At 51.2% G+C, this 137620-nt stretch overlaps 1 protein-coding gene across 1 annotated transcript; it reads left to right on the forward strand.

The window, feature by feature from the left end:
* Nucleotides 1-9884: 9884 nt before the first annotated feature.
* On the forward strand, nucleotides 9885-101116 carry PDE9A (phosphodiesterase 9A; the record flags this gene model as incomplete). The annotated part of the gene is made up of 19 exons (XM_082625526.1): nucleotides 9885-9953; nucleotides 35444-35514; nucleotides 36802-36879; nucleotides 43745-43788; nucleotides 69686-69740; nucleotides 70639-70709; nucleotides 78171-78255; nucleotides 84623-84704; nucleotides 86227-86301; nucleotides 88875-88961; nucleotides 90123-90227; nucleotides 90419-90501; nucleotides 91685-91841; nucleotides 95170-95283; nucleotides 96248-96352; nucleotides 96814-96942; nucleotides 98310-98405; nucleotides 100084-100156; nucleotides 100884-101116. 19 exons carry the CDS (start codon nucleotides 9885-9887, stop codon nucleotides 100892-100894), a joined length of 1590 nt encoding a protein of 529 aa, XP_082481652.1. The 3' UTR covers nucleotides 100895-101116.
* Nucleotides 101117-137620: the final 36504 nt, after the last annotated feature.

Genomic DNA, 137620 nt, shown 5'->3' on the forward strand with positions numbered 1-137620 from the left:
CCAGGGAGATAGCCTTGAAGTAGGTGGTTCTGGGCGCACACAGCATCCCACACATGCTTTGGTTGATGGTCAGCAGGACCGGCTCCATTCCCGGAAGGCAGCAAGGAAAGATGGAGACGGGGAGGCCCCAGGTGATTCCCATTAAAGCTCTTCGCTGATCCGGGCATCCGTCCCCACTGCTGGATGCCGTCACCTGGAGCATCTCAGGAAGGAAAACGATTGCGGACCGCCCTGATGTGGGAGCAGAAGTTTTCTTTGGAGTGTTCAGTGCTCTGAAGGGGCCTCTTCAGCAGTTCTTAAGCCTACACTCCCAAGTGAAAAAAATTACAACTGCCATGGCAACCGTGATCTAGTGCTTGTTATACAGAAAGCAGAACAGAGAAGTACGAGGAAGAAGAAAGGCATGGATAAAGTCATGCTATGTGGGGCTAAGTGCTTTGCACGCTTTATACCATTAATCCTTGCAAAGGCCTTATGTACCCATTTCACAGAGAAGAAAACTGAGGCTCGGGAAGGGTAAGCAATTTATCCAGGGTTGCCCAACAAGTAAGAGCTGGACTCAAACCCCAACGGACCACATCCCAGGACCTGCTGGCCCTGCCTGGCCTCCTTGCACACATGCCACCTGCATCCAAGTCAGCTCGGGTCACTGTACAGCTTTCGGTCCTCTTGTGGCTTTGGTTACACCTAGAGTAAAACCCCAAACCCTGCAAGGCCAGCCCGCTCTGATCCCCCGCTATCCTCTGCCTCTGCTCCACCACCTCCCTGCCCCATCCCTGGCTGCCTCCGGCCTGCCCTGCTTCTGTTCCCTCCTCCTCGACAGCTCTCCCTTCAAACAAGTCCTTCACTTGATTTGTGTCTCTGCTCAAATGTCACCCCCTCCATGATGCCTTCCCTGACCACAATATCTAAAACAGCAGCCCGAGGAATCCTCTATCCTCCTTCTTGGCTTTATTTTTTCCTTGATAGGTCTTATCTTTGTGCTGGAATTACACATCTATTGTTTGTTTATTATCTATCTCCCCACCAGAATATGAGTCCCAGGTAGGTGTTTGTTGTCTGTCTCCCCACTAGAATAGAAGTCCCAGGTTGGTAGAATTCTGCCTGTCTTGTTAACTGATAGAGCTTTTTGCAAATGTCTACTGGAGATGGGACTTATCACACTGCATGTATGTGCAGGGGTGGGGGTGAGGGGAGATGGGTACTATCTCTTGCTTACAAATCTTCCCCCACTGTCTGTCTATGAGCTTGTCAGAGAGCAGGGCCCAGCCACATATATCTTTGCCCTGATCCCTGCTCCTGGCTCCCAACTCCCCGCTCCAGGCCCAGTGCTTCACCCTGATCTGAGCTCAATGAGTGTTTATTTGCAATTGTCTGAATTTGGGCTGGGCTCAGAGGTTGGGAGGCCTGACATGTCCTGCCCGTCCATTTGCTTTGAGGTTGGCCTTTACGAAGTTCTGATCAGAAACAGGCCATCACAAGTTCATGTTTCCAAACTTTGGCAAATCCTTTTTTCTTAGCAGAAGCTTCTTTTTTAGAAATCAGCCTTTTCTGTGTTCAAGAAAAGTGATTTCCCTCATTTAAGGGCGTCATGGTGTTGAGAATGGGCTCACTCCAAAGGCTAGGGGACCAGAGGGTCTGGGACTGAATTCCACAGGCTTTCCCCAGGGCTAGAGGACGGGGAGGAGCACAACAGGGAAATCCACAGGTTAGATGGAGTTGAAAGAACTAAACCAAAAGAAAGAGAGGAGAGAGGAGGAGGGAAGAGGTCGTAGAGGCCGTGGATTGTGGGGAGAGCCGGTCTCCTGTCTCCACGGATGAGGGGACCCGTCTGAGGGGAGGCAGCCGACAGCGGGGTCTCCTGAGACCCAGCTCCCTAAAACCGCCGTCAGGGGGATGCCTGGAGCATCACCCACATCGCGTGGCTCTCAGACCCAAATTATTTAAATGAGCAAATATCAGTCACGGCTCAGCTGCTAAGAAATACTAAAAAAAAAGAAAAACAGAAATTTCCAGCTGTTAAGATCTCTCTCTTCCATCATCCTGCAATTTTCAAAATCTAATCTTTCTCCCCTGTTGGAGGAGGGGCACTTTCGGTTTATTTGCTTGCTTTCGTGGGAAGCAATAGGAGAAGAAATGGGCTGATCGGGGCCTTGCCCTCTCCCCAGGGGAAGGATTCAGTGGCCCCTCCCTTTGACCTTCGTAAACCCTTGGGGTTTGGGACACTTGGGAGGGAGAAGGACACTCTTGGGGTACAGGACAGGGAACTTCCTGCTGATTTGGACAGGTGGGTGCTTCGGAAATTAGTCACAGATTTACAAGAGGCATGACCACTGTCCAGCTTTGAGTTTACAGAAGAGTTTCTTTCACTGAAGGATATTCCAGCTCTGGCCCCTAAACTAGCATTCGGAATATTTTTTAAAGCATCCCTAGGCGCTGCGGAAGCCATCCAAAATAAATAGGACAGTATCCTCCTCTTTAAAGAGCTTGCAATTAAGTCGGAACGCCAGGATCTACAGATAGAAGCTGTTATGGATACTCATGTACAGGTCTGCATACGAATTAGGCTGTTGTGTCCTAATTCTGGAAATGAGACCATCAGTTTGCAGTGGATCCGACTCACAACGGCAGACTTACTACTGAGTCGAGCCAGAGCCAGGGGGTCACCTGGGTGCTCGGATCAGCTAGGCAATGACTTAGGTTCCTGCACCTGCTGGGGCAGTCACCCTGGGACTCCTGAAGGCAGGGGAGGCTGAGAACAGACTCCGACGCTCACCCAGAGGCTCAAACAAAAAAAAAAAACCAGCCTGTCGAGTTGGCGTGTGGTGGACGGCCATCCCCCCTCGCCAAAGAACCTGGGGTGACAAGAGAAAGTGAGATCATTACAGGAATGAGAGCTCCTTGGTGAGCGGCCGCTGCCGGTGGCAGGTCTTGGCATCGTCCCCCAGGTGACTGGACCCAAAGCACACAAAGTCCTGCCTCACCCCCACTTCACCCTGTTGGAGCCTCCTTAGCTCTGATGACGTCACCCTGTTCCTCTCCCAGTTAGGGCAGCTCTGAGCATCGGGATGAGCTCTCGGGCTCTGACCCCCATCTGAGCGCAGGGAACGTGGTCCAGAGAGAGTCAGGGTCCTTGTGCAGCTACAGCGCCTGAGCCCCCCAGGGTGTGGGTCTCTCCCTCCCAGATACCAGTTCTTGGGAGCCCCTACCAGGTGAGTGACCTGAGGGGCCAGCAGGTGGAAGAACAATTAGAGGTCCAGAAATGATAGCAGCCACAGTCCCTGCGGGAGAGATGGGTTAGAGGTGGCAAGTGGCGTGTCACCATGAGAGGGGACGGGAGGGCCCAGCCTCAGCGCCCTGGCCCCAGAGGCTGTCCCTGTTTCCAGGGGGCTGAGCCAGGTCCCCGGCGCTGCGGAGCTGGCTGCTGGGTGGTGGCCCTTGACCCGCGCGGGCTGTGCAGGGCTCCAGCTTCCAGCGGCAGGCAGCGGAGAAACAGGTTCTCACGGGCCGATGGGGCAAAGGCCTCCCGGGTCAGCCCGAGGCAGCACTTTCCTCCTCAGAAACTCAGAAAAACCATCTCAGCCAAAGCGCAGGGAATGCACGGTTGGCTCTTACGACCGCTTTTAATGCTAATTAAGCCAAGGTCAAAAATTCAACACAGGTCATCGGCTTTGTACAGAGGAATGGGGGCTGCCCAGTCACAGAAAGGCATTCACCTGCTGAAGGTTGTTCGACGTCCACTCAGCTCCAGGGGGAGGGCCACCCCTGTTGAAGCCCGTCCACAATTCTGTCTTTCCCTCGCAAGGGCATCATTTAGTGGGGACACGGCGGCAGCGACAATGCACAGGGTGAGTGCGGGTTACAGCAATGCTGCTCTTCCAAACAGTACAACAAGGCAGCCCCGAGCTCCGACGGTGCACCAGGCCCGGGCTAGCGCATGTTCACGCGTTATCACCCACTCCCATCCATCTTCAGGACACCTCGGAGCAGCTGTTGTCACCCCCTTTGATCGATGAGGAGTCTAGCTTGGAAGGACATGCAAATCATCCGGGGCTACATGGCGGGAATCACACAGGATGCCGGGCTTCAGGGACCCGGGGAGGAGCTCCCCACCCTGGTCCAGAGATCTGGGGCTTCAGGAAGATGGCACTGTGTAAATGACATCTGAATGGATCTTAAGGGAGAGGTGATCAAGGGGAGGAAAGAGGGAGGGACGTTATTCTCGGATGAAATGAAAAGCAGTCACGAATATCACAGCACAGTGTCTGCTGTCTTCGGGGGATGGGGACGGAGAAGGACAGGACACTCAGTAGACTCCAGGTGTGTCACACGGGAGGTCCCCAAGGAGGCCAGCCAGGGAAATGACAGGGACAGCTGGGCCAAATAGGAAGATCCAGGGACGCATACTCACGAAGGAGGGGGGAGGGAGGAGAGGCAGGTGGGAGGCCACAAAAATGGACCGAGAGAGGATGGAAGAAGGTCTTGACCCGCCAGCTGCCCAGAACGGGAGTCACCGCCCACGAGAAGGGGACAAGGGGGGCCAGCTGAGGGCCCTGGCAAGCAGCGTGACTCCACACCACCGCCATAAGCAGACTCGAGGGTCTGTCTGGGTCTGGAAGGCTCACGGCACCACATTTGTGAAGCAGATCTGTTCTTCCCTATGCAGCCACTTCCAGGAAAGTAGGAGGATGCTGCTTCGTGCACACTACTTGTTTATCACTTTAACTCTTCCCCTTTTTCCCCGTTTTACGGCAAAAATAACATCATAGCATCAGAAAAAAATGTTTTTTATAAAATGCCTAGAACCCTACCAACCTAAACCAACCATTTCGTGTTCTCTTCCTGCATCGGTTCAACTCTCCGCCAGGGTTCACAGAGCCTAACACGGTGCGTAAACCCGTCAAGCAGGGCCTGGTTCCGTCCACAGCCAGACCTGCGTCGCCGGGCCTGGGGCGCTTGCTGACAAACGGGTCGGGGCGGGAGTGAAGAGTCAGGGTGTCAGTGCCTCTGCGGATCCTGCTCCGTCACTGGCGGGGCTGTCACTTCCCTCGGCCTCCATAAACCCGTCATAAGCATCGTCCTTGATATTCCCTCTGGCACATGTGCCACAATTTAATTAGCAGTCCCAGTCTTTGGAAATCCAGGTCACATCTTTCTTTATTTCTTTTTAAAATTTTCTATTATAAATGATGTCTCCTTTCTAAGCCAACAAGAAATCCAGAAAGCTGACCAGAAAAGAGGTACAATTTTGATTACTTCAATGTGCAACGCCACGTTACGAAGATACTGCGAATGAAGTTAAAAGATAAGCCACTGACTAGTAGAATATATTTGTAAAATATACGATAGTCAAAGGGTTACTATCCTTTGTACAATATAAAAGGAGCCAGTAGAAATCAGTGATGAGGAAAATCTCAGTGCCCAGCATATAGGGAACCTGATAAATAGGTAAGAGCAGGTAAGAGCACATGTATCTCCGCTCCCCCCTTGGCTGACCATTAAGAAGGGGTGAGTCCCCACCTTCTGACCTGGATGGGACTGTGCCTTTTTTCTGCGTTGTCTGAAATATTTACAACTAGTAATAATTTTGTAATTACCAAAGCCATAAAAAGAAGTAAGTTGATGTGTGTGTAAATCAAATATTGTACCACTAAAACTGACACTGCCATGGCACGAAAGCTTGGGGCAGATGGGCCAGAGGGCACACCCTTCCTCTCATTCTTGGTGCCTCCTGGCAGATGGTTTTCCCAGAAGGTTAGAGCAGTTTATGGGGTGCTCGCTTTGTTATAAATGCACAAAGCAGGCTGATTCCTCCAAGAGGCCGATGGTAAAACTTTCAGAACATAAAGCATCTTACCTCTGACCAGTTGGTTCATGTTAATCCTCTCGCATGGTGTTTCCAGACCCCCTTTAACTAGTCCAATCCCCTTTAACAAGGCCTGCTCAGTGCCTTATATGCAGTAGGCGCTAATACATTTTGCTTGTTCGTCAAATTCATTTTGTGGTACGCCCCCCGCCCCACAGGTCGGAAGAATTAGCACAGGAAGCAACTGGATTATTTTCAGAAGAGTCATTAAAAACACCAGTTAGACCCAAGACAGACTAGGCAGAGGATGCCCTCGGGGCTGGATCAGCAGAAGCCTGCAGACCCACTGCCCCAGCCCGTCCGGAGGCGCTGCAGGCTAGGGGGGAAAGATGCTCCACCTGGCCTGGCCCGGCCACTCTAGACGGACGCCTCCTCCCACCGACAGAGACACCCTGCGAACTTTTCCTGAGTACACTCTGACCTTCCTTCCCCATCCCTGCATCCTTGCTGGAGGCCGCCCACTCTGGGGGCGCAGGGCAGACCCTTCTCTTCCTCCTCATCGCGGCTCCGCCCCTTCTTGCCAGGGATGAAGAGCTGGTGTGGGACCCGGGAACCAGCATCCAGCTCTGCAGGCCACAGTCTCGGCCCTTCTGTTCTGCAGTTCGGCTCTGATTTCTTAATTTGAAATTCTTCCTTGATGAGGTCTTTATGGCAATTAAAGGGTGAGCTCTGCATGCAGGGATGAGCCCGTGTGCAGGCCGGATGGCACCAGGAGACGTTTCAGCCCACATGGAGGCTGAAGACCGAGGCTGAAGCCCCCAAGGGGCTGGCTGTGCACTTCCCTGAGCTCCTTCACCTCCGCCGTCCCTGCGAGATTCAGGCAGGGTTTCACACCCTGACAGCCCAGACAGCTGGAAACTTCGCCCCCTGGACCCCCTCAGGGCTCTGAACTCAGTGGCCAAGTTGCCCAAGGCCCCAGGCCTCCTGCCCCACCCTGGCTCGTCAGTCATCCGGACCCAGCCCTCCTGGCAGAGGCAGGCAGTTTCCTTCCGCTTTATCTTGGCTCTGGGAACTTACATTGGCTGCAGTCCTGGTGGCCAAGCCAGGATCAGGAATGCAGGTCAAGGACGCCAGGGAGCCTCTGGGTTGATGTGGTGCAGGCAGAGGGGAGGGGTGGCTGCTGGAGCCTAACCCCAGGGCCCGTCCAGGATGGAGGAGCACGAATTTAGGCAGAACCCCACTCCGCGGAAGGCAAGAGGAGCAAAACGCAGAAATAATGTCACCGTAAGCACTGAGCCTTCATGAAAGAGCCGAACGATCTCCAAATCAGATGCAGAGTCCAACCACTCTGCACCCCAGTAGCCCAAACCACTGTGGTTCTTTGCAAAGATTACGGAGGCAGCTCCTCCTGGACTCCCACCACCCCTCCCGTTACGGCGTCCCCACCCAGCAGCGGCTGGACCCGAGGGGGCCGCGTCTCTCCTCTGCTCAGCCCTCTGCATGGCTCCATCTGAAAGAGTGGAACCGCGTCCCTGGTACGGCCCTGCCACCCCTCACCTCTCTGACCCACAGCCCCTGCAGGCCACCCCCCCGAACCACCCCCGCCCTCCTCTCCTGTGGGAGGGGCCTCGGCCTGAGGCTGCTCCCTTTGCTGGAAGGCTATCTCCTCCGATGGACACGGGCCCCCTGCTCCCTCTCCACCCCTGCATGTTCCTGCCCAGCCACCCCGCCGACGTCAGCCCTGCCCACTCCATGGTGCACCCCTTTCCCCACGTGACTTTTCTCCTTGGCACTAATTATTATCCAACATGCTACATGTTGCATTTATTTACACCATCTCATCTGGTTCCCACTAAAATGCCGGCTCCTCCAGACCAGGGATTTCTGTTTATGCTCCACTTAATTCCCTGGGGCCTAGAACAGCACCGACACACAGCAAGGGCGGCCCTGATGAAGGATGGAACCTCGGCTCCTGGGGGCGGGGTAGAGGCAGGATCTGCTGGCTCAGGGTTGGAGAACTGGACAGCAGCCTAGCTGGGCAAATACTTATGGGGCGATTATTATTCTGAATGCAGAATGAGCCAGACAGCCTAAGGGCCACCCTCAACACACAGTGGTACGGAATGCACCGTCACAGAGCCTCACCCTCTGATCGGTGGTAAACGGCCCTGAAGAGCTGCATTCGGTGTTCGGGCGCTCGAAAGAGGCGGTCTGAGCGAGCAAGGTCATGACAACAAGACACGGAGAATAAATACGCACCAAGCTAATGAGCCATCTGCCGGGCGGTGAAGTTTCCATGCCAGGCAGCACAATAGCTCTGCAGATTGGTCACCAGATGAGCCCCAAAAACATCGGAACGTTCGACAACAAAAGTGAGCTGTAATAACAGGGCTCCTTCCAATTTTCTGGGGATACATTTTCACAACTGTGAGTCCAGTGGCCAGCTGTGCCCACCCAGCAGGGTTGACCCTCCACCCCAAAGGCCTTCTGGTGCCTCTTCTCGCCTCCAGCCACGTGTAAAGCAAATCTCGTGGTGCCCAGGTCCTGACGTGGTCCCATCACCACGCTGGATGCCAGAGCAAAACCATCATCATTCTTTGAGGGCCCATCGGCCCCCACCCCACCCCAGAGCAGGCAGGGGACGTGAAGCGACACGGGCTGCACCGTCCAAAGGCTGAGGGAGACCACTTCATCTAAAGACGATGACCCCACGCTCCCCAGGGCTCCAGCCTGGCCAACTCTCCAGGCAGCTGGGAAGAGTCTGGAAAGCCAGTGACTATCCACCAGGTGGAGGCCAGATGGCCAGGGAAGGAAAAGCAAAGACCACTGGCCGTGGCCGTGGTCAGCCAAGCCTGGGCGGACCGGCAGGGAGGAGGGAGCCTGTGTGCTCCAGCCACTCTCTCAGTAAGCAAGCCCCAGACATTCAACAGATGAAAAGCAGTGGCTTGGAATTCTCTTAGAACGAAACAATAAGTGCATTCTCTGTCTGGTTTCTCGACACCAGCTTCCAAAAGCAACAGGCCCCGAGAGCCATTCAGCATCACCACCCTCCCCAAACTTGTTCCCGCCCCCTGAGAGAGCTGGGGAGCTGCAAAGGCAGCCCGCGCTGTGATCTGCAGGTCAAGAGCTGCCTGCAGTCCCTCCCTTTTTTCCCACACTCCCTGTGGCAATTAACAAGGGGAGTGGGGACCAGAACAGTGCTGAAGCCAGCAAATAACTGGTGCCTGGGTAATCCTCACTCTGGCTACATCAAGGACAGAAATAAAATTGCCATTTCAGCTCTGGGTGCAGCGGGAAAAAGCTTCCACTCTCGAGGATGTACAGAAAACTTAGGGGAAGGAGGTACACGGAGAAGAAACTTTTCCCATCTCCTGTTGAAATTAAATGAGAAGGGCACTCACAGCAGGGAAAGCAGGAACCCAGGGGGATTCTCCTAGCCTTAAGTGGTGCTTGGGTTTAGGTCATGACCACAAATAGCTTACGGCCCCATGCCAGCCAGGTGCTTGCTGATGATGGGAGTATCCACCTGCGGCAAAGGAGTCCCAGCTGGCAACTGTCCACTTGGGGAGGTGACCAGCCCCCTGCAGCCAGAGGGGGTCGCTATGGGAATCTGGTCACATGGGGAGGTGACCAGCCCTGCAGCCAGAGGGGGTCGCTATGGGAATCTGGTCACATGGGAAGGTGACCAGCTTTGCAGCCACAGGGTGTCGCTCGCTATGAGCACCTGTCCAGAGGGCACTTGGAGACAGGCTGCTTGGCCCTGTCCCCAAGGCGGCTGGACTCAAAGGGAAGATGAGGGGGTGTGCCTTAATGTGGGAGGGGAAGAAAAGGGAGTGAAGATAAGGGAGAGAGGAGAAACGGGGAGGGAAGGGGAAGGAGGGAGGAAGGCGGAGTGGGGGAGAGGAGGAGGGGGCGGGGAGAGGAGGGGCCGAGCCGGCGGCACGGGCCACGGCGGCGCGCTGGTTGGCTGGTCCCCGCGTCCTCCCGCTACCCGCCCCCTCCTCCCACTCCCCGCCCTCCCCGCGGCGGCTGGCGTCGAGAAAGTACAGTAAAAAGTCCAAGTGCAGCGCTCGTCAAGATGGGAACGGGCTCCTCCAGCTACCGGCCCAAGGCCATCTATTTGGACATCGATGGACGCATTCAGAAGGTAGCCCCTCCCCAAGCTTCCCAGCCCGGCGCGGGCGCCCTCCCGGCGCGCGCCCTGCGGTGCCAGCCCGGCGGCGGCCCCTCCCCAGTGACAGCGCGGGGTCCCGGAGGCGGGTGGGGGCCGGCCAGGGGGTGCCGGCGGGGGAGGGGACGGCGGTCCAGCGAACCGGCATCCGTGGAGCCTGCTGCGGCCCTCGACAACTCGGGCCGGGGGTTGGTGGGGCTCTGCGGGGCAGGTGTCCCCACGCGCGGCCCCGTGGAAAGGCGCGACTGCAAGGGGGTATTTTTTCCATTTCGTGGGCAGAGCTTTCTTTGTAACAGATCTGATTAGGCTGAGTTCCTTCGTTCAGAGGCTGGTCCGTTAAGCCTTTTACTTCCGGTGGAACACACCCCGGGAGCCGGTGGGCAGACCTGCCGGGCAGAGTCCTCAGACAGGGAGAGGGTGCCTGGAGTTCGCAGCCCCTGTGGGGACCGGGCACTGCTTCCCGGCCAGCAGGGAGCAGGTTGGTGGCGGGGTGGGTGGGTGTTGGTAGAGGCTGGCTCAGCAGGGGCTGCTCATCCCCCCACCTCCTTCAGTTACCCATCCCAGCAGGTGGTCGGCTCTGACCGTCAGGGGTGACCCCGGGGCTGCGCTACCTCTTGGGCCTGCGGAGAGACTGGGTGACCCTCTGGACCAGCTTTACATTCAGAGCATCTCCTGCTTCTCACTGGCAGAGAGGGACAATAAGAAAGCTGGCTTGGAGCGAGCTTCTCTAAGCTCCCCCTAAGGTCCTGGGCGCAGGGGGCAGGGAAGGCCACAGTGAGGGAAACGCTCCCAGATCTCAGCTGGACGTTTCAGGGAAACCCTGCAGCTGCTGCGGCTCACTTTGCTCTTCTCAAGGTGGCGCACCCAGAGCTGGGAAGCAGGGGGAGGTGCCCCAGCCAGGCACGGAGAAGCCTCGGGGGCTCAGGTGTCTTCAGTTCTCCCACAAGTCTCTGCCAGCTGCTTCACTCTCAGCCCATCCCCTGCTTGATCCCAGGAAGGGAGAAGTATGGGCTCCCCTTGTCCCACTATAGCCCGCTTCATTGGAACCATATAACGGGGAACAGGAAGCAGCTGAGACAAGGGCAGGTGGTCCACCCCTCTTATTTCATCAGCACAGGGCAGGTGGTGACCTGATGCAGTACTTCCCCCAGATCCCCTGACTGCCAGGGCTGGGCACCTGTGACTGCACAGGAATTTAACAGCCTCCCCAAAGGAAGAAAGTGCCCTCCGCTGAGTACTTCCCTGCTCCAGCATGGACACACATGCACTAACATGCACACACCTGGGCACATTCGTGTGCACATGCATTCACACACAGCATGCACATAAAAATATGTGCACGCACCACATGTAAACACACACAAGCACACATGCACACGCATGCACACACACAGACAAACATGCACACGTGTACACAAGCACACACGCTCTCTCTACCCCAGCAGAGGAGAATTATCAAAGATCGGCCCTTTTTATCTTTGGAAAGAGGCGCGATGAGACGCTGTCACCATCAGAAGTGACAGTTCCTTCCCAGGAACTTCCCAGAGGTTTCCCGGAGAAATTCAGTGGGACGTGGGTGAACAGTGGACGAGAGGGTCCAGAGGGAGGTGACGGTGAGGGGCGGGCTCGGCTCAGCTGTCACTGTGGGCATTTTGCGGCTGAGATGCTCAAGGTTTGGGTGACCTCCACGAAAGCAGCCCTGCAGGTGGCCCTGGGAGACCGCGGGCACCTGCTCCCAGGGGTGCCAGATCTGATGTTGAGTGCTGGTTCCACCACTTTCTGTGATCCTGGGCATCTAACCCTTGGCTCTTCTGAGCTGGCCTCCTGGTCAGTAAAGTGGAACAAAAACATCTGCTTCATAGACTCTCGTGCACAGTGAAGGAGGCCATGCAGACAGAGTGCCTGGCACACTCTGGAACACCGCGGGCGTGATGCCCTCTCTCTGTTGCGTCCATGCCTTTAACTGATACAAAACGGGGGAGGCGGGCCGTGGTCCCCAGACCTCTGCCGTCTCGGTCAGTGCTTGTTGACCTTGCTCTGCGCCCTCTGCCTTTGTTGCCGGCCCTGTTGGGGGCTCCTGGCTGCACCTTTAGCCCTGGGGGAGAACCGGAGCATTTGGGCTTCCAGGCGTGTGCTTGAAAGTCATAGCCCCGCGCTCACCTCACGCTCGACACCGAGCAACACTGCTGGGACTTTCATCCTGGGTTGAGAGCTCCTGCAGCAATGCTTCCAGCGGCTGCGGTTTCTCTTCTTAAAGTCCCAGGCACCGGGTTAATTCCTAAAGTTCCCAGCACGCAGTCGTGTTCTCTCTCCCTTTTATCCCCATCCCGTCTCCTTTCCGGGGAAGGTCACTCTTGAGGGGAGAGCCCCGCGGAGTCGGAGTCAGGGGATGAGGCAGGTACCGCCTCTGGCGCGTGTGCTGTTCTGTCTGCCCATCGTCCCTCCTGCGGCCCCCACGTTGTTTCTGCTCCCTGTCCGTCCAGTGCCCCGGCTCCTGGTCCTTCCCCGCTCCCCCCGGAGAGGGCCCCAGCGGGGAAGAAGAAGGTAACAGTCACAACAGTGGCTTCTGCAGATGGTGTCTGCTCCAGCAAAGCTTGGGGTACAGACGTAATGTGGTCCGTAGGGACAGCCAGCCAGCGTCCCCGTCTGAGGCCGTACCGTAGTGATCGTACCGTAGGTGTTCCAGGTTCCTAGAGAAACCGTGGCGGCCCTCGGGAGGCTGGTTCACTGCTTCCTTGGTGTGAAGGAGAGTCCAGCACACACGGTCACTTCACCTGCTCAGGTATCCAGTGGGAGGCCGCCACGGGGATCTGGGGTCCACTTGAGGGATCCGTGTTCCATCCGCCGGATTCTCCTGCAGAGGCTGTGCAGAGGAGGCTCAGAGGGCAGACGTGGCTTATCTTCCCGGGTCTGGCTCCTTCCTGGGTCTACAAAGAAGCAGCATCCCAGGTGGCTGGCAGCCATGCCAGGAGCCAGACGGTGGTCCTGTCCTAAGCGCCTCCACTACCATCCCCATGGCCTCGGGTTAGTTACCTAACCTCTCTCTGCAGTGGATTTCTCCACTGTCATGCGGGGATGCCAGTCATGCTGCTTGTTGTAGGAGTCAGAGCAGACAGGACAAATAGCTTAGTTATCCAAACGAGTTTACTGAGCAGCTGCTATGTGCTGAGAGCTGGGATCCAGCTTGGTGAGTCCCCCCGAGCCATGGCCCCTCTGCCCCCTGCTTCCCCCGGGAGGGACAGATAGTAAACTGACACTGTTGCAGGGTGTCTGGTGCCGGGCAGGACACCGCGGGATTCGGCTGGCGGGAAGGGGCTGTGATGCTGGCCGTACATGGGGCCCAATGAAGAGGTTTCCTTCCTCAGAGAAGACTGGCGTTGTGGGGAAGGAGCCCTTCTCGCAGACTGGGTGGCCTCAGGAAGACCCAGGCCGGGAACTGCCGTATGGCCAGGGCTGTGGCCTCATGCAGCCAGCAACACCTCTGCACACCTATCCCCATCGCCTGCGCTTCCACCTGCCAGGGGGGCAGGTGGGACCTGGCACCTGCCAGCCCCAGGTGAAGGAGGAGGGAGTGGGAGCCCCCAAGCCCAGAGAGCCAGAGCCGCAGCTCCGAGGACTCTGCTCTAGGAGCTGATGCGTCCTGTCCCTACCCAGAGGGCTTGCTGTTTCTCTCCGCAGCTTCCCCTGACCTCAGCAACTGCTCCATTCTCCCACCCATGTCCGGAGCAAGGATAAGCTCGGCTGGGTTGCCCGGGGCATGACGGGATGATGCCCTTGGCATCAGGGAGCTTGAGGTGTCCTCCCTGGTGGCACGTCCGAGCATGGGTTTGCCCACCTCCTGAATGAGGCCGAGTGAGGCCTTTGTGGGACCCCCGGACCTGGCCCTGGGCTTGGGTCTGGTGAGAGGCCTCATGTGGGCAAGACTGACCCTCCTGGAGACCAGGATAAGTGCCGTTGAAAGGGACCGCCTGTTGGTGCATCACCCTGGTCTAGCGGCCCCCTGGGGCACAGCCCCTTGTCAGGGGGGACCACCTGGCTCTGCTGGGACCACCCTCGGCCTCTCTGAGTTGCCACGTCCTTGTTCCTGCCTCGCTCTGCAGCTGGAACTCAGGTCTTAATGGGCGATCAGCCACTTGAGTTCTACTAAGTTGTTTCTGCTCTAAAATAATGGAACAAATGAGAAAAATCCAAAAGGAAGAGCAGTTAGAGCATTGGAACGTTGTTAAAATGTCAACAGAAGGCTGTTCCCAGGTCCAGTGCCTTGTCGTGCTTGGTTCTCCCCGCCCTGTGACTGTGCCCCCTTCCCCGCTGGGGCTAAGCCCCCGTCTGCCGGGCCTTCTCTCCACCCTGCTGCCCTCCCCCGAGCCTGGCTCTGTTGACACCTGGGACCCCAGGCCTTGAAGCCGGCATTCAGCCCCCGTGGAGCTGCGGGGCCGGGCCTGCCATCCCCTCCCCAGAGGTTCCCCGGGGCTCAGGCCCTCCCTCCCCCCTGCGCTGGGAGCCCGGCTCTGCCCGCTCTGCCGCAGTCTCCCTGTGCCCCCCTGCCCTGCTCTGGCTCTGTGCCCTCCGAGGAGGGCAGCCTCCGCTGCCTCTGGCACAGACACGAGCCAGCGCTGCAAGCTGGCTGCTCGTCTTCAGCCTGTTTGTTGCAGGGTGCACCTGCCCCCGTCTGGTCCAGCGCGGTCCGCATGGCGGGGCCTGGAGTCCCTCCCTGGCTCATGGAATGTCTTTCCCCTCCTGGAATGTCTGGCTGGCTGCCTGGTGAAGCCTAGTGGAGATTCCCTTCTGCCCGCAGATGTGTGCCCCTGCTTTGCCCCACGCTCAGAACATCCCTGGCCTGCCGACCGGAAGGGTCTATGCCCGTCTGTACAGGGATGCACTCTCTGGCCAGGCAGACCCAGCGAGTCCTCTGGGCTTCTGCGCTGCTGTCCTCTCCCCACATCACTGCCAGGTGGACAGTGACTCCCCTTGGTCGCCCTCCACAGTCCCAGCCAAGTCGTTTATCCTCCTTTTAATGTTCATAATATAAGAGCTTTAAAAAGATATTGAAATGGTAACAAGCTAATTGCAGCCAAGGGAAGGTGGAGAAAGGGGGTCATTCCATGCCCTTTCAGGGGTTCTGGTGCAAATGGAGGTACAGGGCTGGTCGTGATGGGGAGAAGACCCAGCCCCTGCCTGTGATGACCCTCTGTCTGCAGCTGCGCCAGAGCTGGGCTGTGAACCTTGACGTCTGCATTTTCAGGCTCTTTTTTAACAAGTAGATCAGCCACTACAGTAAGTCAGACTCCTGAGATGCCGTATCAGATGCGTCCAAATAAGACCTCTTGGAAACTCAGTCTCTCAAATTTTAGCCCGAGGTCGTGGAGAACTCAGGAGGCTGCTGGACTCCCTCCTTCCCACTAGCTACGGTCGGAAGACCTCTTAAACCAGACACTTTCTGACATCCGGACGCCCCAGCACGGGGTTGGCTGGAGGCCCGACCCTCACTTATGTCATCAGGGTTGACGGATAATGACACGGAGACCTTGCCGGCCAAGTGCAGGGGGGCCGGAGCTGCTCTCGGCAGACACGTGGAGGGGCAGAGGCCGTGGTGCTGGACAGTCAGCCTCTCAGTGCCCGGCTCTGCCACGGAAAGGTCACCTTCTCCTCGGTGAGGTGGGTGCAGTGCTGACGCCCCGCACGAGGTGATGCGGATGGCGCTGAGTAGCACTCGTACAGAGCCCAGGGCGGAGCCGGCCACCCAGGGGGGCTCAGTAATCACGTCCTGTCCCCCGGCCCCCTCCCTCTGCCCTGTCCACTCGGAGACTCTGGAAGAAGCCTTGGCAGTGCCTTGGTGTCTCCAGTTTCATATCTGTGAGCCAGCCCACTGTGACAGACAACCACAAAGGGGGGGGGGCAGTGCCAAGGCCCCGAGACCCCGGGCCACTGCCCAGGGCACCTCCCTCTCCGACCCGGCAGAGGCGAATCTCTTGCCCTGAGCGAGAGGGCCAGTGGCCTCACCAGAGCCCTTGTTGGCTGAGCGGCTGCTTGGCCTCAGAAACGTGCAGAGTACGGCTCTGAGTGTCAGGGAGGAAAAGCAAGGGCAGGGCGCCCCGTCAGACAGCTTCTGGGAACCCTCATTTGCACGCTCAGCCAGGATGCTGAGCCCTGTGCCAGCCACGGGGACCCCGAAACAAGCCCGGTAGTAGGCAGCAGGGGCTGGGCAGTCAGGCAGCCTTGGGTCACTGCAGGCTGGGTTTGCGGTTTGCAGGTGGCAGGCTGCACTCCTGGGGACTGGGGGAGGTCTTTGGCAAGAAGAGCTGAGAGGGTCCCCAGAGGACACAGAGGGACCTCAGGTGTCCTTGTCAAGACAGCTGCAGCCCAGCCCTGCCCCAGTGAAGGATTCCTCCATGCTCCCATCCCCTCCCCTTCGGCCGAACAGGCCATGAGATGGGAGGGGGGGCCCCGGCAGCCCCCGCCCAGGTGTGGCAGAGGATGGGCTCCAGCCTGGAGGACGGCTCGTGGCCAGTGCAGGAGGCATGTCAGCCGCCCAGCTCGAAAGACGTTGAGGTGGAGCCATAGCCTCTAGGTCAGCTCATTGGGCTAATTCCTCCCACTTTTGTGGTTAAGTGTTTGCGTTTCCAGTGTTCTGAATCTTTTTGAGAAAAAAGTATTCTAAGGTAGTGCACGCTTAAAGATCCAGCCGTGGGAGTATAAAAAGTGCACCCGTCTCTCCCTGGGCACCGGGTTTACAGCCGTGCTGTGGGTCACTGTACAGTGCATTCAGGTGCCTTGGAAATGGCACCAAACATTTTCAGTCTCAAAAACATAACCTCTGCAGTCGATGGTGTGGTTATTTGCCTTGTCCGCAGCCCTGCCTACCTGTCCCCCACCCCATCAGCCCACCAGGCACCACATCTCCTTCTCAATTCCCAAAGCTGATCGCCCAATGGGGACTTCTGCCTGAACAGAAACTCACAGCACCTCTGAAAACTTGGTCTTGACACAATTAAAGAAGAGCCAGAACGTTCTGTTCAGTGGCTTTAGATGCCCTGCCTAACACTTTTTTGAATTTTTTGTTTGTTTGTTTGTTTTGCGGTACGTGGGCCTCTCACTGCTGTGGCCTCTCCCGTTGCGGAGCACAGGCTCCGGACGCACAGGCTCAGTGGCCATGGCTCACGGGCCCAGCTGCTCCGCGGCATGTGGGATCTTCCCGGACCAGGGCACGAACCCATGTCCCCTGCATCGGCAGGCGGACTCAACCACTGCGCCACCAGGGAATCCCATTTTTTTTTAATTTTTAAAAATTGTAGTAAAATACACGTAGCATAAAATTTTACTGCCTTCGACATTTTCAGTGTACAGTTAGTGGCGTGGATACATTCACATTGTTGTGCAGCCATCACCACCATCCGTCTCCAGAACTTTCTCATTTTCCCAACTGAAACTCTGTCCCCACTAAACACTGACTCCCCGTCCCCCCTCCCCAGCCGCCCGGCAGCCACCGCTCTACTTTCTGTCTCTGTGAATCTGAGTCCCCTAGGGACCTCCTCTAGGTGGGATCATACAGGATTTGTCTTTTTGCGACTGGCTTATTCCACTGAACCTAATGTCCTCAAGGTTCATCCCTGTTGTAGCAGGTGTCGGAATGTCCTTCCTCTTTAAGGCTGAATAAGATTGCATTGTGTGGTTGGACCACATTCCATGTATTCGTCAACGAATTTGCCTGCTCTTTTAAACCTGAATCATTTCCACTCTTATCACCTCAGTTTGCAAAGCGTAGGTCTGTCGCAATAGTGAATTATTGTGTCTTCTGGAAAACTTAGGTGTGTTCCCAAAGCCCTCCCGCATTTCCTGGTCCTGGTCGTGCTCAACTAGGGCGGTTGTGTGCGGTGTGGTCGATGAAGTGAAATGTTACAGGCGGGGACGGGAGTCCACTGTTCAGGGGAGACAGATGCTTTTCAGATTCAACGACACTCAGTCTGTTTACCAGCAACGTGACATCACAGTCGAGAGCACCGATTCTGGGGCGGGTTTGTCTGCGTTTGCACCCGCGAGCGTGTGGGCAAGTTACATGCCTCGGTGTCTCCGTCTGTGACGTGGGGGGAAGCCAGCGTCCACTTCACAGGGCCGCTGTGATTAAATTCAAGCATGTGTGCTGAAGCGGGGTGGCATGTGGTGTATGCTTAGGAAGGTCGTGTTATTTTTACTTGTTGTTTATTATTTACGCATGTCATGGATTCAAGCCGCCGGATCCCCGTGTCTGGCTGGGGGAACCTTCCTGAGACGTGTGGCCCCGTGTGTCCTGCCGTCGTTCCAGGCACAGGGCCGTGTGTCCAGGAGTGCTCTGTGGAATGAGGGGGCCAGCCCAGCCCCTCGGGTGTATCCAGCTCTGTGATACCCGGTGACTGTGTTCCCCAGGTCGGCCCCCAAACCTCCCTCCTTCCCCCATTCTTCCCAGCAAAGAAAAGACCGCCAATGCCTTTCATTTCTCCTCCGACTGTTTCGGAGGTGGCGCTCCATCAGGACAGCGGTGAGGAGGGAGGGCAGGGGAGGGGGGACGTGACCGCCCAGTGCAGGCTCTCGGCTTGGATGCTCTAGGACCACCAGTCCCGATGGTGACGTGGGGCAGCCTGCATGCCCGCATGCTCTGCAGCTGCATTAGGGTTTCCAGGCTTCTGGTTCGTTTGTTTTGCTGGAGGGGATGGTAGCGGTACCCACAAGCACTTAACAATAATTTTACAGGCGAAATCAGCCTTGCTGTGGAAAGGAGCGGTGTTTGGAGAGTGCTCGGCTGGTCGCTGTCCCCTGCGGCCCCAGGAGCACTCTGCTGTCGCTGTCCCTTGGATGCTGGCTGTGCTCCCCCAGCCCCCATGTGCAGCCTGGGAGAGCTGCTCGGCCCTGGGCGATCTGTCACAGGCAGACCCTCCTCGGTTTAGCCGAGAGGGAACACGGCCGCAAGGAAAAGCGGCCACCACCCTGCAGTCACCACCGCCCAGCTGCAGGCTCCGGGAACCAGGGTGCTGTCCAGGTGGGGTCAGGCATCCCCGAGGCCAGCTGCAAGGTGCATTGATTCATTCTGTAGGCAGAACGGTTAGCAGACCCAGTGATTCAGGCTGGCTTTATCCCCGCAGCTTCTGCCTTGGGGATTTTTTTGTTTTTACATTTATAGCCTTACAAATAACAGAAAAAGGGGCAGTGCATTTGACATCATCATCTAGAGATCTTCAATAAGCTCTCCACCCGCAATTCCCATTTGCAAGAACAGCTAACCCAGAGCATCGTTCCTTGTTACGTAAAGGCTGACTGCCGGCAGAAGCAGCCGGGCGTGGCTGGCGGCTCGTCTGGAGCCCGTCTGCCATGCGCACCGGTTCCAGAGCGCTTCGGGGAGCAGCCCCCAAAATGTTTGCACTCAGAGTTGTGTTATATAAGCTTCACGGGGGAAAAGTCAAGATGTGGGCAGTGCTCAAAGGCTCTAAATTCATGGTCACACATACTCTGAGATCTCTCAATGAAGCTTCTTACGTAAGCCTCAGATGCCTTACCATCACTATTAATAACAGAAAAAGAGCAAACACAAGAAGCAGTGGAACACGTGACTCAGAGGTGGCTTAAGACGCCCCCCTGGAGCCGACGGGATGTGCAGCGGTGGTCCCGCATGTATTTGAGACCCATTTTGCAGGGGGTGTTTTGAAGGCTGAGCCCCAAAGAGCAGAGATGAGAGATGGCACCTGTGGCTTCCTGGCAAAGACGGCCCAGAATATTCCAAGGGGTGAGGGTCGGAGAGGCACTCCCTGTGGCAGAGAGTTATAAAGGGGCACATGTGGGAGCAGTGAGTTTTCTCCGGGAGTATTTCTTGAAGCAGTGCTGCTGGCACCAGGCAGAAAAGGTGGATGAGATGGGTCCCAGCCTCAGGGACGGAGAGGACACTCCCGTGCAGGTGATGCCTGGGTGATGCCCGAGGGTGCTGAGGTGGGTGGGCAGAGGGTGAGGGCGGCCCTTCTCAGAGTCAGACTCGCTGGCCTGTCCTGGGCACCTAAGATGTTAAGCCTGATCGTCAGGGCCCGATTCTCAGGGCTCCCGTGAGTGAGCCTGGAGGGTGCGGGCTGCGTGCACCGGCGGACGTGGCTGATATTCTGAGCCATGGACACGTCCAGACCCCGTTCCACCTGCTCCCCTCGCCCTGCACCCCATATTTCCCCCCCCGGAACATGACAGAATGCCAAGCCCTGCACCCTATTTTTTCCGACTCGTCCTGTGCACGGCATCTCCCCTCCCAGGCCTTTCCCTGAAGCCCAGGGCCTCTCCAGGGATGGGGGACTCTGGGCACTGGTGCTGGAGCAGCGGGGCCCCCTCTACGTCTGGGGTTTCTGACTCGGTCTGCGGCCCTGTGGTGACCCCTCCCCACACGCTCCAGAGGGACAGCTCAGGCAGCTCCCAGCGGACGCAGGTTGGGTCCAGACACCACAGGGGCCCCTCGAAGCCTCCAGCTCCCACCCCCACCTTGGACGTGCCAGGCTTGGCTTCTGGAAGAAGAAGCCAGGGTTTCGTGGCTTTAAGCCAACCGCTGTGAGCCCCATGCATCAAAGTAAAACTAGGGAGCCCCAGAGGGATTGTTTGGTTCGGTGCAGAGGCTGCACGGGTGACACGGCCTCCACATGCTGGGTGGCACGGGTGCCGCGCGATGTGGGACAGTGGGCGTCTCGGCGTGGCCCAGGAGACATTGTGCCCGGTTGACGTTACATCAGGGACGAGCACCCCCGAAAGTGCAGCCTCACTGAGCAGAAACCCCAATCTTTGGAGGCGCTTGTAGTAGCCGTAGAGGATGCCCGGGGGGGTTTTCTCCCAGTGGTGGACGCTGGCCTCCGCCTGGATAAGATGCAGGACGGTGGGGCTTGGACCCGCTCGGGGCCCCCGGCATCACCCATGCCCAGAGACATTTCTTTTCTGGCAGAAAAACTGTGCTCAATTTTTCTAATGAAATTTCAAGCAATAAAAAGAAAAGGAAGGGCTTCCCTGGTGGCGCAGTGGTTGGGAGTCCGCCTGCCGATGCAGGGGACACGGGTTCGTGCCCCGGTCCGGGAAGATCCCACATGCCGTGGAGCGGCTGGGCCCGTGAGCCATGGCCGCTGAGCCTGCGTGTCCGGAGCCTGTGCTCTGTGACGGGAGAGGCCACAACAGTGAGAGGCCCACGTACCGCAAAAAAAAAAAAAAGAAAGAAAAAGAGAAGGAAATACAGGAGGTGATGGAGGGAGGTAGGAAGGCCACCCCCACTGCAGATGGAAGCCTCTCGGCTCCCCCACGCCCCACGGCCAGCTCAGCTCCCTGGACTTTCTCCCCGAGTTCCCATCTCAGTGCACACGCCACTGTTCGCCAGGGCGCCCGCGTGACGGCCCCAGGTGCCTCTGGCAGGTTCCCGCCTGCCTGCGTTGTCACCTCGTCCTGTCTTTGTTCCCGTGGGTCCCCACTGTTTGGGGTGAATTGTGTCCCCCCCCCAAAAGATATGCCCACGTCCTAACCCCCAGTACCTGTGAATGGGACTGTGCTTGGAAACAGGGTCTTTGCAGATGTAACCAAGGTGAGACGAGGTCATGCTGGTCGAGGAGGGGCCTTTATCCCACATGACTGTGTCCTTTAAGAAGAGGGAAGTGAATGTGCACATACAGAGAACAGAAGGTGGAGGTGGAGACCGGGGTCGTGTGTCCACAAGCCAGGGAGCCCCAGGGGTTGCTGGCCGCCACCAGAGCTTGAGAGAGACGAGGACGGACGCTCCCTGAGAGCGTCCAGAAGGACCCAAGCCCACCCTCACCTTGACTGCAGACTCCCGGCCTGCACAAACTTCTGTGGTTTCAAGCTGCCCGTTTGTGGCACTTTGTTCCGGTAGCCCCAGAAAACTCATACAATTGCCTCATTTTAACTTCATTACCTCTTTAAAGACTTTCTCCAAATACAGCCCTCCCCCGAAAGCCTTGATCGTTCTCTGGAAAGGGCTGAAAGGCGCAGCTTCCCTAAAACCCTCGGATTCCCGGTTCATTCCCACTGGCAATGACAGTGGGACGTGGACGCTTGCTTTGCAGGACAGCCGAGCTCTCTGGCCTGAGCTGGAGAGAGGGGCCCTTCCCGCCTCCTGGTCACAGGTCTCGCTTTCCTGCAGTTTCTTCTACATCTTGTCTTTTCGCCTTTCCCCGATCCCCGCCACACTCACATTTTGCCTTGAAACAGGGCCAGAGGGACTGCATGTTGGGGGAAGGCTCCCCATGGGTGGTCCCCGAGGGGCTTCGGCGCCAGGTCCTCTCCACCTGCCCCCTCCCAGCCGGGGCACCCAGGAGCCCTGAGCCCAGGATGGGTCTCCCGGGACCACACTCGGAGTCCTGATGCAGCAGAGCTGATACAGGCCTGGGAGACGCAGGCAGGGTAGCAGGATGAGGGCCCATCGAGGGGAAGTGCAAGGCTCGTGGACCACGAGCCGCCTCTTACTGGGGTTAGATCTCAAGAAGTAAAGCAAATGGGAAGCAGACAGACGCCCTCAGCCACGTCCTAGCGTCAAGCAGCCCTCCGAGTCGAACTCCGCCTCAGCACATTTCTTGTTCTTCCGGCTCCTGGCTTTGTGCATTTTCAGTCCCCTGGGGTCCATTATTTATAACAATGAAGCTTGGCCTCAGACACTAGAAGCGAGAAAAAACAGAAACAAAGCAACCCCGAAAGATGACAAGAGCGGTGAGTGGACCAGCCATGACAGATGGATTCAGGGTAGAGGCTGCTGCAGACCTGAGCGGGAAAGTGGGCCCTGAAATCCCACTGAGCCTCAGGGCAGCCCAGAGTCTGAGCAAGTGGGGGTTTACAGAGTCCGGTTGGCCGCATCCTGCTAGGGAACATGCACACATCCAGGACAGTGCCCGCGACTGGACAGTTCCCGGGCTGTTTCCTTCCAGCCTCCCCGCCTCACCGTCCCCCAGGCCCACAGCAGCTCTTAGGGGCTGAATCACAGCCTTTGACCCGCTCCCGAGCTTCCAGTGTCTCCGCCCTCTAATCCGTGCTTCCCTGGCCCCGTCCTGCAGTTTGGTCCCAATCCTACAGACACTCCATGCCTCATGCAGCTTCAAGGACTCCCATCACCTGCAATAAAAGATTCCAGCCTTCTCAGAATGGAGGCCGAGGGTTTGTTAGCTCCCTGGGACTGCTGTAACAAATCGCCATGAACAGCGTGACTGAAAACAACAGAAATGTATTCTTTCACTGGTCCAGAGGCCAAAAGTTCTAAATCAGTATGACGGGGGTGGGAATCAAGGTGTTGGCAGAGGCCCTGGGGGAGAATCCGTCCCTGCCTGTTGGGCCTCCTGCGGCTGCCAGCATACCTTGGCTTGCGGCCTCATCCCTCGAGTCCTCAAGGCCAGCATCTTCCAATCTCTCTCGTGGACCTGGAGCACAAGAACCAGGGGCCAGACTGAAATACTCTTTGAGGGTAGACAAAGCCCTATACAAGCTTCACAGTTTATAAAAGCTATTAAAAAATGAATCATGGTCTGATAGACAAAGGCAAAAGAATTTGGATTGGTTTATTTTCTTCCGAGTGTGGGATCCAAATCAATATTCATTCCAGTATGCAATCAGAAATATCAGTCATTTGAGAACAAGGCAAACAGAGGATGCATACAGTGTTACAGGAGAGTGATAGTGGCCGAGAGGCCAAGAGACCACCTCTCGTTCCCACGTGGGCCACCACTCAGAAGGCTGATTTCAGGCACTGCACGCGTCTCTGGGCTTGGAGCCAGGCGGGTCGAGTTTGTATCCAGGACCACAGGGACCCGGCCAGGCCAGGTTCTCTCTCTGTGACTCAGAGTCCCCCTCTGTGAGGAGGAGGAGGATACCCCAAGCTTATGAGGTCCTTCCAAGGACCCAGGGTCATAGGGTGTAAGATGCTTGGCTCAGGTTCTGGACCAAGCATGAGTTCAACCTCACTAGTTGGTGGTGGTGGTGATGGTGATCGTAGAGGTGATGGTGGTGGTGACAGATGGTGATGGTGATGGTGGAGGTGGTGGTGGAATTGGCATCCTTAGTGGTATAACCTAAAACCAGCAGATGCAAAATTCAGCCTCAGCCTGTTCACACAGGAGGCTACTTGGGCACCGGTGTCCCGTGATCAGATGCACAGGCCCTGTGCTCCCAGACGGAATACAGAGGAGCTGAGCAGGGTCCTGCCCACAAGGACCTCGCCTTGCAAAGACTGTGCTCCGTGTTTACCAGAAGAAAACTGACACTCACCACAGTGAGGTCGAATTGATCATTTAACCCGTCAGCGTCTTTTAAATCCCATGTGGTGATCCTGTTGACTCACACACATTGCTATTGACACCATCCTGGTCTTCACTGCGGTTTGGTCGTGGTTGGGTGTGGTTGGTAACACAGGGAGGTCAGTTAGCGCGTCAGAGCCTGCTTTGTGGTGACCTTCCCAGGTTAAGGTATCCTCATGTCCCGATGTATGAACCACCCAGGGACGCCAACATGTTGAAGTTAAGGCTGTGCGTCCTCAGCGCCTCTTGCTTGTGAAATGGCCTTGGAGGGGTCAAGGAGGAGCCTCTGTGTCTCTAGGGAAGACATCCATAAGTTTCAAGGGGCCCTCCCTGTCATCACAACTGCCGCTTAACTGAGCACTGACTATGTACCAGGCCCTCTGGATGTCATGATGAAACCTTCTCTGGGGTATGATAATCCTCACTCTGCAGATGAAGAATCAGAGTCTCAAAAAGGTGAAGAAATTTGCCCTGGGTCAAGCTGGTAGGAGGAGGGACTGGAAGTGAACTCACGTCCCTGACCCCTCCCTTCCCACCCCTCTGCCCTGCACGTGCCTGGAGCAGTGTGCGACTCTGGCCCCAGCCGAGGGCGATCCTGGGATGTGAGACAGCGGGAGACGCGTGGGCTCCAGCCAACCCAGCGCCCACCCGTCAGCCGTAGCCCGCTAAGGGCAGTCACTCACTGACTGGCCTCGCAGCCAGGCACCCCTTCTGCCTGGATGGCCAAATAACTAGTGCAGCGATTGCATAACTTTAGCAACTGAACTGTTTTCTTTCTCAAAAAGTTTTACATACAGTCCTACTATATAAAGCTTGGATAAGCAGTTAAGTGCCATGTATTAGTACCCATTTATTCTGTAAGTTCAAATCTACGGCACCCACCAGAGAATTACTGGGAACAGAGCGGGTCCCTGTGTGAGCACCGTGTTTGGAATTAGGGTTCAGAATGGCAGCCGCAGGCTGGCATTGGCCTCAGCATCAGTTACCCTCAGCTCGTTGTACTGGCCCCCAGAACGCTGCCTGAGGAGGGCCCTGACCTGCACGGTCCTGAGGCCGTGGAGAGGCCCGAAGGCCCGGGCAGTGCGGCCCTGCCACTCGCCGGCCAGGAGGCATGTACAAGACACTCAGGTCTCAGGACAGCAGTCGGGGGCAGCCTCGTGGGTACCGACCCCAAAGATGACATGTCCCTCCTCAGCTGCGTTGATATTTATGTTATTACAGCTGAGTACTCGCTTTATAATTAGTGTCTAAAGGAGCCTTTACGTGAGGAAAGCTGAGCCCAGTGCTGGCAGGCCTCCACCACCTGCCCCTGCTCCTGCCTCAGGGCAGTGCTGGTCAACCAGATGCCCCCTTCCCATGTCTGGGGCGTGGCTCCCCCGCCCAGGCCGGTCTCACCCCACCTGCTGGTCTGGACCCCTTGGGGTTTCTGCCCAGGCTCACTGCAGCCCCCTAGGAGGACCCCACACGCATCCTGATCACTGAAAACCTCACTGGGGTGAGTCTGGAAGATGCATGATGTGAGGCACAGCAGGTTAGGGTCTGAAGCCGTAGAAATCCTTTAACGGGAAGTTCCAGCGCATGGGCCATGAGTCTCAGGTGGGTGGGGCGGCGGGAGGGGGGAGGAGGATGGGGGATGCGGCTTCTCTGTGGCCCCTTCTGTCTGCACGGACTCGGGTCCCCCGGGGGCCACGGCCAATCCCTCCAGCCCCGAGTCAGCTGTGTCCCTGCCGCTGGCACAGAACCGTGGGACCTGCTTTCTTGTCTGTCCCGGGAGGCACCCAGCTTGCCCTTCGCTTCCCATCCGCAGGGTCCCTGCCTCTCCGTCGCCTCTGATTTTCTCCCGGTGCCTCCGGCTCCGCACCAGCTCCCTCTCCTCCTAGCCAAATGCTATTTAAATTCTGATTTTTGTCCTCTGGTTAACTTGTCATTTAATTTTCTCATCCGCTTGGCTTAAAGCCAAAGAGTATTCGTTCCAAATAAAAATGGTAAAGACCTTTTTTTCCTCTACTAAGAATCTTATGTAAATGCAGCGCAGCCCGCTGTTAGGAAGAGATATCCACAAGCCAGTTCTCTTATCAGTTATTAACCTCAGCTTCTAGATCTAGATAACCTTTCTCTTGGTTATAAAAGCCCTGCGTATTCATCGTAGAATATTTGAAAAATACAGAGCAGCATAAAAAAGAAAAGAAAAGAACCCATTATTCCACCAGACAGTACGAACATTTCAGGACCTCTCCTTGCTGGTGTTTTCTTTTCAGAGAGACAGAGGGAGAGAGAATCGCTTTCTTTTACATAATTTTGTATTTTGATCATTGTCACTCAGCATTACATTAGCGGTATTCAAAAACATGATTTTAATGCCTATATAGTGTTCCATCGTTGAGACTTACTAAGATGTAATCATTTCATTGCTCTGAGATATTCATCTTAATTCCATTTCTCTGCAATAACTAACGCACGAGGAACAACCCCACTAGCTCTTTGCTTGCAAAGGGGCCATGCAGGGGAGTGGTTTGGGCCTAAGCCTGGGAGGTGACTAGAACACTGCCTGGCACTTAATAAATGCTCTCTTTATTACGTTTGCTGTTATTGTCTCTTTTTTTAAATTTATTTATTTATTTTTGGCTGTGTTGGGTCTTCGTTTCTGCGCGAGGGCTTTCTCTTGTTGCAGCAAGCGGGGGCCACTCTTCATCGCGGTGCGCGGGCCTCTCACTGTCGCGGCCTCTCCCGTTGCGGAGCACAGGCTCCAGACGCGCAGGCTCAGTAGTTGTGGCTCACGGGCCCAGTTGCTCCGCGGCATGTGAGATCTTCCCAGACCAGGGCTCGAACCCGTGTGCCCTGCATTGGCAGGCAGATTCTCAACCACTGCGCCACCAGGGAAGCCCCGTTTGCTGTTATTTTCTTAAGAGCAGTTCCTGGAAATGGGATTCCAGGTCAAAGGGCACACATATGGCCACACTGTTTCCCAGCAGCGCTGTCTGGACACACGTTCCTGGAAGGGCATCCCTCTCCCCACTGCCAGCCAGAGTTGGTGCCTTCACTTGATTCAGATAAGCTCTTGGGGACAATGGGAGATTAGCGTGCAGTTGTGAGCAATACTGCAGAATGATCTGTGTACCCTTCACCCCGTTTCCCCCAGTGTAACATCTTGCAAAATCACGGTACAGGGTCACTGCCAGGATGTAACCGTGAGACAGTCCCCTGCCTTATGCAGACTTTCCCCATTTTGTTGTGCTCATCTGAGTGTGCATGTTGAGTTCTGTACAATTCAATCACATATGTAGGGTCTCTTATCCACCACCACAGTCACGGTAGAGGACAGTCCCGGCCCTTTTGTGACCACGCCCACCTCCATCCTCCCCCCGGAGCCCCACCCTCCTACCCCCCACCCCCATCGCTGACACTGTTCTCCATCGCTATAATTTTGTCATTTCAGGAATGTCATGTAAGTGGAATCATACAGTATGTAACACTGTTCTCCATCTCTATAATTTTGTCATTTCAGGAATGTCGTATAAGTGGAATCATACAGCATGTAACCTCTTGGGGTTGGCTTGTATTCACGCAGCATAAATCCCTTGGAATCCATCTCAGTTGTGTAGATCAGTAATTCACCCACAGTGTGGACAGACCAGAGTTTGTTTAACATTCACCTGTTAAAGGGCACCTGGGTTGCTTCCAGATTCGGGCTCTCCATCACTTTTTCGTTCCTCCCAATGTGGTGGTTTGCCTTCCATTTCTTGGAGGCCAATGTGGCTATTTTTAGAAGTCAGTACCCTAGTTTGGTTGGGTGGAGATTTCTGATGCCGTGTGACGCATAAAATTCATCATCATCAAGTAAATATGAGTATGATGAAGTGTCAGTGCTGAGATTTAAGATGCCGGGGGGCTGAGATCAATAGCCGACATGGATGGAGCGAGGAGGGGCCAGAGTGCACGTCGCTGGAAGAGGCGTCGAGTTCTCATTAACAGAGGAAGGAACCGGAGCCGGGTGCCGCGTGGAGGAACAGAGCTCGCCACGTGCCCTCAGGAAGGACCACTTGCTGGGAAAGGAGAAGTGCCTTTCTTCCGTGCCCGCTTCAGGACCTCGGCGTCCTGGTGTCTACGCACCCCGGCTCTCAGCTTCAGCTGTAGCCGTTTAAAATCACTTCGGGGAAAAACTGCAGAAGAATTACAACGAGGAAAATTTTGCTCGAGATTCATTACTCCAAGTTCAAAGACGCTCTGTGAAAATTGTTGCTAATGCAGTCGAATAAAAAATTTCACGTGCGGTGTGAGCGTAACAGCAAGACGAACGTAATTGCATGTTTTACAGCAGCCAACCCCAAAAGCACAACTTCCCTGACATGGATAGCTTTTAATGATTTTGAAAGGGAACTAATACCATCCTGGTTTACGAGCTCCGTGAGCTGTCTCCCTGGTGAAGAAGATTGTAGCCGGCCTGGCCGAGAAAGTTCCCGGGGACACACTACAGTCTCAGGAGGCCTCTGACCGTCCCCCTCCCTGCCTGGTCCCTGGTCCCCTTCCAGCATCCACAAACTGAACTTCTCTTTTGTGATAGTGGTGGGTTTTGTCTTTCTCAACCCAAACCTAAATTGCCGTTTGGTTATCTTATTTGTCCAGGACTGGAAGCATTTCGCAATATACAGCCACAGATGTCTGAGTGAGAAACCCACAGCTTCCAGTGGTCACTGACTCCATGCCAGTCCAAACCAAAATTTGACAAACCCAGCAAGAAATGTTCTCAGCAGCTGCAAGGAAGTGCCTCAGATAGAAATAGGAAACCAAAGTCAGGTTCCCCTCTCCGAGCGCAGGCACAAAGGGTGCTCATCCCAGCCCCCGAGGGTGCTTAGAGGTGCGGGGTCTGGGGACGGGGGGGCGGTGCTGTCTCTCTGCTTTCTGGTTATCTCTGCTCTGTTATCACTGCCCCTCCGGGGCGGGCTCCCCATTACTCAGCAGAGGAAATTGTGTGCTCGGCAGCCACTGCCGACAACATTTGCGCTGAACAAATGCCTAAATGACCAGCGTAAATGGGGCAGGGACAGTGACAAGTCGCTTTCACCTGTGGAGCCCAAATGAAAGGATGCTCTACTCGAAATCTTTCTCGTGCCTGAGCACCGCCCCCAGGGTGGCCCTCCCCAACCTCCACCGCCTTCCAGCAGCCAGGCTCATCCTGTGCCTGGACCGCGGACGCCCGGCACCAGCAGCCAGCCCCCCACGACTTCTCCTCCATCCACCGCCTTAAAGCGGGGAGGCAGGAAGGCAGAGGACAGCGGGTGATGGACATCAACACCAGCACTTTTTTGAAACTTTCTTTTAAGAAGCTTCACCTGCATGAATCCATACGTGGATTTTAAGTGCGTCAGGGGTCATAATCCTCAAATGCATGCTGCAAAAATCAGAGCTAATATCTGGCGAAGATGGAATACAGCATCTTTGCGCCACCTGGGCACCCACCCGGGCCAGCAGCCCCAGGCTCTGGGCCCACGGATAGAGCGGGACTCAGCCTCCAGGTCTGAAAACCCACCAGCATGGCAGCCACGACCATCGTGGGGCAGACATGGAAGCAGGTGCTGGTCAGCCACGTGCCACAGTTGCGGACACATGGACGGGGGCTGGGAGTGGAGCCGGGAGCAAGGGAAACAGAGCCTGAGCCGGTGAAACCGTGTGTGTCACGGTCCGGGCAGCCTCCCCGTGGCGGAGTCCGCTGCTGAACTGACGGACTGGTCACCAGAGGTATCTTGCTGAACCAGCCCCTCCAAACTGGAGAATGGGACACATCGGGCTTAATTCTGCACCTTTTAGATTCGCAAAAACACAGCAGGTGAGCCAGAGCACAGCCTGAAAGGAGAGGCAGACTGGAAGGAACCCTGGAAGCTTCTAGGGCCGAAGGTGGGGAAGCCGGATGCAGGGCCCTCACAAGAGGTGGAAGACCCTCCCGGGAAAGGTCCAGCAGAGGCGGGGCTGCCCCCATCCGTGGATGAACATCTCAGGGCTTCTGTGGGTCTCGTTGAAGCCTGGGGCCCCAGTCCCGCCCCCGTCGTTGCTGGATTGCCTGTGTCCCGTCTCCCGTCCAGTGTACAGCCCATCGGGATTGGTTTCCAATCCAGAACATCTCAGCCGCTCCCTGCACGCTGTCCTCATGCTGAAACACGAAGCTGCGTTTCCCAGTGGAAGGTCCTGGTTGGAATCTCTCCCGAGGAACGTGGAAACCCTTTCATGCTGGGTTGGTTTGCAGAAGACCAGAGAGTGCCCTCCAGGAGCCCCGGCTGGGCGATGATCGAATCTCCATCCTCCTAACCTCATAATGGGAAACTCGGTGATCGTCTATCTGAGCTGCCTGGCGGCCCGGAGACCATCTGTCCTCCTGCTTTTCGACAGGCAAACAGCAGCGTGTGGCTGGAACACGGGAACTCAGCGGCTGCTTCCTGCATTCTCCCCTCCATGAGCCTCTGAATGGGGAGTCCAGGGGGAGAGAGGAAAACACAATAGAATCCCGTCCCGGGAAGAGGCCTCTGGACTCAGAATGGACAAGTCACCCCCAGGCCTTTAGAAAGTGCCGTCCTGTCTCTTTAAGCCTGGACGCGAGCTGGCAGTGCTCTGACCATCTGCTCCACGGTTACCAGCCCTGGGTTCTAAGTATGTTGATGCAGGTGCTTTTGATACCAAGAAACAGAACCGTGCGTATCTGGCAACTCAAGACACTGGGCTCTCCTGCCCTCTGCTGCTCCCCTCTGCCCGCTGTGATCCGGCCTCCCTACCCGCCTTCTCTGGGGGCTGCGCCTCCTTAGTGGTCTCGTGGGTGGCCTGATGTGGTCAGCCCAGGTCAGACTCCCCGTGACCCTGTGATTCACCCCAATTGCCACCAGCTCCGGATCGCTTAGTGAAGTTCTCCCGAGGAAAGGAGACTGTGTGCTGGCCCGACAGTTGTAGGTCAGGCTGCGGGCAGGGGCAGGGTCCCCAGGGGCCAGGGCTGCCTGGCCAGGGCTCTAGGGAGGCGCCCTGTGCATTGAGGGCTGTGGCTGGGCCACGGCAGTCCCCTGGGTCTCGCTCCCAAGTCCCCACCTGTAAGGACAGGCCTGCAGGATGTCTTCAGAAAGGTCCCCACCCAGCAACCCGCCTGGGAGGGCACAGCCCTGACCAGAGCGCTGGGCCCATTTCCTGGGCTGCCCGACTGGGATGGCTCAAGGCCAGTCCCAACCATGCACTGAGCCAGAAAACCCGGTCAACCCGTGTGTGCCCCGGGACACTCACGTCTCTTCCTTGTCTGCACTGACTGTTGGTCGCTCCCCACAAAGCCCCAGCACCATCCTGCCGAGAGCCCGTGGCCTGGAGCTCCCACCCCGGGCTCCATCCCTGCCTTTCTGGAGCCAAGGGTCCCCCGCCTACCAAGAAACAGTGGAAACGGAGGAGCTGGGTTACATGTCCTTTCTTCACGCTCTGGAAATCCTGCAGTCGTACATTTGAGGTCCTACTGAAATAAAATTGGGTGCCAGACAAAGGAGGGTCACAAGTCACTTTGGGTGCAGTTGGCAACTTGAAGAGCCCCAGAGACTTCCATCCATGGTCAGGATTTTAGAGCCAGTGGGGACCGGGAGATTCACAGCAGCAGATCTGGTGCGCAGCTGAATCTTGTGTCAGGGCGGCAGTGTCCTGAGGGCTCTGTTCAAGCATGTTCCCCCACGTGTTGCCCACTCAGCCCTGAGAGGCAGGTGCAGCTGGCGTGATGGACCCCATTCGCAGAAAGGCAAACTGAGGCTATGGGGTGGTGGCGGTCTTGCCCATGACGCGGAGGGGTGGGCAAGGCACTGGGAGGGAACCGATGGATAGAAGAATAACCGACGGGGAGCGCAGGACCCCCTGCTCTTGCCAGGACACCGTCGCTGGGTGGGTGGGGGGTGAATACAGATATTTCACGCCACGCAGAGCCCGCGAGCTGTTTGGGTCACGTGTGTCTGCTGGACAGAGGGAAGCCTGGACTGTGATCCTGACCCCCTGACCCCCTGACCCCTCACGGGCTGGGCCCAGGGGAGCTTCGTCCAGCTCTGTGTGCTGCTTCCTCTGGGGACCCCTCAGAACACAGCTTGGCGGGTGGCTGGTTTCCGTGAGTATCTGTTACCCAGCTCTGCAGGCAGCAGGAAGGTTCCAGATGCCGAAGTGCCCTCTGGCATTCACAGGTCCCAGCTGGATGTGAGGGAGCACCAGCATCCAGCAGAAGGGAGGCCTCTGGGCTCGCCTTGTTTTCTCTTGTCCTTAACATCGCGGTGCTGCTGACCAAGCCACATGAAAGGGTCTGGGGTGACCTGCCGTGCTTACCGATGAGCCACAGCCCCGGGGCAGCATAAGACCCTTATTTCTCTGTTAATCATGCTGCCTCCACTTTTCACGTTTAAATTTCATGTCACCAGCGCTTTTTTCCCCCGCTGTTTATTTCTGGATAGAGGATAAAGGATTTGCAGAATGATTCAGCCTGGGAACAGAAAGCCTTGTGCCCTCCTGACCAGGCTGCCTGGTGACGGGGGCTGGGGAGGGCTTCTTCCCAGGCCAGCCAAGCCTTTGTGCTACAGGGGCTGGTTTCCCACACCAGGAACAACCCATCTAGGCCGGGAGCTTCTCCTGACACCCGGCCGAGAACTAGGCTGTCCAAGCACTTCCGATGTTAGGGTTCACGGGATGCTTCACCCCAGCCTCTCACCTGCGTTGGCCCTGCTAAAGGCTCATTGACTAACTAACTAAATAAGGCAGAAGCCTGACTCTCGCACAGATGTGAAATGGCCACGCGTCAAACTAACTTGTTTGCTGAACAAGGGAAACAGCAAGATGTTACAACCAGTTCAGAAGTGCAGGCAGAGAACCCTGCATTTCTATACAGTAGAGGAAATGTTGAAATGGATTTACAGATGGACACGGCATGGTTTTCCATTGTAATGGGAGACACCCGATGCAATCTTTTCTGCTTATTTCTGATTTCCTTCCACCACCACCACCCCCCCAGTCAAAAATAATCTCAAAGACTCTTCTGGACCCAGAAGAAGGCCAGCCTCCCTCACTAGGTTGGGCTGGATTGCTTACAAAGGGGCAGCGAGAATGTCAGGGTGCCCTGTGGGCCCTTCTGGGTTTGTTTTGCTGCTTCATAACTGGACTTCTTAAAGCTTCTATTATTTGCTATCCCGAGGCTAGGAATCCATCACAAAAGACTCGCTCCTCCAGATTTCATCTGCAGTGCTTATAAAGTTGGGCAAACTCACCTCTTGTCAAGGCCCCCAGGATATTCCAAGCTCCTGGTCTTTCTTCCCATCTCCCTCCCTGGGGAGGGCCTTGTCAGCACTGACTTGCTGGGGTCACGCTCATCTCCTGACCAGCATCTGGTCGTGACCTGCCAGCCACCTCGCCCTGTGCCGGGATCTCCGGGCAGATCGAATGTTCACAGACAGAGCTGTCTTGTCCTCTGCCTCGGCCCACCCTCGCCTTTTACTGGGGTCTGGAATAAACCCACGCAGTCAGCCTGCACCAGGTAGACACGAACTTCACAAAGGCTTGAGTGGGAAAGTCAGAAATGGTCCCGTGTCAGTGGGCAAACGGCCAGGACCCCGCACCTCACCTGTCTTGGGCACAGCTGCAAAGGTCGAGGCGTGAGCTAAGGCCTGTGCTGGGGGCGCTGGGACGCACTGTTGTGAAAACGCCAGGGGACGAAGGCACAAGACTCCTCTGGCGGTGGGGTCGGGGGGCCGTGTGGAGAAACTGCCCCTGAGTCCCGAGGGCTGGGAGGAGGGAGAGCGGAGGAGGGTCTCTGGGAAGGGGGAACCCAGAGCAGAGGGCGAGGGAGGGGCACCCATGGACCGGAGTGAGGCAGGGGCGGGAGCTTGGCGAGGGCACAGCCTCGAGGGACACACCCCAGAGCCTCAGGTGCCCAGCGAGGAGGTGGACCTTCTCCGGTGGGCGTGCGGGGCAGCAGAGGTGTCTGCACAGAAAAGCGGTACAACCAGGTTTGAGTTCTAGAAACCAAGGGTGGGTGCTGGGCTGAGACCCAGCAGGGCCAGTGCAGGGGCTGCTGCAGGGGTCCAGGCAGGACCAGCTCCGAGCCAGGCCGGTGGCCGTGGGGTGGACAGTGCTGAACAAAGGCCCTGTCACCAAGGGTGCGAATACCACCTCGGCGGGCAAGCGGGCAGCCCGGGCAGTGGTGCTGGCTGAGTCTCAGCGTAGTCAGGCCAGCAGCACACAGGAGGCCGTGGTAGTCAGGGAACAGCTACGTTTGCGGGGAGAAATCTCTGCTTACTCTGTTTTACTGTTTCCAGTAAAAAAAAGATGCAAACTGATCTGGCTGAAAAAATAGCGCTCTGGGCACTGAAAAATACCCACTCTCCTCAGCTTGGCTCTCCCCACGCCCACAGACTCCTGGTGAGCAAGAGGGGCCTTACAGCAATTAGCCAGGGAAGATGGTGAAGGAAAACCTCCATTTTGGTGAAAACGGGGGCCTTGGCGTGGACTGTCCCGTTCACTGTCCAGCCTTGGAGAGCAACCCCCCTCTCTGTACATGAAGCCCCCTCTCCCAGGGAGGGGTTCCGGAGGCCAGATTCACAATCGGGGCCCCTCGGACAAAAGATGCTGATGTGATGTGTTTCTCTCCTGTCCAGCAGGGACTGGACACCCAGGCCGTGTGTAAACTTGCCTCCAGTGAAATTTGTTCACTATGCAGACCGACGGTTCCAATCGGACCCTTTCTCAGGGTGATTCCCTCTTGGATTTGGTCCTGCACCTCAGCCCCCAAATCCTAAAAGGCAATCTTTTGTTTTTAAGCTAATGATCTTAAATTTATTTTGCATATGGCCCCGGAGGTCGTTGGAGACCCCCTGCGGTGTGATATCACTAAGCCGAGGTTGTCGATGGTGCGTCGGACATCGCCGTGAGGGGCACGAGGCAGCATGTCAGTGCAGGTGTCCTTACGTGGGTGATAGCGTTGTTTTTCACAACTCTTTTCAGCGAACAAAAGAGTGACGTTTTTCTCAACCTGTATAAATCGACTCAGTGAAGAGACGTGCGTGTAACATTCCAGTGCCCACGGTTATTTCGTTTTTTCTTTGTAAAATTAACCTGCAGGTCGGGACCGGAGAGAAAGCTCTGGCATCTGACGTCACCATGGAAACCAGCTGCCCTGCTCCCGCCTGTCCCTCACGGCCTTCTGCTTCTGTTTTGCAGGTGGTCTTCAGCAAGTATTGCAACTCCAGCGACATTATGGACCTGTTCTGCATCGCCACCGGCCTGCCTCGGTGAGTGACCCGGAATTGCCCCCGCCAGAGGGACGCCTTTAAATTCACCTGGAGGGACAGGTACCTGGGAGGACAAGTGGCCGAGTCTAGGGGACAAGAGGTGTGGTAGGGCCCGTGGGCTCACCTTGTACCTTGCACTCGGGACCTTTCGAGTCAGTGGATGAGTCCCTGGAGGTTTTTTCAGCCACCGCTGTGCTACACAGAAGGAACCTTTGGGCGGAATTAGGCAGAAACTACTGTCTTAAGAGTTTCTTTCACTTATTCCTTTGCTTTGGGAGAAAGGGTAAAGGACAGTGGTAGTGTTTAGACTTTGGTCCCCCAGCCCCAAATGATCCAGCAAGGGGGAGAGAGGGGCTCATCACAGATCAAGGTTTAGGGAAAGACTGATGTCAGAAATAGGTTGAAAAGACTGGAAATCTACCTTATAGAACCATAAGAATTCCAGAAGAATTCTTTTCCCCAAATCAACATTTTGTTCCAGCAAGTGGATTTTCTGTCCTAACTTCCCAACTATAGAGAGTGATGAGGAGCAGCTCTGGCCTGCAGTTAACTAAAGTTATGACCCAGGTCAAGAAGGGTGAGAGACAAGGACAGTAGGAGCCTTTCAGAGTCAGGTGAGTAAAAGGAGAGTCAGGGATGAGATTACACACCTGAAGTTACAGCAAGTAGCGGTTTGTAGCAGCAAGGAATAGCCCACAGTTTGGGGCATCTTTTATTAAGCAATGTGCTAAGAAATAAATAAATATTATTCTTCAGAACAACCTGGGTTTCAGGTGTCACCCCCATTGCACAGATTTTGATACACGACTGAAGACCAGAGAGTTAAGTCACGTGGTTAAGGCAACACCTCGCGTGAAAGACCCCACAGATGAGAAGTTGGAGGAAGATTCAATGTATCCACTTAAAACTGTCTGGTAGGAGAGCTTTTTGCCCATTTAGATAGACTCCCACAGGAAATGAAGTAGAAAGGCAAACCCTGAATTCATCCCTGGCTGATACAAATGTTCATTTCTACTTTACCACAATTTAATCTCCCAACTCAACCAATGACACTTTCTCCAATTCCCATTTTAAATTACTTACACATCTGCTGAGGATTTAGAAGTACACACACAGCCCGTAACTTGGTTTACAAGCTGAGGGCCAGTGTCCTGAGGCCGACTCCTCATGGCCCCTTGGGCAGGACAGGCCTGCTACCCGGGCTCCTACCTCATGGGAGGCCCAGATTCAAGTGTGCACCCAGGGGACAATAGCGGGGTGAAGACACTGGCTTCTGCTGTCTTCCAGGAACACGACCATCTCCCTCCTGACCACGGACGACGCCATGGTCTCCATCGACCCCACCATGCCTACCAATTCGGAACGGTAAGCGGCTGGTGGGCTACGTCAGCTCCTTCTCGTGGTGTGTCTGACAGCTCTCTGCATGCACGGCAGGGTCTCCATGGTTGTTTTTTAAATTACTGCTGCAGGAAAATCTGAATTTAAACCAAAGATGGGAGGGTCTGGGAAGGAGGCCGCTGGTTCCTTTGCAGAACTTGTCACTTTGCAAGACAGTAGCAGCTCTAAGTGTGACCTTTCCGAGGCTCCACCAGAGCCCTCTGAGGGGGCATTTACAGATGGGGAAACCGAGGCACTGAGTGGCGGTAGCAGAGCTGCCCCCAGTCCATCCGGGCAGGAGATTCCCCGACCAGATTCCCTGGGCAGCGCTGGGCGTTGACCCCCTGGGGCAAGTCCTGGAGTTGTCAAGCACTGTCCACCGGCTACTCTGCCCAAGACGGCGGACATTTGGGAGTGGAAAGCCTGGGGGCCAGAGGACCGAAACCAGGAGAGACCTAGAGAGGAAAAGGCTTGGGCAGTAAACGCACCTGTGAACATCTGTAAAACAGCCCGGGTGCATGTGGTCGGAGGGAGGGGCTCCAAGCAGAGCCTCTCCCCTCCACGCCCGCCCCTCTGCACAGCGGCTGGCGAGGTCCCCGGTGGTCCACACTTTGTATTTGCAGCAGGGCCAGGCAGAATCCAGCCCACGTGCCCTGCGAGGCTGGAAGCAGGAGCGTGATTGGGAGTGGGGTGCCCCTCGGGACCCCTGTTACCCCTACCCCTCGCTGCATCCCCCTGCGAGGGACACGTGTCAATCCGGCCATCAGGGTGTGCCCGCCCCCCGACTGAACCAGGCCAGCTGCTCCAGCCGCAAGAGAGAGCATGCCCAGGCAGACCCTCGAAGTTCCCGGCCACTGGAGGGCCCTGGCCCCTGATGGCAGCGTGGGAATATTTGGGCTCCCATGATGGGGTCCCTGGGACCTCCACCGTAGGTGCCCAGAAGGTTCCCCCGACCAAAGGTGTGTGCACACCTGAGCGCCCAGGGATGGGCACCAGCTCTTCTTCCTCTGTCCCCCGAAGCCACCTGTCAGCCATCCACGCCGGCCTGGGTGCAGGATGCCTGGCCCCAGGCAAGGGCTCAAGACCTCGCAAAGACTGCCAGGCTTTGGTGCAGAAAGCCCGGCAAGTAACAAACCCTTGGGAGGTACAAAGTCCTAGAACATTTGAACAGCCTCCAGTGTCCTCCGAGCTCCGTGGTGAACGGCCAGCACTGTCCTTCCCCGAGCATCTGGGTGCTTCCACCCGGTCTCCCCTCCCGCTCCACTGCATCCATCAATCTCCTGAATTTTTTTTTTCTCCTGAATTTTTAATTTCGTCATCAGGAGCTTCTGGCCCCACGCATTCTGGCTCTGATTACGCTCTGATTATCGGTTCCGGGCTCCCCGGAAGGAGCGATGCTAATTGAATCCCCAGAGGCTCCAGGAAGATTGTCGTAAATTGTGGCATAAGCTCCAGCCTGACCCAGATGTGTATTCATAAGGAAAGTCACGAGTGACCTGTCACCCCTGACGTCCACAAGATACCACGATGTCGTCAGGGGGAAGTGCCCTGTCCGCGCAAGCCGGTGTCTGATGGGGCAAAGCTGCGTTTTTCCCGAATTAATTTCAAGCAGTTTGTAGTTTGTCGATTCTGTTCTGTCTCCTCATCGTATCTCCTTTGGCTCTTTATTCTGTGCCAGCCCTTCTCAACGGGGGGCAGTTTGGTTCCCCAGGAGACACTTGGCGAAGTCTGGAGCATTTTGGCTGCCACGCCAGGGGATGGGGTCTCTGGCATCCAGCGGGCAGACCAGGGCTGCTGCTCTACATCCCGCAGTGCCCAGGACTGGTTCCACCCCAGACTCACCTGCCCAAATGTCAGTGGTGGCAAGGCTGAGAACCGGTGGATGTGGTCCCCACGGCTTTCTCGTCGCAGAGCTGCCCGGGGTCCCCCAGGCCACCAGCCTCACGCACACCCCGGGGGGCTGGCTGAAGCAGAGCCCCCTCCCTCCCTCTCCCCACCCCCTCGGGGCCCCAGAACTGGCATTTCTGCAGGTTCCCAGGTGGCAATGCTGTGGGCCGGGACCTCCTTAATCACTGTTCTCAGCACTGGGCATCCCCTCCCCTGTCTCTGTCTGCTCCCCGCATTTGAGATCATGGATTTCTCCTTTTACCAGCTGCCTCCATCACCTTCCCCCCGTCTGCGTCTGCTTCCCACTCTGCCCCTGAAAGGCAGCGTTCCCCAAGGTTCCCTTCCCGCCCGCTCACCTCCCCCTCCCGGGTCACACACGAGCCCCAGCGCGGCCTCCGATCTGTTCCGTTTGCTTCTAATTCTCCGGTCCCATGGTTCCAGCTGCCGTCGGGGGTCCCGCCCCCTCTAAACATGCGTGGTATAACCTAGTCCAGCCAAACCAGTGACCGTCAGCCCTGCCTGCAGGTTCAAACCACCAGGGATCATCAAAAAGGCTCTGGTGACCAGAGCCCCACTAGGACCCAGGAAATGTGGATTTTTGAGGGATTTTTTTTTTAAAGCTCACCGGGTGATTCCAACATGCAGCAAGGGTGAGAATCACTGGTGTAAAGTGGACAAAACCTAAGAAACTACTCTTGACCCCCAGGTGGGTGCTCAGCCTGCCAGTGACCAGAAGGTCACCTCTACCAGACACAGGGTTTCCCCTTCTCGGAAAGCGCTGGATGAATTTTGTTTCCTCCCGGAGGATGGTCAAGTCAGGTCATGTCCCTCCAGCTTCCTCCACCACTGAAGACCCTGCAGCCCTTCAGTCCAGCCTTGTCAACACCTGTACCCTGCCCCCAGCCTCGGATTCAGGAACCACCTCCCGGGAGAGGCTCTCCTGCAGGTGCCAGCTTGTCCACCTTGCCTGCTTTCTGCCCAGTTCACACTCGCAGGGGCCGCTTTTCACAGCCTCTTCTCCAAATTACAAGGGCTCTTGACTGTGACCACCTGGTTACTGATCAGAAGTCGGGGTCCTGGGCTTCCCTGGTGGCGCAGTGGTTGAGAGTCCACCTGCCAATGCAGGGGACATGGGTTCATGCCCCAGTCCGGGAGGATCCCACATGCTACGGAACAGCTGGGCCCGTGAGCCATGGCCGCTGAGCCTGCGTGTCCGGAGCCTGTGCTCCGCAACGGGAGAGGCCACAACAGTGAGAGGCCCGCGTACAGCAAAAAAAAAAAAAGAGAGAGAGAGAGAGAGAAAGAAGTCGGGGTCCCAGTTTTCCCATCTCTTACACTAAACTTTTCGGCTCATTTCAAACCAAATCTCATGACCTTCTGACTCTTCCTTCAAAATGCTTCTTCCCTTAACGATCAGAGAATGTTCAGACCAGCATTTTAAATAACCTGGTACATATTTACCTAAGTCAGAGAGGCTCTAACCTAGCAATGGGCTGAGTAGCTTCCTCTCTCTTTTGGAACTGATATGAAAGGTGATTGATTGCTAATCACCCTCATTCCTAAAGACTAACAAACACAAGTAGACACATCCCAGCTTCGTTCATGTCACGCTCGGCGGTACTGAGCGTCTGGTCCTAGTGCTCCTTTCTGGACAAGGGGACATTGTGGATCCCATGGTGTCCCGCTGACCAGCGTGTTGCTTCTTTTTTTTTTTTTTTTTTTTTTTTTTTTGCGGGCCTCTCACTGTTGTGGCCTCTCCCGTTGCGGAGCACAGGCTCCGGATGCGCAGGCCCAGCGGCCATGGCTCACGGGCCCAGCCGCTCCGCGGCATATGGGATCCTCCCAGACCGGGGCACGAACCCGTATCCCCTGCATCGGCAGGCGGACTCTCAACCACCGCGCCACCAGGGAGGCCCGCGTGTTGCTTCTTGACCACCCTTCCGTTTCTGCCTCTGCTGCTTCAAGATCCTTGTTGAAGGAGAGACACAGACCCTTAAGTAGTATGAGGAAAAATGGGGCGTGTGGAGAGAGGGGAGAGCCAGGACGGCACGGCACACACGTGATACAAACGCTCCTTTATTTCCAGTTTTAGCCAAGTTGTGATACGTGAAGCTGTCCACCAGATGAAATGGCTGAGCACTTACAAGGATGGTGTGTGTGCCCATCCCCTCAGCTGGGGAGAAATGCTTCCTGGATTCCGGCGCAGCTCCCACTAAACGTGTTTGAAAAGAGGCATTTTGGAAAAAGACAAATACAGGTTCAAGGCAAATGAAAAGTGGTTTATCTCAATTCTGTTGTTGAGGAAGAAATGATGAAGCTGCAACTCAATTTAGGCTGAGGCAGGAGTTTATTCAATCGTGGAAGCAACATAACTGATTCTGAGAACATTCCTGCAGCTGAGTGAAGAGGATTAAGGAACCAAAGGCCAAGAGTGACCCTGGGGAGCCCGCTGTGGTCAGCGCCTCTGACACGGGGAGCGGGGGCATTTCGGGATGCGCGGCTCCATCTCTCCCCATCCACACCTCCGGCACCTCCTCTGTGCCGTCACTGTCACCTCCTGGCCAGCGCAGGCCTGTGGGGAGCAGGGGAAGACAGTCCTTGTGGCTGCAGGGGAGGGAGAGAGAAGAGAAAGAGGGGAAGGGAAGACCCCTTTCTGCACCCCTCGGGCCTGGGATCCCGTCTCTCCACTCACTGCCCCAGCATCAATGCTGCTTATGGGGCTGAGGGAGGAGGAGAGAGGAGAGGTGACGCCCACCTCGCCTTGGCTCTCCGCGCCCCACACCCCATCGCCGCAGCCCTGGCCCTGCCAGGCAGCACTGACACGTGCTCTGGATACGCCCCTGTTTCAAAGTCAGCCCCACACACGCGGTGGGCTTCAGGGAGGTTCCCCCCTTCCCTGAGCGGTGGCTCCTGGAAACCTGCAAGCTGGCGAGGCTGATGGCCACTGGGAGGGCCCGGGGAGGGTGGACTCGCCCTGCTCGCCCCCAGTGTGAGGACAGAGGCAGCTAGTACCGCCTTGGCCAAGCCCTGCCCCAGCCAGGCATCTCACCTGCTCTACAGGTGGAGCCACACTTCAAACCGCGTGGATTCTGAGCAGGATGTTCTGTGATCTCCCAGGACCCAAAAACACCATTATGATGAAATCTCTGTAGGGCATGTTCCCCAAGTCCCAAATAACCAACTTCCGGGGACCTTTCCCCAAGCAAGGTGCATGCTCCTGCGGGAGAGATGGGTGGGGGTGACTTGCCCCTCATGGGCTACACCAGGAGGAAACCCTCCTGGGGAGGCGGGACTCGAGATCACTGTGGGCTTGTCCGTGCCACGCAGTTGTTATTTTTATACTTTATTGGCATTTTAAATGTAAACAATCTTCCGTGTGCCCTATAACTGTTAAACCTCAGGTAGGATGCCCAGTTAGCCACTGTTAAGAGCCTGGTGTTTGATGTAATTCCTTCCAGAGTCTCTGTACTTTCTTTCCCCATCGCTGAGCTGATCTCCGTCTGTGACCCTGTAACTGGCCGTGTCTCCCTAACGAGATGCTGTGGGCCTCCCTCCCCATCAGTTCCTGATCACTCATCCCCATCTTTTGGACAACTGAATGACACTCCACAGTTCAGCTAATGTGTCATCCGGCCCTGGCGGAGAGGGGCCCGGATATTTCTTAGCCATTCAGACGGCAGCATTCATGTCCTTTCCACGTGTACTTGACCGTGGAACGTGGGATCTGTGAGGGCAGAGTGTTCTTGTCTGATTCACTCTTTTTTAAAAAAAATTTATTTATTTATTTCTGGGTGCATTGGGTCTTCATTGCAGCATGTAGTCTTCTCACTGCGGTGGCTTCCCTTATTGCGGAGCATGGGCTCTAGGCGCACAGGCTTCAGTAGTTGTGGCACGAGGGGTCAGTAGTTGTGGCTCACAGGCTCTAGAGCGCAGGCTCAGTAGTTGTGGCGCTCGGGCTTAGTTGCTCCACAGCATGTGGGATCTTCCCAGGCTGGGGCTCAAACCCGTGCATTGGCAGGCGGATTCTCAACCACTGCACCACCAGGGAAGCCCTGATTCACTCTTATATCACCAGAACCCGACCACACTGAGCACTCAGTGTAAAATGTGTTGAATGAATGAGTGTCATATGAAGGTATCCCTGTGTAAGATAACCAGAAGAGTTAATACTTTCATCCCTAGGTTCACATGCTGAGACAAAGGATTTTACATTTGAATCAGCGCTGCTGGGTTGCTTTCCCCTAGGTGATGGCAATCCGTACTCCCACTAGCAATACCTGTGAGACCCTGAGTCCCTGTGCCCTCGTAGCATTCATGTTACCAGGTTCTAAAATTTGGGTAAAAAAATAGCCTCTTTCTTGAGGTCCCTCTTTTTATTTTTATTAACTGTTATCAGTGATGGCCTGTTCCTATTCTTTGCCTATTTTCCATTGACTTGTCTCCCCGCCACCTTTGCCAGAGGTCCTTGTGTGTCAGGGACAGTGACCTTTACTCTGTCTTTCCTATCACCAGTATCCTCTCCCCACCCCCTGTGGGTCTCATGATTACCGGTGGTGACATCACCAAGGTGCCAGTATATTTTCGACTGAGTTATTGACATCATCCTCTCTTGTGCACTTGGGGGATGCAGTCTCCAGGAGCTCAAAGCAAAAGAGGGAGAGCCTCCTGCATCAGTCAGGTGTCAGGACAGACCAGGACAATTCTGTGCCTTCCCAGCTGCATTCAACATGTTTATTTTATTAACCAAATATGAACATTATAGAGGAGGTCCATTGTTTAAATGCTATATTTAAAGTATTTAGATTTCTTCTGAATGAGAAAGCTCAGACCTGCCAAAGAAATTCATTGTAAAAAGACCTAATTCACTGAATTCTAATTCAGCCCAAGTGCTTCTCTCTCGAGCCATATGTACATGAACATCTTTGACAGCATCTTACAGTGGAACTAACTGCCTTCTCTCTTGCAGGACTCCCTACAAAGTGAGACCTGTGGCCATCAAGCAGCTCTCTGGTAAGGCCTTGCTATCGTTTTTTAAATTCAAAGAAAAAAAAAAAAGCTCCAGGCTGCGCCTGTGATTGACTATGTATGAGTTAGGCGTTGAATCTGAAGCCCAGTACTGTTACAGAATCTAAAGCCGCGTACTGCTGCAGAGACAGCCATGCTCTGCCCTCCACAAACCCCCAGGATGCCCAGCCCCACCCCCTCCCACCCGGTCCTGACGACTTAGCAGACACTGGGTGACACCCCACTCTTGTCTCCCTGGGCCCAGTATCTGTCCTGACCATTCAGACTGTGAGGCAAAAGGCCAGCCCCCAGGATGCCTCATACAGTCAGGTGTGTTGTTTTCTTAAAATCCCATTTCCTTTTGGATCTTTGATCACATGTATGATTTAGGCATAATAAAATGCTCCCATTTAAGTGTATATTTTGATAAGCTTTGAACGTTCTATACATCCTTGTTAACTACCACCAAAACCAAGACTGGGAACATTTACATCACCTGAAAAAGTTCTCTTGTGCCTCTTCCCGCTTAACCCCTGTCCCTCCGCTCCTGGTCTCTGTCAGCCACCAACCGCTCTTTGACACCATAGATTAGATTTGTCTTTTTGAGAGTTTCATAGAACATGAAATTACGTAACGTGTACTCTTTTTTTGACTCGACCTGATGTTTTTGAGACTCGTTCATGTGTTGTGTGTATCAGCGATTCTCTCCTTTTTATTGGTGAGTAACGTTCCAGGTATGGCTGGACCACAGTTTGTTTATCCATTCACCTGTTGAAGGACATCTGGGTTTTTTCAGGTTGGGGACTTTTATGAATAAGGCAGCTGTGAGCATCCAAGTACAAGCATTTATAGGGACATATATTTTTATTTCCCTTGGAGTCAATGGGATTGAATGGGCTTGGTGGATCACATGGTTAAGTGTATGTTTCACTTTATAAAAAGTACTGCCAGGCAATTTCCCTGCACATCTTGCATCCCCACCCATAAGGTACGAGCGCTCCCGTTGCTTCACAGTCTCAGTGGCACTTGACATTGTCAGTCCTTTTTGTGTTAATCAATTCTACTGGGTGTGGAGTGGTACTGCATTTGGTTTTAATTTGTGTTTCCCTAGTGATTAATGATGGTGAGTATCTTTAACGTATTTACTGGCCATTCTTAAATCTTCTTTTATGAAGTATTTGTTCAGATCTTTTCTGATTTGTTGTTGGTGGTGGTGGTGGGTAGTTTTCCTTCTTACTCTTGAATTGAAAGCATTCCTGGTATATTTGGGATACACACCTTTTGTCAGGTAGATATTGTAAATATTTTCTCCTGGTCTGCAACTTGCTTCTTCATTTTCTTATGAGTGTCTTTCAATAACGAGAATTAAATTTTGATTAGGCCCAATTTATCAATTGTTCTTTTATGGTTTGTACTTTTTGTGTCCAGAGAAATCTTATTTTATCCCATAGTTGTGAAGTTTTCTCCTCTGTTTTCTTCTACAAGTTTTATAGTTTTAGCTTTTGCATTTAGGTCAGTGATCCGTTTTGAGTTAATTTTTGTGTATGGCCTGAGGCAAAAGTTGAGGTTTATTTTTCTTTTTAAAATTTAATATTAATTTAATTTTAAGTTTTTCAAAATTGATGTCTACAGAATAGAATTTTGATGCCACCCATACTGCACTGGATGGTGTGTGAGTGAGGCCCTGATGTTTCTGTGTCTCAGGGTCTCATCTTTAAAGTGACAACGTTTACATAGGAGCACTGGTTGCTTTAAATATTTTTATGCCTGAGTAGCTCTTCATGAAAACTCTTAATTCAGTTCTTTTGATAGTAGATGTTAGAATAAAATATGAGTTCTAACTTTTTTTTGTATGAAAATAACTTTCTTTTTTTAAAATAAATTTATTTATTTATTTTTGGCTGTGTTGGGTCTTTGTTGATGCACACAGGCTTTCTCTAGTTGCAGTGAGCAGGGGCTACTCTTCGCTGCCGTGCGTGGGCTTCTCATTGCGGTGGCTTCTCTTGTTGCGGAGCATGAGCTCTAGGCACGTGGGCTTCAGTAGCTATGGCACACAGGCTCAGTAGTTGTGGCTCACGGGCTCTAGAGCACGGGCTCAGTAGTTGTGGCGCGTGGGCTTAGTTGCTCCGTGGCATGTGGGATCTCCCCGGACCAGGGCTCAAACCCATGTCCCCTACACTGGCAGGCAGATTCTTAACCCCTGCACCACCCGGGAAGCCCAATAACTTTTTATTAACATAAAAAGCACTTATCAAGCCCTTGACTTAACAATAAACTTTATTATTGTTTTTTGTTGTTGTTATTAACTAGATCCTCGACTTTATTCAGGCTTCACTAGTTTTTTTCCTGATGTCCCTTTCCTGATCCAAGATTCAATCCACACGTAGTTGTTATGCCTTCCAGTCTTCTCTGGTCTGACAGTGTCTCCAATGTTCCTTGTTTGTCATGACCTTGGCAGTCTTTAAGAGTCTGTAGAATGCCCTTCAATCTGGGCTTGTCTGATGCTTTTCTCATGATCAGCCTGGGGATGTGGGTTTTTGGAAAGAATACAAGGAGACCATAGTACCCACATGAATCACTGGCTTCTTCGCTGTAAAGTCACTATTTTCCCCTTTCCTTGCTCGATTCTTTGGAAGCAAGTCCCTAAGTATAGCCCACCTTCAAGGGAGGGAGAAAAGAATTGAGGTTCACTTTCTCAGATACCCATTTGTTCCAGCACCATTTGTTGAAAAAAACGATCCTTCCCCCCATTGAATTATCATGGCACCTTTGTCAAAAATCAGTGGACCATAAATGTGTGAGTCTTACTGTCATGCTCCATTAATATCCATGTCCATCCTTACCCGATGCCTCACTGTCTTGGTTTCCTAGGTTCCTAGTAAGTCTTGAAATCTGGGAGTGCAAGTCCTTGGGTTTCATTCTTATCTTTCAAAAATGTTTTGTTTACTCCAGGTTCATTTTATTTTCAAATAAATTTTAGAATCAGTCTGTCAGTTGCTACCCAAAAAAGTCTGCTGGGATTTTGATTGAAATGATGTTAAATATATTGACAATTTGGAAAGAACTACTATCTTAGTAATGTTGAGTGTTCTGATTCGTGAATATAGTCTCTCTCAATTTATTTGGGTTTCCTTTAGTGTCTCTCACTAATGTATTATAGTTGTCAGTGTAAAGTTCTTGAATGTATGTTGATAAATTTATCATGAAGTGTTTCATATTTTTAATGCCACTGTCAATGGATTTTTTAAAATTTCAATTTCCAGTAGTTTTTAGTTTATAGAAATACAGTTGGCTTTTGTGTACTGACCTGGCTAAACTCACTTATTAAGTCTAGTATCTTTTTGTATATTCCCTATGATTTTCTACATATGCAAAGATAGAACTGCTTCTTCCTTTCAAATCTGATGCCATTTATCAGATTCTTTTTCTTGCTTTATTATACTAACTAGGATATCTAGTACAATAGAAGAATTAAAGGTGTGAGTGAAGATTCTTGCTTTGTTCTCAATCTCAGAGGGAATGTATGAAGTTTTTCAACATCAATTTTGATGTTAGCTATAGGGTTTTTTGGTGAATACCCTTTATCAAGTTGAGGGTTTATTTGTTGTTTTTTTAAAATTTCTCATCCTAATGTGTTGAGATTTTTAATCATAAATTGGTGTTGGAATTTGGAATTTTGTCAAATGCATTTTCTGGCTATTTTGAGATCATCATGTTTTTTTCCTCTCTCCAGTTAGTAGTGAATTTTACTGATTGATTTTAAAACATTAAACTAAGCTTGCATTCCTAGTATAAACTCCATTTGGCCATGGCATATTTTCTTTTTGTTTTGGATTAAATTTACAAATATTTTGTGAAGGATTTTTGCATCTATATTAATGAGGGACTTTGGTCCATAGTTTTCTTTTCTTATAATATATACATTTAGCCTCATAAAATGAGTTGGGAAGTGTTCCACCCTCCTCTATTTTGTGGAAGAGTTTGTATAGAGTTGGCATTATTTCTACCTTAAATGTCTAATAGCATTCACCAATGAATCCATTTGTGTTTGGAGTTTCTTTTGGGAAGGTTTCAGATTATGAATTCAATTTAATAGGTACATTCAAGTTTTCTATTTATTTGGGTATTAATTTTAGGAAGTTGTGTCCATTTCACCTAAGTTTTATCTAAGAATATACTGGTATGATGTAGTTTGAAATATGTCTTTGTTATCCTCTTTAGGGGATTGTAGTGAAATTCCTCCTTTCTTTCAAGATATTAATAATTTATATCTTCTCCCTTTTTAAGTTGATCAGTCTAACTAGAGATTTATAAATTGTATTGATTTCTTTTTCCAAAGAAATAAGTTTCTTTGGTTTTCTCTATTGTTTGTCTGCTTCCTGTTTCATTGATTTCTTCTCTTATGTTTATTATTCCTGTCCTTCTACTCATCCAGATCTAATGTGTTCTTCTTTTTCTAGCTTCTGAAGGCAGAAGCTTGGACCATTGATTTTAGATCTTTCTTTTTTTATATAATAATGTAAAGCTAGAGATTTCCCTTGAAGCATACGTTAGCTGTATCTCATAAATTTTGATGTGTTGTGTTTTCATTTTTATTCACCTTCAAATATTGTCTAATTTACCTTGTGGTTCCTTTTCTGATCCATTTGTTATATAGAAGTATATTATCTAATTTTCAAATATTTGGGTATTTTCCAGTTATCTTTCTGTTACTGATTTCTGTTCATTCCATTGTGACTATGTAACTTAAGTCTTTTTTGATTATTGAGATACATGGTGTATCTTGGTGACTGGTTCATGCACACATAAAAAAGAACGTGTACTGTGGTTACTGGATGAAAGATTCTATAAATGTCAATTAGGTCAAGTTAGTCAATAGTGTAGTTCAAGTTTCAAGTTTCAAGTTTTACATATTTTTTGTTTGCTCGTTCTATTGATTACTGAAGGATGAGTATTAAAATACGTAACTCTGTTGTGGATGGGTTGTTTCATTTCTCAGTTCTCTCAGGTTTTGCTTCATGCTTTTCAATTTCTGTTATTGGACACATACTTATTTAGGATTGTTGTGTCTTCTTGATGGATCAACCCCTTTATTCTTATGAAAATTTGCCCTTTATCCTTGGTACTATTCCTTGTTTTCAACTCTTCTTTATCTCATGTTATTATAACCACTCCAGCTTACTTATACTTAGTGCTCCTATGCCATACCCCTTTCCATCTTTTTACTTTTAATGTCTTTATATTTGAAGTGGAATTTTTATATAGGTGGCATTATCAATTCTGGCAAATTAAGCTTTTTAATTAAGTTTTTAAGCCATTTACATTAAATGTAATTATTGATATGGTTGGGTTTAAATCTACTTCCTTGTTACTCATTTTCTATTTTTCTCATTATTCTTTTTGATATTTTTCCACTCTTTCTACATCTTTTGGATACGGAGCATTTTTTAATTCCATTTTTTTTCCTCCACTCTTGATTTATGAAGTGTACTTCTTTGTCTTATCTCTTTGTGGCTGCTCTTGATGTTCCAATATGTACCATCAACTCATCACAGTCTGCCTTTCAGTTCCATTACCCCACTTCACAATAATGCAAGACTCTCAGAATAGCATGATTCCATTTCTCCTACCTCATTCTTTGTGCTTTATGTCATACATTTTACTCCTACATATGTTTTAAACCCCATGATACACTGTTATCAATTTTTGCTTTCAACAATTATATTTTTTTCTTCATGTCTTTGTATATTCATGTTTGCCTCTTTGTTATGTTGTGGATCATCTGGATTTTGTTTTCTTCCATTAAAGAGCATAGGCTCTGTCCTGGCAGACAGTTAAGCTACTTACAAATCAGTTTGATGCCTTTGAGACCTGTCTTTTAGCTTTGGTAGGACGGTTCTAGAGAACCCCTACTCCAGGGAGAGTTCCATCCTGCAGCTGAGGCGCCATTCCTGTGGGGTCTCCACTGACGTCCTGGTGACCACCAAGCATTCCTGACTCCAGCTCTTCGGAGCTCAGACATTTGGAAATGAGGTTTGAGGTTGCTGGGGGCAGGTCATGTGGGACCTTGAAGGTCCATGAGGAGCTGGTGCCTTGATTCCCATATGGGAAGGGCAGGGGAGGTGGTGAGGAGTGATCAGATCCTGGCGTGTTCTGAAGGAAGAACCAGGCTTATTTCCTGACTGAGTGGAAGTGGGATGTAGAAGAAAGAGCAGTCAGAGAAGACTCGGGGGTCAGGCCTGAGCCACAGAAAGGATGGAACAGCAGCCCCGTGAGGATGTGAGCTGAGGGTGACGTGGGCTCTGGGCGGCAGCGGGAGGTGGTGGTGCATGATTTGCCTGTTGGACATCAATGTCAGGTAGATGGGTCTGGAGGAGCTGTCACACCTGAGCTGGGGAGGTGACAACGTGCCACTGGACTGTCGGTGGGGATGGTGTTTGCAGCCATGGGCCTGATGAGCTCCCCAGTGAGGGAGGGACCGAGGACTGAGCCCTAAGACGGCACACTGGGGGACAGCATTCCCTGCGACGGCCACTGACGACTTGGCACCATCCGGAAGAGGGTCCCTTTGAAGAACAAAGGGGAAAAAAACAAGCCGAGCAGGTGGACAGGACAGGGATGAGCTTCCAGAGAGGAAGACTGGGGGGCGTGGCTGTGTGATCAGATGTTTGCACGGTCCTTGCTAGAGGAAGAAGAAAGAGGGTTTTGTGTGACCCTCTGCCCTTTGGGAATTGCTCGTAGGAGTCTTTAACTCTTTGAGCTTCTCTCTCTGGAAATAGCCTTCCGTCTCCCATCCATCAACACCTGGCCTGGCTTCCTGGAGCCTCTCGGCCTTCACCCCCGCTCAGTAACCGGTTCTGGCCATGCAGCCCTGAGTCAGGGCCTGTAAGGAGCCCCACCGGCCCTGCAGTCGCCAGGCCGCATTCACGATGGCGGGAAAAACAATCTCAGGAGAGGACTCAGGAACCTTGTGTCCAGACTTACATGCAGCTGCCGGGGCCTGTGGGCCTGGCCTTTCCTGGGGGCCCCGCCATCTCTGCTGATCCTCTGAGCCTCACGTGTCAATAAACGCTCCTAGCGGTCCTGGTGGAGCCGGGCAATGCAGAAATGCCCCAGGCTTCCTGTTTTGCTGTTTAAATATTAGGAAACAGTGAAGAGAAGAGTATTGTGAAAAACATGACTTGTCATAGAAGAGAAGGACGGGCCAGTCCTGACCCAGCCACCACGTGTATAAGAAGGCCAGCCACCGTCCAGCTGCAGATGTAAATGCAAAATACACACTGAATTTTGAAGACTCAGCATGGAGAAAAGGAATGTAAGATATCTCATGAGTAATGTTTATATTTCATGTTTTCTTATTGGGATGTAATTCACACAGCATAAAATCCACCATTTTAAAGTGCGCAAATTCAGTCGTTTGTAGCGTATGCACCTCGTTTTGCAACCATCACCATTCTCTAATGCCAGAAGCTTTCCATACCCCCAAAAGAAGCCCCATAGCTGCCAGCACCTACTCCCATCCCCTCACCCTGTTCCCTGGCAACCACTTGTCTGCCTTCCGTCCCCGTGGGTAGGCCTGTCATGGACGTGTCGTGTAACAGGGTACGTGGCCCTTTGTACCTGGCTTCGTTCGCTTGGCCTGATGTAGGCGGGGTTCCTCTGTGTTGTAGCGAAGGTCAACGCTCGTCCTGTTGTGTGGAAGAGCCACGTGGTGTTTTCCACTCATCAGCTCGTGGACAGTTTGGGGGTTTCCACTTTTTGGCTAATGTAAATGATGCAGTTTTGGACAGGTGTGGGCAAGTTTTCCTAGGAATGATACATGTTGAAATGAGATATTTTTGAGATAAGTTGGGTTAGATAAAATATTTCAGTTAAAAAAACAAGAGTCCAGCCACCTTGGAGGAAGGGTCTAAGAAAAGAGCACATGCAGACTAAGGGCTTCCTCCTCTGAGTCCCCTGCCTGTGGACTCCCTCTGCACAGGAAGCTCTGAGGGCTGATGCCCCGAGAACGGTCCTCCTGCCAGAGAGGGAGCCGCGGGCAACTGTTTGGCTTCCTTGCCCCTGGGTGGAGCGGTGGGGACCGTTCACGCATCGAATATGCAGTTGCCCAAAGGGACCCCAGAACGATCAGCCCAGATGCCCCTGCTCATCGGCTCACACTTCCCTGCTTTTTCTCCGCTCCCCGCACCCCCCAGCTTTCCTGGGACCACCTCCACGTGCCCTGCTGGCCCCTGATTCCTTGTCTCCAGGTCGGCTTTGGAAGATCCAAACCTAAGAAGCAGGGACCGTCCAGCTGCCTTCGTTCAGGTGTCAGTTGGGTGAAGTGGTCTCAGGAAAGCGACTGACCACGCTACACTGCAGTTACCCTGCGAAGTAGGAATTAGGATACACACCCGCATGGTTCTTACGAGGATAAATGAAGTAATTCATACAAAATGCTTAGCACGGGGCGTGCCGCTTGGGGAGCGCTCGCTAAATGGTGCTATCATTTACAATGACCTAGAGGACACGTTTGCATGGCTGAAGCTGCGTCTCTCTGGAATTGCTGAATTTTCATGGAGCCAGGACTGCTTCCTAAGGTCTGAACCTGCACGTGGAGGGCTGGCTCCCTTTTTCACTTGCCAGTCGAGTTAATGCTTGACATTTGAGCACAAGCATGGTGCTTAGAAGAAATAATAATGCTTCTTAATAATATTTTCTATTTTTAGTGCAGTTTCATTGCCCACAGCTTGGTCATCGTAGCCTTAGTCATCTTTACTTGTATTCTTTTGAAAATAAAAAGGGTTCAGTGTACAAAATGAAAGCTCCTATTCTCCTGTGATGTCTCTTAGGGGCTTAGCACACTTCTGTTTTCTTTAGCTTTATGGAATTGCACGTTCACCTGCTCCGTGGGGTGGTCTAGGCGACAGCAGGAACACTGAGCACATCACTGTCAGGGAGGCGGGTGGCAAACGGTAATACCGAACACAGAATCACCATGTGATGACTACAGAATCTGGTCCAGTCGGCCCTTGGTGTCCGCGGTCCCACATCCACAGATACGGAGGGCCGACTAAGGGTACCAAAATCATCAGCAGATTTTGCTGTCCTTGGGGGCAGGGGTCTTGGAACCAATCCCCTGCAGATACCGAGGACTGACCATACCTCTAGGAAGCAAAGCAAACGCTCTCCGCCGCTAGGCATCTGCAAAAACCAGGCACACACATATTCATGTCCCCTCTAACTGTGCGGTGAGATGCACAGACATAAAGGGTACCATCTGATGAACTTCCATAAAAGAGCACACGCGTGTAGCCACCACACCAGTCAAGACAAAGAACGTTTCCATCTCCCCAGAAAAATTCCCTTGTGCTTGTCTTCGAATCTGTTCCCACGCACCATGAGAAACCACTGCTTCTTTTGCCACAGGCAGATTGCTTTTTCCTGTTCTTAAATTTCATGAGAATGGAATCACACAGAGTGAGCTCTTTGGGTTCTGCATTCTCTCGCTCACGATCATGTTTTTAAGGTTCATGCATGCGTTTATTTACTTTGTATCGCTGAGTAGTATTCTATTTCATGAGCACTCCACCACTGGTCATTAATTCTCCTGTGGATGGACATTTCCTGTTTAGGGTTAAGCTACGGTAAGCATTGTGCATGTCTTATTATGGACATATTTGTCAGTTATCTTGGGTAATATCTAGGAGTGATGTTGCTGGTTCGTATGCCAACTGTCTTCCCAGGTGGCTGTACCATTTATGTTCCCACCAGTAATGTATGAGTGGTCCCGTTGTCACATCCAACCCAACACTAGGCATTCTCAATGTTTTTAATTTTAGGCACTCAAGTAGGCGTAGAATCATATTTCACTATGGTTTTAATTTTACATTTCTCGGATGACTTAATAATTGTTGAGCATGGTTTCCTGTGCTTATTGGGTACTTGAATATCTTACCTCGTGAAGTGTCTGTTCCAAGTATTTTTGTGCAGTTTTGAGACTGTTGTATTAGTGTTTATCACTGGTTTATAAGAAACCATATATTCTGGATATAATTCATTTGTGAGATGTATATATAGCAAGTATCTTTTCCCAGTTTGTGACTTACCTTTTTCATTTTCTTAAAGAGGTCATTTGATGAGCAGAAGTTTTTAACTTGATGAAATTAATTGAACAAGTTTTCTTTTATGTGTAGTACCTTCTTTAAGAATCCTTTCTCTACCGCAAGGTCATGAAGATACATTTTCAGGAAATTTAGGGTTATAGCTGTTATATTTCAATCTGTGATCCATTTCAAATTAATCTTGTGTACGGTGTGAGGTAGGAGTTGATGGTCTTTTTTTTTTTTTTTTCCATACATGTACCCAGTTGTCACAGTATTCCTTGTTAAAAAAGAGTTTCCTTTTCCATTGAACCACTCTGGAATGCTTATTGAAAATTAATTGACTCTCTATGTGTGAGTCCCTTTCTGGACTCCATGTTCTGTTTCATGGATCTGTTTGTCTGTCCTGACACCAAGACCACACTGGCTTAATTGCTAGAGCTTGGAATCCGGTAATCTTCCACATTTGTACTTCTTTTTCGGTTGTTTTGGTTCTATGGGTCCTTTTCTTTTCCCTACAAATGTTAGAATAAAGAATCAACTTGTTAATTTCTTTAAAAAAGGCTTCTCTACTTAAACTGGGATTGCATTCAATATACAGATTAATTTGGGAATAATAAAATCTAAACAATATTGAGTCTTCCAACCATGAGCATGATACATCCCTCCACTCAGCAACGCTTATAGCTTTCAGAATAGAGGTCCTGCATATCTGTTAAATCTGTTAAATCTGTTCCTCAGCATTCTCTGTCTTCTGGTGTTATTGTAAATGGGATCTTCATGTAATTTTCCATTTGTTTGCTCCTCATTTATAAACATACAACCGATATTTGTGTATTGACATAGTATCTTGTGACTTTGCTTATTAATTCATGTGTTAGTTCTGGTAGTTGTTTCATAGAATCTTAGGATTTTCCATAGAGACAATCATATCTTCTAAAAATAAAGACAGTTTTACTTTGTACATTCCAATCATTTTGGATTTTATTTCTTTTACTTGTCTTGTTGCATTGGTTGAAACTGCAATACAATTAAATAAGACTGAGAGCAGACATCCTTACCTCATTCCAACCTCAGGGGAAATGCATTCACTCTTTCACCATTGGGTGTGACGTGAGCTGCAGGTTTTTTTGTAGATGCCCTCTATCAGATTGAGGATGCCTTCTTCTCCCAGTTTACAAAGAGGTTTTTTTGTCAAATCTTCTTTGACAAAATTCTGTGTTAAATTTTATCAGATGTTCTTTGTGCATCGACTGAAATGGGTTGACAGAGTTTCCTTTTATTCTTAGTTTTCTAATGGTTTTTTCCATCATAAATAGGTGTTAGATTTTTGCCACATGTTCTTTCTGCATCTACTGGGATAACATATGATTTTTCTCCTTTATTCTGTTAAGACAGTGAATTATACCGACTGATTTTCGAATGTTAAAACAACTTTGCATTTCTGGGATAACCCCACTTGTATTCCCAGGAAGTGTTCCTAGGAAAATATTTAGGAATAAATTTAACAAAGGGTATACAGGACCTCTACCCTGATGTAAGATGTAGTCCCTTTTTATATATTGCTAGATTTTATTTTTTAATAATATGTTAAGGAGTTTTGTGTCCATGCTCATGTAGGATGTTGACTTATAACTTTTTTCTTGTAATGTCTTTGTCATGCTTTGACTGTGGGGTTATGGTGGCCTTATAAAACATATTGGGGGATTTACTTTCTTCTCTGTTTTCTGAAAGATTTTATGTAATTTTGGGGTTACTTCTTCCTATATTCATTTACATGTAATGTATTTCTTGATATGCCTGAGGTTAGATCTACCATGTTGCCATTTGTTTTTTTATTGATCTTGGGTTTGGTTTCCTGGTTCCTCCTCTTCTGCCTTCTCTTGGGTTCATTGGATAAACTTTTGTATTCTATTTTATTTCTTCTGTTGACTCTTTTTTTTTAACGGAAGAAATTAGCTCTTTTTTAAAAAGTCTTTATTGAATTTGTTATAATATTGCTCCTGTTTTATGTTTTGGTTTTTTGGCCACGAGGCATGTGGGATCTTAGTTTCCCAACCAGGGATCAAACCCATACCCGGTGCACTGGAAGGCAGAGTCTCAACCACTGGACCACCAGGGAAGTCCCTCTTCTATTGACTCTTTTTTTTTTTTTTTTGCGGTACGCGGGCCCCTCACCACTGAGGCCTCTCCCGTTGCAGAGCACAGGCTCCGGATGTGCAGGCCCAGCAGCCATGGCCCACGGGCCCAGCCGCTCTGCGGCACGTGGAATCCTCCCGGACCGGGGCACGAACCCGTGTCCCCTGCATCGGCAGGCGGACTCCCAACCACTGTGCCACCAGGGAAGCCCTCTATTGACTCTTTACCTCTGCTTTTTGCATTATTTTTAGTTGGTTGTTATATTTCACCGTGCATCCTTAACCTTTTTTCTTTAATTGCAGGCTTTATTTCTTGGAGATCAATAAAAACACAAAATTCAGTGAAAAGTACAGAGTTCCCACATATTCCCTCCTTATACACTCACTCAGTCTCTCCCACCATCTGCATCCTGCCTCCGAGCTTTACATTTGTCCCAGTCAGTCAGCCAACACTGACACGTCATTGTCAACCAAAGTCCATAGTTTACATCAGGGTTCACTCTTTGTGTTATACAGTCTGTGGGTTTTCGGATGCATAATGACCTGCATCCACCACTACAGGGTCATACAGAGTAGTTTCTCTGCCCTAAAAATCCTCTGTGCTCCATCTGTTCATCCCTCCCTCCCCCTAGACCCCTGGCAACCACGGATCTTTTTACTGTCTCCATAGTGGTGCCTTTTCCAGAATGTCCGTAGTTGGAATCATACAGTCCACAGCCCTTTCAGATTGGCTTCCTTCACTAGGTACTATACATTTCAGCTTTCTCTATGCCTTTTCATAGCTTCATAGCTCATTTCTTCTTAGGGCTGATTTATTCCTTCCCCTATTGAAGGATGTCTTGGATGCTTCAAAGTTTTGGCAGTTATGAACAGAGCTGCTATAAACATTTGTGGGAAAGTTTTGTGTGGACATAACTTTTCAGCTCCTTTAGGTAACTACCCAGGTGTGCAATTGCTGAATCATACATTTAATTTTGTAAGAAACCACCAAACTGAGATTTCCCTGGTGGTCCAGTGGTAAAGAAGCCGCCTTCCAATGCAGGGGACACGGGTTCGATCCCTGGTCGGGGAACTAAGATCCCACATGCCGCGGGGCAACTAAGCCCACGCGTCACAACTACTGAGCTCATACACCTCAACTAGAGAGCCTGCGTGCTGCAAACTACAGAGCCCACGCGCTCTGGAGCCCCCATGCCACGACTAGAGAAGAGAAAACCCACACGCCACAACTAGAGAGAAGCCCATGCGCCGCAATGAAAGATCGTTTGTGACGCAACTAAGACCCAATGCACCCTAAATAAATAAATAAATAAATATTTAAAACATGTTTTAAAAAGAAAAAAAGAAACCACCAAAATACCTTCCAAAGTGGCTGCACCATTCTGCATTCCCACCAGCAGTGAATGAGAGTTCCTGTTGCTCCACATCCTCACCAGCATTTGGTGTTGTCAGTGTTTTGGATTTTTGCCATTCTGATAGGTGTGGAGTGGTATGTCATTATGGTTTCCATTTGCAGTTCGCTAACGATATTCAGCATCTTTTCATGTTTATTTGACATCTGTATATCTTTTTTTTTCTCAAAGTGTCTTTTCAGATCTTTGCCCATTTTTAAATCATCCTTAACTTTTTAGCCTAGTTAAAATTAATGTTGTGCCACTTCACATAAAAAGTAAGGACTCTGCAGCGGTAAAATCCTCCCCACAACCTTTGAGCTATTGCTGCAATACACTTTACATCTATGCTTCACACTGAATGTTTGCGTCCCCCCACCCCGCAAAAAAATTCACATGCTGAGATCCTAACCGCCAATGTGATGGCGTGTGGAGGTGGGGCCTTTGAATGGTGAGTAGGTCATGAGAGCAGATCCCTCATGAATGGGATTAGGGCCCTAATAAAAGAGACCCCAGAGGGCTCCCTCGCTCCTTCTGCCCTGTGAAGACACTGAAAAGATGGCCATCTAGGTACCAGGCAGTGGGCTCTCACCAGACCCCGAATCTGCTGGCGCTTTGATCTTGGACGTCCAGCCTCCAGAATTGTGAGAAGTAAATTTCTGTTGTTTACAAGCCACCGAGTCTCTGGTAGTCTCTTAGAGCAGATGGAGCAACCAAGATCATCTACATCCAGTATAAACTCCATAATACAGTATTAAAATTTTTACTTTAAACAGCCAGCTGTCTTTTGGAGAAATAATGAAAAGAAACTTAAAGATAAAATTTTTGTAGTTACCAACCTATTTGCCATCTCTGGTGCTTTTATTATTTTTTCCCGTAGATTCCAACTCCTGAGTGGTGTTATAGCCCTTCAGCCTGAAAATTTTCTTTTTTCTCTGAGCATCTCTTGAAGTGCAGAACAGCTAGTGACTAATTCCCTCAGCTGTTGCTTCTCTGAACATGTCTCTGTTTGCCCTCGTTTGGAAACATATTTCAGGGTGTAGAATGCTGCATTCAGAGCTTTGTTTTGTGTTTGTTTTTTAAAAGAGGTCTAAAGATGTCCTTTATTTATTTTTTTTCCCCTGGCTTCCATTGTTTCTGCTGAGAAGTCAGCTTTTATGGTCTCTTTCCCCTGCAAGTGAATCATTTCATTATGAATCATATCATTCCCTTTTTTCCCTCTGGATGCTTTCAAGGTGTTTTTCCTTTATACCTGGGCTTCAGCACTTTGACCATGTCGTGCCCTGGTTTTCTTTTTGTTTATCCTGCTTGGTGTCCTTTGTTGAGCTTCCATGGTATATAAATGTGATTTTCATCAAATTTGTAAAATTTTCCACTATTATTTCACTAAGTGTATTTTATGCACCATTCTCACCCCTTTCCTTCTGAGACTAATTACATGCATGTTAGAAAGTTTGCTCTTATCCCTCATGTGACTGGCTCTGTTATTTTTTTAAACTTTTTTTCTTGTTGCTCTTCAGATTGGAGAATTCCTAATGATCTGCCCTCAATTCCCCTGGCTCTGCTGCTCACTCCAAACTGCTATAAACCCATCTGTGAATTTTTTGTTCCAGATACATTTTTAAATTCAACAATTTCATTCTGTTCTTATTCATGGATTCCTCTTTTAAGATCCCGTCTGTTTACTACTTACTAACATCTTTTTTCTTTAGTTTTTGGATGTACTTATATTTGCCACATAAAAAGCAATCATAAGGACACACTCATTTTAACTTCTGTGTCATGTGGGGTTTTTTGTTTTGAGTTTATCTTGTGCAGCCTCTGCAATTGTGCAACATTAACGTCCACAGATGGTTCTCAGAAAGGGTTCAGTCTCTTAATAGAGCTTTACAGGCGCCCTCCTGTCGTGTGAGCCACCTTTGATCATCTTATTGGATCGGAGTTGATCCTGACAGAATTTTCCCTGACACCGGTCTTCTGGGGTCATGTGACACACCGTCAGAGCCCAGACGCAGTGAACCAGGCTTGACTCCCTTTGGTTTCACCGTAATTAAATGTTCCCACAGAGTGTCCCCTCACTGAGACATTCAAGGTTATCACCTAATGGACAGAGTCCCTCCAGCTTGTACAGTCAATCAGCTGCTAGATCTCAAATTCAGATTCCTCTGAGGGCATCCTCAAGAGAACGTCACACCCGCATCCTCGTCCCTGAAAAGTCCACCCCCCCGACCACACCATGGAGGAGGGGTGGCTCTCAGGGAGGAGGCCAGTGTGCAGAATATCTTTGCCCCCTGGGCTCAGTGCGACACTGCCCATCTTGGCAGTCCTACGTGGGAACATGCCTCGTGGGGGGCGGGGGGCAAGGTGGGTTTGGCTGGGTCATGCCATGGCTTTCTCTCTGCAGCCACTTCGAGCTCTTAGGAGGCTTACCTGATCAACATGGGCAAACCACTCAGAACAGTGCCTAGCACCTAGAAAGTGCTCCATAAAGACTGTTTTGGTTGTTGCAATCCATAGAACAATAAAGAAAAATTGCATCGCTAGCTGTCCCAGAAGCTTCTCCCTCCGAGGCATTTTTCTCAAAACTAAGCCTAAGCGGACAGGAGGGCATAGGGAGGAATTGTATCCAACACCTGAGATCAAACTCAACTGTGCAGAGTACAAATCCCAGCTCCAAAAGCGAAAGGGGAAAAGAAAACAATCCAATCCCCGCCGCAGAGGTCCGGCGAGTCTGCGGTGATCCTGCGAGGACTCGGCCAAGACAGTTATGAGACATCCTCCTAATGTCAGATGTGGTCACCAGGGCCCTTTGGTCCACTTGGCTTTCTCTGTCACATCTGAATGGCTAACAGGAGGCGAAAGCATCTAGTCAGAGTCACACCATGGGTCACCTGGGACGTCCCTTTGGCTGCTGATAAACAAGGGTGATTTCTCGACAGGACAGACCGTGGAAAGGGCACCTGTTCCTTTAAGGAGCGAGGCCAGGTCACTGTTAATCATATCATTTTATTGTGCTCCTGGGTTGTAAAGGAAACGTCCTCCTTCTGCACGTCTACTTTATGACATCCATAAACAGTGAATTGCCGATGACTGTGCCCAGGGCTGGAACATCCTCTCTGGCTGGAGAGGCCCGGAGAGCAAAAGTGGGGCAGAGGTGAACTCCCCCGCTTCTTTCCTGGAGAGGGGCAGTGCCACCTCCCACAAGGAGGGGCAGGAGGGGACAGAGAGGGAGTCCCCTCTAGGCCCTTCCTACACACAGCCCTGGAAATAAACGCACCCCCAATCTTCAGGGCCTTGGGGTGTCTCTTTGGGCCAAGTAAAGGGTGATTTTCCCTAATGCAAAGCAAAACACCCCTTTCTGAAGGGATATCCATTTAAAAAAAAAAAAAAAAGCTTTGGGCTTCCCTGGTGGCGCAGTGGTTGAGAGTCCACCTGCCGATGCAGGGGACGTGGGTTCGTGCCCCGGTCCGGGAAGACCCCACATGCTGCGGAGCGGCTGGGCCCGTGAGCCACGGCCGCTGAGCCTGCGCGTCCGGAGCCTGCGCTCCGCAACGGGAGAGGCCACAGCAGTGAGAGGCCCGCGTACCGCAAAAAAAAAAAAAAGCTTTGGGAGGGTGTCTGTTAAGTATGTATTTTTTGAAGGATGCTCAGGGCTTCAGGTGAGGTGGATCAGGTCGGACAGCTCACACATCATATTCACAGCATGGAGACACAATAGCAATATTGTGCAGCACTTGCAGACGTATCAGGAGAGATCAGGACCCACCGTGGACTCCAGGCGGTCCACTCATCGCACCACTGGGGGCTGGGCTTCAGGTGCCCATGCCGGTGTCCCCATGCAGGGTGTCCCCTCCCTGCATGCACAGGTGTGGAGCCAGCATATTGCTAGGGCTGCGTTTGCTTCCATTTGCACCAGGGGAGGAAGGTATGCGTGTGCAGAAAAGGGAGGAATGGCCATGGCTGTCATTGTCTTGTCCAGCACGGGGTGGGAAGAGAGGTGCCCATCAGCTGGCTGGCCTAGCCAATCAGGGCATCACCTTCAAGTTGACCTTCAGGAATGAGAGGGCCGGGCTGTCCTGTCGATCAGTTAAACCAGATTTTTATGTCCTTCTGTGCTGCAGAGACTCAGGATTTGTCTGAAACAAGGAAACAGTTCCTGGAAGGGTTGGGAGAGGTGGAGGCGGGTTCCTCGAAGCGTCTGCAGCAGGCCAGCATGGAGTTGGGGAACAGCCGCCGGCATCGGGGAAGGGCACGACGGGGCTGAGGTGGTGGGTGCTGTCCCGCCAGCCCACGGGCGGCATCCTGCCCACAAACCCCAGTAGGCGGCTCTGCATCCGTCTCCACAGGGTGGGCTGCTCCAGACCCCTTGGTTCTGTTCCAGGGGAAGCCCCTGGCGCCACCCTGGTGCAGATCCACGGCCAGAAGCTGGACTGATCTGGCAGCATCCTTACAACAGGACTCGGATTCTGCCAGACTCCAAGATTGTCCTGGGACTAAATTAAACGCTTCTGTAATGTGTGGGAGACCCTGCCAGCCCCAGCATTTACCCGTCGGGGCCCGTCACCTGAGAGGCCAGCCAGGTAAGGCCCCCAGAATATCTAGACTAGGCATCCAGTTGGAAGCAGGGAAAAAGCAGCCCAGACCTGAAGAGGCTGATGATAAGCCTACGGAGACCTCTGTGCTTACGACTGACCATTTGGCCTTTATTAAATCTTTTGCTTTTATGAAAGCTGTGGGTGCCTAGGAGCAAATCACGGTGAGCTTGGAGCAGTGCCCCGGATGTTCGCTAGCACGTGCTAGGTTCAGGGACGCTTCTGATGGTACGTCAGCTGTTCTCATGGGGCAGAGTTTTCTCTGGAGAGCTCGTGAGTCACCCGTGGCCGGCTGGCTCCCTCTCAGCCTCCATCCTGTGGCCCGGCAACCATTCTGCTGACTCCCATTCTTTCAGTCGTACTTCCTGTCTCCCAATTTTCTCAAAAACTTCGAGATCCAGAGAGACCCCAAAGACCCAATCATGTCCAACCCTGAATTGCCAGCATCCCTGGCTGTGGCTGGTTACTCTTAAAGCTATTTTAAAATTTGCAAAGCAAAAACACTTGAATATGCTTCGATTTTTAAAATTCGATATATGCCACGTAGCATCTAGGAAATAGATGGGTTTCCCACATGCTGTCAGACTTTTCTGATAGGGTGTGGTTTGGCCACCAAGGCTGGGCATGACTAATATTTGTGACTGAAAACTGCTTGTTGCCCCCAGATCCAGGGGTTTAGGGCGATCTGAGGCTTCTAGGGGAATGAAGAGCACCTCTGGGACAGTGCAAGAAGGATGCGGCTGCTTCTCAGCCTGGACCTGGTCCCCCCCAGAACTCTGCCTGTGACCCCAGGGACAGTGCACGCACCGGGGAAAACACGCAAAGCAAGAGAAGGTGTCAGAGAGCTTGTGGCTGCCAGCGACCCTTAGTGATGTAAAAACAACACCTGTGGGTGTCAGGGACCCTTAGTGTTGTAAAAACACTTGCAACGTAATAGCAGCAGCAACAACCAACAGCCAATATAGGAGCGCTCGCCACGGGCTAGGGACTGTCCTGAGTACTTTACACACATTAAGTCAATTAATTTTAAATTCGGAACTCCCCTGGGAGGAAACAGTGGCCCGCGACAGGAATGCCAGTGCTCTGGGGTGCAGGGGGTGGAGGCACCCACTTCCTGACCAGGCTCTGTTTGTGGTTGTGTGGGTGTGGCTGGCCTTTCACATAGAGGCATTTTTTCGCTCTTTTCCCCTTGCAAAAGAATGCAGATGGCGCAGTGTCTAAAGAGGCGGCTCAGGGTGAAATTACATACATGGCAGGGGTGTGAGCCCCGCAGCCTGGGCAGTGGCGCTCCGAGGCTTTCTGGCCGCCAGCTCACCTCTGTGCCTGTGCCCTTTCGGAGGACATCGGATTTGTTGTCACGGGTGGCACATGGGCTGAGGTGTAGCTATTACGTGGACCGGAATATGAGTGTCCACGCCTTGGACTGAGCTGGGAGCAGGAAGGTATGGGATGAAGTAGCGAGAAGCATTATTACTGCTTGGGCTGGAAATTAAATTTCAGCATCAAAATCCTATAATGCTCAAAGGAGCCCACCTCAAAAGTCCAAAGGAAAATTCCCCCTTAACTTTTTCTTTCCATTCTATCTATTAAATTTTTTATTAAACCATTTAAAATGATTACAGAGTCACATACAGTTGTAAGAAAAAAGGCAGAGAGACCCAGGCGCCCTTTACCCTTTTTCCCCCAGTGGTAACATCTTTCAAACTGTAGTAAGATATCACCCCTGGGCTGTTGACACTGATGCAGTCCAGATACAGAGCATTCCATCCCCCCAACACACGAGCCCTCCTTCTATAGCCTCCCCCAGATCCTTCCCTTCTATTCCCCACCCCTCCTTAACCCCTGGCACTCACTAATCTGTTCTCCATCTCTATATACTTTTGTCATTTCAAGAATGTTCTATAAATGCATTCATCCAGTGGGTGAGTTTTGGGATTGACTTTCTTCACTCAGCATAATTCTCTGGAAATGCATCCAGGTTGTTACGTGTATCACAAGTTCAATCCTTTTTATTACTGGGTAATATTTCATGGTGTGGCCGGAATACGGTCTGTTTATCCATTCACCTATTGAAGGGCATCCGGGTTGTTTCTGGTTTATTAAAAATAAACGCTGCTCTGAACATCACAAAAGCTGTGAGAACATAACTTGTCATTCTCTGCCCCAGAGGGCAATTGCTAGGTCATACGTACAGTAGTTACATATTTAGTTTTTTTTAAGGAATTGCCAAACCATTTTCCAGAATAGCTGTACCGTTTCACATTCCCACCAGCAATGTGGGAGTAATCCAGTTTCTCCACATCTTTTCCAGCATTTGGGGTTGTCACTTTTTGTTGATTTTAGCTTTTTTGATAAGTGTGCAGTGATATTTCAGTGTGGTTCTAATTTGCATTTCCCAGTGACTCATGTAGTTCAGCATCTTGTCATGTGCTTGTCATCCATCTATATATGCTCTCAGTAAAATGTCTGCTCGTGTGTTCTGCCCATTTTTAAATTGGGTTGTTCTGTTTTTCACTGTAGGGTTTTGACAGTTCTTGTCATCGTCTATATTCAAGTCTTTGTCAGATACGTGGTTTGCAAATATCTTTTTCCCAGACTGTAACTTTTCATCCTCTTAACAGGATTTTTCTCAGAGGAAAAGTTTTACTTTTGATGAAGCCCAGTTTATCAATTTTCCCTTTTATGGATTGTGTTTTTGGTGTGAAGTCTGAGAACTCTCTGCCTAGCCCAAGAACCTGAACATTTTCCCCTATTTTTTTTTTCCTAAAAGTTTTATAGTTTTCTATTTTACATCCAGGGTCCACTTTGCATTAATTTTTATATAATCAGTGAGGTTTAATTCGAGGCTTATTTTTTCTGCCTGTGAAAGTTCAGTTGCTCCAGCCCCATTCATTGGAAAAACAGTCTTTCCACCATTGAATTGCTTTTGCTCATTGGTCAAGCATCAGTTGGGCGTATTTGTGTGGGTATCATTCTGGGTCCTCTGTTCTGTTATCTGTGTCTAACATTCCACGAACGTCACAGTCTTGATTATTAGCTATGTAATAGGTCTTAAAATCAGATAGACTGATTTGTCCCATTTTATCTTCTTTTTCAAGATTGTTTAGCTATCCTAGTTCCTTTGCATTTTCATGGGAATGTTAGAATAATCTTGTCTATTTCTACAAAAAATCTTGATGGGGTTTTGATAGGAATTGTGCTAAATCTATATATTAATCTGGGGAGAAATGACATCTTTACTATGTTGAGTCTTTCAAACCATGAAAATGGTAGGTCTCACCATTTGTATATCTTTTTTTATTTCTTTCAGCACACAGCTTCTGCTTATGTTTTGTTATATTTACACTTAAGTTGTTTGAGCTTTTGTAAGTGTTTGTAAATGGTGTTGTGATTTTAATTTCAGTGTCTCCATGGTCATTGCTAGTATATAATCAATTTTGTATATTTATCTTGTATCCTGTGACCTTGCTGAACTCCCTTATCGGTTTTACTTTTATATTTTGCTGAATTCTAATTGCTAATATTTTGTTAAGGATTTTTGCATCCACATTAACGAGGGATATTGATTTGTAGTTTTCTTTTTTTGTTGTCTTTGTTGGATTTGGTATCAGGTTAATACTAGCTTCATAAAATGAATCGGGAAGTGTACCCTCCTCTCCTGTTTCCTAGAAGAAATTGTTCAGAATTGTATTACTTCTTCTTTAAATGTTTGGTAGAATTCTCCAGTGAAACCATTTGCACCTGGAATTTCCATGGGGGGTAGTTTTTAAATTGGAAATTCAGTTGCCTTAATAGATACAGACTGTTCAGATTACCTATTTCATACTGGATGAGTGTAGTAGTTCATACTTTTCTAGGAATTGGTCCATTTTCGTCTAGGATGTCAAAGTTATGTGTTTAGAGTTGTTTGCAGTGTTCCCTTGTTATCCTATTGACGTCTGCAGGGTCTGTAGTGCTCTCCCCCTTTTCATTCCAAATATTAGTGATCTGTGTCTTCTGTGTTTCTTAGTCTTACCAGGGATTTGTCACTTTATTGATAATTTTAAATAACCAGCCCTTTGTTTCATTGATTTTCTGCTTGCTTTTCTGTTTTCTATTTCATAATTTCTGCTTTTTATCATCTCCTTCCTTCTGCTATTGTTTTAGGTTTATTTTGCTCTTCTTTTTCTAGGTTCTTAGATTATTGTGTTGAGGGTTTTCCTCTCTGCTAATGCAAGCATGTCGTGCTATAAATATTCCTCTCAGCACTGCTTTAGTTGTGTCCCACAGCTAAATTTTGATGTGTTGTACTTTCATTTTCATTCAGCTCAAAGTCTGTTTTTGTATCCCTTGAGACTTCCTCTTTGACCCATGTATTACTTAGAAGTGTGTTGTTTAGCTTCACAGTGTTTGGAGATTTTCCTGCTATCTTTCTGTTACTGATTTCTAGTTTGATTCTCTTAAAGGTCAGAGACTATACTCTATGTGGTTGCAGTTCCTTTAAATTTGTTGCGGGTTTTTGTGTCTGTGTGTGGACAGCATATGGTCTATTTTGGTATACACTTCGTAGGCACCTGGAAAGAATCTGTGTTCTGCAGTCATTGACAGACTTTTTTTTTAAACATTTTTATTTAAATGTATTTATTTATTAATCTGTTTATTTTTGGCTGCATTGGGTCTTCGTTGCTGCGTGTGGGCTTTTCTCTAGTTGCAGGGGCTGCTCTTCGTTGCAGTGCTTCTCATCACAGTGGCTTCTCTTGTTGTGGAGCATGGGCTCTAGGTGCATGGGCTTCAGTAGTTGTGGCACACGGGCTCAGTAGTTGTGGCTTGCAGGCTCTAGAGCGCAGGCTCAGTAGTTGTGGCGCACGGGCTTAGTTGCTCTGTGGCATGTGGGATCTTCCCGGACCAGGGCTCAAACCCATGTCTCCTGCATTGGCAGGCGGATTCTTAACCACTGCGCCACCAGGGAAGCCCCCGTTGATAGACTTTTAAATATATCTCAAGACTTTGAGACAGATCACTAACTCTTGAAGGTTATGTGATACATTACTTTTTTTAACTTTTATTTATTTATATATTTTTATTGGAGTATAGTTGCTTTACAATGCTGTTAGTTTCTGCTGTACAACAAAGTGAATCAGCTATATGTATACCTATATCCTGACCCTCTTGGACCTCCCTCCCCGCCTCCCCCCATCCCACCCATCTAGGTCATCACAGAGCACCAAGCTGAGCTCGCTGTGCTCTACAGCAGGTTCCCACTGGTTATCTGTTTTACACATGGTAGTGTATATATGTCAATCCTAATCTCCCAATTCATCCCACCCTCCCCTTCCCCCACCCGTGTCCACACATCCATTCTCTACATCTACATCTCTATTCCTGCCCCATAAATAGGTTCATCTGTACCATTTTTCTAGATTCCACATACATGTGTTAATATACGATATTTGTTTTCCACTTCTGACTTATTTCACTCTGTATGACAGACTCTAGGTCCATCCACATCTCTACAAATGACCCAATTTCATTCCTTTTTATGGCCAAGTAATATTCCATTGTATATATGGAATATATGTACATCTTCTTTATCCATTCATCCGTTGATGGACACTTAGGTTGCTTCCATGTCATGGCTATTGTAAATAGTGCTGCAGTGAACACTGGGGTGCGTGTGTCTTTTTGAATTATGGTTTTCTCAGGGTATATGCCCAGTAGTGGGATTGCTGGATCGTAAGGTAGTTCTGTTTCTAGTTTTTTGAGGAACCTCCATACTGTTCTCCATAGTGGCTGTATCAATTTACATTCCCACCAACAGTGCAAGAGGGTTCCCTTTTCTCCACACCCTCCAGCATTTGTCTCTAGATTTTTTGATAATGGCCATTCTGACCAGTGTGAGGTGATACCTCATTGTAGTTTTGATTTGCATTTCTCTAATGGTTAGTGATGTTGAGCATCTTTTCCCATGCCTCTTGGCCATCTGTATGTCTTCTTTGCTGAAATGTCTATTTAGGTCTTCCGCCCATTTTTTGATTGGGTTGTTTGTTTTTTTGATATTGAGCTGCATGAGCTGTTTGTATACTTTGGAGATTAATCCTTTGTCAGTTGCTTCATTTGCAAATGTTTTCTCCCATTCTGACGGTTATCTTTTCATCTTGTTTATGGTTTCCTTTGCTGTGCAAAAGATTTCAGAATAAGTGATCTAAAATCCTGCTGAGTTCACCGAGGAGGGCTGTGAAACCTTCTCTCTGGTGATTCTTGTCAGTGGAGTCACCACCTTTCTTCCCTGATAGGTGTGGGCCTCTCTGAAGGATAGAACTTGGATCAGCTCAACATATGGCTCAATGAAGTTTCCTGGCTGACATTTTTACTCTTATATTTCCAAGAGATACAACAAGACATTGTTTCCCTTCTTCTCATCAAGTTATAGAATGCTAAAGCCAGAGGAAACCTTGGGTCATCTGGTCCACCCTTTCACTTGGCAAGTGAAGGAATAAAGTCCAACAGGTTAATTTTCATTTTTAAAATACTTTTATGAAATTAACATATGTTTATTATAGAAATGTATTAGATATAGAGAAACAAAAATAAGGGAAAAAAGTGTATATATAATCTTACAACCAAAAAGTAACCACAATTATTATTTTGGAATGTATCCTCCCAAGTTTTCAGAAATGGGATCACACTGTACTACAATTTTTTTTTCTTTAACAATAGACATGAACATTTTCCAAGATGTTATTCCTAATAGCAGAATATGTTTCCACAGTACAGATAAACCATCATTTATATGCTATAAGTGATGTGCATTTGATGGGCATATAGGCTGTTACAGTTTTCACTGTGTTAAATAACCTTGGGATGAACATCTTTCTCCTAGAAACGAAGACACTGGATCATTTTTAGCTTTTCAGCCCTGTTGCCAAATTGGATTATCAAGGTTTTTTGTTTGTCTGGACAGGCTTGGTTTGGTTTTGACTTGTGCTGGTTTTAGAGTCAATATAGAAGATGACATGAGTTCAGGAGGAGGCCTTGTTTAGGTCCCCAACCTTTCAGGGCGTGAACTAAATGGCCATCTGGATCCAGGAGGAGAACCCTCCCTTCCTCAGAGGGTGGAGTTGCTGGAACAGTGCCATGCAATCTAGACCTTCCTATGAGGCATCCCGCCTTGGGCCCGGTCAGGAAACAGGAAAACAGTCAGGTTATATTCAGCCTGGGACCTGAACCTTGTAAAACCAGCCACCCAGCCCGGTTTTATGTGCCAGGCAACAAAGGGACAAACTTGCTCACCCCAGCCTGCTTCCTCTCTCTGGGACCTGCCGTGAGAACACTGTTTTGCACTCAAACTATGCCTTGAACTCGCTTTGTCATACTAATTGCCCCCATAAAATGGACCAGGGCACCACATGAAAATGTCCCGTATTTAGAGACCCAGTCCTGCCTGCTTTTTATGGCTGGTGCTGACCGCGGGAGGACCTCAGCCCCGGTCCCTCTGCCCAGGCACCGCTGAGAGCAGTCCAGGAGGGAAAGAGCATCTGAAGGTGGACAGGAAACCCCGGGCCCAGGAGAGGCCCTGCTGCTGAGAGGCGGCCAGAGCAGCCCTCCAGGTACCCGGGTGGCTCCCTGGCACGGTGTCGGCGCCCCTGCCCACAACGTGCGGGTTCAGCCTGTGGTCCGCACAGCGTGCCCTTTTCCATCCGTCTTTCTTTCTTTGTCTGCAGAGAAAGAAGAATTGATCCAGAGCGTGCTGGCCCAGGTAGCAGAGCAGTTCTCAAGGTACAGAATCTTCTAGATACATCATCTCCAGAGCTGGGTGCTTTTTCTCTTCGTGGCTGGGGTGGGCCACTTGCTCTGAGGCTGTCTTGGCCGGCAGGCTCTGATACATCACTTGCCCCCAGAAGCTGCCTCCCCAGTGGAAATCCTCTGGGGACTTACGTACCTAAGCCAGCTTGGATGGGGTCCAGGAAACGCTCGCCAGGTGCCACAGACCATGTCAAGTGGGTGTTTTCAGAACGAGAGCCCGTGTTGCTGGTAATCTTCCCAGCTGGCTCTTCTGGGGCTAGGACTTCAACCTACAAGAACTGACAGCTTTCACAGAGATCCTGTGTCGCTGTGCGACTTCCTCTCCATTCTGAGTTATCCTGCCGGTTCTGGGTCAGTGCTTTCCATTTCTCAGTTACCTCGCGGTGGCCTCTTACTGCCTGAGGGTAGTTAAAATGGGGAAGGCCCGTAGGGTATTTTCTTAAAGCCCAAGAGTTGTTGAACTGAATGGGTTGGAGCCCGGAGAAGGGCACCTCAGGTCCCCTGAGGTGGTCTGTGCCCAGCAGGGAAGGGTGTGGGGCTGGACCATGCCCTGTGTGAGCAGAGGGCCCGGTCCTCCCCGGAGGGCATCTGCTCACTGCCCACGTATGGGGACGTAAGCATACCTGCTCTACGTTCCCATCGTGGAAAATACACCTTTGAGATAATTCAAGGGTGTGTCTTTCTCCTCCTCCCCCTCACCACCCCTCCCCAACTTCCCTGAATTCCTTAAAAGTAACGCCTCCGTTGGAGCCCCTCACCAGCCCACCTGTAGGCCTCACCACGGCAGGGAGTCAGCAGATGTTGGCCGAACCCATTTTAACTTGGAGAATTTGATGAGTTATGTTGTTTTGTTTTGTTTTTTCCTTCCTAGAGCGTTTAAAATCAACGAACTGAAAGCTGAAGTTGCACATCACTTGGCAGTGCTCGAGAAGCGCGTTGAATGTGAGTGGCATGTTGATTCCCTTTGGCTGGTTTGTCTTTTACCTCTGCTTAAAGTAACCACTTAAAACCGGGGCGCTTGGTGATGGCAACCGAGGTGAGGCTGACAGCACATGTCTTTTCTTTGGGAAATGCGCGAAAGTTACCTTTGAAGTTAACGAGGGCTAGAACAGTGATGAATCTTAAGTGTTTTATTTCTATTTTAAAAGTAACTCAGTAACATGTGACGTGTTATAAGTGCCATCTTATAAGTATGCAGTGACTTGCAACATGGTACTTAGCGTAGCAGAGCCCCTGGAAGGGTCTCTTCAGTGCAGGAGAGCACAGAAGGAACCGTGAGGCCCCCAGACGTAGCCCCTCCAGAGAAGAACTTCTGCAGAATAACTTGTGTGTGTGTCGTTTTACAAAAATGAGAATGCACCGACCCGTACTCTGCGGTTTCACAATTTGGGGGGAGGATGTCTACTAAGTCATTACCGAGTCTTGATTCAGTGACCAAATAGCTGAAACCCTGGGAGGAAAACAGCCTCCAGTCATTCACCCTTTGTGTTCCCATCCACCAAATAAGGAACAAGCTTGAATTCCACGTGACCCACAATTCCCCATTCAATGCACAACGGGAAGGCTCTTTGTCTGTGTCAAGGCCAAGGTTAATGGCTCATAGGCACCACATTGACTGACTTCCGGAATGAGTAAACAAACTCCAAACCTGAGGCCATCGGGGTCGTGGCATCACAGACTCTACCTGGCTGACTCACTGAATGTCACTTTTCATATCTTGTACGAATTGCTTGGACTTTTTACAAGAAAAAAAATTCAGGATCATGTCCAAAACCAATCCACCTAAATAACTTGAATCATGATTTATATAGTTACCCTTTTCAAAGTATGGCAACATTTTAAAAATCCATTTGGTCGTATCACCCTGGGAGCTTTGTTTTTCTCCCCCAAAAATCATGGTACCCAGAAACTGCTGTGAACTTAGTTTTCTGGGAGTGGTGCTGATACTCTAAAATTAAAGGGGTTGGAATATAGCACATTGTTTCTGCTGGATGTTTTTTCAAAAGAGAGAGCTTCATAATAAAGAAACTTTGGTTTGGGTAAAAAAATAAAATCCATTTGGTCATTAGAGCTTCAGAACAGTTTTATTTTCCCCGTTGGTGATGAAGGAGCCACCAAGAGGTTAAGTGACCTGCTCAAGTTCATTCAGCAAATTGGAAAAGTAAATAAAACTGGGACCAGCCCCGGGGTCCTGGTGGGGCCGCTCTCACCATCCCCTTTCCCCATGGGGAGCCAGTGCCACAGCGAGGCGGGGAAGGCCTGAGGATGCAGGTTAGAAAGCAGCTGTGACGGCTGACCTCACGGCTACAGCCGCAAACACTGGTCATGGCTGCACTGAGCAGAAAAGAGGTTTTGCCCTAAGGGATTGGGGGAGCTCCCCTGGGTGTCAGGAGGGCTCAGGACCAGGGCTCAGTAGCTCTGCAGCAGGAGCGATGCTCCAAACCCCACGTAGAGCTGATGCTGTGAGGATGCTGACTGGAGGATCTGAGCCCCAGATGTACAGTACCCACCCGGCACCCCTAGATCTGTGCTTGGACCCCCATAGCCCCTGTGGCCACTGCTGCATACATCAGGCTGCTTCTCTGTACACGAGCTACAGATCCAGAGTCTGGACAGAGCTGGATCAGGTGCCCACACCCTCTCTGCAAGGACGGCCAAAGAAAGCAAGTGTTAGTGTCCTGTGGCTCTCATGACAAAGCACCACAAACTGGGGGGCTTAAAACAACAGAAATGAATTCTCCCGCTGTCTCGAGGCCAGAAGTCCGAGATCAAGGTGTCGGCCGGGTCAGTTCCTTCTGGAGGGGAATCTGTCCCAGGCCTGCTCCAGCTTCCAGGGCGCCCACAGGCCTTGGCGTGTGGCCTCATCACTCCAGGCTGCCGCCGCCTGCACATGGCCTCCTCCCCTTGCATCTGCATTCAGGTTGTCCTATCAGGACACCTGTCTGTGGATTTAGGGCCCAGAATGATCTCATCTCGAGATCCTTTTTCTAAACAAGGTCACACTCTCATTCTGGGGGTCAGGATGTGAGCCTGTCCTTTACAGGGGCGCAGTTCAACCCACTGCCGTGAGCAATTGGGGTTTCCATCTTCTGCCGTGGGCGGCAAGCTCAGCTTCCCACCAAGCCCCATGGAGTAGGGAGCTCTCTGGACGTGGGAAGAGGTTCAGCCAAAGAACACAAAAAACGTTCACTGCCGAGTCACCACCTACAGTCACAGAGATGAACAGTCATACAGTCCCCTCCTGGAGAGCAGATGCCGGGGGTGAGGGAGGCTGGGGGGTGACAGGCGCCTCCTGCTTCGTCCTCCTCTTCATCAGCGCCACGGACCACTTTCCCCCGCCCCACACGGAAGCCAGCTCCAGTGCCGCCGTTCCTTGGAAACAGGCAAGTTGAAGAGGCCATTAATTAATTCTCAGAACTCCTACAGGGAGCTGTGTTGACTTCAACTTGAGAGGCTTCTGGTATCTGGCCGAGGGGACACCAATCGGGCCGAGAAGTGTTTTTATTTTGCCTTCAAGTGGCTTGTGGATTGAGGACCATTAAAGGATGGATCCCCGATGACGTTCTCCCCAGCACGTCCTTGCCCGGAATCCTCCAGAACCAGCTCGCATCTCCTCCTGGGGCTCTTGTGTAAAGCAGATAATTCATGCACGTGTGCATAAATTACCTGGAGGATGGCATCACCCCTTCATCCCCCAGCTCAGGCTCAGTGCACAGACCAAAATTACTAGTGTTTTTCCTAATGGTGTTAATTTCTAGCACCAGAGACCTGGGCACTGAAGGAGTGGGATGGAGAGAGCTTGCATTTCTCAGGAGGAAGAGGACGTTAGGGTTAGGGTTCCAGGGGCTGCGGTCAGGTGGCCAGGTGTGGGCAGCGGTCAGCCCCTGGCCTCCCCACCTCCTCCTGGCTGCCCGCTGCCCACAGGAACGTGGCTGTGGGGACCCACACACCCCCGGAGGTGGCCCTCATCCTCCCTGACCTCCACCTGGCTTTGGGCGCATCCTTTCCTGGCGCTTGTGGCTGACCGCTCCCCGGGCTCCACCAGCCTCTGCGTTAGCGGGAAGTGCTGAGCCCCGGGGGGTGTGAGTTCCTAAGAGCCGCCCAGACACAGCAATCAGGGCCTCCCCCGAAGACATCGCAGGGACCTTGGAAATGGACAGGGGAGGCCTTTTGAGTTCAGGGGTTCTGCAGCTGGACCTCTCCCGCAGGTCACTTGGGGAACTGGTCATCCCAGCCACTCAGAAGGTCAGCCCTGACCCTGCAGAGCTGCCAGAAGCAAGCCGGCCTGCGCTGCTGGCCTGGGAAGGCTGCCGGGAATATGACTGCCAGGCTGCTCCGCTGGGCCCGGCCAGATATGGACACACACACACACACACACACACGTAAGTACACACAGAAACGTAGGCACATACACTTGCACGCATACACGAACCCCCATGTACAATACACACAGAAACACACACACACATACCATGCTCATGCACACACACACTTTGTCTGGTATGTGTGAGCTGTTCAGAGCTGTTCTCTGCTTCTTGAATTCAAAGAGGCACCACCTAGAACTGCCCATCTGTAAACCACATTACATTGATTTGACTTGTTTTAAATGGAATTTCCTGCCTTTTTTTTTTTACCTTCTCAAGTGTATAATTCTTTGGAATCAAATGTAAATTTTGCCTTAGCTCTTAATTCACCTTAAAAGCTTTCCTTCCTTTTCTACGAAATGTTTTCTTTCTTCGGGAGGCTGGGGTCTCGCTTAGGTGAGAAGTCGTTTCCTAAACACAGGACATCCAGGGCCTCCCCTCACCTCCCGGCTGGGGATGGACCATCCCGGGGAGCCCCTCCCTCCTTTCCTTCCTTGTTTGCGGGAAGGGCCCAGGCACCCTGCGGTGGGCCCAGGGCAGTCCTGCCCCTGTTCAGCCTTTATCCCTGCCGGGGCCTGGCCCAGAACCTACAGACTAGAGAGCTGGCCCCATGGGGCAAAGTTTACAGCCAGGTCATGCAAACAACCCCGAAGACTGAAACCAAAACTTGCTTTTCTTTTTGTCACTGGGGAAATGTGCTTTATGCAAATTCTTTACCAAAGTCCTTGGAGGAAGTGCTGAAACCCGAGGCTCTATTCCTACGTGGCTATAAACAAGTTTCAAAGCTCTGCAGCCTAACTAGGGCCCCGCCTGCCCACAGCCGGCCTCTCAGGAGAGCCCAGCGGGTCAGGGGGAGAAGGGAGTAGGACAGAGCTGCCTTCGTGACCTGACCGTGACCGTGCTGTTACTCCTGCCTGCTGAGGCCCCATCCCCGAAGCCAGTGTCCCTCTTAGAAAATCATTCTTTAAAGTCCTCTAGGGTGGCCCTGACCTACGGAGGCCCGCAGAACCCCTTCTAAAGTCTGAGAGAACAGCAGTGCCAGGTGGCGCTCACACTGCCAGTCAGCCTGGGGCTGCGGAGCCTGTGCTTTAGTTTGGGGTTCTGGTCCGCACCCGCCTGTGTTTAAAGTTTGAGACTGACGAGTGGGAAACTGACATCCGTCTCAACCCTGAGTCCTCCCTGGTGTCAGTGCAGGACCTGGGGGTGGCCCAGCTCGGACGGCCTTCTCCCTCCCCCAGGATCTTCCACAAGGCAGCCTGGTGTCCAGCAAGGCCTGGGAGCGGCAGCCCTGGGTCTGCTGGTACCTGAATCCGCCGAGCGCCCTCACTGCCTCCTGGCTTCCTCCCGGCGGTCTGGCTCTTCAATCCCGAGACGCATTGTTTTTCTCTTCCATTGATTAATGCACTTTTGCCATCTCATTACCCATTATCAATCTCCTTGGCAACGAGGCTCTATTTCCTAAACATCGCTGCGGTAAATTCTATCATCCCGTGTTGCCCAAAAGGCTTAATCTTAACATCACCCCCAATAAATGGCCAAGGAACCTGATCTACATCAATTTCAATATCCACACCATGAAACATCAGGCAACCACCAAAAACCATGAGCTAGGAGGCAGCTGCTAACAGGAGCATCCTTGACTTGTTGATGATGGAGAAAAGCAAATGAGAAAACATGATCCCAATTCTGCCTTTTTTAAATTAAGAAAGATAAATAGATATTTAGATTGCATGGGGGTGGGAGAAAAATGCCTGGAAGGATACACACCAATATATGCAATATTAAATGAGTTCTCTGGGCCAATAGGATCATGGATAAATTTTTTTTTTTTTTTTGGCTGCATTGGGTCTTTGTTGCTGCAAGCGGGCTTTCTCTAGTTGTGGCAAGCAGGGGCTACTGTTGGTTGCGGTGCACAGGCTTCTCACTGCGGTGGCTTCTCTTGCTGCGGAGCATGGGCTGTAGGCGCACGGGCTTCAGTAGTTGTGGCACGCGGGCTCAGTAGTTGTGGCTCATGGGATCTAGAGCGCAGGCTCAGTAGTTGTGGCACACGGGCTTAGTTGCTCTGCGGCATGTGGGATCTTCCCGGACCAGAGCTCGAACCCGTGTCCCCTGCATTGGCAGACGGAATCTTAACCACTGTGCCACCAGGGAAGTCCCATGGATAAATTTTTAAATACCCTTCTTTGAGATACTCTGTATTTCCTCCATTTTCTACAATGATCATAGGTTATTTTGTATTCAGAGAGGTGATGCTGGAAACGTAATGAATGGTATCCGTGGACCCTGACAGGCAGGGCACCGCTACCCTGTTTGGACTCTATACTGTGTGCTCCATCTCTTCCCCAGCTGGATCCACTCTTTGGATCCAAGTCTATGCCACATGCCAGGTCTCTTCTCCAGATCTATTCAACTTTCCAAGATTTTCTGCCCTTTACGTGTTAACAGCCCCTTCCTGGGCCCCTTCCTGACACTGATGTTGAATCTACCATCTGTCCCATTAGCAGACCCGCAGACACAGCTCCGCGGTGGTCCTTTCCTCCTCGGGGTAAGCGTCCTGCAATGGGACGGAGGCCGAGAAATGCCTGGGAGGCCGCGCACGCCTGGTCCAAATGCAAACCGTAAAGGGTGTGTGCTGATGTGCTTTTTCTTGGAAGAGGACCCATGGTTTCATCCACCTCCTAACGGGGTCCGCGATGCAAGAAGGTGCTGAGAGCACCCCACCCCAAAGGAGGGTGTGGGCTCTTGGTGGGAGCACAAAGTACCGATGTCCAGTTCCCTGGCTTCCCCACCTCGCTGGTCCCGCGTCCTGGTACAGGAGGGTGGAGATGGTGTTTGAGCCTCTCCCTTGGGATCCCGCACGGCACAGAAGCAGGTCACGGGGACCAGATCCGAGTACCAGATCCTCCAGATTCCTGCCACTGGGCGGAAAGAAGCAGTGGTTTCACATAGTCTTGCCCCCGCCTGGCCCCGGACACTGAAATGCTTAGAAAACCCACCCTGGGAGGTTGTGGTTCCTGGCGGGCTGCCCGGGGGCTCGGCGCTGGGAGAGTTCCCCCAGCCGCGAGCTCCAGAACCGCTGACAGTTCCTCCGGATGGGAGATGGATGGAAGCCTGCGGAAGTCGCTGAGTTGCTTTGTTTTTCTTTTAGAAATCACCTGCATTTTATTTTTAGCCATATCCCGAGCCGCCTGATGGAAAGGGGAATGAGTGGCATCGTGGGTAGTATCTTTCTGCATAAAAATCAAGGTGTGATTACCAAGTAACAAAGCTAATCTTTTTTTATTTCTTATGAACTGACTCTAATCTGAAAGCCATCCCAAAACTGGCAGCGTTTCTGAGCTAAATATGCACCTGCCAGAGTGAACGTCTTGAAGTTGAATGCTCACTGGCAGGCATAAGCGCCAGTTCATCCTTTGATGAAAACAAAAAGAATGTTCTGACTTAGGGGACCCCGAGCTGCAGGACCCTGGGAATGTGACCAAGCGCAGGTTCCACCCGTCCTTCAGCTGGCCGGATCATTTCTCATCCATTTCAAGTCAACACTTGTCCCGGTTAACTGCTCTACCCAGGACCTTCAAATGCAAAGCTTTTACCTTAACGAAACTTTCGTCCTTGCTGGGAAGGCTGTGGTTTTGCTCCCCGAGCCCTTCATTGCATTTTACTACCCTGGGAACACGTACCCCCTTTTTCTTTGGGGGATAAAAGATCCTCTGTCCTGTGTCCTCACCTGGCACTTAGGGGTACGGAGAAGAAGCAAGAAGTAGGTGCGGGAACAGTGGAGATTCGGGAAGCGGGGAGGAGGAGGGGCTTCTGTCCTCGAGGGCCCGTGTGGATGAACGTGATGCACAGGCTGTGGCTGAGCTGCGTGAGGGGGGAAGCCTGAGAAGCAGTGGCATGGGCGGGAGTGGGAGCCAGTGTCTGAGCCAGCTTCCACCCCCCGCCCCCGGGGACATGGGAGCCACAGGCGAGCCCCCAGTCACCAGCCTCCCCAGCCTCCACGTGTATCCATGGTAACCCCCTTGTTTCTCTTGGTCTCCAGTGGAAGGACTGAAAGTGGTGGAGGTTGAGAAATGCAAGAGTGACATTAAAAAGATGAGGGAAGAGCTGGCAGCCAGAAGCAACAGGTAAGGTCTGCGCTGGGCGAGCGCGGCAGATGGGCAGGGGCGAGTGCGGCAGATGGCCAGGGGCGAGCGCGGCAGACGGCCAGGGATGGGCTCTGCGTGGCCAGGCGGAGCCGAGGGGGGCCCTGGGGGCTTTTTTCCCCAAAAGCAAAGCTGGAGAATCCCAGCTCTGGCTGGGGTGGGCACCGTCTGGGATTTGCTTTTCAGTTACACAGCTTTCTTATCATAAAAGAGACTTTATGGCAGAGGGAGGCTGGGAGGATGACTTCACAGAAAAGGAGAGTAATCTGCTTGCAGATCAAAGTGTTAGGATTCACGGCCCCGACTTCAACAAAGTTGGCATCGATGTTTTGAAAAGGAGAACGATAAAAGGAGAAAGGCCTTTGGCTTCCAGGGGACGAGCGTCCTGGTGTCCCCAAGGCCCCAATCCCGTGCGGACGTCCCCATAGCACAGAGCGGCCCGTCAGGGGAGTGATGCCACGTTCTGGACACAGAAATCACCTGTCCCGCGGAATAAGGGTCCCTCCACACGTGCCCCTAGGGAGCCAGGGTAAGGTGGCCCAGGCTGCCGAAATCCAGGAAAAACATGCCCCAGGCATTTTTTGGAAAGTGGGGTTTGGGCTACAGCCAGACCCTTGGCCGAAAGCGTGGTTAAAGCAGATGTTGAGGTCAAGGGCAGAGATGCAGCGTGTCCGCCAAGGTGATGCTGGATGTTGCACACACTGAGCGCTTGCTGTGTGCGGGGCTGTGCCGAGTGCCCTGCTGACAGGACCGGCTTGCACCTGTGTGCTCTCCCGCGTTGCTGCACGCCCGTGGTCACCTGTCCAGAGACCGCGTGGTGACGGTGTGGCCTGTCACCCCCGGAACGCCACGCCACTAAGGAGGCTGAGGTTACAGCTGGGGCTCAGCAGGATTTAACAGGACTAACGAACCTGCGAACGGCCCGGTGCAAGCGCACCAAATTGGCTTACGAGGCCACCCGACATCTTGAAGATCATTTCCTAACTTTTCAAAATTGAGGGCAGCCTGCTTACTGCAGAGTGTGGCTGCATGCAAGGGCCTTTGGTGCAGGAGGCAAAGGGGAAGCTGGTGGTCACAGGCTTGGGGCGGGGCTGGCGGCCTCAGGGCGGCTCGGGGACTAGCCTGATGGGCTCCAAGCCTGTTGGTGCGTGTCTTCCGGGGACCACGCCACTTTCCTGGCCCGCTCACTTGTCAAGTGTTTTGGACTTCAGGATGTCTCATCCCATTGGATTTGGGGGAAGTCGGGCAAAGGAGTTCGTGACGACAGAAAATTGTGAGTGAATAATTCGTCCTCACCGTCCCTGAAGCGGAAGGTTCTATGGGGTCAGGAGGCAGATCCCTCACGTGACCCAGTAAGAGCCCTGGAGTTGCCCGTGCAGCCCCACGGCGGGGCCCTGGCTCAGCAGCTGGAAGGAGGCCCCTGGTCACGGTGTCGTCCTCGGGCTCAGGATCTGGATGGCTCAGCTTAGCCCTCTGGCTGCCACGTGCTGGACCTCCGTGCTGTGGCCAGTCCTAACGCCCAGGGGAGAAAAGCTAATTTGCCAGGCCCTGTCCCGGCCGCTCTGCAAGCAGCCTCAGACTGGCGGCCCGTGGCTGAGTGCCGTGTCTGCTGTGGCGAGCGGGTGGTGCCCCTGGGCCCCGTTCCCCGTGTCCCCTCTGTAGGGTCACCTCACCCATAAACATGCTGCAGCCACGCAGCCCACAGAGCACTTGCAGGAGGCGGGGTTTGGGTTTGGGTTTTGTTTTGAGGTATAGTTGATTTTCAGTGTTAGGTTAGTTTCAGGGGCATGACATAGTGATTCAAAAGCAGAAGGTGTTTTATAATGAGGCCTCTCATCCCTTCTCAAATGATTCAATCCTGCCACCTGCCCAGAGCAGCCGGGGTGAGTCAGGAGCCCCCGCCTGCTGGTCCTGCCCCGCCGGCCGTGTCGCAGGCACCCTCCGCCACCCCTTCTGTAAGAGCCAGGCTGGGGCAGGGGCACCGTGATGCTCCTGCTGTGCTTTCTGGCGTGCACTGCCCTGTGGGTCAGGTTGCAAGAGAAAAAACAAAAGTTCGTCCAAGTGGTATTAGTTTCCTGTGGCTGCTATAACAAAGGACCACAAACTGCAGGGCTGAAAACAATAGGAATTTATTTTCCCCCAGTTCTGGGGGCTAAAAGTCTGGAATGAAGGTGTCATGATGGCCAGGCTCCCTCTGAAGGCTCTCGGGGAGAAACTGTTCCATGCCTCTCTCCCAGCTTCTAGGGGTTGTCAGCAATTCCTGGGGCCCCTTGGCTTGTAGAGCATCACTCCAGTCTCTACCTCTGTCTCCACATGGCCTGTTTTTTTGTATGTGTCTGTCTCTGTGTCCAAATGGCCCTTTTTAAAAAAGACACCAGGGCTTCCCTGGTGGCGCAGTGGTTGAGAGTCTGCCTGCCGATGCAGGGGACACGGGTTCGTGCCCTGGTCCGGGAAGATCCCACATGCCGCAGAGCGGCTGGGCCCGTGAGCCATGGCTGCTGAGCCTGGGCGTCCGGAGCCTGTGCTTCGCAACGGGAGAGGCCACAACAGTGAGAGGCCCACGTGCCGCAAAAAAAAAAAAAAAAAAAAAAAAAAAAGACACCAGTCGTATTGGATGAGGGGCCAGCCTACGTGGTGTGACCAATCTTAACTCATTACGTCTGTTACAGCCCTATTTCCAAATGAGGTCACATTCACAGGTACTGGGGGTTAGAACATCAACATATGATTCTTGGGGGACACAATAGACCACGTGGAGAAGACCTGCCCGATTTCAGAGCACAAGGGAAGCAAGATGTCACCTGCAGGCACCCGTCGGGGGCAAAGTGGGCAGAGCCGGGGCTCATCCAAGTACTGAAGCCTCTTCCACGCCCCACGCCCCCCGCAAGAAGTATCAATACATTTTTGGAACTCACAGTGCTGTGATCCAAAGAGGAGCCTTCCCTGTGCCCCAGCCGCTTCTAGAGCCATGTCTTCTCAGCAGGCAGTTTTCACAGCAGCCCATGTAGGTGAGAGACAGGTAATGGTGACTCTTCAATCAAAAACAGAATGGGGTAAAGTCTCAAACAGTGCTGACACATTGCGAAAAAAGAAATGCAGCCTCCTGGGCTCAGGGCTACTCCACAGCAGCATCACCCACCTGGGACCCTGGCCCAGGAGCCTAGCAGCCCTCTGTGCCCCGTACAAGCAGCCCTGCCCTTTTCTTTATGGAGAAATTAACTCAGATGAAGGATAAGCTGCTTGCACTGCCCCTCGTCTCTGTTGGCGGCTGGGTTCCATCTTAATCGTGCAAGGGGGCCGTGCAGTCATTCAGCGTCCTGGGACCAGGCTCGTTACCTGGGGGGGAAGTCGCACAGCTGAGCAGCTCTCTCTGAGGATGTCCACCCAGCCGGGCGGTGATCCTGCCTCTCGGGGGCGGAGAGGGGAACAAAGGCACCAGCCCGGCTGAGCTCAGGTCTGCACCCGCTCGGGTGGCCAGTGAGCCCGAAGCGATGAGCACCTTCACCCCCCACAGGCACACCCCAGCGTGGCCTGGAGCCGGGGGTCTGCGTGGACCAGAGCCGCCTTTCGCTAGGGAATAGCGATGGCAGTTGGGTCGGATGAGGCGCAGGCCCACAGACACCCTCGGAACAAGCCGCACTCCCCTGAGACGCAGGCCTTGGGTTTCTCTTGGCTTTTTCCCCAAGAGGAAACAGGGAGGATTGCCCGCCCGCATTCAGGGCAGGGCCCGGCCCCGCCGAGCACGTGGGGGCTGCAGGAACACGGAGAGGCATCTGAGGGCTCTGGGGTCTGTCCTCTCCGCTTTCATCCCAAACAAATGGCCTTGACCACTGGACTGAGCCCCAGGAGCGGGGGAGGCTGGGCGCGCAGAAAATGAAAGCCAAAACCAGCCCCAAACAGAAAGAAAAGAAAAGGCGCCATGCCAGCTGCTCTGTCAGCTGGAGGACGCTGGTTCCCGTGGCGGCGGGGCAAAGAGGGAGCAGGCAGGGCTGCCTGGCCGAGGCGGGACCCCCCAACGCTGGGATTTTCAAGGAAGCAGTGGATTCCAGCAGTCAAATCATCTTCGGTGGTGGAAGCTTACGCAGCCCTCCTGGGAAAGGCGCGGGACTGACCTGCACGGCACGTGTGTGGATGTTTGTACAAAAGAGGTTAAAAGCAGAAAAGAAATAATGACGACGCTACCTGTGCTCTTAAGTCACAGACCAGGTTCTCACGGCTCAGACACCTGTGTGTACATGGGAGTTCTCGTTGACAAGGGCGACCACGGGAAGCGTTTGGTTGGCGCGTTTTCTTGGTTCATTTGGTTACCCTTTTGCTAAATCTGTCTTAAAATCCCACTCCATACACGAAGCTGTCTTAAGCAGCTCGGATGATTTTCGCTAGCATCGGGTGGAGGGAAGGAATAGCAGCACGCCAAGAAAGTAATACTGAGGCTCTTTTTCCAAAAAGGAAGCAGGCGTATTACTCTGAGTTTGCAAGTGGCATAGGCACCTTGTCAAACCTCCAGACTATACTGATGAGGGGGGCAAGTCAGTAAAAATAACAGCAACCTCGCTGCTCCCAGTCAAAACCCAGTCCTGAGCTTCCCAGATGTTCTTCTACGCACAGATAGCCAGTTGTGAAAAACAGCTACGAAATACTGTTGTAATTTTTTTTCATTTACAACATTGTAAACAGTCAGTAAAAGAAAGTGCAGCCTCAGACATTTTTCCAGAAGGCCGCGGTCCAGCACTCCTTTTCACCCACCCACTGAGTTCTTTTCTCCTCATTCCGTGGTCGATTGTCTTGCAGTACCTTTCAGGACATACTGTAGGCAACGTTTCTTTTTCCCTTTTCACCCAAAATTCCCTCGCTTCACATAATACTCATAATTAAAGATGACATAATAACCCTCCCTGTTGAAGTACCATAATGGTTTAAATTATTTCCCATTGGGGGACATTCCGGTGGGTTCTAGTTTGGTTTTGTGTTTTTGCAGCAACAGATGACACTGTGATGAATACCTTCAAGATGTTTGTTTACGGCTAATTCTTTCCTTATGATAACTTCTCCAGAGGAGCCTTGCAGCTTAAAGGATGTGAATTTCTTTACGGCTCTTACAATACAGTATAAATTGCTCTCCTGGAAGATGGAAGTTTATTTCCAAAATGCATGAGCTTCTGTGCTGGCCCCATCCCCAGCCTGGGAATCTCACGCAAGGCAGGAGCAGGGCGAGGACTGGGGTGTTAGACTCTCCCGCCACCCCCGCTGTGCTCCCTATTCGAGGTGGGGGGACTTCAAGTTCCTTCCAGAGGAGTTAAGGTGCCCATGTGGGCTGGGAGCCCAGGTGCTGCCGGCTCTCCTGGAGCAGCCCCGACCTGCAGTCCCTGGCTGTGACCCCCTCGGGCCAGCACACTCGCCCCTGATGTCGGAAGGGGGCTTCCCTCCAAAACCACCAGGCTCCTTTTGTTCTGTTCTTTTGTTTTGTTTTGCTTTTGTTGCCGCAACCCGAGGCATGTGGGATCTTAGTTCCCCGACCAGGGATAGAACCCGGGCCCCCTGCATCGGAAGCGCAAGTCTTAACCACTGGACCGCCAGGGAAGTCCCTGTTCTGTTCTTGATGCCTTGATGTTAAGGAATGCAAAGCAGAGTCAGAGATCAAACTCGCCTCTCGACGTGTGTGTAAGGGGAACAGTTGGGGACATCCAGAAGGTCTATCACAGGAGGCGGGATTGATGACCTTACGAGGTCCATCACGACCAAGGTCCCGAGGAGGTCTCGCTTTTTGATGAGCTCGAGCTCTTTGAAGCAGCAGCAGTGTATTTGTGACATGGTAGTGGGAAAAGCAAGTTGCCAGAGAGCAAGCCTGGTACAGTTCCATCCTTACTTAAAAGGACCAGGGGCTGTCCGTGTGTGTCCATACCTAGGAACGTTCTGGAAAGGTACCCCAAACTTAACAGAAGGCATTGCCAGGTGTGAGATTTAGAGGAAAGAAGTGGGTGAAAGGGGACTTAACTTTTTTTTACTTTGCTTCTGTGTTTTTTGAATTTTTTAGAAGAAACGTATTTTGCTCGCATCATTTAAAAGAGATTTGCAGGAGCTTCTCTAAAATGAAGATGCCATGTTTGCTGAGAGCTCAGTATTATCTCAGGAGGTCCAGGCAGGGTCTTTGGGGTTTAGCAATGAGGCGTCACTGGCTTTATGACTTATTCTTCTGTAACAAATAAGACCAAAGGGGTTTGTGGGATGCGGATTGGGTTGGGTTTGGCATTTTTCGGTATTTCTCCCATGAGGTCCCCGCAATCCACTGCCCAAGTGACACCAAGACCAAGGCGGCAGCGCCGGAAACAATCTTTGCTTTTCCCTTCAGGACCAGCTGTCCCTGTAAGTACAGTTTTTTGGATAACAGCAAGAAGTTGACATCTCGACGCGATGTCCCCACTTATCCCAAGGTAAGGTGACATCCTGTCCCTGAAGAAACCACAGTCAGCGTCCACAGCCTCCCACCCTCGGCCCCCCTGGCCTCCCAACCCGGCCCCTGCCATCTGCACAGCTGCAAAACCAGCTCCCTCCCGGGCCCTGGGCTGTGGAACGCTCCCGTTTTTCTTAGGCAAGATATATTTTCTCTTTGACGTTTGTTTAGCCACAGTGGTCCCAGACCAAGCTCCAAGAGATCGGAGCTCCCCCCCGGTGTCCAGCCAGCCCCCATCGCCGGCTCAGTGAACAAACGGTTCTTACGTGCAAGTGTTACTTGAAAGAACTTTCATTTTTAACTAAATTACTTAAAATCTGCTTCGCTGCATCTCCTGTCCCTGAACAACATGTAGTTGTTGTGAGAAGTTTTGCTTTTTGGTCACAAAGGATTTCTCCATTACAAGAGAACCTCAGCCCTTGTTAGAGCAGCAGTGCCCTGGGAACGGGGGGTAGGGTTCTTCAGACAGCTGCAAAAGAGGGGTCCAGTGATGGTGGTCCCCCATCTCACAATGCCTGCAGCTGGTGACTGAGCAGGATCCTGGCCCAGCTGTTCTTTGCATGCTCTCCCACTAAGATTTGGGCTTCGCAGTGGCCGGGATCCTGCAGACAGGGCGCCTGGCCGTGCCCAAGGCCACCCCCCGACTTCCCACAGCAGCAAAGAACCTCCCAGAGCCTCCCTGCCAGGGGCTTCCCCAGCTCGGATACGAAAGACAAGCTAAATACTGTCCAAGGTTTTCACACGGACACGAGTGCCCTACCCCACAGGAATACGTGACCCACACCCCAGGATCTACCCCAGGGAGTCACGAGGCCCAGCTTAGGCCCAGAACAAAAGGTGCCAGTCCTCCACAGTGGTTCCTTTTAAAAAACAAACGGAAGGACCTAGGAGACGACTATATCTAATTCCAAAACACCGTGACTGTCTTAGGTCTAAAACCTTCTGTTTCCTCTGACAATGTAACCTGAATTCCGGTCTTCCGTAGAACCAGCGCCTGCCCCCAGCAAGCTGGGCTGTTGTAGCCCACGGCTAAACCAGTGACAGCGTCCGAAAGCAAACCTCAAAGTAGCTTCTTAGATTATTTGAATTTATGCCAAGTAAAAATTATTTCCCTTGATTTCACTTTATTGCATTTTTTAAAGTCAGGTTTCTCGGGATGTCGTTAGCATGCAGTAAAGGTCACCTTCTGCAGGGCAGAGCGCTGTCAAGTGGGACAGGCTTACGTGGTCACGTACCCTCCACCACGGTCAAGGGGTGAACGTTCTGTCTCCCCCAAGCGCCCCCTCGCCCCCTGTGCAGTCATTCCTGGTGCCCGACCACCACTGGTGGGTTGTCCGTCCCCGTAGTTTTGACCCCTCCAGAATTCTCGTGGGTGTAGCCTTTGAGAAGGTACCCAGGTGTCCTGAGAGGGGGGCGAGAGGAGAATGGAGAAGGCACGGCCAGCCATCGTCTCCACCCAGAGGCCCCCGTGCGTGCTCACAGTGCTCTCCTGTCCCCGCCAGTACCTGCTGTCCCCCGAGACCGTAGACGCCCTGCGGAAGCCCACCTTCGACGTCTGGCTCTGGGAACCCAACGAGGTGAGTGCAGGAGCCACCCGGGACCGGGACCGGCCTCCGGGGACCAGACGGGAGCGGCCCCATCGCTCTTCTCCTCGGCTTCTCCTCCGTCTTGTTTGTCTTTCAACTTGATTCTCCAGGTTGGCAGCCAAACTGCCCCTTGGTGGGCTCGGGAAGGGGCGTCAGAGCCAAGGAGCAGGTGAACGGCGGGGCCTCGAACCCGGGCTCTGGCTGCTCGTGCACCACCTCCGCCCAGCAGCCCCCCGGGCTGCGTCCTGCTCCCTGGGCCTGCACTCCGCAGGCCTCCCGGGCTTGGGGAGTATTTCAGGAAGGAGCTTCCCCTGGACATGCTGCTGAGAGTAGGCGACCCGGGCCGCTGTGAGACCTCGGAGACCCAGAGCGACTTCTTGCAGCAACAACACACTTCTTTAAAATTCCTCTTTTGCTGAGAAAACACAAACATGGGGATCGTTTTGTTGTTGTTTAGTCTATAATATCAGTTATACCTTCCTCTCTGTGAACCCGGAGAAAACAAAAAGTCCCTCCACGTGGACATGAGGCCACCAGAATCCACAGACTCTTGCCTGCTTTCTGGTAACACAGAAGCCCAGAAAGGCTGCCCGGAGGGGCTCACCCACTTGGACGAGATCAGCAGAGTGACTTCCCTGCGCTCCAGGAAAGGAACGGTGTGCGCTGAGCGTTCACCATCCAGGTTGTCCCCGCCTGGGCCTGGAATCTCCTGTGTGAACTGCCTTCCCTGGCTGGACTCCCAGGATGAGAAAAGCCCCAGCAAGAGGGGCCAGGAAAGTGCAGATCCCGCCTCCACCCCGCCTGGTCCACCCTGAGAAGAGCCGCGTGCTGGCCGGCGCCTGAGAAAAGGAACTAGGTGACACGTGTGCTCCAAACCGTCCAACCAGTCAGCACGCAGGGCTGGAGCTGCAAGTTCAGGGGTGGGGGAGGCATTCTAAGTGTGCAGCTGTCAACTGCCAGATGGATGCATGGTCAGAAATGGACCTGGTGGAGGGGGACCATGGCAGGAGGAGAAGAGTCAGATCTTCCAGGAGAAGCATTAGGACCTCTTGTCCCAAAAGCTCCCACTGAACAGGGGACCCAGCTGGCCTGGACGCACAGGAGCTCAGAACACGCAGCCCTGCTTCCAGCAGGTGGACGAGTGCCGCTACCGAGCACATCTCACTCTCCCCAAAGTTGTTTTTACCTCAGCAGCCCCCAGGGAGGAAGAGCAAAGCTGGGGCCCTGATGGCAGAACCCCCGCCATTCCTGTCTCCTTGGAACACCGGCTGCTTGTGGCCAGAGAGGGAACGCCACCCTCCCTTTCAGAGGTGGAAGGGTCCACGCATCCGGGATGCGAAGGCGGTCCTCCACACTCGGGATGTATGTGCAGCCGCCATCAGGGCAGGGATGAAAGGAGGGACCAGCCCCCTGCCAGTGGGCTTGGCCCGTGTGGGCGTCTGCCGGCCCAGGCCCTCGCCAGTACACCTCCGTGACCCCGGGCAACCTGGGAGGGGTCCCGGTGCTTCCGAAAAGCACCTAGCTGCCCACAGTGGCAAACCAGAGGTGCTCAAAGACGGGAGCCCTGGCCTCTGGGGATGCCAGGAACTTTGGAGTGTGGACGGCAAATGTGAACAGCTACAGGGACACACCTGAAAGCTTCAACAGTCCGCCTGGCCCCCAAAACTGCATCTGGCCACCCAAGCAGCAGCTTGCACCCCAAGAACTTCAGGGCTCCCGGGTGGTGGTGGTTCACCTCTCTCCCTTCAAGGGGGGTGACGCACCCTGCGTCACCCAGGGGCCCAGCATTCTCCGATCGCAAACCAGGCGGGGGGGTGACTTCCCGCTGCTCCCCTCTCGCGGGCTGACCTCTGAGTGCTCCCCCCGACGCCGCGTCTGCCGAGCGCGGGCTCGAAGGCTGCGGGGCCTCTCGGTCACCTCGTGCATCCTCCACACACAGCATCATCCAGCTGCCCAGCCCAGGGCCCGCCGCAGTGTCAGCGCGCAAACAGATGCACAGATGCGTCACTCCTGCTCCGAAGCTGCCACATAAGTGGCACCAGATGGTTTTGTCTGCCGATCACCTCCGCCTCTTGACTCTGATTTCACAGCAAATATTTCAGCTCCTGGGGGTTGCCCGCAGCTGCGAATAGGCTGGTGGGACGGGGAGTGGGGCTGTCGGATCCACAGCCCCTCTGGACGGCAAAACCCTGGCTGGGCGCTCGTGCTGCTGGCAAAGCTGGGGTGATCCGGGCAGCAGCCGGCCAGCAGCCTGGACTCCAGCCCTCCCGCTCTCACCCGGGACCCTGCAGTCCCAGCGCTCTACCAGGGGCTCCTTCAAGGCCCCCGTTTCCAAACTCTGGCACCCGGTCTGCATGTGTGCCATGCCCTCGAGAAAGAGCCATGTGTGGTGGCCATCAAGGACTTTCCATCTGGGACATCATCCCAGTTCTGGGATGGGCTGGGGGTGGCTTCCAGTTTCCCCGGCAGACTCTCTGTGCGGCTGGAGAAGCCACCCGGCCTGCCCTGAGCGCGTCTCCTGGCCGCTCTGGCTCCTGACCGTCCTTCTGCTCCTGTGCCCGCAGATGCTGAGCTGCTTAGAGCACATGTACCACGACCTCGGCCTGGTCAGGGAGTTTGGCATCAACCCCATCACCCTCAAGAGGTGGCTGGTGAGTGTCAGGCCCCCTGTCCCCCCAACACAGTTTCATGGGAATGGACTGTGGGCGCCTTCCTGATGGCCCTGGGCTTCCTGCAGACGGAAGCCACGCTTCTATGAGAGCCCTGCGGGGACGGTCAGCCAGTCTCTGCCTGTCCCCCTCCCCCAAAACACTCTCTGCCCTTAGGTCCCTGCTCTGGTGAGCGAGAAAATAGTAAGAACCGGGGAGGGTCAGGTGAAGCAGGGTGTTCTAAGCAGCACGTGCATGTGAGTGTACGTCTGTATTTGTGTGTGTGTGCGTGTGATTGTGTGTGAGTGCCGGTGCCTGCATGCTTGTGGGGCGTGTGCATGTACGTGTGCATGTGAACGTGTGTAACCGTATGCACGTGACTGCGTTTGTGTGATTGCCAGGGTGTGTGTGTGAGAGAGTGTGTATTTAGCAGCAGATCTTTCTTTTTTTTTAATTAATTTATTTTATTTATTACTATTATTTTTTGGCTGCATTGGGTCTTCGTTGCTGCGCGCGGACTTTCTCTAGTTGTGGCAAGCGGGGGCTACTCTTCATTGCGGTGCGTGGGCTTCTCATTGCGGTGGCTTCTGTTGTTGCAGAGCACGGGCTCTAGGCACATGGGCTCAGTAGTTGTGGCTCGTGGGCTCAGTAGTTGTGGCTCACGGGCTCTAGAGCACAGGCTCAGTAGTTGTGGCGCACGGGTTTAGTTGCTCCGCGGCATGTGGGATCTTCCCAGACCAGGACTCGAACCCATGTCCCCTGCATTGGCAGGCAGATTCTTAACCACTGTGCCACCAGGGAAGCCCCAGATCTTTCTTTTTAATAAAATACTGCTCACAACCAGATGTTAAAAGCCTGTGGAAGGTTTGATGGTGGCTGGGGACCCAGCACCCCGCATGTAGACCCCCAGCTCTCCCCCCAAGCTTCACGCCCCAGCGTGGCTCCCCTGGGGACCCCTTCCCCGGAGTGGGATCGTGGGGGCCATGCCGTGGCCCCTGGACATCCTCAGGCCCCTGGGCCCCCTGGTGCTCACCCTCGGGAAACGGGAGGGCAGTTGGATGAGGACCAGGCGGGGAGCAGGCAGTTGGCACTGGGACGAAGGTGCCAGGAGCTGGGGGGAGGGGTGGGCACCTGGCCACAGGGCGGATCCTCTCGTCTCCGCAGCTCTGCGTGCACGACAACTACCGTAACAACCCTTTCCACAACTTCCGTCACTGCTTCTGTGTCACCCAGATGATGTACAGCATGACCTGGCTCTGCAGGCTGCAGGTGGGTCTGGGGGAGCCCCCTGCCCAGCTTCGTCAGTGAGCAAATGGGCGCCCACCCCCTCCCTGCCCCAGGGAGAGGCAGGTCCTCCCCCACCAGGCCAGCAGCTGGAGGGGCTTCATCCACCTGTATCAACCGCTTCCCACCCCACTCCAGCCCCCTCCTCACCCCGTCCCACTCTCTCTCTGATCCAGGAGAAATTTTCCCAAATGGATATCTTGATCTTAATGACAGCGGCCATCTGCCATGATCTGGATCATCCAGGCTACAACAACACGTACGTACGCGGTCTTTTTCTCTGTCTCTTTTTCCCTTGTAAAGGGGCCTCTGGGTATCAGAGGTGAAATTTTCAGCTCAACCCTCTGCCAGTTCCAAGCTGGAGATGTCGGCCAAGGCCTCCTAAGCCCCCAGCTCCACCCCACCTCTTAGGACATGGCTCGCCGCTTGGGACTTTGTCCGGGGCCTGGGCCTCCCGGGGCAGGACCCTTGGAGGTTACCAAACCCAGAGGGGCTGCCATAGCCCTCTTCGTCTGCACCGGCAGAGCCCCGATGGCAGCAGGACCTCCCTCCCCCCGAAGCAGGCAGGGACGCCCGCACACACGTGGACAGGGAGGGGCAACCCCCGCCCCGGTCTCTGGATCTCACTGCCCCGTGGGCAGCCTCCCCAGCCTGTTTCCAACAGGAGCAAGGCAGAGGCAGGGGCTGTGACAGCAAGAGCAGGGTTGTGGACGAGCGGGAGGGGGGAGGGTCCAGGGAAGGCGTGCAGCCAGGAGGACGGGCCAGGCTTTGCTGGAACGTCGGTCCACTCCCGCCTCTGGGGCGAAGGCTCCCGAGTGCCACCCCACGCACCTGCCAGAGTCCAGGCCAGGTGGCGCTGGTTTGTGTTCCTAGTGGCACATTGGTGGTTCTATCGAATTCGTGTATTTGCGTATCTAGTATCACTGGGTGGGTGATGATACCAGGTCTGCCCGAGAAGCGTGCCGTCGTTTGTCAGGACCAGAGCGGATTCCAAGGTGTGGACATTTGTGCCCCTCAGAGGAGGCGTCCCCGTGGGCATCCATCCCCTCAATTCACACTCGGATGACGTGCCCGAGCGCAGGCCAGCCAAGGGCCGTGCCCACAGCAGCTGACGTGAAAATGCACCCTGGTCCTCCTCCACATACTGAAAATGTCTGCAGGGTGTCTCACCATTTTGAGGGCACGTGATGGGGAGGCGCTGAGGCTTCTTGGTGACCTCCACTGGTAGGACTACAGCAACGTGGAGGTATCCAGCTGGAGGGGCAGCGGAGACCCAGGAGAGCCAGGAGAAGGGGGCTCCTGGCATGAGCAGAGTGTGGTCCCCTCCATCCCTTCCAGCCTCCATACACCTCCCCACCCCCCGCCAGCGCTGCTGCCCTGACTCGAAGGTGCCTCTGAGTGCGAGTGCCCGAGGGCCCTTCTGCTCTCTCCTCCAACCCCAGGTACCAGATCAACGCCCGCACGGAGCTGGCCATCCGCTACAATGACATCTCGCCCCTGGAGAACCACCACTGTGCTGTGGCCTTCCAGATCCTCAGCCAGCCCGAGTGCAACATCTTCTCCAGCGTGCCGGCGGAGGGCTTCAAGCAGATCAGACAGGTGTGTGGGGTGAGGGCATGCCCACCGCAGAGTGGGAGGTACCGGGGGGACAGTGAGCCCGACCAGAGAGTAGGAGCCCTCTCTCCCCGTGCCTGAGGCTCCCAAGATCTCCCAGTCCCCCACCGGGGATCCTGGGGGACCGGCCCTCCTCCCCAACCTCCTCCAAGGCCAAGTGGTGCCCCGGGAAGAGGTATGTGTTTGGCACGCATGCACGGTGTTCCGTGGACCTGCAGATCACGGCCACCATTTAATTGAACCCTTTGAGATCGGTCCTTTCTCATCTCACAGCCCAGGAAAGTGAGGCTGACACAGGCAGTCACTCGCTCAAGGGAGCAGGCCCTGGACAGACACATCTGTGGCATCCAGCCCAGCAGAACCCTGACCACTGTCCCCTAGGCCCTGCTCTTGTCCCCTGCAGCCCCACCACCCACTTCAGAAGAGACATTTCTGCTGCTTGAGGCACTTTGGGAAGAGGATGAGGGAGACCAGCTGTCTGGGGTCAGATGCTTCCAACTCACTAAAAGTGATGCCCCTACACACACAGGAGTTCCCACTGCACGCAGCCCTGTGCCCCATCCTCTGGCGTGTTCGGGGGAGGGGCGATGTCAGAGAGATCTTGGAGGAGTGAGGTGGGTTGAATGATAGCCACCCCCCAACCAAAAAAAAAACAAAAAAAAAGGTATGTCCTCTGCCTGACTCCCCAGGACCTGTGAACGAGTCTTTACAGACATAATTAAATTAGGAGCTTTAGATAAGGTTACCCCGGATTATCCATGTGGATGTGAAATCCAATGACAAGTGTCCTCGTAAGAGACACACAGAGGAGAGATACAGAGAGGCCGTGTGACAACAGGGGCAGAGACAGGAGTGATGTGGACACAAGCCAAGGAGCGTTGGGGCCACCAGAAACAGGAAGAGGTAGGGAATGGACCATCCCCGGAGCCTTCAAGAGGGGACACCTTGGTTTCAAGACTTGCGGCCTCCAGAACTGTGAGAGGATGCCTTCCTGCTGTTCTGTCCCCCAGCATGTGGCACTTAGCACGGCAGCCCTGGGACTCGAATGGGAGCCGTGTCCACAGCGTAGGAGGAGCCACACGCTGTGTCTGTTCGGTGTCTCGGTGGCCTTGCTCCAAGAGGCACTAGAGCCCAGGGCCGGGACACACTCCCCTCCCTCCAGGAGAACTGATAGCTTCACCTTATCAGACAACAGCAGCCTCATTCCCCATCCTTCCAGCTTCCAGGAAGTCAGAGCTCAATCAGGGCTTAATTACCACCCTTGTTGAATCACCAATTCCTGGTACGGTTATCTCCCCTTTATCTGCTGGCTTTCTGGCCTCCCTTCCACGTTTATGGAGCCACCCAGCAGGCACATGCTACACGTTGTTCCACTAGCTGTAGTGAGTCTTTCTGTGAAGCAGGTAAAGGGGCAAATCCTGAAGAAAGGACCCTGCCTTTGTGCTGCCCCGATGGCTGCCGGGTGAGGAACGCTGCCAGGTTCTCGGCCCAGAGAATTCAAGCAGCTGAGCCCCTTTGTGCGTGGAGTCGTCAGAGCAGCACCCCGCTCCTGCTGGAGGAGCCACACCCCAGTGGACGGGGCCCTCCTCATGCCGCCCGCCACGGGGACACAGGGTGATCTTGCCCCAAACACCTTACTGACATTAACACTTTCTAAGGGTAAAATCCGTTGTCCCAATTTTTAATAATATTTCGTCCTTGAATATTTTGAGGGATAGCTCATCATAGGAATAGATCCTTCACTAATAATACAATTAAATCTTGACTGAGAAATGGCACAATTCAAAAGGCCAGTGATGCCCCCCCATTTTTTATCTGTCTTGTCTGATTTGAGTTCTGTATTTGATGTTTGTGGTGGTGTTTTCTTGGAAAAGTAGAACACCATACTCAGCACAGAGGTGTGTTCTGTAAATGTTTGCAGGATGGATGGATGGATGACTGAATAGATGGATGGATGGATGGACAAGCGGGTGGGTGGATGGATGGATGGATGAGTGGACAAGTGAATGGTTGGATGGATGGATGGACGGACGGACGGGTGGGTGGATGGATGGATGGACGGACGGACGGGTGGGTGGATGGATGGATGGACGGACGGACGGACGGGTGGGTGGATGGATGGATGGATGGATGGATGGATGGGTGAGTGGACAAGTGGATGGATGAGTAGACAGATAAATTGATGGGTGGATGAGTGGGTTGATGGATGATCATGGTTTCAAATTATGTTATTTCTACTAAACCAATACTGGGTTAACAAGGTCAAAATATTTGTATTAAAAAACTTATTTGGGGGGGCTTCCCTGGTGGCGCAGTGGTTGAGAATCTGCCTGCCAATGCAAGGGACAGGGGTTCGAGCCCTGGTCTGGGAAGATCCCACATGCCGCGGAGCAACTAGCCCCGTGAGCCACAAATACTGAGCCTGCGCGTCTGGAGCCTGTGCTCCGCAACGAGAGGCCGCGATAGTGAGAGGCCCGCGCACCGCGATGAGGAGTGGCCCCCACTTGCCGCAACTAGAGAAAGCCCTCACACAGAAACGAAGAGCCAACACAGCCATAAATAAATGAATAAATAAATAATAATTAAAAAAAAAAAAAAAAACTTATTTGGGGACTTCCCTAGCGGTCCAGTGGTTAAGACTCTGCGCTTCCAATGCAGGGGGTGCGGGTTCGATCCCTGGTCGGGGAACTAAGATCCCGCATTCCACATGGCGCGGCCAAAAAGAACAAAACAAAACAACCTTTATTTCATCCTTACCTACAAATTCGTTAATAGAAGAATGCTATTATATGATCAGACTTTGATCACTCCCAAGCAAGATGAGCACATATAATCCCATACAGATTAGATAACAGGAAAAAAAATACTCTTGGAAAATAGGTCACTGACCTCCAACAACAAGCTCTGGGAGGAACAAACCATATATCTAAATTACTAAATCAGCGGGAAGCATTTGTCCTTGGCTGAAAGCGTCTGGACTTCGCAAGGAGACACATGCTGAGCCTGCCCTCTGCAGGTGAATGGTCTTGGCGGGCCCGATGCGCTGCCTTCTCCAGGGACACAGCCTGTGTCCGGCAGCCCTGGGCTCACCCCTCAGCCTTCCACTCGCCAGCTGAGGCCTGGGCAGGCTCCCCAGCCTCTCCGGCTCTCAGTTTCTTTATAAAAATGAGGACAGTGGTTCTTAGACACGCCCGTGGCGTTGGCATGAGGCCTAGATGAAGTGGTATGAGCAGTGGGCTCCGCATACAGCAGGCGCTCACTGAGGAATTGTTGGGATCGTGCCCCGCGTTCACACTTCGCCTTCACTTCTCAGGGGATGATCACACTGATCTTGGCCACTGACATGGCGAGGCACGCGGAAATTATGGATTCTTTCAAGGAAAAAATGGAGAATTTTGACTACAGCAACGACGAGCACATGACCCTGGTGAGCGGCTTGTCTTCCCTCTCTGGGGGGCCGGTGAGTGAGCGCCACCCTCCAGTTCAGACTGGAAACCAAAACACCAAAGGAAAACGTGTAACCTCGCCTTGGAGCAAGGTGGCGGTAAAGCCGGTTTTCCAAGTCACAGTACTTAACGGGGAAAGCACCCCCGTCACCCCAGCAGGACCCCCTCTCCTAGTTAAAGTCACCCCTTTTCCATTCCCCCATCTCATTCCGATTTGAAGGTTATAAGTAGGTGAAGATAAGCCAGCATACAGAGGCCCGGCCAACGCAGGGGAGTGCCAGGCTTGGGAGCAGAGGGCAGAGGGCAGAAGCCAGGGCCGCCTTGACAGTTGTGTGACTGCTCCCCCCGTGCTGGGGGTGGCAGAGGTGGAGTCCTGCCCTGGATGCCCCTTGGACCAGCCGGCAGGACTGTGGTTCCCACCCCTGCATCCCTCCCCGGTGTTCAGGCGGTAGGCGCCGAGGCCGGTGGGCGCCCTCCCTGCTGTTACGTGAGGACCCCCTGCACTCTGTGTCTCTAACACACCCTTCAGTGCTCTGGGGTCCCAGCACTCTCCACTCGCTGTTTTTTTTTTCGTTATCTGTTAAACCTCTGCCTCCAGACAATACCGTCTGTCTACATTTTTTGCATATTCTCAACATCAAGAAGATACTTCTGAGCTTTGCAGTGTATAGTTTGTATGACAAAACGTCCGTGTGTTAAAGGGGCTTTCCTACTACTCAGGCCCCTCCAGGAAAGGTTCTGACCCTCGGGGGTGCAGGGATGCCCCGTTTTCCCCCTGCAGCGGGAAGTATGCCCTTGCGGGGGGCAGGGGGCAACAATGCTGGCTTCCCCTCCGCCAGCATCACCCGCCCTCCTTCCCCGCCGGCCGGTGATGGTGAGTCCAGACGCACAGCACTGTGGGATGTGTCCCGTGTTGCACAGCTGATTCCAGATCTCTTCTTTCAGCTGAAGATGATCCTGATAAAATGCTGTGACATCTCTAACGAGGTCCGTCCGATGGAGGTGGCGGAACCCTGGGTGGACTGTTTATTAGAGGAGTATTTCATGCAGGTAGGAGCATCACACAGCGTCACGCAGCATCACGCCTCCTGGGCTCATTAGCCCCTTAACTGGGTTCCTGTTGGCAGCGTGATGGACGGGCCAAGGTGGCTGCCAGCATCACTGCCTCCGGAAGCCTTCCCAGCAGGCACACGTGTAATTTGAGACACGAAAGACAGGGACCAACAGGAAAAGCTAATGTCAAACTGTTACCACATTAGTGCCCCTGTTACCACTAGTTAAACCCCCTCCCTGGGCTCCCCCTCCGCCCCGCACGACCCTGCAGGCCCAGCGGGCACCTAGTTCGCACTCACGGCGTCCCCATCTTCCCACGTGGTCACTAATGTGCATGATGCGGGTGGTTCCGTTGGCGTTTAGCTGTTTCTCTCTTCTTCTCAGACAATGATCCTGGAAACTCCCAGATTCCACGGGTGTTTCTTTCTTTAACGTTGTGTCCTCTGCCTTCCCCGCAGAGCGACCGCGAGAAGTCGGAGGGCCTTCCCGTGGCCCCTTTCATGGACCGGGACAAAGTGACCAAGGCCACGGCCCAAACTGGGTTCATCAACTTCGTCCTGATCCCGATGTTCGAAACGGTGACCAAGGTGAGTGACCATCACCACAAGCTGGTGACCCAGCCGTGATAAATACATGTGTGCACACACACTCACACGCTCACACGGACACACGTGTGCACTGGCCGCCTGCCCGGCGCCCACCTGAAGCCCCCCACCCATCTTAACACCTGCGTGTTTGAAACAGACTCCCGCCTCCTGGCCTCCTGCCCCGCCCCCCGGGCAGCGACCCAGCAGCAAAGCTGCCCCATCCCTGGCCACCCTCCTCCATGGTGTCTCTGGGGCCCCCCCAGGGCTCCGCTTCCCAGGGCACCCGCCAAGGCCCTGTCAGCCTTTCAACTCCGCCTACAGAAGCCCCTCTAACCTGCCCCCCACCCCACCCAGCACACAGCTGACACCAGGTTAATCCTCAGCAAGGAGACGGCCTCCGCCTCTCTCCCGAACCTTCCATGGCTCCGCACTGCCCCCAGCACAGGGCACACAGCCCCCCGCCCCGCCCTCCCAGGCCCTCCTGGTCCTGCCTTTCTTCAAGCCTCCACCTCTGAGCCCACCCTCCTTGGCCTGGGCGCCCCATGCCCTGCTCAGCACCCTTCCAGAACTCCCTCAGCACACCCCCCGTGGCTCCGTTCCTCCTAGAATTTGTCTCCCTGCCTGCAGCTTCCTTCCTCAGGCTGGGGGGGTCTTCCCCATGGGCACCGGGTGCCAGTGCACAGCAGGGTGATGGTGGCTCCCACAGGTGGCAGGAGCAGGCTGGGGAAGCACAGGAAGCATTAGGGGCGGAGGGCTGTGTGCACGGGGCTCCCTGGGGCTTGCCGGCGGTCTCGGAGTGGGAGGCAAGCCCCTCAGAGCTGAGTCTCAAAGGTAAAGATGCTCAGCAGGTGGACCCGGGGCGGCGGGAGCCGCAGGGCCAGGCCTGAGCACGGAGTGGGCGGAGGGGTCCTGGGCCACGCGGCAGTGGGACGGGGGGAAACAGCCTCACCCTTCCCACCCCGGGGCTGCCAGGGCTCTAGTGGGCGAGGTTGGCGTTCGGAAGATGAGAGTCTACAGGGTGGACAGTCGGGGGTTCCTTCAAGCAGAGGGCAGGGGGTGGCTTCTGCCAGGTCCGCAAGGACAGTGTGAGAGCGGGAAACAGGGACCTGGAAGGGGTGGGTGGGCAGCGAGCAGGGGCTCTCCCTCCCCGAGGGCTTCCCGGACTCATTGACCAGACGGCTTCAAACCTCGGGCACCTTGGATTCCGCTGCAGCCAAGACCCAAGAGGGTCCAAAAGTGCCCCTTGGACAGAAGCACGTTTCCTGTGCGGCTTTTCTCCCGGGACGCGTGGGACCTGGCACGGTTTTGCTCCTGCGTTCTCTGCGAGGGTGACCAGCTGTTGAGAGAGCCCGTTTGTTCCCTCGCAGCTCTTCCCTGCAGTGGAGGAGCTCATGCTGCAGCCCCTGTGGGAATCCAGAGACCGCTACGAGGAGCTGAAGCAAATGGACGACGCCAGGAAGGAGGTGAGCCGGGCTGCTGCAGGCGTGGGGGCCGCGGGGCCCGCACGGCCTGGCCACGCGACCCGGGGGGCCCTCCAGACGGGAGCTCGTGCGTCCCACGGAGGAGAGGGGTCAGTCCTCGGGGAACTCACGGCATGGAATGCACAGAACCTCGGGTGGAGTCGGTGCCCCGTGGTCGTGATTGCCCATGGGAAATCCAGAGCATCACAACGCCTCGGCTGCCTGCATCCCCTCAGAGCAGCGCCCTGGCCCCGTGCAGGTCCCTCACCTCCTCCTGGGGCTGACTTTGTGCAGAGGGAGGGCGGCGGAAGAGACGCTCCCCCTGGCCCGGGAAAAGCCACCACCACGACCCGGCCACAGGGCTGCCACGTGGCAGCGTGGCACCTTGAGGAGGGTCTGGGTCTGGCTCTAGGCTGCGGTTGGGATTGGTCCTGTGTTTCAGGGAGGCCCAGTTCATAGGCTCAGAGCCGGGGTAGAGGTTTTCAGAAAAGCCCCAGAAGCTGGTCTGGCCAAAGCAGGACCCCAGTGTGTGCAGATCTGCTTCAGGTCCCCCTGCTGCTTGGGACCCCTGGGACCTCCCCCCATGACGTCCAGCCACTTGGGTGTGGCAGCCCTTCCGTCCACCCTCCCACCCCCTCTCTCCGGGGCCCGTCCCTGCCACCTCGGGCTTGGTCCCCCCTCTGGCCTTGGCCGGTGTCCCCCCCACACCCCCCCAAGGGTCCCCTTCTGTGCCATTTGTCCCCACTGCGGGCAGGGCCCCACCCCGTCTTTGCAGCCAGGAACTCCCACTGTGCCCCGCTGAGCCTCAGTGCAGCTCTTGACCAACTTCGTGTACAATGCCGCACGCATTGTGTTGCTCGGTAAATGCTTATGGGTCGATGGGCAATCCAGGCTGGCAGCCGATTCCTCTACTTGGATTCTTCTCCCAAGAAGTCACAGACGGGGCTTCCATGGTGGCGCAGTGGTTGAGAGTCCGCCTGCCGATGCAGGGGATACGGGTTCGTGCCCCGGTCTGGGAAGATCCCACATGCCGTGGAGCGGCTGGGCCTGTGAGCCATGGCTGCTGAGCCTGCCCGTCCGGAGCCTGTGCTCCGCAACGGGAGAGGCCACAACAGTGAGAGGCCCGTGTACCGCAAAAAAAAAAAAAAAAAAGTCACAGACGGGTCCTGAAGCTCCAAGAACCTAAGAGCAAATGATGCAGAGAACAGATGGAAGAGGCGGTGTCCCCCTGCCGAGCCCCCTGACGGGAGGGCTAAAGGGGCCTGACTCCCCAGGGTCAACTGAGAGCCATCGCTGCGAAGGCCTCAGTCTCCAGGTCCCAGGCCAGCCGCCTAGAAGGGCCGCTAGGACCCTCCAGGGCCCCTTCCTGTTCCCAGAAAGAACAGACCCACAAAAGAGGTGAAAGGGCCTCGGACTTCGCACCCGCATCCACCAGTGCGCTGGTGCCGCATCTGCGGCCAGCATGAGTGAGAGGACAGCGGCTGCGTGCAGTGAGGCCTCTGACCGCAGGGAAGGTGGCCCATGCAGAGCTGTTGTCCGGGAAGCTCCCCAAGGCTGTAGACCCCAGTCTCACGTCTTAGCATCTGCAGCCCCGGGAAGGTCTTGAGCAAACAAGCAGTCACTCACTCACTGGCTCCCGGAGCCTGATTTCTGCCTTCCGTATACTCTCTCCTGGTTACAGCAGAGGCCTGAGAGTCTGACACCTGAGCGCACCATGTCAAGAGAGAAAGGCCGAGACGGGGGGAAAAGTGAAGGTAATGCTGTTCTGAATGATGTCTCAGTGCGTACGGTAGTTCAGACTGAAGTGGGGACGGCGTGGAAATCTGGGAAGGAAGGAGGGACGGAGGGAAGGAAGGGAGAGAATCTGAATGTATGAAGGTTTTTAAATGAAACGTTTCTTCCTTGCGTATAATCTTTACAATTAGGCTCAGAAAGAAGGAGCCATGCCTTAGAAAAAGATCAATGATTATCGTAGGTACTACTTACAAGGAAAATCACTTTTTAAAAGCTTTTCAAAAATCAAGTCTTTGCTTATGTCGCCGCGAGCACTTCCTGCGCGCTTGCATTTAGTCCGGGTAGAAGGCAAGCCAGCCCATTCGGCCTCCGCGGGGTAAGGTCATGCCACACACGTGTATGAGGGTCACTTGGGAGACCCTCGCTTATAGAGCAGTCCGGGTACAGGGCATGAGAACTGGGTTGGTTTTATAGAGGAGAGGTGCCAGGCCCTGGCATCCAACAATCCTTATTCTGAGTCCGGGCTTTGCTAATTACAAGCGTCTCAACCTCTCTGAGCCGCAAAGCCCCAGTCTCTAAACTAGAGGCAATAATCCCATTCTTCTTACTTTAGTGATTAAACGAGCAGAGTGCTGGCACAGAACAAATGCTCATTGTTCGTGTGTGAGCCTGTGACATTTGTGGCATTGCCTGCACATTTCCGATCCCACAATCACAAACCAGCCGTCTTTTTCCTTTTCCAAGCAGATCATGCCTGAAGAAAGCAGAGTGCCGTGGGCTGCTGTTCTGGACCCGGCCGGCTGGGCTTTGCAGGATCATCCCTGCAGGGAGAAGTGGTCCTGAGCGTCTGCCACCATGAGATCATGTTTTCTAGAACCATTTTGTTCACTGACACAAAAAAAAGGACTTCACGATGCTGTACAGAATTTTTATTTTTAAACTGTCTTTTAAATAATATATTCTTATACAGAAATGGGTACTGTCCTTTTTCTTTGGTAGTGTTGTGTATCCCGGGCTGCTTTTGATAAACCACAGGAATCTCCCCCGCTTCCCATGGGGAGACAAAGGACACTGTGCTTTCCTCGCCCGTGCGTCTCAGAGTGATGGCCTGGGTGACGTGCTGTGTGCCTCCATGTAATTCAGCATTAAATGTCAGACCGGTGCCCGGAGCGCGGGGCTGTGCGTGTCCTGTTTGTGAGCTGCGAGGGGGATGTTGGGGGCTGTGTCCAGGGACGTGAGGCTAGAGGCAGCTCGGTCAGACTGCAGGCAGCATGAGCCCAAGAACTCCACGTGGGGTACCACCTACCACACGCTGGAGCCCCTTTCCAGCACGGGAGTTCCACGTTTAAGTGGGCAGACAGGCAAAGGAGCCGCGTTTGCTCAGCACATTTCAGGGCCCCCGTTTCAGGGGATGAAGCTGTCCTTCTCTTCCTGCCTTTGTTTTAGGGGCAAGCGCTGGGGACGTCCTGGGTGGCCCTGCGCCCAAAAGGGGAGACCCAGCCCCAGGCTAGTTCACAGTTGGGCTTCGCCAGGTTGCACACGCCCGAGCTCCCACCCAGAACCTGCTCCCCCTGTGCGTTTAGACTCCTCAGTGCTTCCTGGGGCTGTGAGCTCCATCTCTGTCCCCCCAAAAGCATCTGCTCTAAAAACTGACTTTAAAGGCCGTCAGCATAATCTGAGCTCTGTGGACGTTTCATTTGCATGTTGGTTCAGTTTCCTCGGAGCATCTATTCCCTCTTGGTGAATTCCAGAATATTACCTCCCATCTTTGAATAATTCATTTTTGAGCTGTGAAATGTTCCATCTCTTCTTGAATTCACTTCAATATGGAGAGGGGGCTTGGGTTCCGCCTCTCTTCTTATTTTTGTTTTTCATTTTCATCCTGCTAAAGCCAGTACATACCGCAGCTTTGGCTAAAATACAACCCAAACTTAGTAGGTGTTTAGGTATTGATGCCTTCAACCTCCACGTCATCCTATACAGACACTTCATCACCCGCCCTCCCAGTCGGTGAGGGAGTGCACTGAATGGTGCCTTCTGGCTGCTGGGTTACGCTGAATGCCTACCTCACCAAACTCTGCCCCTGATCAAACTTCATACGATGATTACTGAATTTAACACTCATGCACACACATGCACATATACACAGTCATAGGTCCACACACGTGTCCACACAGGCATACGCAGACACGTGTATCCACACATGCATACACACACGCTTACATATACACGCAACCACCCGTAGGCAATACACATGTCGACACACATACACATGTGCAATCACATATGCACAGGTGTCCGCACACAATGCTTCTGTGCACTGTACACATGATCGTAATACACACGCATACACATACATGAGCATGCAATGATACGTAGGCACGTGTGTACACACATAGTTATAGTGCATAGACACACGTGTGTCCACATACACATACACAATCACGTGTACATGCATGTATACACATGCACAAGCTTATATACACTTATGTAGGCAATCGCATGTACACATGTGTGTACACATACACACGCTAACACACTTCATCTGCTTGACTGGGTGAGGTTATACCAAATCCTGGGACAATGAGATCAACAAACAAGGAGAGACCGTCCTGGCAGCACCTGTCACAGTCTGGGTCCTTGTGAAGCCAGCCTGGTCCCTTTAACAGGATCCCTTAGAGCATCAGGATCCCATGAAAGCCGTCCTGACCCTTCTGCTTCAAAAGGGTTTCCACACTGCAGGCAGTTCCTCCCCCATCAGCTGGGCCCGGGGATCATGAGGCCCCATCCCGAGTCACCTCTCACACGGGACGTTCCTCCCTGTGAGCGGCAGAAAAACTGCCAGCCACCCCCCCTGCTGCACAGACCAGCCCCAGAGCCCATGGACAGGGGCCCCATCCAGCCGGGTCAGCCTGCACACCAGCACCTGGAAGGCCTCCTGCCCTGGGGCACCACACATGCTGGCTGAATGACCACGTAGGAAACGGAGGGTGGGGAGGCGGCGGTGGCCCCCATCAACCTCAGTGTAAAGCCAGAGTGAAGGATAAAAGGCTCAGGGCCGAGCCTCCTGGTGGGAGACCTGCGCGCAGCGCGCTACAGCGGGACTCGGCCCCACCCTGCAGCCCGGCCACGCCTCCATCACCTGGTGTTCACACAAGGGGACAAGACAGCGCCCTTTTCTGTGGTTCTTCTCCCCCAAGAACTTCTCTGAGCCGTCAAGGAATGACGCACGTGTCAGACAAAGACTGGATCTCATAAACCCCGACAAATCCCCTTCCTAAACGTCATCCTGGGAGCTCAGCTCTGAGGGCGCGCTGCCCTGGGAACACAGCTACGGCCGCCCGCCTCTCCACCGCCATCAGAAAGGCCGTGCAGCTGCTTGTGATTTCAGCTCTGACCTCACAGCTAAGAAGGAAGAAAGGAGAGCGTCATCTGTCTAGATGGTGTCCCCACGGCCAAATGCCCCTACCCCACTGTGTCGTGCTGCCCGCCATGTCTCAGACCACGGGCACCTCCCGTGGACCCCTCCATCCATGATTTCTGAGGCCAGCGTGACATCTTTAACCAAATCACATGGGAAAATCAATTCAGTGTGAGGGTTGAACAAACACCACACACACTAAGTACTTAACCCTGGATAAGCAGACATCGGTAGGAACTGTCAGCTTGCAGGTCGCTTCCGGCAGAGAAGAGCCAGGCGCCACAGAGCTGCCCCACGGGGTCGGGGTGGCAGCAAGAAATGCCGCCTCCATCCTGACCCCAAGGGCAGCAGTGACGCTGGTTCCCTCCCCAACCCAGGAACGGGCCCCAGGCAAGAGGCTCCTTTCGCTCTTACTGCTCCTCCAGTGTTACCGTGAGGGGAGTTTTTAAAACTTAAGTCAAAAGAATTTAACTGTAGGGCTTCCCTGGTGGCGCAGTGGTTGAGAGTCCGCCTGCCGATGCAGGGGACACGGGTTCGTGCCCCGGTCCGGGAAGATCCCACATGCCGCGGAGTGGCTGGGCCCGTGAGCCATGGCCGCTGAGCCTGTGCGTCCGGAGCCTGTGCTCCGCAACGGGAGAGGCCACAACAGTGAGAGGCCAGCGTACCGCAAAATTTTAAAAAATAGAATTTAACTGTAATCTGTCTGAGGGGCAGATAAAATCGTCGCTGCGGATTTGGAGGAGGCCGTTCTCCGCTGGTAGCCGAGAGGGCCCGGTGAAGGCGGTGGGGGTTCGAAGTGTCTTCAGGCAGCTTTTCCCAGCTTCAGGCTGGGCTTCCAACCCGTACCAGGGGAGATGGAGGGGCAGCGGGTACCACAGTCTCGGGAGCTTGGGGGTGGGTGCCTCAGGTAGGAGCCAGGTCCTGGGGGGTGAGTTCCCTTGTCATGGACTGAATTATGTCACCCAAAATGTATACTCAGAAGTCCTCACCCCCAGCACCTCAGAACGTGACTGCGTTTGGAGGTCGGATCTTTAAAGAGGTGATTACGTTAAAATAAGGTCATTGGGGTGGGTCCTAATCCCGAGGGCTGTGTCCGTATAAGAAGAGAGATGAGGACACAAACGCACACAGAGGGACGCACGTGAGGACACAGGAGGGGACGGCCGTCCTCACGCCCAGGAGAGAGCCCTCGGGAGGGACAGGCCCGCAACCCCTTGATCTCGGACTTCTGGCCTCCAGACTGCACGAGAATAAATGTCGGCGGTGCTTCGTTACGGCCGCCCCAGGACCTCACACAGCCTCATCACTGTATCCAGGGACGGCCAGCATGGGGCCAGCACCGCAGGGCGCTCAGGAGCGAAGCCGGGTCCCCCAGACGACACCACGACCTGCAGCCCGGCAGCTGCCGCTCCTCTCTCGGGGACGCTGCTTGTCCCGGCGGAGAGGCCTTTCCAGCACCCAGGTCCTCCTCACGGGCATCCCCCTGGGCACACATCCCATGGGAACACCCAGTGCTCAGGGGCCCTGTGAGCTGGGAGAGAGGCCTGAGAAACGTCGGGACCATCGTCTGAGACGCAAGTGGGCGTGCTGAGAGGAGGAGGCCCTTCGGAGGTGCCCAGACGTCAAGGCCACGTCCACCCAGCCGGGCCTTCTCACCCAAGGACCGCTGACTCGGCTGCAGCCAGAGGACCCAAACCAAAGCCCAGCCTCAGTTCCTCGGCTGCAGAAGCGGAGCTAGCATTCCAGCTGAAACAGGCAGGCAGTGGGGTGGGGGAATCTTTTGATTTTTCCTGTAGTTTCCAAATTTTCTGCAGTGACTGGTTTTACTTTTCTAAGTAGAATAAATAAATAAATGTTATTTTATTCTTAAAATGGGACACGGAAAAGGCATGACTCTCTGGGTGGGGGGGAAATGTTGGCGCCCGAGGTGGAAGGTGTCGGGGGCAGACAGGCTTTACCAGCCCCAAATCCCCGCACACACGCCCAGGGCCTCGCGGCCCCGTGACTCTCAACAAGCCTGATTCCAAATAGGGGCCCATGATCACGGTCACAGACGTGCCCAGGGTCTGCAGAGCCAAACCGCAGTTCCCAAACTGTCACATTCAGAAGGAGGGAAATATCCCTTCCCGGATCACATGCCGGCTTTCTTTTGAAACAACATCATGCCCTCCTGCCCAAACTAGTCCCTTTCGCAAAGCATGTGCGTTGGTGCCACTCTGGGTGTCCACCCCGTCGGAGCTCCGGGCCAGTGGGAAAAGCAAAGAGGGTCGTCGGGAAGCCACGGGTCCTGTGCACTTCTTGTGGTGCGCCCGGGGTGCCCAGAACCTTCAGAAGGAGGCAAGCGTCACCTCCTGAAAGGCCAGTGGGCAGCAGAGGGAGAAGGGAGGGCCCTCCAAGCGGATGGCCCGGTGGGTGGGGAGCTGCAGCCCTCGCTGTGTGCTTTCTGGAGCAAAGAGCCCTGAGTCCTGCTGGCTGATAAACGCAGTGAACCAGGCAAAGATCCAAGGAAGCAGCTTCCACACGAGGGGGCAGCACGACAGAGGCCCCAAGGCAGGGAGGAGCCCATGGGCTTGGAAGCCCAGGGTGTGCGGCGAGAGGACCAACAGGTGTCCGGGTGAGGCAGGGGCCTGGGCCACCAGTGCCCTGGGGCTTGTGGGGAAGGACCGGGCTCTGCCAGGGGTGCAAGCTGGGGCTGCATCGTCCAGGGAGAGATGCAGCTGGGGTCTGAGGGACCATTTGGGCCTACGTCCAGCTGGACTGGCGGTCAGTTGTAAGAAGGGGGCGGTGTCCAGCTGCGAACACCACCGAGTGGACTTGAGGCTGTCTGTGCCCTGCTGAGCATCAACCCTCCTGGCTGGAAGCCTGCCCCACGGCCCTGCTGCTCCTGGTGATTTGGGGTGACTCGCATTGTTTATAAAGGATAGGCGTCCTGCGAGAAATGATTTCCCTGGACCCCATACACCCTGGGGGTGACGCTGGTGACCACCACCCATTAGGGGCTCAGACATTTACCCATCGAAGGAATGAATTTGAGTTTGTGGTCACTAACCTAGAGAATCACTAAGAGGAAAAGTCATCCTGCACAATGTGTGTGTGTGTGTGAGTGTGTGTGCACATCTGTGAGCGTATGTGCACCACACTCCCAGCTGAGAGGAAGGATGCTCAAAAGATAGCAAGCATCCATCCTTGGCACGGTTTTCAGACTTGGCAGTGAACAGGGTAAAAATAAGAACATTTGGGCTTCGTTAAGGAACAAAGGGACAGGTGTGAAGAGAGGCGGCAAAGGCAGACACGGTCCCTCACGGGGCAGCGAGACGCGTGTTGAACCTGCAGCATCCCACGATGACTCGTGGCCATGAGAACTCTGGACTCATTTCTACCGTTTTCCTTAAAATTAACTCTGCAAGGAATTCAGAATGTGTTGGACGTGCCGATTAGAATGTAACAGGAGATGTTCGGTGACTGTAGCCGCTGACCGATCTGCCTGTTCTCACCACTGCTGTGATGTCCAGAGGCACCTGCCCTTACATAGCCCGTGTGTGTCCCACAGATGCTAATCGACCCCAGGGCTGCAGCGGGCAGCGTGGCACGCAGCTCCCACCTCCATGGAAATGCCTGCTGACTGCATGGGCCGAGGATGCCTGCCAGTCTGGTATATGCACCGTGCCGACCACAGTGTACTGGTTGGGAAGGAACTTGGCAGAAATGTTCATCTGTTTAAGTATCACCCTCTCCCCTCGGACAAGCCCATCCATCCTGAATGGAAACTCTGGGAGACTTCCAGAAGCCCAGGCCAGCTCCTCCAGCGGCAGCCCCTCCACTGACGTCCAGGCCCGGCTGCTCCTTCCCTCCTTTTCCTGCGCTGGTCCAGCTTCTGCCATCAGGACGGGGCGTTGTCTAGAGGCTGCCTGTTCTGCAAAGAATCTGGCAGGACTGGGTTTCAGCCCTTCTGGAATCCTCTTCTCACTGATGGTGTGGACTGCTCACCTCCTATACTCATGTCCTGGGGCTGCTGTGACAAAGTACCCCAAGCTTGGTGGCTTAAAACAAGAGAAATGTATTCTCTCACGGTTCAGGAGGCCAGAAGTTCAAAATCAAGGTGTTGTCAGGGCCAAGTTCCCTCTGTAGACTCTAGGGGAGAATCCTTCCTCACCTCTTCCCAGCTCTGGCGGCTGCTAGCCATCCCTGGTGGTCCCTGGCTCTTGGGGACATCACATGGCCTTCTCCCCTCGTCTCTGGGCCCAAATTTCCTTCTTCTTATGAGCACACCAGCCACTGGACGACAGCCCAGCCCAATCCAGTGACCTCACCTTGACTTATGACATCTGCAAAGAGCCCATTTCAGGCACAAGTGGTTACAATCTTTGGGGGGTGGGACACAATGCCACCCCCTACACCCTCGCCGTCTTAGCTCCCCCATCTGTCAATTTCCACCTCTCTGGCTTGTTGTGAGGATTAACTCACTAGCGTGTGCCAAGTGCTCAGCACAGTGTCTGGCACCCAGTTCTCCATCAACATCAGGTACCCTCAGGAGCCTGCCTGCATCTCTCTGTGGGCTAAGGCATCACTGCAGGAGGCCATCAGCGATGTACAGCCCCTAGGCAGGGAGGTAGCTCTGTTGTTTGGGGTCGTCTTCTCTTGGTCAGGCTTCCTCAAAGGAGCCAGGTTCTGAGGAAAGCAAAAGGCAGGTACCTGGAGGAAAAGAGAGTAGCAGGCTCAGGTCGGATGCAGAGGCAGGAATGGCCAGCGGGCTCTCTTTGAGAGGACTGGGCACTAAGCACAGAGTGACTCAACAGAGAGAACTGGTAGACATGGTACAGAAGGAGAAGGATGGTCTGGAGGTAAGAATCCAGGAGAACAAATGAGGACCCTCTGCTGGGCCAAGTCAAACCTGAAATGGTGCCTTCAACCAGCTGGGTACGAATGGGGAGTGTGTCAGTCAGCTCTTGCTGTGTAACAAACACCCTAAAACTCAGTGACTTGAAACAACAATGTGTATTATTTCTCAGGGCTTCGTGGGCTGACTGGGCAGGATGGTTGGTCTGGCCCAGTTCAGCTGGAGCTGGTTGGTCTACATGGCCTCGCCCACACATCTGGCAGTGTCTGGTGTCAGATGGAGTTACAGCCACACGTGTGTCTGTCACCATGTGGCAGGTTAATAAAATGTGGTTTATTCATGTGGGGGCAAAATGGTCCCAGCAGCAAGAAAGCATAAGCCCCCGGGGCCCAGGCACTTTTCAAGTCTGATCAAGTACCACGGTCACTGTGTCCCATCCGCCACAGCAAGTCCCTTGGCCAAGCCTAGATTTAAGGGGTGGAAAATAGGCCCCACTTCACGACAGACAGAGCTGCAAAGAACGTACGGCCATTTGCTGTCTACGAGAGTGGGTATGACCGTGGTGTAAACCACAGCTGGCATCGTTCTCCAGTCCCCTCTCAATGCCCGTTTCCTCCCTGACCTCCAAGCCCCCCACTTCGTTAGTTTTTCTAACCCACCCAAGAGTTACTTGATTTCAGATGTGAAGGCACAAGACCAACCCTATGAAGAGCAGCTGAGAAGTTATCTTCACGTCCCGGTGCTGTGATCCTAGAAAGCCTATTGAAGGGCTTCAACCTATAAAGCTCTTGAAAGCTTCCCCGAGGTCCTTGGAGCGACTGCTGCAGGCCCACTGTGGGCTCTGTTATCAGCACCCGCCCCCCCAGTACTGATGGGTCTGCTTGTCTCAACCACAGGAATCAGGTAAGAATCACACCCAGCTGGCCAAGCCTTGTGAACAGGCAAAAGAAGACTTTCCTGCATCTGGTATTATTTCGCCTCACCAGATTTTATACGTGGTTATTTACTGTACCTAGTCATCAGAGGCATCTAATTAAAGTGTAAAGAATTTTTTGACATTATCCTTGCAGCAGAAGCATGTAATTAAGGGATTCTTAAAAATGAGTGCAAGGTTTTATTCTGAGCCCCTAAGGGCTCACAGAAACTGTCATATTTGGCCTTTCAAACGGTTGGAGGGCAGGGTCATTCCATTTTCTGAGAAATTCAAATATTTGGTGTTTTCAGGCAACTGTAAGGCAGGCAGATAACAGTGTCTTACGAGTGGGAGAAACTTCACGTAAACCAGGAAACATCCATAGGATTTGACACGCTTCAGCCACAACAACCGTGTGCTTCCAGGGCATTTTAATTTTATTGGAAAGTGTTCCTTAAATAACGTTAGATTGGGCAAGGCGGATACAAATGGTTTGTTCTTTACGATCCTGATTTTGTTGAAGAAAAATGTTAACAGTTATTTCACAGGTTATTACTGGGTGAAATTACAAGTGATGTTTTTCCAGCACATTTTCCGCAATTCCTATAGTGAACGGGTATCACTTTTTCATCAGCAGATAGCCATGAACAATATTATATTCTGACAAGGTAGCTTGGCCATAAAAGCGGCACCAATAACCGAGGCTCAGAGGCTGGACGGGTGGCAGATGAGAAGTTGAGAATATTGGACCACAGCCCCTGTACACAGTGCCCTAGCTGGTCTGACAAACACATCTCTAAGCCTCCAAGTAGGTGATAATGGTTTCCTTTATATTTATTGTCAGAGAAACCCTACCCCCATAAAGATAAAAGCAGCCATCCTCTTGAGTCATCGGTAGCCCCGCCATGGAGACCCCGGGGGCTCTGGAGTCCTAATGCTCCCCACTGGGACTGCAGACATGGGGGCTCCCTCAGGGCTCCCTGAATGAGACGGTGATTAGGGAGTGGGTGTTCAGGGCTAAATGCGATTGGGAATTGCTGGAGCATAATTAGGTGTTTAATTACCCAGAATCAATCTTGCAACTTGAACCGAGTGAGGGAAGTGTGGAGTTTGTGGAAATAAGCATGGTGGTTGAGTTTGTTTATTAACGAACTGCCTTATGTTTTCATTCTCTTGGGCACATGGAAATCTAACCTTGCCCATAACCTTGCGAGCCTCCAGGGCACCTGCCTGATACGAGCAAATGTGTCAGACCCCGCGTTCCACCAGGGACCTCCAGGTCAGGTCACGTCAGCACATTCATTAGAATTGCGAAAAAATCCCATAAGCATTAGGAAAAAAAATTTTTTTACATCTTTATTGGAGTATAATTGCTTTACAATGGAGTGTTAGTTTCTGCTTTATAACAAAGTGAATCAGTTATACATATACATATATCCCCATATCTCCTCCCTCTTGTGTCTCCCTCCCTCCCACCCTTCCTATCCCACCCCTCTAGGTGGTCACAAAGCACCGAGCTGTGCTATGCGGCTGCTTCCTACTAGCTATCTACCTTACGTTTGGTACTGTATATATGTCCATGCCTCTCTCTCGCTTAAAAACCTACACATAGAACTACCATATGACCCAGCAATCCCACTACTGGGCATATACCCTGAGAAAACCATAATTCAAAAACAGTCATGCACCACAATGTTCATTGCAGCTCTATTCACAATAGCCTGGAGGTGGAAACAACCTAAGTGTCCATCATCAGATGAATGGATAAAGGAATCTTTTTTTAAAATCTTGTTCTCATTCTCTCTCATTCACCACATGAATAAGCTAAGTTAATCTCCGACAAGTGAGCTGCCCTCACTGGCACCTGAAGAAAACACCTGAGCGCACTGGGGTGGGTGAGGATGGGCGCCCAGAAATGCAAGGGAGGCACATTCTCTGCCTTCTTGATGGTACCCAGCCTAGCGAGCAAGGTGCTCAAGGATGCTTGATGAACACATGAGTGAGTGAAGGAAGGAAGAACAGTTAAAAGGCAGGTACTTGGAATGTGGTTTATGCCGCTAACCTAGTGGAATCACTGGGTCTGCTGCTCAAGTTTTCAGTGGAAAGGGTTACTAACATTGCATTCAAATTGACTTCAAGGAAGCTTGGAAGAGTGAACGAGAAGGGAAATGCATGGGTCTCCCCACAGATCAGACCACTCATTTCTGATAGGATTTCACAAAAGCCCCTGGGAAAAAGCTTGTGGTATTTTCTCCATCCTCTGTAACGAGCCGCTGTCCACCACTTCAGTTAAGTAGATTCTCCAAGCGTTTGTCTTTAGGAAAAATACGTCTTCTTTTGTGCAGAAATGAAGGGGCATGAGGAAGGCACGTGATTGCAGAAAGACCAAAAAGGGTATTTGTCTCCTGTTTATAAAGGGAGATTGTTCTCCTGTTATGAAGGGTATTTTTTCCTCCTGTTATAAAGGGTATTCTTCTCCTGTTATAAAGCTGCAAAAGCAGCTTCGCCACTATAGGCAGTCAGGCCGCCACCCTTGTACAGCTGTTACCCGCCTGCTATGAATGAGGGGCCGCGAGGTCAGGCAGCCCCCGGGGAGAGGGGCGAGAACGCTAACCCACGAGGCCTGCGATTCTTCATTTATTAGCCGTGCCGTCCTCGCTGACCGCAGCCTGGCCTGTGAGTCACCGTTTATCACCTGCTGTGCCCACAAGGCGGGTGGGCAATATCCGTGCTGCCCGTGCAGTTGGTCCCTTCCAACAAGCGCTGCTTCCTGGGGAGCTGAAGGGAGCCCCCATCTCAAGGCGAGGCACCTGGGTCTGACCCTTCCTGGGTCCAGGTGAGGCTGTGCACACAGCACCGTAGCTCTCGGGGCCTCCACGGCGTGGGCCCCTCCCAGCTCCTCCAGCAGGATCTTCTGTGGTTCCTTAAAATTCCCCACAAGGAGACCCTCGTCATCACAGCCGGGGCGGGGCAGGGTGTGGGTCACTCAATGCCCCACCAGTCCACAGGCTGCATCCAAACCCCCAGGACACTTTCCAGCTCAGGGCCTGCACCCACCCTGGGACACCCTCCAAGCCCACAGCCTGCCCCCACCCCATTCCCACATCTCGGGAGGCATCATTCAAAGCCAAGAAGTGAACTGTTTTCTCTGCAGGGAGACTTGTCTGGCTTCAGGCTGATCCGGCCTGAATTGCTGAGGGCCCGACTGGACCAGCAGGTGTCTGAAGAGGCCACAGGGATCCAGAAGAGGTCTTCCTCACAAAGAGAGTTCTCCCAGCACCGGGATGCTCAGGAACCACGTGGGCTCCATGAAATTAGCTTCTCTTTGATGTTATAACCAAGAAAAATGATCTCTTTTTTTTTGGCCATGCCACACAGCTTGTGGAACCTTAGTTCCCCAACCAGAGACTGAACCCGGGCCCTCGGCAGTGAAAGCGCCGAGTCCTAATCTCTGGACCACCAGGGAATTCCCCAAATGATCATTTTTTAAATTGAACTTTTTATTTTGAGATAATTGTAGGTTCCCCTGTTGTTGTAAGAAAGAACACAGAGGGATCCCATGTGGACTTACCCAGACTCCCCCTGCCATGGTAACACCTCACAGAACTCTGTACCGAATCACCACCGAGCTGTTGACTAATGCAGTCCAGACACGGACTATTCCATCCGCACAAGGAGCCTTCTGCTGCCCTTTTATAGCCTCCTCCTCTTTCCTTGCACCCCACCCCCTCCTTAACCCCTGACAATCACCGGTCTGTCCCCCATCTCTAAAAGTGTGCCACTTCATGGATGTTCTATAAATGGAATCACACAGCATGTGACCTTTGGAGTTGGCTTATTTAATCCAGCACCATATTCTCTGGAGGGTCATCCAGGTCCTTGTGTGCCTCAGGAATTTGTTCCTTTTTATGGCTGAGTAGTGCTCCACGGTTGCATGGATCACAGTTTGTTTACCTGTTCACCTCTTATAGGGCATCTGGGCTGATTCCAGTTTTTGGCTATCACGAATAAAACTGCTACATACATTCACCAACAGGTTTTGCATGAGTCTGATGTTTCACCTCTCTGGGATGAATGCCCGGGAGTGTATTTATTAGGTCATATGCCAGGGTTTGCTTGCTTTTATAAGAAACAGTCAAACCGTTTTCCAGAATGGCTATACCTATACTTTCCCACTAGCAATGTCCAAGTGATCCAGTTTCTCCACACTTTCTTTGGTATTTGGTATTGTCACCGTTTTATTTTACTTTAGTGAGAGCCCATTGTAGCTCTAATTTGCATGTCCATGATGGCTAAGGTGTTGAACATCTGAAAAGATGTGCTCTATAGATGCTCATTGGTAAAATGTGTGCTCGTGTCTTTGGCTCACTTTCAAATCTGTTTGGGGATTGTTGTTGTTTCATTGTTTTATTTTTTATTGGAGTCTAGTTGATTTACAATGTTGTGTTAGTTTCAGGTGTACAGCAAAGTGAATCAGTTATACAAATATTGATACATATATCCACCCTTTTTTTTTTTAGATTCTTTTCCTATATAAGCCATTACAGAGTATTGAGTGGCATTCCCTGTGTTTGTTTGATTGTTTTTAGTGTTGAGTTTTGGAAGTCCTTTGTATATTCTAGACACTAGTCTCCTGTCAGATATGCGGTTTACAAACATTCTCTCCCAGTCTTCTGCTTGTCTTTTCATCCTAACAGCATCTTTCACAGAGCAAATATTTTTAATTTTTTTTTTTTTTTTTTTGCGGTACGCGGGCCTCTCACTGTTGTGGCCTCTCCCGCTGCGGAGCACAGGCTCCGGATGCGCAGGCTCAGTGGCCATGGCTCACGGGCCCAGCCGCTCTGCGGCATGTGGGATCTTCCCAGACAAGGGCATGAACCCGTGTCCCCTGCATCGGCAGGCGGACTCTCAACCACTGCGCCGCCAGGGAAGCCCCCAACATTTTTAATTTTGATGAAGTCCAATTTATCAACATTTCCTTCTGCCAATCTCGTTTTTGACATCAATTCTAGGAACTCTCTGCCTAGCCCTAAATCCTGAAGGTTTTCTTCTGTTTTTTCTCTAAGAGTCTTATAGTTTTACATTTTAATCCATGGTCCATTTTGAGTTAACCTTTATATGAAGTGTGAGGCTTAGGTTGAGGTTCACTTTTCTCCCCTGCGGATGCCCAGCACCCTTTGTTGACAAGGCTGTCCTCCTCCATGGAATTGCTTCTGCACTATTGTCAAAAATCAGTTCGGCATATTTGTGTGGGTCTATTTCTGGGTTCTCTCTTCTGTTCCACTGATCTCTGTGTCTATCCCTCCACCAATACCACCGTCTCAATATAATAAGTCTTAAAATCAGATAGACTGATTCCTCTCATTTTATATTTCTTCAAAAATATTTAGGAGTTTTTTTACCTTACCATATACATTTCAGAATAATCTTTTCTGTATCTATAAAATATTGCTCAGATTTTGATAGGAATTGCATTAAACATGTTTTTCAATTTGGGGAGAACTGACGTCTTTACTTTGTAGCTCACCTCCTGCAGGCCTTGGTGTGGGGCACTGGACCCTCTGGTCAGGAGCCTGGCTGGTTTGGGTTTGTTGTTGCCATGATCATCTCAGTGCTACACTGATTTCCTGGCCCAGGAAGTTCTGTCTACTTGTTCTATTGATTACTGAGAAAGCAGCGCAGAAATCTCCAGGTGTAATTGCAGTTAGTTTATTTCAGTTCTTTCAGGTTTTTCTTCATGTATTTTGAAGCTCTGTTATTAGGACATACACAGTTAGGACTGTGATGTTTTCCTGATAGTCTGACCCCTGCATCTTTATGTAATGTCTTTATCTCTAGTAACAATTCCTGTACTGAAATCGACTTTGTCTGATATTTATATCAACACACCAGCATTTTTTTTCACCTGTGTCTGCACAGTATATCTTTTTCCATCCGTTTAATCTGTCTTTATACTTAAAATGGCTTCTTCTAGACAGCATATAGAGAATAGCACTAATAACATAAAACAGAATATTTTTAAAGCAGAATTTTTTAAAAAGCAAACAAAAATTTTAGATCTATTTGTTATGATTCATTGAAATAAAAAATTAACACAATGATTATACAGTAGACCAGATACAGCTGAAGAGAGAATTAATGAACTGGAAGCTTGACCTGTAACACAAGCAAATAAAGCCTGAAAAATATTAAAGAAAACTTTAGACAAGGAAGATAGAATGAGACGCTGTAATAGATATTTTCTAAGAAGGACAGAATAGAAGGCATGGAAGAGGCAATAGTCAAAGATAAGAGAATTTTCCAGACTTGAAAAAAATGTACAAAACTGTGCTTTTGTGGGATATTGCGTTTCAAGCTAGTTATAAATAAGAGTGGTTTAAAGACGATAGAGGCTGGTTTTCTGTCATGTTAAGAAGTCTGGAGATCAGCAGTTGTGGGTCAAATGTGAAATAAGCCTCTTGCCAGGCTCACAACTCCTCAAGGACCCAGGAGTGTCTCTTTGAAATGCAATCACCGAGGAGGTTAATACCCCATCTCCCAGTTTCCTAGGAGGAGAGAAACTTCAGCTGGCACCCGACTCCATGATACAAGCCCTACCTCCAGTCATAAAGGTAGAAGAAATTGAGCCGTTTCATCTTAGAAATGTGAATATAATGGGTTATAGTTACTTAGCTACATACAAGAGAAAGATTCCTGCCTTTGCAGTCTCTGTAACAGATTATCTGGGATGCACATCACATTGTAGCTAAATGCTTGTTCAATAATAAAACCACTTTCTTTTTCTCCTACCTGCATGGAGATGGTTTCTGGATTGGGAGGAGATTTTGTCTTTCTTTCTACTTCCCCAGCATAGTTCTGAGCTAGTAGAGCAGCTGCTCCTCTGATCAGAGCTCCAGGTCCTTTTGTGCTTCTTCTTCACCATCCTTAATATGTGGTATCATGGAAATAAATGAAACCCACTCAAATGAGAAAGCAAAAGCTATTTATTCAGAGCTGGCTGTAGCAAGGGGGTCAGAACTCCCAGGCAGATAGAGGTGGGGGAAAGCTTCACAGCGGAGAAAAAGGAAGGCTCCAGGTGTGCCCTGATGGAGGCTGTTGGTGTGGGAAGCTGTAGGCAGGCTCACTAGAAGTGGGGGTCCTATGTGATTCCTTAGGGGTGCATATTTGGCTTTCTCTGGTTGGTCCCAGGTTGCAAGCAGGAACAAAATTTAGGGAAGCTGTCAGTTATTAATCAAGTCCTGGACATTGTGGGCCAATTGCTGCAAGGCTTATTATTTGGCTTCCTGAACCATTTACTAGAGATAGCAGTCTGAATTCATACATGTCTGACTTACAGCAGTCTGGCTGTAAGATAAAGGTTTGGTTTCCTCTACAGTTCCCTACAGTTTGTGGGTCAGCATTCTTTTTTTATATATGATCTGGCCATTGTCCAGTTATACATTTAGTCTCTCAGCATTCATCATCAAGGTCACCTCACAGTCCCAATATGGCCACAGTAGATCCAGCCATTGTGACTACATTCCAGGCAGAAAGAAGGTAAGCAGAAGGGCAAAGAGTATGCCTCCCAGGTGAGTCCCCTTGCAGGACTTTTTGTTTTGAGGTTCCTTCCAAATACATTTGCTTAGATTTTTCCAGTCCTCCCTACATTCAGGGAGGCAGGGAAATGTGATTGTTTACTAGGCATAAGGGTGCTCCCCCAAAAGGAGACCTTGTGCTAAAGGAAAAAAACGGAGAACGGATACAGAACAGGCAACCGGCACCCTCTTTTATACCTTCAGATTGAAAAAATGGAAGAATAAATCCATCTAAAAACATATTTATGAAAAATACATCACTGAGCATAGTCTTGAACGTACTTTTCAATATGAAATATTTGTTTTATGACAATTATTTCATGTTAATAAAGAGCTGGTTGATCAGAACTCTTCCTAGTCAAGGTCACAGCCTTAAAACATGCTCCCCGTTGCCTTCTCAAAAGGCCCCTTTCTACATCCCTCCATCCCCAGGGCACTGAGGCAGAGAAAGAAGAACAGTCTGAATATGCTGATATGAACACACATTGAAAACTGCTCTACTACAATGGATTAGTTCAAAGAAACCATAAATTCAGGGAATTGGTTATTCGGGAAATTGGCTCTTAAGAGAATTGGCTTTTAGCGATTGCCGGAGAGCGAAGCACGAGTTCAAGCAGAAGAGCACATCGTGATGGGGGGGGGGGGGAGTTGTCTGTCAAAGGCTCCCAGGGGCTTTCCTGCAGCTTGGAGGGTCCTCCCATGCTCAGGGGAGGTCCCAAGGGCTGGAACGTTGACTCCAATGCGCGGCAATCACTCCCTCTGAAGTGGGTAATTTATGTCCTCTGGAAGCAAGGAAATGAAATTCAAGCTGAAAAATCTGAGTTAGGGAGAGAGATCAAATTCCGAAGAAATGCAAGGAAATGAGTCCTTTGCACATTTGAGACCGAGTGTGCTTTTAAGACGGGGCCCCTTGGCAGCCAGGGAAGCAGGACAAGCCTCGCTGGGGAGAACACTGTCACAGGAGGAAATGGGCTAAAACAGGGGGCATCACAGCCTCCCCTGCGGCTCCCCGGGGAAGGCAGCTTTCCAGCCAATGCAACCAAAGTTCTCAGGACACAAGAGCGACCCTTATGTGCCTTTCCCTCCCCTGCGAAGGGTCCAGATGCTGCAAGTACCCACGTGCACGTACACACACACACACGCGTGCGTGCACCCACCCACAGGTGTACACGTGCCCGCGCACACACACACGTACGCCGCGTGTGCCTGTCCTTCCCTGGGGTTTCCAATTTTCTCGGCTGCTAGGAATGGATTAGGAGGGACTTTCCATTTCTGCTCGGTGTGATTTGCCCTGCACTCTCCTCAGCTGCAGTGCCATCGGCACAGCCTGTCCCTCCCAGGTGAGGTGCAGTTTCCCACCTGACTCGGGGAACACGCAGGGTCCCCCTGCCACCAAGTCTCCCACAGAAAGAATTTTTTTCAATTCCTCCATCAGAAATGTATTTTTTTCCATTAAGGAAGTGTCCATCATTAAAATGCAAAATGGGAAGCAGGAGGACGTTTCAAGTGGTAACTTCCAATCTACAAAGAAAAAAATCTAAAGTGCTTTATAATCCTGGGAAAACAGGGAAAATGGAAAACCTCAGGGGGAAAAGGAAAGTCTTGTCTGGTCCTGCTTTGATTGAAGGGTTGGGAGCAAGAATATTTAGAAGGCAAAATAGGAAATTAATGGATTGGAAGCTTTTTAAGGGTAAAAAAAAAAAAAGTTGATGAGTTGATGCATCATTGACACTTCAGCGGGGATTAGTCCTCTGATCACACCTGACTGCACTCAACAAGAGGGGGATTTGGAAGGAAGAGATCCCACCATTGTGCAACCTGGAAAGGGCTAGAAAGCACGTTTCTTCGAGTGCCCCTGTGGGGATTTCATTGGGAAACCGCTGGCTCGCTGTGAGGAGGGGCCTCGGGGGTGGTGATAAGGAGGGTGCTTGCATGGAAGGTGGCGAAGATGGGCTCCCATGGCACCAGCCACAGGCTTTCCAATGCCCAGGCGGCCATGGGGCAGCAATTTCCGCTAGACCAGCAGGGACCATGGGCTTTGCCTCGGAAGCCAGGCAGCCAGGTCCAAATTCAGGATGGAGTTCAAAGAGTTCCAGGTTGAACCCATCCACACACCAGAAGGTGATGTGCCTCAGCTCCATGGGGACAGAAGCTCCTGGGCTCAGGGCCCCTCTGGACCCTGCCCTGGATACCTCTTCATCTGGCTGTTCATCTGCATCCCTTCTGATAAATGGGCAAATGTAAGTAAAGTGTTTCCCTGAGTTCTGTGAACTGTCCTTGCAAATTATCAAACCAAGAAGGGGGTTGCGGGACCCCCTGGTTTGTAGCCAAGCCAGACAAAGTGTGGGAACCTGGGGACCCACTCCTTGGGGTCCGCATCCACAGTGGGGGTCGTCTCGTGGGGCTGAGCCCTCAGCCTGTGAGGTCTGCACTAACTCTGGATACTTAGCATCAGGACTGAGTTGAATTACAGGACAGCTGGTGTCAGAGCTGGAGAACTGGTTGGAGTGGGGAATAAACCCACACATTCGGTATTAGAGTAAAGAGTAGTGAGCTGAAAACAGAAGTTTCCTTTTACGTAGAGACTGCAAGCAGCCTGGTGGTTGCCAGGGGCTGGGGGTTTGGGGACGGGGAGTGACTGCTTAGGGGGTGTGAGGGTCTCTTTTGGGTGATGAAATATTTGGAACTAGAGGAGGTGGTGATTGCTCAGCACTGTGAATGCACTAAATGTCACTGAATTGTACTCTTTCAAATGGTTAATGAATATATATTTTTTTAATGAGTCGTGGTCTCTGCTCTCAAGACTCAATCTAGTTGAGAAGAAAAAGCATAGATTCATCACAGTTTGTCACTGCAGGAAGCAAGGGGGAAGAACACCAATTCCAGCCCATTCTCAGCTGCAACCTCCATCCCTCCTCTTGACCCGACCTCCCCCATCACTTGGTCCTAAGATTAGCCTAGAACAGAACATTCCGAGGTGCCCACAGAGCTTCCCAGGCAATAACCCCCTCACCCTGACTCACCCCATTCCCGACACCTGCTTGCAGATATGTGTTGTTCCTCATTTTCTGGATTAAGATTTTTTTATTCCATTTTTTTCTCTCTACTCTTTGAGAGTTACGTACTTACTCTATGTCTAGTCTCTCAGTGGAGCCATTATGTTTTTAACCGTATACTCAGATTAAGGAAATCTAAAGTGACTAACTCTACCCTCCTGCAAAAGGCAAACATCTCAGGATCTTTCACTCCGATTGCCCCTTTCGTTTGTGTGTCATTTTTGCCCAGTGTTTTGGGGTCTACCTGGGTGTTTTAACAGCCCAGAGTAGACTTTGACCATTATCGTTATTTTTCAAAGTCAATACTTGTGTATATTTACCAAATCCTCTGGTCACTTCTGTATCTGGCTGTCTAGCTCCTTTCATGGTAAACTCCCTTTGTTTTCTCTTGTTTGAAAACGTCTTTATTTCCTGCAAGTTTGTGAAGGATAATTTAGCCAAGTGTACAGTCCTAGGTTGGCAGTTATTTCCTTTTCTCGGCACTTTGTTCTGCTACGTTCTCGCCATATACGTTGCTGTTGAGATGTCCGCTGTTAGTCCATCACCATCCAGGTTATTTAGCTTTTCTCTCGGCGTGCTTTAAGATTGGTACATGGGCGAAGTGGGAAAGCCACAGAGGAGTGAGGCAGAGATCAGGCAAGAGACGTTTAAGATGAACACAAGTGTAAATGAACTTAAATTTCACATCTAAAGATGGGCTGGAGCAGAAAAAAAAAAGACAGAAGGTGGTACGGGAAGAGACAGCATGATGAGCGGAGAGCTGGTGTGGGGTGAATTTTTCATTGCTTCTGCCTGTCACATTCCTCTTATCGGTGGCTTGCTGAGCTACTTTGGAGCTGGGGCAAGTGGACCTGAATACAGCAGACCTTGTGTGGTTGCTAGGAGGACAAAACAAGCTAATATTTGTAAAACATTAGAGCAAGGCTTGACATACAATTTTTTTATAAGAACCAAATTTTTAAAATTATTTATTTATTTATTTGGCTGTGCCGGATCTTCATTTGGCATGCAGGATCTTTTTTAGTTGCAGCATGCAGGCTCTTTTTTAGTCGTGGCATGTGGGATCTAGCTCCCTGACTAGGGATCGAACTGGGGCTCCCTGCATTGGGAGTGCAGAGTCTTAACCACTGGACCACTAGGGAAGTCCCTAACATACAATTTTTTTAAATTAATTAATTTATTTATTTTGGGCTGTGTTGGGTGTTCGTTTCTGTGCGAGGGCTTCCTCTAGTTGTGGTAAGCAGGGGCCACTCTTCATCGAGGTGCGCGGGCCTCTCACTATTGCGGCCTCTCTTGTTGCGGAGCACAGGCTCCAGACACGCAGGCTCAGTAGTTGTGGCGCATGGGCCTAGTTGCTCCACGGCATGTGGGATCCTCCCAGACCAGGGCTCGAACCCGTGTCCCCTGCATTAGCAGGCAGATTCTCAACCACTGTGCCACCAGGGAAGCCCCCCTAACATGTAATTTTTATATATGTTTATTAAATAAGTATCTTCCTCCTCTGCCATTCTTGGTGCAGTGCCTCATGGACCAGAATAGCTGCTGAAGCACCAGCCATCATGACTGCATGCCAGGAGGGAGGATAGGACACAACACTTCCTCTCACTTTTGGGAAATGCAGTCCTCTGACTAGGCAGCAACGTGTCCAGCTAAATCAGGATTCCATCACCGAGGAGAAACATTCATTTTACTACATGCTGCTGGGCATTCATCTCACTAAATAATGCCATTTTTCTTTAATGACAAATTCCCATCTTCATTTTATCAGGATCTTGCCACCTGAGCCATTTGTTCCTTCTCCCCCAGGGAGGTGATGCCAGAGAAACAATCATCAAGTACTGTATGTTCGTACACATCCCACACACTGTCTCAGGCTCCCCGGACAAGCCCATCTCACCTGCAGCAGCTCAGTTTCCAGGGCTGACTTTAGGGGAAGCAGAAGAAACACTTCCCCAGCCCCCCGCCCATGTGGAGGGGGCACACCTGGAGGGAGAGGCTGGTCGAGGCTGAGCCCTGCCACACCTGTCTACCTCATCTTTGAGTGAGTGATGACTCATTGCCAGGAAGAGGTAGTTATTCCACCACAGTTTTCCTTCTGTAACGAATATCCTTTGTTTTATCACATTGTTGCACTGAAAGAAGAGAAATAGAATGTATGACTTGCAAAAGAGTAGAGTGGGCAAAAGTGCGTGTGTGCAGGGTTGGGGGAGATGGGGAAAAAAGCCAATCAAGCTAAAGGAAAGAGAGTGAGAGGAGGCAGCAATGAAAAAGGATGCAGTAAGTGGAAAACACCAAGCAAGATGGATAACCTCAGTGCAGAGGAACCAGTGATTACATTTCTTACGAATATATTAGGCTTGTCAGTTACAGGACAGACTTCTTAGGGTAGGAAAAACATACAGCCATCTGCTATTTACGAGATTTACCTAAAATATAATGAAGCAAAAGGATTAAGGAAAGGGTTGAGGGAAATATACCAAGAAAGGATTCACCAAAAGAAAGCTGATGCTGTAATGTTGATACCAAGTAAAAATGCCTTTGTGGCAGAGAGCATTACTAGGGAGATAATGAAGGTCCTTGGTTGGTAGTAAAAAGAACAATTCCTTAGGAAAGACAGACCAACCTTGAACTTGCGAGCCACTAAGTAAACGTTTTCAAAGTGTAAAAAGCCAAAATATAGGACAAAATTAATAAATCCTCAGGGACTTCCCTGGCGGTGCAGTGGCTAAGACTTCACCTTCCAATGCAAGGGGTGCAGGTTCGATCCCTGGTCAGGGAGCTAAGATCCCACGTGTCTTGCTGCCAAAACCCCAAAATGTAAAACAGAAGCAATATTGTAACAAATTCAGTAAGGACTTTAAAAATGGTCCACATCAAAAAAAAAAAAATCCTCAGCTACTTCCCTCCTTCCCTTAATAATTAAGTCTGAAAGCCATTTGACTGGGCAAGGCAGTGGTGCAGCCCAGTGTGTAAAGGAGTCTGTAGGAGGGGCACAGGATGGCAGGAGGGTGCCCGGGAACCAGCCAGGGAGAGGAGGGGTCTGTGCTGGTGAGCCCATGGTGTCAGTAACATGGCACAGGGTTTGGGAGCCCAAGCCAGCTAAGGAGGCAGCCACGGGGTCCAGCCCCTGCAGGAGCCTGGTGCAGAGTTCCAGACCCCGACAGGAGTGAGGAGGGTTTACTTACGGTGGTGGAGACAGCAATGGTGGTGGCCCACGGGGTGTCAGGGCTGGAGTGGGATGAGCAGGGTGTCCACGCTGGAGGTGGTGCCATCCATGGGAGATGCGGTAGGGACAGGGGACTGGTCCAATGGTTAATATACGTAGCATAATGGGAGCCAGATTTCTTCCTGTTGGAAAAGGGAGTCGCAAACGTGGAAAGGGAAGAAAGGAGAATGAACTCTGTGGCACCGGACTGGAGGAATCTGTGTGAGCTCGTGGTCTGCAATATGTACAGACTGATGTAGAAATACACCATGTAGAAGTGTGTGTATTCATGCACCTACTTCCTCTCTCTGTCTCCTGAGAGGGCCTAGGCCGCTAGAGCAGTGAGCACACCCAGTACCCAGATCTTGGTTTCTAAGTGCCATTCTCCAATAAATGAAACCAGGGGTCCTTGGAGAAATGGCTCATGCTAGGGCTTGGGAGGGAAGGCACAAGATAAGCCTGAAATCTTTTTGTACCAGAAAGTGAGAGAGTACTCAAAGAATGATGGGATGTGACCAAAAAAAAAAGACACAGGAGCCAGGTCGAAGCCTCTCTCTTTGGCCACATCAGGGACAATTTAAATTTCTCCACATCTTCACCAACACTTGTTTTGTTTGTTCATTTTGTTTTGTTTATGATAGCCATACTGATGGGTGTGTGGTGGTATCTTACTGCAATTTTGATGTGCATTTCCTTAATGATTAGCGATGTTGAGCATGTTTTCAAGTGCTTGTTAATCATTACGTATCTTTAGAGAACTGTCTATTCAAGTCCACATATTTTTGAATCATGTTGTTTGCTTTATAGTAATCCCTGATCAGATATATGATTTTGTAAATATTTTCTCCCATTCTGTAATTGCCTTTTTACTCTGTTGCCTTTTTACTCTTTTTATTCTGTGTCTTTTGATGCACAAATTTTTAAAATTTTCATGAAGTCAAGTTTGTCTATTTTCTTTTGTTGCCTGTGCCTTTTTTCTTAATGCTGGTGTCATATTCAAGAGATCACTGCCAAATCTAAAGTCATGAAACTTTACCCCTATTCCTTCTAAGAGTTTAATTATTTTAGGTCTTACATCTAGATCTTTGATTCATCTTGGGTTAATTTTTATATATGGTTTAGGTAAGGGTCCAACTTCGTTCTTTTGCGTGTGGATATCTAGTTTTCCCGAATCCACTTGCTCAAAAAAACTGTTCTTTCCCCATTAAATGGCCTTGGCACCCTTATCAAAATCATTTGACCATATATGCAAGTGTTTATTTCTGGGTTATTCCATTCCATTAGTCCATATGTCTGTCTTTATGCCTGTACCATAATATTTTGATTCCTGTAGCTTTGTAATAAGAGAGTGTGAGTCCTCTGGCTCCCACATGCCGTGGAGCGGCTAGGCTCGTGAGCCATGGCTGCTGAGCCTGAGCGTCCGGAGCCTGTGCTCTGCAACGGGAGAGGCCACAGCAGTGAGAGGCCCGCATACAGCAAAAAAAAAAAAGCAATTATTGATAAGGAGGGACTTACTTCTGTCATTTTGCTATTTGTTTTCTATATGCCCTATAGCTTTTTTGTCCCTGATTTCCTGCATTACTGTCGTCTTTTGTGTTTAGTTGATTTCTTGTCATGAAATGTTTAAATTCCTTTCTCATCTCCTTTGGTGTATATCCTATAGCTATTTACTTTGGGATTACCATGAGGATTACACTTAGCATCCTAAAGTTATAACACTCTAATTTGAATTTGTAGCAGCTTAACTTCAGTAACATACAAAAATTCTGCTCCCTTACAGCTCCATCCCCACTCCTTTTCCTTGTCAATTTCACAAAAAATTACATCTTTATACATTGTGTCTCACAGGGCCCTCAGGCCCTGTTCACTTTTCTTCAAGCTTTTTTTTCCTGTTCATCAGACTTGATAATTTCAACTGTCTTATCTACAATAGCACTGATTCTTTCTTCTGCTCAAATCTGCTTTTGAATTCATCTAATGAACTTTTCATTTCAGTTGTAAGCTCCAGAATTTATTTTTGGCTTCTTTTTAGGTTTTCTTTATTGGTCTCTATTTAGGTCTATTTATTGATATTTCCATGTTGTTTGCGTGTCATTTTCTTGACTCTCTCCACATCCTCCTCTAGTCCTTTGAGCCATCTTTAAGGCAGTTGCTTTAAAGTCTTTGTTTAGTAGATCTGCCCTCAGGTCTCTCAGAGACAGTTCCTGTTGTTTTTTTTTGTTTGTTTGTTTTTCCTTTGAATGGACCCTGTGTCCCTGTTTCTTTGAATGCCTTGTAAGTTGAAAACTGGACATTTGGATCTAATAATGTGGTAGCTCTGAAGATCAGATTCTGCCCTCTTTCCCAGTGTTTGCTGGGGTTTGTTGTTGATTTGTTTATTGTCGTTGTTTTGGAGTATAGTTTCTTTACAATGTTGTGTTACTTTCTGCTGTACAGCAAAGTGAATCAGCCACACGTATACATACATCCCCTCTAAAAATATGGAACGCTTCACGAATTTGCATGTCATCCTTGCTCAGGGGCAATGCTAATCTTCTCTGTACCATTCCAATTTTAGTATATGTGTGTGTGTGTGTGTGTGTGTGTGTGTTTAATTGCTGTAGGCTGTCTCTATGCTGTGCCTGAGGTGTAAACTTAGTCTTCTCAGGTCTTTTCTGAGCCTTTCCCTGGGTACATACAGTTACTTTCTAGTTTTCCCCATATATGCAGTTGTTTTTGGATGTTCTAATCTTTAATGTCTGGCTCCAAACGAGGAAAAAGCAAAAAACGAAGGACGATAAAAAAAAAAAAACGCCAGCCCTTTAAGTGCTCTGGCAGTCACGTTGGCCTGAGGGGGAGGGACTGGCAGCGATGGGGGAGGTACAACTATGGCTGCCCCCCCTCTGTGGGCCCCTCTGGGATCGGAAGCAGCAACCTGCCGTCGGATCACAGTCCCCTGTATTTGGGGGCAGAGTCCTGTTTCCCACCCTAACTCCCACAATCTATGCAGGTGGCTGCGAGGGCGCAGCTGCCTGCCCTGGGCTGGTGATGGGGGTTGAGTAGCCACTGCTGTGCAAGAGCTGGATTTTACCAAAATTAACCGCAATTTACAACCCAGCCCTTCCCCCTTGAAGTTGCAAGGCTTCAACAGACTCCAGATTTCGAGAACAGTTCCACCATTCAGACGTTGCCAGTGCAATGGTCCAGGTGGGGAGACAGATTCTGCCGCTTCCTACTCTGCCGTCTTCCCAGAATCCTCCCACACAACTCTGGGTGCCTCCTGCGTGGGGGAGAGATGAGGCTCAGGGACATAAAGACGAAGAAAACTGTGTCTCGTCTCCAGGAGACAACAGCTGCACATGGGAGAGGTTGGACTTTGGAGCCAGAAAAACCAGTGCAACCCCTGGCTCTGGCGCTGGCAGCTGTGTAACCCTGGCCACGTCCCAAGTCTCAGGCTCCTGACCCAGAAAGGGTGATAACAGTAACTGCTGTGAAAATTCAGCAAAATGGCCCATGAGAGCACCTCCCGTGGTGGTCAGCAAGTCAGCAGGTCAGCACTCAGGAAGTCATTTTCTTCCCATCTCCACGGAAACAGCCCTCAAAGTCCTCAGGCTTGCTCTCCTGCCAAATCTGAAGATCTCAGAGGGGAAACCATTTTCAAAATCAAGAGTGACCACTCACAGCTGATTGCCCCAGCCTGCTGTGGTCCCATGGATAGGTGTGCCCTGTGCCTGCCAGGGGACAAGCCAGACCTGCCCAACAATAGGTAAAACTTCAGAACTAAATAGGAGTTCCAAAACATTTAAACCTGAAAATGTAATCCCGGGTCTCCATCCATCCAATCCATCCATGTGATCAATCCATCCAATCAGTCCTCCAGTTGTGCTGTGACCACACTCACACACCAGGAGGGACATGCACAGGCATGCATCAGGCGGGGCACACACAAGGACCGTCACAGCGGCTCAGATGCCGTGGCCCAAGGCTCCAGCCAGCACAGCTGTAAGGCAGGGCATCCTCCCAACAACGTGATGAATCGAACGCCATGATGCAAAATGAAAAAGCCAGACACCATGGAAAACATAATAAAGGATTCCATGCAGATCAATTTCAAAAAAAGACAAAACAATATATGATGTCAGAAATCAGGGTTGTGGTTACAGGGGAGTGGAGGGGAATGAGCCCAAGAAGACTCGAGGGGCGAGGGGCTTCTCCTGCTGCTGGCGCCCTGTCTCCTGATGTGGGAGTGGACTACACATGGTCTGGACAACGAGCAATCAAGCTTGGCGTGTGCTGCAACAGATGGGCCAACTTACATTTCCAGGTTAAAAAATAAAAATAGAAAGGGCTGGGGAGCAGGATTCAACGGGAACAGGCTGTTTGTTCTGGACCAGAAGCAAAGAGCGGAGCATTTGGCCCAGTGTGCAGTGTCAGATCCCAGCAAAGCACTCCTGGTGGACACCCGCCGCGGCATTGAGGGCAAACCTTGCTGCCCCAGTGGGGTCTGGGAGGGACATCCGTGGATGCCCGCTGGCTCTGCAATTAGAGGGGACAGGCAGCTGGCGCACGGACGTGGGAAGTCCCGAGGGCTCAGGTGGCTGATCCAGACACAAATCGTATGGGCATGACACGCTTTACAACAGATGTAGACCAGACATCCAGCCCTTGCGTGAGAATGCATTCCAGACTGCTGCACAGTCTCAATAAAATGACATCTGAGCTCTGCATCACCGCCCTCCCCCACTGCAGGTTACCTTTGGTTACCTGGGCATCCCCCGACCTGGCTCCCCAGCCTGACACTCAGTAAGAGAAGGTCAGAGAAAGAGGCAGGACAGTCTGTCCATATGGGGCTCCATTGCTGCAGGTCTGTGGCACCTCTTGACAACTTCCCATGACCTACACTTCCCTTCCCTCAATACATGTAGATTAAGAACGGGCTTAGAATTGCAATAACGATCCAAAAGCTTGTATCACTGACCAGCTTTCTATCCTCAGCGCTGGCACACAGTGGGAGCTCAGTGATTATTTTTTCAGTGATTTAATATAGTTTTCTCCAGTCTGCAATTTTACATATAGCAATATATACAACACACATATTTCTTAGTCTATATCTAATGAGCTAACATTTATTAAGAGCTTATTAGGTGCCAAGCCCTGTTCTAAGCAAGACACAGATGAATACATGTAGTTTCTTCTACATGTAATTTTCATGACTCTAGCAAGTGGGTATTCCTTTTGCCCTCCCCGTATGGATGCGACACTGGCAGAGGTGAGTTAGGTATCTCACCCACGATCATAGTTGGTTCTCTCGTCTAAGCTTTTTCTGCTACAAACTGTGTCTCCCCACAATTCACGTTGACACTTTTCTTCTTATAAATTAATTAATTTATTTCTTTATTTTTGGCTGCGTTGGGTCTTTGTTGATGTGCACGGGCTTCCTCTAGTTGCGGCGAGTGGGGGCTACTCTTCATTGCGGTGCACGGGCTTCTCATTGTGGTGGCTTCTCTTGTTGCGGAGCACCGGCTCTAGGCGCATGGGCTCTAGGTGCACAGGCTTCAATAGTTGTGGCATGTGGGCTCAGTCGTCGTGGCTCGCGGGCTCTAGAGTGCAGGCTCAGTAGCTGTGGCGCATGGACTTAGTTGCTCTGCGGCCTGTGGGATCTTCCCAGACCAGGGATCAAACCTGTGTCCCCTGTATTGGCAGGCGGATTCTTAACCACTGTGCCACCAGTCAAGTCCCATACACTGACATCTTAATGCCTGATGGGATGGTGTTAGGAGGTGGGGCCTTTGGGGTGATGAGGTCATGAGGGTGCAGCCCCCGTGAACGGGATCAGTGCCCTCATTACTCACAGTGCAGTGGCTCTTGGGAACCTGTTTTCATGGAAACAATCTAGGTCTTCCCGCTGCCCCGTTCCCTAAGACCACTTATTTCATGCTGGTTCCCCCAGCACTTGGGTTGCTGTACCACCCATCTTGCTGCCCTGAATAGCAGTTTCCAATGGCTTTCCAACGTGTCGTCAATGGTGACCGCAAATGCAAATGTGAACGACAGTTCCTTTTCTGGCCATGTTGGATTTACTGTTGGAAATTTCATGTAGGACAAGGCGTCTTCCAGTCTTGTCTCCCACCGGCCTCCCCAGCTGTGATCGTTATGCTCCCAGAACTCTCTCAATGTTGCCACACCCATGCCCTCCACACTGCCACCAGTGGGAGGCCAGGAGAGGGGCCAGGGTGGAGCCAGAAGAGATGGCCCATTTGCACAAGGAAGGTCCATGACTTTTCCCACAGGGTGAGCCTGACATAATTGCCTGGATCGGAGACCAGAAAGGATAAAGGTATGGGAGCAAGGGTCTCACGGCCCTCAGGGGAGATGGGTGTGGCCACACCCAGGACTGCCTGCTGATAGCCAGGGGGGCCACACAGGGCAAAGGAGGCCCCCCACCATCTTGCTGCCCTTGGGTGCTTTACCTGAGCAGTGGAACATGGAAGGGCAAGCAGAAGTTGGGCATGCAGACACACACAGACACACACACACACACACACACATAGGGCTGCAGCCCATGAGCAAGGGACGCACTGGTCAATCCCAGGAGGTAGAGTATAGAGGATCACGAAGTGCCCCAAAAGGGAAAGATGGGGATCGGCCACTCCCAAGCATGAGAAGTACTTGGAAAATTCAGAGGAAGGCACTTCAAGGTGTGGGGCCCCGGGAGGGTTCCCAAACCACTTTTATTTGCTGAACCCATCAACCTACGCCTGAGGCACGGGGGTTCCACTTGCCCTGGTCCAAGCGTGGTCCTGGGGAGGTACTGGGGTCAGGGGCCCAAGGAAAGTCTCCAGGGATGGAAGCCCTCAGCTTGGTTTGAATGATGGTGTGTGGTGTGCACGCCTGTCAGTGCCCACCCAACAGCGTCACAGAGCTCTCCGTCTTTCCGTGTGTAAATTAACCCCCGCCCTAAAATGCAACCAACCCCACAAAGGCAGGACAGGCAGCCACTGGTCCCACCCAGCCCCCCTTCCCATGGACTCCCCTGTGGCCCTCCCCTCTGTCCTCCTTATCAACTGCCCTGCCTCCGCCAGTCCATTCCCATAAACACACACCAGGCCAGGTACCTCCCGTGTTTAATAAGTGTCCCACTGATGTCCTCTTCCTGTTCCAGGATCCAAGCCAGGCTCCCACACTCCCCCGGGTTGCCGGGTCCCCACTCACCTCCACACTGAGGCTGTCCCCAGTCCACCTGTCCATCGTGGCCGTGACGCCTTGGAAGGGTGAGCCCTGGAGACTGTCCCTCCAAGAGGGCTTGTCTGACATTGTTTCATGGGTGACTCATGTTGGCCGGAGCTCCACAGCCATGATGTCAGGTCCTGCTCAGTGCATCAGGCAGGTCAGGGGGTATGTGGTGTCCACAAGCCTGATTACAGGGGAGGCTGACCTTGATCACCAGGCTAGGGGGTGTCTGCTGGGGGTTTCCATTGTAAAGGTATAGTTTCCCTTTGTAATGAATAAATATCTTGGAGGAGGTACTTTAAAACTGTGTGACTCTCCTGTTGCTCCCCAAACTTTTGCCCTCTGAATTGAGCATCCATCAGTGGGTCTTGCTGGCAATGATTATCATGGTGGCGTGTGCCTAGTGGTGATTTTGAATTTCAGTCCTTCCTTTTACATTTTAATTGGAACTCTTCTGCAATGAAGAACTGTCTCTCCTCCACCATTTATTTATTTATTCAATACTTTATATGAGTTTGTGGATACCTCCTTTATACTAGGGTTATAATACAACTCAATCACCATTTATTTAGTTGCCCAGATTATCCTAGATTTGGCCATTGGGAACTCCTGCAGGTTGGTTCCTGTGTACTTTCAACAAATGCCCCTCTTTTTCAAGCAATTCCTTATTTTCTCGTTCCACAAGATGCTTCAGGCTCAGCTTGTATTTCCCTACCACAGTCCTGGAATCAACCAATTCTCCAAGGATCCTCGGTTCCTTACATTGGAGAATGGTGCTTAAACACCAAGATTTGGGTGCCAGGTGAGCTCATTGTGACTGAGGTGTCATTGTCTTTGAGCAACAACACCTAGAAAATATGTATATATGCTAACCCAGGCATATGCATACTCCGTATTAATTTGTGTCTACATGTCTACATACCCATATATCAAAAACCATAGATTCACACTGATTTCTCAGATACAATCCAATACCATCAGGTTCCTTGCAGCTCGCCCCTTTCCTTATTTGTAACGTCTTTCTCCAACAGTAAGAATCCTGGCCTCCTTCTCCACCGTGTATTTAATTATTTTTTCAGTCCTAATGTGCACACAGAGTAATTTTTTTTACAAGATATTAAATATAATTCCCTGTGCAATACAATATATCCTTGTTGTGTATGTATTTTATGTATAGTAGTTTGTATTTGTTAACCCCATACTCCTAATTTGTCCCTCTCCCCTCCCTCTCCCCTTTGGTAACCATAAATTTGTTTTCTATGTGATTCTGTTTTTGTTTTGTATATACATTTATTTGTATTATTTTTTAGATTCCACATACAAATTATATCATATAGGATTTGTCTTTCTCTGTCTGACTTACTTCACTAAGCATAATACTCTAGGTCCAACCATGTTGCTGCAAATGGCATTATTTCATTCTTTTTTATGGCTCAGTAATATTCCATTGTATAAATATACCACATCTTCTTTATCCATTCATCTGTCGATGGACATTTAAGTTGCTTCCATGTCTTGGCTATTGTAAATAATGATGCTATGAACATTGGGGTGCCTGTATCTTTTTCAAAATAGTTTTCACTTTTTCCCAGGAGTGGGATTGCTGGCTCATATGACAGCTCTTTTTTTAGTTTCCTAAGGAAACTCCATACTGTTTTCCATAATGGCTGCACCAATTTACATTCCAACCAACAGTGTACAAGGGTCCTCTTTTCTGCACACCCTCTCCAGCTTTTATTATTTGTAGAATTTTTTTTTTTTTTTTTTTTTGCGGTACGCGGGCCTCTCACTGTTGTGGCTTCTCCTGTTGCGGAGCACAGGCTCCGGACGCGCAGGCTCAGCAGTCATGGCTCACGGGCCCAACCGCTCCGTGGCATGTGGGATCTTCCCGGACCGGGGCACGAACCTGTGTCCCCTGCATCGGCAGGCGGACTCTCAACCACTGCACCACCAGGGAGGCCCTATTTGTAGAAATTTTGATGATGGCCACTCTGACCAGTGTGAGGCGATACCTCATTGTGGTTTTGATTGCATTTCTATAATAATTAGCAATGTTGAGCATCTTTTCATGTTCCTGTTGGCCACCTGTATGTCTTCTTTGGGAAAAATGTCTATCTAGGTCTCATGCCCATTTTTTTGATTGGGTTATTTGTTTTTTCAATATTGAGTTGTATGAGGTGTTTGTATATTTTGGATATTAACCCCTTGTCAGTTGCACAGTTTGCAAATATTTTCTCCCATTCTGTAAGTTGTCTTTTCATTTTGTTGATGGTTTCCTTTGCTGTGTAAAAGCTTGTAAGTTCGCTTAGGTCCCATTTGTTTATTTTTACTTTTATTTCTTTTGCCTTGGGAGACTGATCTAAGAAAATATTGCTACAATTTTTGTTCAACAATATTTTGCCTATGTTCTCTTCTAGGAGTTTTATGGTGTCATGTTTTATATTTTAGGTCTTTAAACCATTTTGAGTTTATTGTTATATATGATGTGAAGAAATGTTCTAATTTCATTGATTTACATGTAGCTGTCCAGTTTTCCCAGCACCACTTGCTGAAGAGACTGTCTTTCCTCCGTTGTATATTCTTGCCTCCTTTGTCATAGATTAGTTGACCATATGTGTGGGGGGTTATTTCTGGGCCCTCTATTCTGTTCCACTGATCTGTGTGTGCCTGTTTTTGTGCGAGTACCAGGCTGTTTTTGATTACTGTAGCTATGTAGTACTGTCTGAAGCCTGGAAGGATTACATCTCCTTTGTTCTTTTTCCTCATGATTGCTTCGGCAATTCTGGGTCTTTTGTGGTTCCATATAAACTTTAGGATTATTTTTTTCTAGTTCTGTGGAAAATGTCATGGGTATTTTCATAAGGATTGCATTAAATCTGTAGATTGCTTTGGGTTAGTATGGCCATTTTAACCATTTTAATTCTCCTATTCCAAGACCATGGGATATCTTTCCATTTCTTTGAATCATCTTCAATTTCCTTTATCAATGTGTTTTTTTGTTGTTGTTTTTGTTTGTTTTTGCCACGTGGCATGTGGGTTCTTAGTTCCCTGACCAGGGGTCAAACCCACACCCTGTGCATTGGAAGCATGGAGTCTTGACCACTGGACCGCCAGGGAAGTCACTCCTTTATCAATGTGTTAGAGTTTTCATCATATAGGTCTTTCACCTCAGTGGTGAAGTTTATTCCTAGGTATTTTTTTATGCAATTTTAAACAGGATTGCTTTTTTACTTTCTCTTTCTGATATTTCATTAATAGTGTAAAGAAGCACAATAGATTTCTGTGTATTAATCTTGTATTCTACTACCTTGCTGAATGCATTTATTAGTTATAAGAGTTTTATGTGGAGACTTTAGGGTTTTCAATATAGAGTATCATGTCATCTGCAAATAGTGACAGTTTTACCTCTTCCCTTCCAATTTGGATACTTCCTTAAAAATTAATTAATTTATTTATCTTCGGCTGCGTTGGGTCTTTGTTGCTGCATGCGGGCTTTCTCTAGTTGCGGTGAGCGGGGGCTACTCTTTGTTGCAGCGCGCGGGCTTCTCATTGCGGCGGCTTCTCTTGCTGTGGAGCATGGGCTCTAGGCTCATGGGCTTCAGTAGTTGTGGCATGCGGGCTCAGTAGTTGTGGCTTGCGGGCTCTAGAGCACAGGCTCATTAGTTGTGGCACACGGGATTAGTTACTCTGCAGCATGTGGGATCCTCTGGAACCAGGGCTCAAACCCGTGTCCCCTGCATTGGCAGGTGGATTCTTAACCACTGTACCACCAGGGAAGTCCCTTGGATACCTTTTATTTGTTTTTCTTGTCTGATTGCTGTCACTAAGACTTCCGATACTATGTTGAATAGAAGTGGTGAGAGTGGGCATCCTTGTCTTGTTCCTGAATTTAGCAGGAATGTTTTCGTCGAGTATTATGTTGCCTGTGGGTATATCATAAATGGGCTTTATCATGTTGAGATATGTTCCCTCTATACCCACTTTGGTGAGTTTTTATCATGAATGGATGTTGAATTTTGTCAAATGCTTTCTCTGCATCTATTGAGATGATCATGTGGTTTTTGTCTTTTCTTTTGTTAATGTGATGTATCTCATTGATTTTGCTTATATTGAACCATCCTTGTGACCTGAATGAATCCAACTTGATCATGGTGTACGATCCTTTTTATGTGTTGTTGGATTCAGTTTGCTAATATTTTGTTGAGGATTTTTGCTTCTATATTCATCAAAGATATTGGCCTGTAATTTTCTTCTTTTTTTTAATTTTTTTTTAAAATTTTTTTTATTAGTTTCTGCTTTATAACAAAGTGAATCAGTCATACATATACATCTGTTCCCATGTAATTTTCTTTTTTCCGTAGTGTCTTTGTCTGGTTTTGGTATCAGGGTAACTGTGGCCACAAAGAATTGATTTGGGAGTGGTTCCCGCCTCTTCAATTTTTTGGAATAGTTTTAGAAGGACAGGTATAAATTCTTCTTTGTATGTTTGGTAGAATTCCTCAGTGAAACCATCAGGTCCTGGATTTTGTTTGCAGGGAGTTTTGGAGGGGTTTTTGTTTGTTTTGTTTTGTTTTTAACAGATTCTATTTCACTTCTAGTGATCAATCTGTTCAAATTATCTGTTTCTTCTTGACTCAGTTTTGGTGGGCTGTATGTTTCTAGAAACTTGTCCATTTCTTCTACGCTGTCCAATTTGTTGTTTATAGTGTTCTCTTATGATATTTTGTATTTCTGTGGTATTGCTATTTCTCCTCTTTCATTTCTTATTTTATTTGGGTCCTCTCTCTTTTCTTCTTGGTGAACCTTGCTAGAGGTTTGTCAATTTTGTTTACTTTAAAAAAAAACTGCTCTTAGTTTTATTGATCTTTTATATTATTTTCATCTCTCTTTATTTCCTCTCTGACATTTACTATTTTCTTCCTTCTGCTGACTCTGGGTTTTGTTTGTTCTTCTTTTTCTAATTCTTTTAGGTGGTAGGTTAGGTTGTTTATTTGACATTTTTCTTGTTTCTGGAGGAATACCTGTATCACTCTGAACTCCCCTCTTAGAACTGCTTTTGCAGCATCCCATAGGATTTGTACATTTGTTTTCGTTTTCCTGTCTCTAGGTATTTTCTGACACAGATTAGTTTCAGGATTACTAACCCATAGCCCTGTGTGAAACAAATTTACTATCTAAAGGACAGTATTTTGTCCAATTCTTTTTGTCTTTAGACTTAACGGTATCCTGTCAAAATACTGTTCTCCAAAGTGACAAGTTGGTTCCTTCCTTCCTGGCCTCCTTCACAGGGGTTCATCACTCACTGTAAGAGGGTTAGGTTCATTTGTTACTGCTTGTATTCATTTCTCCCCATATAGTGCTTGGTTTTCATCATTTATTTGGGGGTGCACTACTATGGTTCTAAGAATGGGAGCTTTAAAAAAAAAAGTATCCAGTTCCCTGGCAGTCCAGTGGTTAGGACTCTGTGCTTCCACTGCAGGGGGCATGGGTTCAATCCCTGGTTGGGGAACTAAGGTCCCACATGCCACACCGTGAGGCCAAAACAAAACTAAACAAAGTCTCCTTAGACAAAATTTGCTCCCACTCCCCCCCACCCCCCACCCCCACAGGTAACCAACCACCCTCTTTAGTTGATGGTTTATCCTGTATTTCTTCTGCACAAATAAGCAGGTGCCTGTGTCTTTTCTTCTATCCCCATCTTTCTCACATGAAGGGATCATGCTACAGACACACTTGTGCATGGTGTCCTACACATAACAGTATGTCCTGGTAATCACTGTGTCTGTTCATATAGATCTTCTTCATTCATCACTACGGCTGCACAGGCTCCACTGTGTGGGTAAGCCCTGTTTATTTAACCCTCCCTATGTGGGCATTTGCACTGGTTCCTACATTTCACAGTGACAAATCATGTTCAATAAATAACCTTATGGGTGTGTATTTTCATATTGTTGACATGTATCCTCAGGGTAGATCCCAAGAAGTGGGAGGAGAAGAACATAAGTGCATGTGTGGTTTTGCTAGTTATTGCCAAATTTCCCTCCAAAAGAGTTGTGCTGATTTGCATTCCTTCTAGCAATGTACAAGAGGGCTGTTCCCCAGAGCCTCACTGAGTGTGTCATTTTATTTTAAGTTTTTGGCAATCTGGTAAGTGAGAAACAGTATCTCATTGGCGTTTTAATTTGCATTTCTCTAGTTATGAGTCTGAACTTTTTTTTTCATGTTTGAGAGTCACTTTTATACCATTTTTGTAAATTATTTGGGCATGTCTTTTTCCCATTTCTCCCCGGTTTTTAATCTGTCACTCAATTTTTTAAAGAACTCTTTATATGTTAGAGATATTACAAAGAGACAACTCTTCGGTCTGTGTTGCATATATTTCCTCTCAGTTTATCAGTTCAGTTTTTATTTGGTTTATGGTGTTTTCTGTGATACAGTTTTTTTTAATTTGTATGAAGTCAAAAATGTATCCATACTTTTCTCATATTGTCTCTGGATTTTGGGTCATAGTTAGACCTTCCCTACCCTACACCAAAGTTAAGAAGAAATCCACCTATATTTTCTTCCATTACTTGTGTAGTTTCATTTTTTACTTCCTAATCTATTTGGATTTCATTCTTGTGTATGGAGTGAGATAAGGATCTAATTTTACCTTTTTCCAAATGGCAATCCAATTGTCCCAGGACATTTTCTAAAAAATTCATCTTTACCCAATGATATGAGACACTACCTTGTCACTCACTCAGCTTCCACATATACTTGTGGCTACTTCTGCATTTTCTTTCTTATTCTGAGTTCTATTTATTCATGTGCCTGCACCAAACAGTCTTGACTATAGAGGCTTGATGGTGTTAATGCTGGTTGGGTTGGTCCCCCTCATCATTTTTCCATGTTTTTCTGGCTATTTTCGTTTTTCCATATGAACTTCAGGATCAACTTGCCTAACTCCACAAAAAAGCTAATATTTTTAGTGGGACTGCTCTGAATTTGTAAAGTTAGGGAGACCTGGCATCTTTGTAAAGCTGTCATCCCATCCAAAAGGAGACACGTCTTTCCATTTCTTCGTCTACTTTTGTGTCTTTCAAGACTGCTTTAAAATGTTAATTGTAGAGGTTTCCCCACGTTTCTGGTGAAATTCATTCCTGAGCAAAGTTTGTAAATGGAATTTTTCCGTATTGTTTCTTATTGTTCATATGTAGGCAGGCTATCGACTTTTTAATATTAACTTTGTATCCAGCTACTTTTTTTTTAAATCATTGATTCCCTAAG

This window comes from Mesoplodon mirus, assembly GCF_964341445.2.
Source record: "Mesoplodon mirus genome assembly, chromosome: 6".
NCBI classification, from domain to species: domain Eukaryota; kingdom Metazoa; phylum Chordata; class Mammalia; order Artiodactyla; family Ziphiidae; genus Mesoplodon; species Mesoplodon mirus.